Source organism: Nuphar pumila, chromosome 6 (genome assembly GCF_984573655.1).
Source record: "Nuphar pumila chromosome 6, dmNupPumi1.hap1.1, whole genome shotgun sequence".
NCBI classification, from domain to species: domain Eukaryota; kingdom Viridiplantae; phylum Streptophyta; class Magnoliopsida; order Nymphaeales; family Nymphaeaceae; genus Nuphar; species Nuphar pumila.
The window spans coordinates 116350130-116490842 of record NC_143254.1 but is presented as its reverse complement, the minus strand read 5'-3'; the positions used below and the strand labels follow the sequence as shown (position 1 = coordinate 116490842).

Here is a 140713-nt window from a genome sequence, read left to right as displayed (position 1 = left end):
ACTTACTTGATTGACGCTTGGCACATGTGACTTGTTGGTGTTGGAAAATATTTCAGCACCAACCATGGGTCATTCCATTCATCTAATAGTTTTTCAATGAAATCGTAGTCACAAATCTCTTTCTTGCAAAAACATAGGCGATGAAATTTTGTCATATTTTCAACTAATTTTTAAGAAAATATCAAAAAATAGTGTATATAAATATAAATAAATGTATATATGGGCATAGTATAGAAAGCTATGTAAAAATGTGTTATTGTGTTAATATTACCGTAATAATGTATTATTGTTAAAAGGCGATATTATGGAAATACATCATTTTCAGTACAATACCAACAATCTCAAGAAAATATTAGTATAAAATATGATATCGACAATATTTGTGATTAGCTAGTTTGAAGTTGTTCAGGCTGTAGAAATCTGGGGGTTGTTGTGGAACACACATCACACCTGACATGTCATGTGAGCGCCCTCTGTTTATGGGGAAAACTTCATCCTCACTTCTTGTGGCTCATAAAAGACGTGCTAATAATTAGAATTCATTTCCTTATACTTAAAGAGGCTGTAAACTCAAAGTCAAATCGTTGCACACTTATAGTTTGGTATTATTATTATTATTATCATCTTTACCTTTATTGGGATCCATTTCTGTTGAAGGTCCTTTATTGGGATCATCGATCATTATTCCTTGCTGAATAAGGCTTGTTCGATTTTCTGCAAAACTAGTTCTAGACTTGGAATAGAAAAGGCTCAAAGTTTTACTTTGTTAGGACAGTGATCGCGGCTAGTTTCTGTTTCTGATGGTTTTTTTGTGTGCATTTGTTGGTTTTACTTGATTTATGTACAATGGGTCATGGGATTGTTGTTCGGCCATGCTTAAGAAGACTCATATTTTGGTTTTGGCTTTTACAAACTGGTCCTGAACTTAATAAAAAGAACTGCACCTGAGAATAAGCACTCTTGAATGAGCCCGCGCCTCCCTGCAACATAAAACTTTGAGTTCAAGACACAGCCACTTAGCCTTTTGTGCCCCATCACTTAAGAAGAAACATTTGTTGCTTTCACTTTATCTGTAATCATTCATCCATGCTCAACAAGGCTCACATTTTTTTTTCTAAGATAAGATAAAACCCGAATCATGAACCTTCATAAGAACACCCGGTAAAGGCCCTCGAGGTCCTCCCTAACCCCCAGAAGTCAGCCTGTTGAGGGGAGGGAGGGTGGTTCCCACAACAGCATGTGCAAATCACTCAGCCTGCATGTGGGGAGGTCTGTTCTCAAGGAGGGTGGGGCAGCGCAATACGTGAGTGCGGAAGTTGGTGGGAAATTGTGGGGACGGTTTCAGCGCCAACCATACACCCTAACATGCGCGTGCTCTCGTGTGCACCATATTTGCCGTGCTTCCTTTGTTTCTCTTCTTTGCCCCCCCCCCCCCCCCCCCCCCCCCCCCCTCTTTATTTTTATCTAATTAGTATTATTTATTTATTTATTCTTCTTTCTTAAGAAAATTTTCAATTCATTTTTTTTAGACAGAGAAAGCTTGGGTTAGGAAGACCCCTACCAGTTATACAACTATATCATAAGGATTCAAATTTGCAAAGTCCCAACACAAGGTGACGTGCACTAGCTGCTCCTGTAATACAAGCGGAACGCCATTGATAAATTTTCTACTCATAATTACCGACTCTGTTTAAATCATGTCTTAATAACATTTGAAAACTAAAAAAAAGAAGAATGCGACTCCATTTTCTTCAGAAAAGTTTAGTACTTAAAAATTATATTTAACAAAAATGTTTCTAATGAAGGTAAGGAACTAATGAGTAGAAATCACTATTTTCTTCAAAATTTTCTAATTTTTTTGTAGATCGTGTTACATGGTTAGTTTAATAGGAAACTTACTTTAAATCATGTGATTATGACAAGTAAATAGGTTTTTAAAGGTGTCAAACAATCAGCGGCCCACAATATGTCAAAATTTTAGAACTCAAAAGATCATATTTTTACATCTAAAAAGTACGATCCAAGACTTGATCCTTAGCAAACAAACCATGTTGAACACATTTATGTGGTTAGATTGAGTTTATAGAACTTGTACCTATGATTTCAAGCTCATTAGTTTCTTGCCTTCATTAGTAGTAAATATTTTTCTTTGTCCCTCTCTCTTTCTCTCTCTCTCTCTATATATATATATACTCATCCTAAGTGTTTTGCTCATCTGGTAGTAGTAACTCATGAATATTACCAAGTTGACACGACATCATAAGTTTTAAACTCATGGGTGTGCCTCTTCCGTGAAGCTAAAGCTTGAGTGTACTCAGAGGGCAAAAGATATATAGGGTTTTATACTAATGAACTATAATGAAATGCTAGGCTCCACAAATGCACTTGAATCTACTCAAAAGGAAATATCTAAAAGATACTTTAGACAAGACCCATAAAAGGGTATAAATGGAAAAGCATAAAAATAAATATCACTTTATTTATGAGAGCAAAATGCTTAAAGGCATTTAGAGGAATAATTTACACAAGGGGATGCACCCCTATTTATACAAGAGTATTAAGGAGAGCTCATAAGGAGCTCTCCCTTTCTAGCCGTTGGAACTTCCAACAGCTAGAATTCTAGCCGTTGGACTAGTTCCAACAGCTAGAAAATTGGTCAAGTTCCAACCAAAATAGATATATTTAGTTCTAATAGAACTAGATACCAAAAAGAAAAAGAAAAATTACAAAAAAAATAAAAAGTATAAATACAAAAATATATAATAATATTATTATTATATATGTGCTTTTACATTTTAACACTCATCCTCAAACTTATAGTACAATGAGCGAAAGTTTGTCTAAGAGGAACTGAAATATGGGAGCCGCGAGAGGCTTGGTGAAGAAGTCTGTTAATTGGTATTATGACGTCACATATGGTAGATCAATGGTTCCATGCAAGTACTCCTCTCTGACATAGTGACAATCCATCTCAATGTGTTTGGTGTGCTCCTGGAAAGTTCAGTTGCGTGCGATGTAGATTGCACTCTTCTTGTCACAACACATTCATGAGGCCTGTGTTGCTTCAGCTCCCATATCAGCGAGTAGTCGCCTGAGCCAAACAATTTTCATTGTAATGGTTGCCATGGCTATATATTTAGCTTTAGTGGAGGAAAGAGAAACCTTATGTTGATTCTTGCACCTCCATGATATTAGAGTTCACCTAAAAATACACAGAAACTAGTGGTTGAGTGCATATTATTAAGATCACCTTCCCAATCAGCATCAGTATAAGCAATTAAATCTAATGATGACGATGCAGACAAGAAGAGTCCTAGTGAGAGAGAACTCTTTACATATCTAATAATACATAAAATCGCTCCCATGTGAACATAAGTGAGAGCATGTTGAAACAGGCTAGCTGTGTATACAACATGTGCTATGTCTAGCTGAGTGACAGAGAGATAGGAAAGTACTCCAACAAGTTGTCTGGCTCTCCATCATCAATTTTCATTTTAACATTGACCACTTTTGGAGTGCCCACCTTCTTATCATCTGTAATGTCAGACCTAGAAAAATTATCAAAAGCAAATTTAGATTGATATATTAAATACCCATGAAGGGAATAAGCAACTTCTATTCCTAAAAAGTATCTCAATAATCCTAAATCAGACATTTCAAAATGAGTTTTAAGAAGAGTTTTGATATTGATAACTCCATGTTTGTCGTCTCCAGTGATTATCATATCATCCACATAAAGAAGAAGGATGATGATATCTGCATCAGATTGCTTAATAAACAAGACAGTGTCAGTCAAACAAGAATGAAATCCAATATCAGTCATAACATGACTAAATTTGTCATACCAGGCTTTTGGTGCCTGTTTGAGGCCATAAAAAGCTTTCTTAAGACGAAGTATTTTACTTTTAGGAATACTAATGTCAGGCGGAGCTTCCATGTAGACTTTTTCAACAAGACTTCCATTTAAGAAAGTATTTTTGACATCCATTTGAAATATAGGTCATTTTTTGATAGAAGCCAAAGCAATTAAAGTTCTAACAGTGGTCATACGAGCCATAGGGGCAAAGGTTTTTTCGTAGTCAATGCCATACTCTTGAGCATAGCCTTTGGCTACGAGTCGTGCCTTATATTTTTCTAGGGTTCCATCACTTTTGGTTTTGACTTTATAGACCCATCTATAGCCTATAGGTTTCTTTTCGAGAGGAAGGTCTTGAATGAACCAAGTGTTGGCCTTCTCTAATGCATCCAATTTTGTTTTCATAGCTTCAACCCATTCTTCATGGTTTTTGGCTTCAGAATAGGAAGAAGGTTCAACATAGGATTGGATTAATGCAAGGGCTTCCCTATACGAGGGTGAAAAAGATTCGTAAGAGACAAATTTTTTGGGAGGTCGAGAAATTCTAGAAGTCCTACGAGGGAGAACTTCAAAAAACCTTTCTAATGTATATGGTGGGTGTTGCTCTCCAATTCATCGTCTTGAATATTGCATACCAACATCCCTACTGGTTTGGTCTTCGCTATCATTTTAAAAAATAATAGAACTTTGATCATTGTCAAAGTTATATTCAAAATCCTCTTCATTGAATTTTAAATTTAAATCGATTAAAAAGGAATATTCAGTAATATCTTTGGATTTTTCACTTTAAAAAAAACTTTCTTTTTCTAGAAAAGACACATTTCTTGATACATATAATTTGTCATTATGAAGATCATAGCACCTGTAGCCTTTTTTATTTTTAGCATATTCTAAAAAGGCACATGGGATTACACGAGGAAAGAATTTATCATTTTTGTTTGTAAATACAAAATATTTGCAACCAAACACTCTTAATCTAGAGTAGTTTGGAGCTAAATCATAAAGTTTTTCAATTAAAAATATATTTTTTAATGAATAAGATGGCCTTCTATTGATGAGATAGGTGGCAGTTAGAGCGGCTTCAGCCCAAAAACCTTTTGAAACTTGACTTGCAATTAGCAAAGTCCGAGTGGTTTTCATAATGTGGTGATGCTTGCGTTCTGCAAGACCATTTTGTTGAGGGGTGTGTGGGCATGATCGTTGATAAGTAATGCCATATAGATTAAGATAGTTTTTAAATTCTCCAGACATAAATTTTCTCCCTAAATTAGTGCAAAAAATAGAAATATTACTTTAAAATTTGTTTGTGACCATTTTATGAAATATTTGAAAGTGAGTAAAAACTTTAAATTTATGTTTAAGAAAATAAATCCAAGTGTGTCTAGAAAAGTCATCAACAAAGATGACATAATACACATAACCACCTAGTGCGGGTCCCCAAACATCCAAATGTATTAACTCAAGAGGTTTTATGGAGACAAAGGTTCTACTAGAAAAAGATAATCTTTTCATTTTACCAAGAATGCAGTCTTTACAAGCAAATTTTTCAGATTTACAAAATTTTCCCAAACTTAAGAAGTATTGGATTTTTGACATATGAGGATGGCCAAGTCTTTTGTGTCATAATTCTGTTTCTAATTTCTGAACATTTAAACAAAATACATTCTTTGGTAGTTCTACAAAGTTCATATAGTATAGTCTTCCTTTTCTATGGCATTCCCCAATCAGCTTCCCTGACTGGCGATCCTGTATCCAGCAACCATCAGAAGAGAAGGATATATTACATCCATAATCAGAAATTTGTGAAACAGATAAAAGGTTCAAATTTAATTTTGGGATATATCTAACTTCTAGAATACAAAAAGTTTTGGATTTTTGAAAACTTTCAAAACATCCTATTCCTTTTATTTCAAGAGATGTTCCATCTGCTGTAAAGACTTTTGATATACTTGAGTTATTTTTAAGACATTCGGATAAACATTTAGCATTTGGGGTCATATAAAATGAAGCACCAGAATCTAAGAGCCAAGAGAAGTTACCTGGACCGGATACAGATGCAACTGCCGCTCCAGTTGAGGCTCCAGTAGAAGAGGATACCCTTTTGAGAAGAGGTTGAAGAATCTTCATCAGTTGAGCCATGAAAACAGGTGCATCTTGATCTTTTGGCTCAGTTTCAACAGATGCAACTCTCTTTTCGTCCATCCTTTTTAGCTTTGAACATTAAGGCCTGTAGTGCCCCGGTTCATGACAGTGGTGACAAATGACTTTTTTTTTTGTCAAACTTACCACTCTGTCTCCCAAAATGAGGCAGTCTATAAGTGCGAGTATGATTCCATGTTCTAGACACAGCTAGAACTAAATCATCATCAACTTTTGGAGTATTCTTTCTAAGATGATTTTCCTCCATAGTTAGTTCTTCAATAGTATCCACAATAGGAGGGATTTTACCACGATGAAGTAGAGCCAATTTGGTGGATTCAAATTCTGGCCTTAATTCATTCACAAATTGGTAAAAGTGTTCCATATCGAGTTATTTTTGACGAAGCTCGATATCTTTGATGCAATGCCATTTTGGCTCTAGAATAGCCAACTCTTCCTAAAGTTCGGACAACTCATTATAATATTCACGAATAGTTTTATCATTTTGAGTTAATGTTCAAACTTTTTCTTGAAGATTGCACACATGGGCAATATCTTTAAGGGAATACATATTTTTGAGGTATTCCCATGCCTTATCAGCATGTTCAAATTTAGCGAGGCTAGAACATTTTTTAATGTCTATGCTATTAATAAGTCATGACATTATCTTTGCATGCCCTATCTTCCACTCTTTCCATTTCTTTTCATAAGAAGATAGAGCCTTAGTCTTCTCCTCTTCCGTTAGAGGGACTTCCTTGTCACCCACTTTTTTGGTGAGAGATAGTTTAGGTTTCGGATCGGAACCATCCACTATTCCTCATAAGCTTTTTCCCCATATGTGGTGCTTCATAATTGAAGCCCATATCACATAATTAATATAATTCAACTTCATGGGTATGATGGTGACCTTATCATGGTCATCCATCATTTACAAGGGTGTGAAGAAGATAGTAAGGAGAAAAAAAAAGGAAAATAGAGAAAAATGGAGAAAGGAATACAATACAATGTTGTTGCTCAAGTCCTTTTCTCCAAATGGATTCTCTTGTAGTCGATAGAAGAGTGATAAAATACTCTTTTAGCAAGTGATGAAATACTCCTTTGCAAGTGACGAAATACTTTTTGTAAGAACAAGGTAATAACACACCTTTACACAAGAGGCACAGAAATCGAGGAGGAAGTTTTTCAAGATCTAAGAGTTTCGTAGCTTTGATACCATGTAATGAAGTGGTAGGCTCCACGAATGCACTTGAATCTACTCAAAAGGAAATATCTAAAAGATACTTTAGACAAGACCCATAAAAGGGTATAAATGGAAAAGCATAAAAATAAATAACACTTTATTTAGGAGAGCAAAATGCTTAAAAACATTTAGAGGAATAATTTACACAAGGGGATGCACCCTTATTTATACAAGAGTATTAAGGAGAGCTCATAAGGAGCTCTCCCTTTCTAGTTGTTGGAACTTCCAACATCTAGAATTCTAGCCGTTGCACTAGTTCCAACAACTAGAAAGTTGGTCAAGTTTCAACTGAAACTTGACCAAACTAGATGTATCTAGTTCTAATATAACTAGATACCAAAAAAAAAGAAAAATTATAAAAATTTTAAAAAGTATAAATACAAAAATATATAATAATAGTATAATCATAATATTATTATTATATATGTGTTGTTACATTTTAACATGAACTCAATAATCTAGATGGTTTTTTCTTGATTCTTGATTACCCCAAAGAGCTATTTATTGTTGTAAACAGCCATTATTCAAACTCGATCTCTTTTGTGCTTGATAAATAAGTTGGGATAAACCCTAGCAGGTTCCAACCAATTTTAGAGCTAGGAAATGAGATGAGCCACTCGTGGCTTGGCTCATGTTCATCTCGTAAAGAGCTCGTTTGAACTCTTAAAATAGGCTCAACAAGCTCGAGCATGAACAATTAGTGTTGGTCTTGGCTTGGCTCGTATAGACTCGTTTATTAATAATAAATACATTTTACATATAGTTTATATTATGGAATGCAGATGGTTGGAGTGTTTAGCCTGCAAGCAATGAGTTTAGAGGTCAAATTCTATTGCGTATATGTTTAAAACAATTATTTATTTTATAAATGAGCTAGTTTGAGCTTGACTTAGCAGGCTTTTTGTCCAAATTCTTTCAAACTTTAAAAATAATTTTTTTGTAAATGAGTTGCTTGTGCTCAGCTCATTTAGCTCACGCTTTTCATGAGCTCAAACTCGGCTCCGCTTGACACAAGAAACTAGCCAGGCTTGAACACCCTCCATTTAGTTCGCTCAGCTCGTTTACCAGTCCTACCCAAGACCCTTGATCATGACAAGGCAACCTCTTAAATATTGCAATTTCTTTTTCTTTTTCTTTTCTTTTTTGTTTTTTTGCAAAAACTTGCCTGGTTATTAAAAAGATGAATTTGGATTTATGTATTAAAAAAATATTTTCAAAATATTTCAATTTGCCATGATAGACAATAATAGTACTCTGGCTTTAATGTATCATAAATCCAAGACATGAGCACTACAATGATTAAAGGGCTGTCGTCTCAAACCCCTTCAACCCTATCATCTCAACAAGCCCCAACTCGACAAATGAGCAGTAGTGTTTTGTAAAAACGAATCATTAATTGATCAATCATATAGTGGCTGTTATGAGAGTCCCAAACATATATGATAAATGATACCAATGTTATTTTCTAATGAACAAGAAAATGCATGAACAAACTAATGTTCTTAAAGATAAAATTAGGGCTGCCAAACCAGCCGAAAGAACCGAACGTCGCGTATTCAAGTTCAGTTTGTTTTTGTAAATTGAGCCAAGCTTGTGGTCATGATGAGCTCGAGCTTATTCATTTACAGAAAAAAGGCACTATTCCAAAGTAGTAGGGTTTGAACCATGGTTGGCATCCCGATGACTTAGGCAAAAATCGTCTGGGGGTCTAACTCGTGACTCGGTGAGTCAACTCAGATGACTCAGAATTTTTTTATTTTATATATTTCAAAAATAAAATTCATCAAAATTTAAATTTATAAAGAAATAAAAGAATACAAGAAAATGTAAAAGAATAATAAGACATGACACAAACAAATGAATCTCCACTGAAACATTAACAATCTCGGTTCATGCCATTGGAAGCCCAGGGCATGAATTCAAGAACAGTGTGCAGAAAGTTGCACCGTAATTCAATTTAGACGAGAGCATTTTGCTGGTATTTGACAAGAAGCTCTTTTCCTATGGAATGCAGGCACATGCAATGGATCAAAATAAAATTTGATCTCATTGGATGGCCTTTCTATTGATAGAACCAAAGCGAACTGATTAAAATAATTTATGCATCGTCCTTTGCTTAATTAAACCTGAATTCAAAAAGAGAGATGTCCACTGCTTCTATGTTTTCATTTTGACGCAGGAGCATAGCACAAGTCCATAAGGGTTCATTTGGATTCATTTATATTTTTTATCTTTATTTGTTACTTTGAATTCTTTTGTATTTGAATCTTATATCTAATCCAAAATTCTAAGATAAGTTTTATCTTTTAGGAAGTTACCCAGTAGTTTGCTTAATTTGGAATTAGAAAAGTTTCATCTATTTATAGAGGAGACATCTCTGTAATAGGAGAGTACATGATGATATTGAAATCAGTTAATTTCTAGTTTATTTTGTTTATTTATTGGTTTGCGTTATTTTTTTATAATTTTTTTATTATTGTTCAGCAATTTCCGTAAATTTTTTTATATTTTCAGATTTATTTATTGTTTTCCTAGATAAATCGTAGTTGAGTAGAATTTTCTCGTAAATTGGGCCTTTCAATTTACATCAATTTGGTATTAGAGACAAAATCATGATCATGTTTATGATGTTAGAAAGCACAAATCCATCCAAAAACATCGTTGAGGGCACTTGTTTTTTGATTGAGAAGGACGATGTTTTATTGATAGCTAAGACAATGAACGAGATGAAAGATGATCAAAGGAAAAAAATCAACGATTGAAGACGTTAGAACAACAGCTTGGTGCAACTTCTTGCAAGCATGAGTCTGCTACAAGCGCCAGTAGAACCCAATTCAGAAAATATCCAAGCCACATGAGAATGGTGATCTGACCCACTTGTGGTTGTTGTAGTTGGAAGAGAAATGAATCTTCAAGTAGGATAAAGGTCAAATTGGAAGGATTCATCTAAAGATAATTTTGAATCCAATCAAATTTAATTAGATCCAAGTGCTTCACAATTGGGCTTGGATTTAGACCTCAGCCAAATGAAAAGGAGTTGCCACATATGTAAGATGGTTTAGTATGATTTTGGGACAAATATGTATCAAAAAATTGGATTTTGAGTGTTTTGGGTTGGAAAATAGACTTTAAAGAGTTGGATTTGACTGATTTTTGGGGCTAAATTGGATCTAAGATGATGGAGTTGTGTTTTTGAATATCAGAACAACCTCAAAACTGGTTCCAGGCCCCTTGAATCGGACTCATAATACTCGAACTGAGCAGGTTTATGGGAAGAACTGGCCCCCTCCTCCTCACCCATTAAGACAGGTGGATGCCCACCAGTGTTAGGGATTGGAAGAGGAACCCCCAACCTCGACGGTGGGTGGGCAGGGCCAAAGCCCCACTGAGATCTGGGATCTGAAGGGGCAGGGCAGCTGATGGCCCAAGGTGCTATTTCTTATGGGTGGAGCCAAATTAGAAGAAGCATAAGTGGGGTTCAGACTTGAGGGCAAATGTTCTCCAACCCAATGAGAATGCTGCATGAGCGAAGCAGAAGACCCGAGTCCATAAGGGTTCATTTTGATCCATTTATATTTTGGATCTTTATTTGTTACTTTGAATTTTTTTTTTTTGGATCTTGTATCTGATCCAAAATTTTAAGATAATTAGAAAAGGTAGTTTGCTTAATTTAAAATTAAGAATGTTTTTATTTCTTGCTTTGCGTTAATTTTTTGTAATTTTTCATTATTTTTCAGTATTTTCTTGAATTTTCTGTTATTTTCAGATTTATTTTCTGTTTTTCTATATCTCATAGTTTGGTAGTATTTTCTTGTAAAAACTGGGCCTTTCGATTTACATCACTTTTCTATTTTTCTTCTTTCCAAAAGCTGCAAGTAGAGCAGAGAGAAGATGAGATTGGAGCACAAAAGGGAAGAGTTGGGCTTTTTTGGGAAACCAATGAACGGATAAGCTTATGAGAATGCAATCCCACCCACACACAAGGTTTCCTTCTGCAAAAAAAACAACTAAAAACCATTTTTTGAAACATTGGTTATGAACCGGGCAGAACCAGACGAGTTGACCCATTCCAACCGAGTGGTAGCAGGGTTCTGGCTCAAAAGGAGAAGAACCCAAATCGCTACTCGGTGGGGGTCCTGCTCGGTCCGAGTGGGGAAGTCGACCGGTTCAGACCGGAGAGCCTGCCAATCATGATTTGAACTCTAAACCTATTAAACTAAGCTCAAGTTGAGTCAATTGTAGAAAAAAAATACACTATTGTTTCAAAGCTGGAAGCGATAAAATTTGAACTCTAAACTTAACCTTTGTAAGTCAAACACTTCAATTATTTATTGTACACTAAAGAAGAAAAAAAACGTAAAATATATTTATTAGTACTTAACGAGTCTGGACGTGGTGATCTAATCCCAATTGAGTCCAACTTGTGCCGTTTATATTCAGCGTGCAAAGCCTATTTTACGAGACTGAATGAGCTGTTGACAGGAGGCCCAAACACAAGGCAAACGGCAAGCAGCTCATCTCATTTCTCAAAGTCGCAACCAAACAGAAAAGTCCAGATCCTACCGACGGCCAAAAGTACGTATAGCATAAAAACAGAAACGTCCAGATCTTACCGACGGCCAAACGTACGTATATCATTAAAAAACTATGCAGACATTTGCCTTATTCCCCTGTATCATGGCTCCATTGATGCTTTTCAATTCTATGAAATGCCAAGAAGATCCTTTTGATTTTAACCTCCATATCCCTGTTTTATGTCCTTCATTCCCAGTTCAAACAGGGTGGAGCCCCATTTCCCCTCGGTCCATTGCCATCCTTAAAGAATGATTGAGGACAGAGCGGAGCGGAGCGGGGCGGGGCGGGGCAGGGCTTTGTTTTCCTTCGGTCCACTGCCATCCCTACCAGACATACAACCCATACCATTTGGGGTTCGAAATTGCAACGTCCCAGCACAAGGTAACCTACACCAACTTGTCCTGCCAGACAAGCGGAGCCCCCCCTGTTGGTTATTATTTCATTAGTTTTAGTTACATCAACCTTAACCCATCGTTAATTATAGCAAGGCTGGGCAACGAGATGGCCTAGGATCGGTTTGAACAGGCCCTATGTTCATGGGCCAGCCTGTACAGCATGACCCCTAAGTTATACGGCACACACACATACATACATACACTCTGACACGTGTGTACACATATACACAGCCATGCACATAAAGCCAATTAAGCCTAACTCAAATTATGACATATATGATTTAGTTGACAACACTTCTTGGACCAAATTAGGTTTGAACATAATCCAAAGGGATAGTCCAAGTTGCTTTAAAGATTAGGTTCAAAGGGTTTTACATCAGTGTTTGGACAAATTTAACTTTAATGTGTTTTACGTTTTAGTTTAAACATGGTTTGGATGCACTATTTGTTGTTTACAATAAGATAAATAAAGTAATAAAAAATGCTCGTGATTTTAATAAAAGGAATCAATTTGTTAGGTGACATAATTGGCCCAAACAATTGTGAGATTCAACTGCAAACTACTATGATCCATACATTTGAACCAAAATCCAATTCATGGGTCCAATTTGGATAAGGTATAACTCCGGTTAGGCTTTTACACAATAATATGTTCAGTTCATTAATTTTAAATACAATCAATAAAGTTCCACACAGGTTTAAATTGAGCCAGTATGAACCCAACATGTGTCAATTTTGGAAGCAAATGGTATACATCCAACCACATTTAAGGCGTACCCTTTTTTGAAGAAAATGACCGTGTTGTACAGCCAAAAAGACACCCGTGCCCAAATTCATAATTTTTTAGCTATAAAAAAACCTTTTTACCCTCCACACAATCAAATTTCTTTCACACTTTCTTTCAAATATACAAATATATGAATTTCCTGCCGTATTTTTCACTACAAAATAGCTGTCTCTTTTAGCAAGGATGGTAGATAATGATCATCTAAGAGGGTCTTTCTGTGTTATAAGTACTTCACACCAAGGACGCACCTCCAAATAGGGTGTAGGCTCAAGTGTTTTGATGAACAAAGGTAGCCAACCCTCTTGGTCATTTCCTGCTAATACCAAAAGGAAAACATATTTCAACTATATGCTGGAATTTTGTACTTATTGTGATTTTCCATAACCTACATATTTGTATGCATGCTTTTTAACATAAATTGAATTTTATGATGTTTCAAAAATCAAAATCCTGCAATATGTGATGTTATTTTGGCTCATAAAATTATAGTTTTGCTGAAAATCATGATTCAACAGCTGGTCCTAACATTTAGATTATGCTGAACATCTCTCATCTCTCTCTCTATATATATATAGAGAGAGAGAGAGTGTGTGTGTGGGGGGGTGTAGCTGCACAATTCATAGTAGCGCAACCATGTTTTTCCTGCAAAAAACACTAAAAACAGCGTTAAAAATGCAAAAAAAAAAAATAGCGGTTCTTGACCGCCACTAAAGGTCTCAGCGAAAACTGGGGCCTTGTTCCAATTTCTGTTGGGCCTTTACCGGCAGTTTTAACCACTGCTAAAGGTCCCAATTTCCACTGACCGTCCATCAAGCCCTGTGATGGACAGTCAGCGCAATTGCGCAGGTAGCTGCATACTTACGGGTTGTGCAGCTATATATATATATATATATATATATATATATATATATATATATATATATATATATATATATATATATATATATATATATATATATATATCCAAAGGTTTAAAAAGTTCAATCATTGTAAAATAATTTAAATATGTTGGCTCTTTCTCTTTCTCTCCTTCCAAAAATAGACACAACACACCTATTTTTACACCATTCAAGACAATGTAAATAGTCTTTATTTTTAAGTTATAAAAAATGTTTTAATTATGATTTTTAAGTTATAAAAAAATGTGTTAATTATAATCTATTCATTGTAATATGTGTGTGTGCTGAGGGACAACTTCTTCCAAGATTCTCTGCCTGGATACATAGATCAGTAGAATCAATTCCTTTTTGAATAAAATCAAGAAAATGCGCTTTCAAGATAGGACAGTTCAAGACCTACAAAAATTGTGAAAAAACAAAGAAACAAATGTAGACTCTAATTTTAGAATAAAATATATACACATATATTTGAGTACTATTGTGATATCAAACCACCACATAATTAATGGTGGTACACACGTTATTTACATAAATCTAACTTCCAAAATCAATTAACCTTTAGATTGCAAGGGCCATAATAACTGCCTATTCTAGAATAAATGAGCAAAATAACTTCTTGTGAATCGTATATTAGACACAGGTCTCAACAATGGTTATGGGTCATTTGGTAGGGCATGGATAAGCTGGCTGGTTTCGATAAGTTTGAGTTTAGTTTAATTGGTAGTCGGCTTAAATCTATTTTTGGGTGTGGTTTAGATGTTGGTTGGAATGGGTTGGGTGAGTATTTTGGGTTTGATACAATCGAACGTTGATTGGATTTATGTTAGATGAGTGATACATGTGACCTAGATTGGGTTGGGTACTGGAATCAGGTTTAAGGATTAAAGGTCTCGTCAACCTAATCCTGATCTTAACCCAGTTCATACTGAAACTGAGGCTTTGTTTAGGTTCAATTAGGTTGACGGCTACATGCTTTGTTTAGACCATTTAACACGATTTATTTGATATGAACCATGCCTTGGATCATATCGTGTAAATGTAAAAAATGTGATTGTTCCCACTTTGGTACGTTATGGGTCGTTGATATTTGAAGATCATCTTAGGAATCCTAGATGTATGTAGATCTATTCTGTAGGATTTGATTGATAAAATAACTGAAAGATTATGAAAAGTAATGGTTTTTACTAGGTGAATATACTGATATATGTATGTTTGTGCGTGCGTGTGTGTTCAATTTAAGGGGATAGACTGTGACTTTTTTTTATTTTTATGGTCAATCTATGAGAAAAGCCCCTAGTGGGATTTGGACCCAAGTTTGAAAGGGAATGCTATGAGGTTCTAAAGCATAAATTCCATTAACATTTTTTTTATGTTGAGAAACCACTGCCATGCTTTAGACATTCCATAACGAGTCGAGAGGTGTCACGTTGACGCGGACTTGAGACATCTTTAATTTAAAACTCCATGAGTGTGCCACCCTGCCCATTCCATTTGGTTTTCTCGTGGCAAACACTACAATCCGTAATTAAAAGTAGCAGTGACGGCCCAGTGTCTGACACTATAAATTCTGTCAATAGTGACACTGTTAAACCGAAAACATCAAAACATCAAATATCTGACTAAGTTGGCTTATATAATACGAAATTCGTATAAAAATGTGTGAACCTTCTGTTAAACTGAACCTTATAACCTTACAAAATATCCTACTTAATCTGCATATACCTCATAAAGTTCTTATAAAAATATGTTTAAAGTTAAATTGAATCACACAACTTCACAAATATTGGACTAATGTCACATATATGCAGCGATCAACACATATACCTCATAAAGGTCGCACTCCTAAATGATTGAGTATAAAAATTGATTCTCCGCACCCAAGGCTATTTTTGCATAAACTAAGATACTTTGCGGTCCTCAACTAGTTGTTCCAAACCTACTTTTCACCGACGAATTTTTCTGATAACTATTTATGATAGCTATTTTTGACGATTCATCGGCGACACTTCATTAATTCTCAAGTATTCTAGAACCATCGACGGAAATTCTTTTCAGTAAGCACAACTTTAATCGCTAAACTTGTTATTCTTTTTTTAAACAACGACTTGAATTAGTTATTTTTTTGCACATTTGTCATGAATTAGTTATTTTGTGAAAGAATTGCATGGTTCTCAAGTTATTTTTGCATGTTCAATAGACTATTTTATTTGTTTCAATAATTTGTATGCCTTTATTCTCTAGTTTGGTTGTTTATCTATTGTGTATCTTATATGATAAACATGGTATGTTGGGAACATTGTTTGAATTTTTTATTTCTTTAACAATTCAGGTTTTTGCATTGTCAAATAGGCTATTATATTTGTTTTTTGCAATGCATTTTCAATAGCCTATGTCCTATGTATATGTTGCTCACTTATTTACCTATATTTTGTCTTGTTATTATAGAAAAATCTGAATTTGTTCAATATAATATGACCACTGAGAAGATTGTGATAGAGGGGTCCACACCTACATCATCTTCTGGTATTGAAGAACAATAAAAAAAGCTAAAGAAAAAAATATGAACCAAGTCAACCTATATACTATGAAGCATGGAGTAAGCTTGACACGTGGATAGAGAGGGAGACACATCTAATGCCAAGAATCTAGGTGTCTACCATTTTTTATAAAAAAATACACCTTCTATAAACCCAAAAATTTGTGTTCAAATAATCAGCAGCAAATACATTCAATGTTGGCCAAACAACAACTAAAAATTTCAAAGTGGCTTATATCTAAGGCAGAATATATAGAAAAGGTTGAAAAGATTGTGGCCACAATCTTTTTTTTTTTCATCCTGAAAGCATCTAAGGACTGGGAAGGTGACTCAGTGGTAAAGAAGAGTGACCCATTAGGTCACTTTGATGTTGTTGCTAATATTAATATCCAGATAGATGAAGCTAGAGATATGAGCACCTACAGTGGCAGTGGCGAGGTGAAAATGAAGAGTGTAGATAATAGAGGAAAAGGATCATGTACATGGGTGGATGAGGTACCTCACCAAGGGAATAATATGAACCCTAAAGCTGAGGTTAATATAAACCCTCTTCAGAAAGTGGATGTGAGTGAGACTTCTGCAGCTGGATCGAGTGCACAGGGCAATATTCAGACTGAGTTGAAGAGTGCACTAGAAGATTGTAAGGGGGATTATACTCATGAGTTCGAGCATAATGTGTCGAAGGAGAAAATGCAAGTTCCAAGGAAGAGGTTGCACTGGAGAACAAGGTCTGGTACTCGTAGATGAGACTTTTTTTCATTTGTTATTTTGTATATATACATGTTTTTAAGATGTTTGTAATCATTGTCAATTTTATATTCAATCACTGATCAAATTGTCATATATATATATATATATATATATATATATATATATATATGTGTGTGTGTGTGTGTGTGTGTGTGTGTGTGTGTGTGTGTGTAAAGCATGTTTTTAGGATAACTAATTTGTGTGTGTGAAGAATAAACTATTATTTTTTTGTTGAATCAATAATATGTCTATTAACTTTCCTTCACACTTAAAAAATGCATGAATAATTCGGTTTTGTTCATAAGTATTATGTAAAGTTTTAGAGAAATTGTCTCAAGTTATTTGGTAGTCTTAATTTTATATTAAACATTTTATGTTAATTGACTATTTAAATAATTTGAATGTTAAAAAGTAAAAGTGTCTAATATGATTAATTGGATTATTTAATCATTTCAATTAGTTGAATGTTGCTACAATTACTACTATCCATGGATGCAATTGACTAGTCAAATATTGCTCAGGTTACTGCTAATTATTTCAACTAGTTTGAATAGTATAATTGATTGATTAATTTAGCATATATGTGTAAAACATGTTTTTGGGATAACTAGATTGTTAAAATATTATATTTGTATGTGTGTAATTAAATGATTAATTTGATTGATTTCAACAAAATTAATTGTGATTGCAGGATCTACAGCTAAAAGATTTAGAAGATCAAATATCCTTCATGCACTCGTTGTAATAATTCCAAATACACCTATAATATCTAAGATTTTTTTATAAATTTTTTATTAAATAAATAAAAATAAAATTTAGTCTTAATGATGACTTGAAATTATATTAGTCTTTTAAATTTAATTTAGGTTTAAATACCCATTTAGAACTTAATTGGGTCTAATATGGAATTTGGACCCAACAGAGACCCAAGTGTAGGATGCCCCAAACAACGTCATTACCATTCTAGCAGAAATTTAGGCTAATTGGTAGCTCACTAATTAAATCAGTGTCAACCTTGACATTCCTTATTTTAAAAAAATCAAAATTGACTATCTACACGCCCAAATTGGTGTTGATTTGAGTATTTTATTGTCGGTCAAAGTTTGTCTAATTGTAAGCTAAAAAATAGCGTTTTTCAATGTCAATTATTTTTTTGGCTGATCCATGCATGTACGATTGAATCTAAGACCATCACGATGATCTACATTTTGAGACTATCAAATCCAATATGTAAACATCGAATTTGACTTAGTCTTCATGTTTGTATGCCTTCCAAAAGGTCACTCTTTCACCAAACCCCATATAGGACTTCATGTGTAGATAACAAGTTGTTCTCCCCTTTTATTTCATTAATTAAATACTTATTTATAAGAAGACCTATACATCTAATTAGAAAACCTGTGGGGCTAGAAGGATAGAGGTTGGGGTGAGAGAGGAGACCCATGTAAAAAGGGATTCTTTTAAAAATATTGTAAATAGAAAGTAGAAAACTCCTCCCATCACATGAATTTGACAATATCTCTATTCTCTCTTACTACCTCAAGTTCTCATAGGTCTAGACCTTCATTGAAGGATCTTGAAGGTATGTAACTGGTGTGGTTGTACCTCTATAGTGTACAACAAGGAGGAGGGATCATCAATGGTGTCAGAATCTCATTTTGGTGTTCGGTATCATATTTTTTGCCTTTTCAATGCAGAATCCTATTGACTTGTGTGTGTGCATAGCACCAAAGGTGCCTATGCAAGCTAGATTAAATTTTTAGACATGTATATTGGATGATAGTAGTCCTAAACAAGAGTTTGGACAGATATCTCATGATTTTGTAAGGCTACAGGCCTTCAGATGGATTTTTACCAAAAACATTTTTTAGGAAAAACCTTAAATCATGTTTGTTTTTCATAAAAATCATATTTGATATTTTAAAATCATGATGAATTTGTATTTGACATGATAACTTGTATAAACCATATTTAAATTAATATTCATGGTTTTAATTAAAAAAAAACTAAAAAAGAATGAAAGAACTCCAATAGTGATAAATCATTTTTGGGGATTTGGGGTTTTTTTAAGAAAAATGGGTTTTAATGGATTATTGTTGTTATGATTCATGTAATTTATGATCTAGACTACATTCATGTTAGATGCAGGATTTTATTTGTGGATGAATTTCTTTTCATAAATAAATTCATGCAAATCGTATTGATTGGGTCTATGAGAGCCTTTTCAGAAAAATATGAGTTTATTTGTAATTTATGTTTGATTAATTTATGATTAGCTTATGCTTTGTTCATTATGTTTGATCTGATATACATGTGTATGATTTTTATTCGATTCAAAATTTATTTTTATTTTTCTAATCCATATTTCAATATACACGTACTCTCACATGACTCGATGGGCAAGGGAATGAGCATGAATTGAATCAGGCATAGGTTTTTGTCTTAAAAGCAAATAGACAAACAGATTTGATAGTTTTACTTTTTTTATATAATACCCAATATTTTTTTATTAAATAAATTAAAAATAGTCTTAATAATGATTTAAAGTTATATTAGGCATTTGAATTGCTATTTAATTTTAATTTAGGTTTAAATACCCATTTGGATTTAATTAGGTCTAATATGGTATTTGGACCCAGTGGGGACCCAAGCATGGGATGTCCCAAACAACGTCATTATTGTTTTAGAAGAAATTTAGGTCGATCGGTAGCTTACATATTAAATCAGAATCAACATTGATGTTTCTCATTTTAAGGGCATCAAAATCAACTATCCACATGCCCAAATTGGTATTGATTTGAAAATTTTATTGTTGGATGAAGTTCATGCCTAATTATAGGCAAAAAATCAGCATTTTTTGTATTGACAATTTTTTCTGGTTGATTAGAGAATGTACGATTGAATCTAAGAACATCACGACGATCTACATTTTGAGGACTATCAAATTGACTATTTAAACATTGAATTTGATTGAGTCTTCATATTTGTATGCCTCTCAGAAGGTCACCCTGTCACCAAACCCTACGTAGGACTTCATGTAAGGATGCCAAGTGGCACTCCCTTTTATTTCATTAATTAAATACTTAATTATAAGAAGACCTACATATTTAATTAAAAAAACTATGGGGCTGAAATAATATATTTTGAGGTGAGGAAGGAGACCCATATGAAAAGGGATTCTTTTATAAATATTATAAATAAAAGAGAAAAGACACCTCCTCTCATATGAATTTGATAATCTCTCTCTTCCCAATTCCTACCTCATGTTCTCATAGCTCTAGACCGCTATTGAAGGAGCTTCAAGGTCTATAGCTAGTGTAGTTGTACCTCTATAGTGTACAACAAGAAGAAGAGATCCACTGCAGTGTCGAAGTCTCATTTTGATGTTCGGTATCATGTTTTTTGCCTTTTGAGATAAGATCTCATTGACTTGTGTATGTACATATCACCAAATGTGCATATCACCAAAGGAGCATATGCATGTCAGATAAAAATTTTAGACATGATATCAGTATTAAACATGTGTTTAGACTGATATCCCATGATTTTGGAAGGCTACGAACCTTCGAATGGAGTTTTGCTAAAAACATTTTTGAGAAAAACCTTAAATCATGTTCGTTTTTCATAAAAATTGTGTTCGATATTTTTTAAATCATGATGGATGTGTATTTGACATGATCACCACATATAAACCCTATTTAAATTGAATTTATAGTTTTAATTGAAAGAAAATCTGAAAAATAATGAAAGAACCTAAATAGTGATTATCATTTTTGAGGATTCACAGTTTCTATTTGGAAAAAATGGGTTTTAATAGTTTATTATGTAATGTTTTATTTTATGATTTATGTATTGTATGATCTAGATAATATTCATGTTAGATGCATGATTTTATGTATGGTTGAACTTATTTATGAGTCTAGAACGTTCTTTAAAAAATTATGTAGATCATACCGATTCGGGTTTATGAAAGCCTTTTTCAAAAAAATATGATTTATATGATTTTATTTATGATTTGTGTTTTATTAATTCATGTTTAACTTATGATTTATTCATTATTTTAGATATGATTTACATATGCATGATTCATATTCGATTTAGAATATTTTTTTTAATATGTATTTCAGTGTACAGGTGCTTGTTTTTAAAATAAATTGTTTATTATAAGTTTAATATTGGATTTCATGCATTGGATTATTTTGTATGTAGCATAAAATTATGTTGATGCATGTTTAAATAGATATTAATCGTATTATGATTAATCAAATCATAAAAAATTTGTTTATGTGGTTAATTTTGTAAAAATGTGAAATATACATCATTTTTTTTATAGCATGTTGTCCTATTTTTGCGAGCACAAACACTTTTCAAGAAATGTATCATATGCATCAATTGTTTGTCCAAATTTTTTAAAATTTTTAAGGAACATTCTAAACTTATAGAGGAAGTCTCAGAAGAAATTTTGGCTTCGTTTGGGTTTGGATGAAAAAGTACGGCCTTTGAACAAAATTTATGTATTCAATTGCTTTATATTATTGCTTTTATTTATTTAAATCTATACCATGGTTATTTTTGAAAATTTTATACATATTATATTATATATTGATGAACTTTTAATAAAAATTTGATACAAAGATTCATTACGGTCCGTAAGTTAAAAATCACGGAAGTTGACTCCAAAATCTTTTTTTTTAGCACAGTCTATCCAAGAACCTGAACAGGCTACAGTCCGTGAATTTTAGTTTACATCTTGAATGAAGTTTGGACCTGATCTCTGTTGGAGATTGTTTCAGACATGTCCATCTATCTAAAGTAATTTTTACAGAATTTTTTTCATTCTATAAAATAACTGAATTGATGATTCTTTAGAGGGACAATTTTTTTTTGGTCTACCAATGTGAACATGATCAAGGTATTAGATCGATCTGAGATTGTGCTCATTCCCAAGGTGGTTGACGCGATGGACATTTCATCTTTTAGACCTGTATCCATCCTTGCTAAGGTCCTTGCAAGTAGGGAGTTATTACTGATGTCATTGGTGTTTGGTAGAGAGCTTTCATCAAGAGCCGATTGATCCAGGACTATGTGGTGCTTGCCTCAGAGGCCATTCATAACATCTCCAAGTCGAGTAAGTCGTACTTCATGCTAAGGTTAAGGTTAGACATTTTCAAGTCTTTTGATTCAATCTTGTGAACTTTCCTTACGTAATCCCTGAGCAATATGGGTTTTGGTGATTAGTGGTGTAAGTGAGTTAAGAATCTCGTTGCATTGGCCTCGGTCTCTCTCAATGGGGGATAGGGCTAAGCCTTTCACTTGCATCAAGGCCTTCGGTAGGGCTACTCGTTATCCCCTTTATTTTTCAACATTGTTGTAGAAGAGTTGACGATCTTACTTCGACAAGCAGCAGGGACAGGGTTTGTCGACCCAATGTCCTTCGGTTTTGACTTCACCTTGCTTTAGTTCGCAGACGATTTCTTCCTTTTAGGTGAAGCCTTCATTGAGCAGATGATGTGGATCTTATGCATCCTAGGGTAATCCTTGTCACAGAACAACTTCGGTTGTTAGCTGCGCCTCTCGTGAACAAATGAAGGGTAAGATGCATTGTGTACACTTGTATAGCATATAGCCAAAGTCAAGGTAAGGGGACACAAATATATCACCATACATTATGAGGTCCTATGATTGTCCCAGTCCAGGACCGCATGTAAATATCATCTCCATCATCCATTCCATAGCTAACTGTGCCATCCCCAATTCCTTTTTCTCCTCGTTCAAGCTCTTCCAGCAATCTGAAGTTACGAGGGACTACACAAATATAGCCATGCAAACATGAAGCATGTTTTCTCACCATTAAGAATCATGGCCAACATACTCACCACTAAGAATCATGGCTAACATAAATGTTAGGAAATACTCAGTTACCAAGTAATATGAGCAAATAAAGGTTTCAAATAACATATCTACGAAGCAAAAGGAATATACTAAATCAACAAAATACCCATTACATTGATTGGAATCAAGGATCACCAGAATAGCATTCCCTTGCAAAGAGTCAACTTTCCAATGTTGACATTGCTGCCAACCATTTAGCCAACTTGGAAAATTTTGTAGCGCAACTATGACGTATCAATGCAAATAGGAATGGTGTTGTCACAGACTTACTTTTTTTGCTAAGCCAGTGCGGCGCGATGATCCTTCCTTACTGCCACAAGCCTTTCTATCGCTCTACGTTTGAGCCACCACCCAAAGACGCACTAACGCCAATATCGTTGGCTTGATCAATGACATGCGGTGACAGGTATCCTCATGTGAATAAATGAGGTTTGTTTTAGAAACAGGCAATTAGTAAAACCTATTGGCACAAACAGTTGGATCTCCACATCCGATCATTAGGTCAAATCTTCAATCAAATACAAACCAATACACACATGTTGAATTGGAAAAGGGTTGAGAGAACAAGTTGTTAAATTGTGTGTGTGTGTGTTAGCGTGCATGTAGTTAGATTTCCCTCTCATCTCACTTTGAAAACTTAGATTCTTTCCTTGGTTATTTTATTTCCTTTAGCCATAGATTAGAAGCCTTTGTTGAACCTCTCCTTTTCCTCTCATACATTTTAAACTTAACTAGCTATGGATTAAAAGTGTGAATTTTCAGCAACCAAAATCATTTAATTCCTTTCTTCTTTCTCTAATTTCCCCCTCTACATTGGTGAGTATTCAATGAGAGTGGAGAGAGAGAGAGTTAACCATTAAATGCTAGGGATGTACATCCAAATGACCTATAAGCACTCCTAAAACCAACAAAAAAATGTCATTAATAATCCAAGGAAAAGTCTAAGAGATGTGAAAGAAAAAGAACCAATTTATTTTGGTCTCATCGAACCATGATGAAAAGGAGACAAAGTGATTGCCTGTGTATATTGTAAAAAAAAAAGACTATGCATGCACCAAATTATTGTCTTGCATTTTAGCATATAGAGTTGGCTACATCCTCCCCTTCTATCTATAAACATACAACACGCGCATATACATGTATTTTAGCACATAGAGTTGGCAGCATCCTCTGCCTTCTATCTACACAAATACACACACAGGCGCACACACACATACACATGTGATCAGGCATATGTTTATGCATTTTATTCATACTATTTTATGCATGATCTATAGAAAAATCGCATTAAAAACCTATTTTTATTGTTAGTTTTGAGAAACCGCATTGAAATGAAAATTATTAGAAAATTGCCAATTTCAAAGTTTGCCTTGCATTTTTTAGTATTTTATTTAATTTAGAAGTTTTTAATTTGTAGTTTAATTAGATTAGGAGAGTAGTTACTAAATTTAATTAGTTTAGGAAAAAACCCTTTTGAAAAACATATTTTCTAGAAGAGACCTCTTTTAGAATTTTTGACAACTATATGGACTTCTATAAAAATCGTGTAAACCTATTTTTTTAATATAAAAAGTCCTTTTTCACCATGCATACACGTTTTCCAGCCCTTTAGCTTGTGCCCCCCTCTCTCTCTCTTCTCTGCCTCCCTTTCTTCCTCTTTTTCGATCTACCGATTGCCTACCTCGTTCTTCTTGCTTCTTATACTTTTCAATTCTTCTTCTAAGACCCGTCGTCGTCGGTTCTTCACATCCCCTCTATCGAATAGAGAGTGAAGTCCGTTTGATTGCAGTGAGAAAGACCATCTTTTTCTTCTCAACCCATCCGTCGAAAGCGGATTGTATGGTTTGCTTCTTCTTCGTTTCATTGTAGTTTTAGTTTTACATATCATAAATCATCTCATTGCATATTCATTTGATTTAATCTAGTTTAGTTTAGTTTTCTTGCATGTAAAAACTTAAAAACAAAAAAAATAGAAAATCATAAAATAAGTGTTTTCTCAATTTGTGTGCCAATAGATAATCATTTTTTTAGTTGTTAATCTTTTTTCACAATAGTTGTTGTTTTCTTAGATTTAGTTAGTTTAGTTTCAGAAATTAGTTTACTTAAATTCAGATTAGATTTAATAATATTAGCCAATTAAGGTTTTTATCTTTTTAGTTAATTTATAAATTGCAATAAGTAGATTTAATCATTTCTTGTGTGTTTTCTTTCATAAACTCGTTTATTTATGTCTTTCATTATTTTCAACATGTTAGATTAGTTAGTTTAGCCTTATTTAATTTTTAATTTGTTATTCCATTATATTAGAAATCGGTAGGTAGAGTAAATAGTTAATTTGTTTTTTTTTCAGCAAATTAGAGTAAAATTAATCTTTATTATCAAGAATTAGTTGAGTTTATTTACAATTCAAGAATTTATATTTTCCGAATTTGGATCATAATTTAGTTGTTAATTAATTATCATTTTTTTAGGTAGAAATCCTCTTAGCCGATTTAGGTAGTTTTAATTTTTTGTTAATTAGTTGATTTTTAATTCAATATTATATCTATTTTTTTGAATAATTAAATTTATTTAGGTTTAGTTTTATGTCATAAGAATAATTATATTTCAATTATTTGATTTAATTACATTGCCTGATTTTATTTTCTTGCAATTAAATTATCAATTTATGTTAGATAGATCAATTTGTTATTTGCTTTATTAATTAGTTAATTAAAATTATTTACTTTTAAATTCGGTTAGTATAGCTTTCACGTTGGATTAGTTATTTTATGCTAAATATTGTTCATATTTTATTGTTAGTTAATTAGTTTAGTTTATTTCTTGTTATTTGTTTTTAGTTTATTCAATAACTTGTTTCTTGTTAGCTAGTTAATTAGTTATGTCAATTTATCTTTTAGTTAATTAGTTTCATGTTAGTTATAGAATTAGTTATGTTGTTTTGTCTTGTAGTATAGTGTTATTTCATAGTTTGTTTAGTGTTTTTGTGATTTTTCTTAAAACTAACCTGTGATTTTCTCATAGTTTTCTTTCTTTGTTTTGTGTTTCATCTTTTTATTCTTGCAGGGAAACATTTAGACGTGTAGTGAACCCTCAAAAGTACCGCCGAAGAGCCCTCTGAGGACCCTCAAAAGGCCCTTCAGCCCCTCAGAGAGCCCTCAGAAATAAGAAATAATTCCAAAAAGACTAAAAGAAAACCAAATAAAAGGAATGGACTAAAGCTCAAGCACTGAAGACTTTTTTTCTTATTTTTAGATTAAGATTTTATTTATGTAATTCATTTGGGTATGTAATAAAATTATTTATTTATTTGTTTAAGCTCTCTGCAGGGGCAACAGTCTTAGTTAAATTAATTAGTTATTTTTATTTTTTCAAGGCAATAAAGAGTAGCTTAGTTGTTTGTGGAATACAAAGTATTTTTCCTGTTCCCTAAGTTCGACCCAGACTTCACCACTAGTGTGAACCAGTTTTTATTATTTGATGCACGGTTTGTACACATGTTTTTATTGAAAATATCTTTTTAAAATACTCCATTGAAAAAAGTTGCATTAAATTTTTTGCGCTATTGTCGGAGAACGGCGATTAAAATACGAGTATTCACTTTATTATCTCTTGTATGTTCTTGTTTTACTTAGGTTGCTAGTTTCCTTTCTATTCTTTGCTTAGGATTGCTAGTTTATTTTCTTGTTTACTTATTTAGGATTGCTAGTTTATTTCAGTACTTAGGAGTTAGAACCACGTTGCTTGCGAGCCCTAGAGACCAGCTTATTGTTCCTGCACAGCCCACCTATTAGGCTTCCCTTAGGAGGTGACTATGCACGATTGGTACAATGCTCATAGTTTATTTTTTGCAATATATCTGTTGGGTGCAAGTGTGTGGTACTGTATTTACTGCTTTCTAGTCTTACTTTTTCTTTACCCGCTTTGTAGTTTATTGTGGTTTGACCGCTTTATGTGTTAGGTAGGTAGAAAACCTATGTCTTAGGACGATTGTTGCACCGGTCTACCCTTAGGTGCATGCAAGGGCGACACTCGCTTGACTCTGAGCTTGCTGAGATAGTTGAGGACCCCAAATCCCTTATTAGAAGAGCCCATCGATCCGGTCCCATAGCTCAGAATCAACAGCTGACCCATCCACTGAAGGAGTATTTCATTCCTAATGAATATACTCTCGTCTTCTGCATCTATAGACCCATTATAGGAGCTCCATATTTTGAGATAAAGACAAGCATAATCCAAATGCTTCCATCTTTTTATGGCATGAGCAACGAAGACCCCTACCGTCATCTCGATGAGTTCCTTGAGATTTTCTCTACTATGCGAATCAATAATTTTGGGGACGACATATTGATGTTGATGTTGTTCTCGTTCTCCCTCAAGGACAAAGCCAAGCACTGGCTGAAAGCCTTAGATACGGTTCAAATTGCCACTTGGAAATACATGCAGCGTGAGTTTCTCAAAAAGTATTTTCCAATTGGTAAGACAAACCAGTATCGAAAAGCCATCACCAACTTTTCTTAGATTGAGGGAAAACAGTTTCACGAGACTTGGGAGAGGATGAAAGATCTTCTCTCCAAGTGCCCCCACCATCAGGTGTCTCGTTGGCAACTGGTGCAATATTTTTACGATGGCCTGAACAAGAAGGACAGATAAATGGTTGATTTTCGTGTGGGGCACATTCATCCTCAAGAGCGAGGATAAGGCATGAGCCCTATTCGATATATTGTGCGAAAATGCCATGCATCATGCCCTATCCTGGCTACTTGATAGGACCACACTTGTTCCTAGTGGTCCTAAGAAGGGAGAGATTTTCGAAATTGGGTCTGAACATGAGTTGCAAATCAAAGTGGACCAGTTGACCACGAAAGTTGATCAATTACTGGCCAACCCAGCTTTGCTAAATCCAATAGGAAAAGTGTGCGAGCTATGTGCTAGCCCTGCACACTTGGCTTTTAAGTGTTCGACAGCACCACTCTATCCTGAATTCGTTCAAGAGCAAGTGAATGTTGCTCAAGGTCTTGTCAGACCGATGTACGATCCTTATGCACCCACCTATAACCCAGAATGGTGAATTCATCTCAACTTTGCATGGAGAAATTCACAAGAGCTACCCCATTTGCCTCCCCAGACATAGCACAGACATGATAACCTCCCACAAGGTTACCCATGATCCACATTCCCTCAGCCTCTTCTCAGCTTAGCTTGCCTTATCTTCAAGAGCCCACATCAAGCCCATCTTTTCAAGAGAAGCTGCTTGAGGCCTTTTCTGACATTAAGGCCAACATCAGTTCTCATACACAGTCGATAGCGAAGCTAGAGACTCAGATAAGACAGTTGGCTAAGGCCTTGAGAAAGCGAAGCGAGATAAGCCTCCCTAGTCAGTCTGTTGTCAACCCGAGGGGTAAAGAACCCATGCACCATGGTATGCACCTCACAAAGTCTCTCTAATAGCAGGTCAACTCTGTTATCACCCTTCAGAGTGGGAAGGAAGTCCACCCTACTCAGGAGAAGACTGAAGAGCCCAATGACAGACCTAGTGACCAGTCGATCTCCCTTACCAGGCCAAGGAAAGTGGGCAGGGCCCATGGCCTATGCTTTCTCCTTCGTATATTTCTAGAACCCTATTTCCCCAGGCCTTAGCAAAACTGAATGATTTTAGCAAGCAGGAGGCACACATGCACGAGATGCTTGACATGTTCAAGCAGGTTCACATAAACACCCCTTGCTTGACGCCATCCAAGAAGTGTCTGCTTATGCAAAGTTTCTCAAAGAACTTTGCACGCAAAAGAGAAAATCAAGGTCATTGCCCAAGACAATCTTCTTGACTTAGCAGGTGAACTCTACGTTTCAGCACCAAGCCCCACCTAAGCTCAAGGATTCTGAGGCACCGATCATCTCGTGTGTCATAGCGAACATGACTATTGAGCATGCATTGCTCGATCTTCATGGAAGCGTGAACATATTGTCGGGTTTTCTTTATGACACCTTTAGAATTGGGGATTTAAAGCCCACGACTATTGTCTTGCAGTTGGCTAACAGGTCTACCAAGCATCCACGAGGAATCTTAAAAGACATGTTAGTCAAGGTCGAGGACTTCTATTTCCTTTTTGATTTCCTTGTTCTGAACATGGAGGGCACTGAGGTTGCTCTCCAGACTCCCATCATTCTGAGCAGGCCATTCTTGGTCACTGTTCATGCTCATGTTGATTGTCATACTGGGGAGATGGATGTTTTTTTTGGCAATAAGCGTTTGCGCTTACATATATTTGATCTTGTCAACAGAGCGACAGGACATGATGACTGCTTCTATGTGATATACGTCACAGGAAAGCATTCTGATCCACAGTTGGATGCATATAGATGCTCGATTTATGACTCTCCATCCTTTGAGAATAGCCTTCACGTGGAGACTAATCTCATTCTTCCTGCTAGTCTAGAGAGTCATCTTAGGGTACATAGAGGTAGAGTTAAAGGAAATATTGTAGGCAGGGTCCTAGATGACACCATTTTTCTTAGACCTCCCGATTGAGCATGACTTCACATCCATTGATCTCATGGACGATGAAAAGTTACCAGAGATCCGTTTGGCTGAAGACGTAAAATTTAGCGTTTTATGGGAGGTAACCCATAGTAGTATTGTAATATTAGTAGTTTTTCATTTTTTTTATTTTGAGTCATGAGCAGGAATGATAGATCATATATGAATTGCATTTTGTGTATTTTTATGAGTCATGTTCATTGAGACAGGTGAAATCTCTGCAAAGCGAGTACATGGCAACATCAGGTAAGATTCCATAGTGTGGATCAGGTGACTTCTACTATATTCCTCTCATTTATGTTGTTTCTCATATTCATTCACTCAGTTTCATGCAGGCATGGGGGAGTGCAAATGAGGACAATGTCATTCAAGCATGGGGGAGGGTGTAGTTTGTACACCCAAAAATGTTCTCTCTTTATACTTGTATATGGATAAAAACTCATAAAAACTGGGCTTTTAAGGAATGAGTTTGACCTTATATGAATGTTTTACATAATCTAATATTTTTAGAGAATTTTTAAGTCCCACAATTTTTTTTCTGACACTAATATAGAAAAACATGGTTATTCATGTGGATTTCAAAGAAGTGGTGATATATGCATGTTAGAGTTTATTTTGAATTATAAGTATGAATATCCACAGTTTTATTTTTGAAAAACTAAGCAAATGAACAACATTGCATTCATGAGCTCAAAAAGTGAAATGTGCATGTGTTTAGTTTTTTGGCATCTTTGTATTCCCTAGTTGCTGGGCTCAGACACAAGTTGAAGTGTTTGATTCTCATGTTGAAAAGGATAATGAAGAAAATCACTCATTTGTCTAAGTTAATATCTATGGCATATTTTGTTTGAGCAAGTAGAGCCTGAGAGGTGTTTACACCTGGTGCCCTAAATCCAGGAGCCACCAGCTCGAAAGCCCGTTACATGAACTTTATAGAGAGCCTAATAGATGTTGACATTGCACTTGACAAGAAGTAAGCTATACGTAAAACTATAAAAAAAATAAAGGTCTAGTGACTCGAGCAATTAAATCTGAAGGATACTTTGTATTTAGTGCCCTAAGGTCGTCTAGCCTGGGAGTCACTGACCCAAAGCTCGTTACACGGGTCATGAAAACTGAAAATTTGAAATAATGCTCAACAAAAAGAAAGAAAAAGTATTAAAAAATTGAAAATCAAAGAAAAAAAAGAGCGTAAAAGAAAAAAAACACTGCTTAGGAATAAGTATTGAGAAAACCTATGCAAAAAACATATGAGTGATGATAAGTAAATAATGACATGTGTGTATTTGATTTTCTGAAAAAAAAGCATAAATAACTATGATATTTAGAAAAGTAAAAGAAAAACTTGTATTCTGTGGTAGCAGGTAAAAGACTCTAATCATGTTTTGAAAGTGTAATGGCATGAAATATTTATGAAAAAAACTTCTTAACTCCCTGATGCTTTTTGAAGTTAAATTTTTATGTATACATGACAGAGATGTTTGTGGGTAGCATCACTGCAAACCCTCACAAGACTTTACTCGTCCACTGGGGTAACCTAGGGGTTCAAAGGGCTTGTTGCATATGCTAAATATAATCATGATTCCTATGAAAGTGAGTTCGGTTTTTGTTCTAATTAGTTTGTTATTTTTGCTTTTTACTTCAGTTTGCTCGAAGACTAGCAAACCATAAGCATGGGAGAATTTGATCATGCATATATTTATGCATTTTATACATACTATTTTATGCATGATCTATAGAAAATTTGTATTAAAAACCTATTTTTATCGTTAGTTTTGAGAAACTACATTGAAATGAAAATTATTAGAAAATTATCAATTTCAAAGCTTGCCTTGCATTTTTCAATGTTTTATTTAATTTAAAAGTTTTTAATTTGTAGTTTAATTAGATTAAGAGAGTAGTTACTAAGTTTAATTAGTTTAGGAAAAATCTTTTTTAAAAAACACATTTTCTAGAAGTGACCTCTTTTAAAATTTTTGAAAACTATCTAGACTTTCATAGAAACCGTGTAAACCTAATTTTTTTAATACAAATAGTTCTTTTTCAGCATGCAGGCGCGTTTTTCCAGACCTTTAGCCTGCGCCTCTCTCTCTCTCTTCCGTCTCTTTTTCTTTCCCTTTTTTGATCGACTGATTGCCTACCTCGTTCTTCTTGCTTCTTATGCTTTTCAATCCTTCTTCTAAACCCCATCGTTGCCCATTCCTTGCATACCCTCTGTCGAAGAGAGAGCAGAGTTCGTTTGATTGCAGTGGGAAAGACCATCTTCTTCTTCTCAACTCATCCGTCGGAAGCAGATCGTACGGGTTGCTTCTTCTTCTTCGTTTTATCGTAGTTTTAGTTTTGTATATCATAAATCATTTCATTGCATATTCATTTGATTTAATTTAATTTAGTTTAGTTTTCTTGCATCTAAAAACTTAAAAAAAAAATAGAAAATCATAAATTAAGCATTTTTCTCGATTTGCATGCCCATAGATAATCATTTTTTTAGTTGTTAATCTTGTTTCTGTTTTTTTAGATTTAGTTAGTTTAGTTTTAGAAATTAGTTTACTTAAATTTATATTAGATTTAATAATATTAGTCGATTAAGGTTTTTGTCTTTTTAGTTAATTTATGAATTGAAATAAGTAGATTTAATTGTTTCTTGCGTGTTTTCTTTCATAAACTCATTTATTTATATCTTTAATTATGTCTATCATTATTTTCAGCATGTTAGATTAGTTAGTTTAGCCTTAATTAATTTTTAGTTCGTTATTCCATTATATTAGAAATCAGTAAGTAGAGTAGATAGTTAATTTGTTTTTTTTTCTTCAGTAAATTAGAGTAGAATTAATCATTGTTATCAGCAATTAGTTGAGTTTATTTAGAATTCAAGAATTTATATTTTCTGTATTTAGATCATAATTTAGTTGTTAATTAATTATCATTTTTTTAGGTAGAAATCCTCTTAGCCGATTTAGGTAGTTTTAATTTTTTGTTAATTAGTTGATTTTTAATTCAATATTAAATCTATTTTTCTCAACAATTAAATTCATTTCGGTTTAGTTTTATATCATTAGAATAGTTAGATTTTAATTATTTAATTTAATTACATCACCTGATTTTATTTTCTTGCAATTAAATTTACAATTTTTGTTAGATATATCAATTTGTTATTTGCTTTATTAATTAGTTAATTAAAATTATTTTCTTTTAAATTCAGTTAGTATAGCTTTCACGTTGGATTAGTTATTTTATGCCAAATATTGTTCACATTGTATTGTTAGTTAATTAGTTTAGTTTATTTCTTGTTATTTGTTTTTAGTTTATTCAATAACTTGTTTCTTGTTAGCTAGTTAATTAGTTATGCTAATTTGTCTTTTAGTTAATTAGTTTCATAACTTAGTTTCATGTTAGTTATATAATTAGTTATGCTATTTTGTCTTATAGTGTAGTGTTATTTCAGAGTTTGTTTAGTGTTTTTGTGATTTTTCTCAAAACTAACCTGTGATTTTCTCATAGTTTTCTTTCTTTGTTTTGTGTTTCGTCTTTTTATTCTTGCAGAGAAGCGTTTAAATGTGCGATGAGCCCTCAAAATACACCTGAAAAGCCCTCTAAGGTCCCCTCAAAAGGCTCTTCAGACCCTCAAAGAGCCGCTCAGGGAGCCCTCAGAAATAAGAAACAATCCCAAAAAGACTAAAACAAAACCAAATGAAAGGAAGGGACTAAAGCTCAAGCACTGCAGATTTTTTATCTTATTTGTAGATTAGGATTTCACTTATTTAATTCATTTGGGTCTGTAATAAAATCATTTATTTATTTGTTTAGGCCCTCTATAGGAGCAACACTCTTAGTTAAATTAATTAATTATTTTTATTTTTTCAAGGCAATAAAGAGTATCTTTGTTGTTTGTGGAATATAAAATATTTTTCTCATTCGCTGAGTTTGACCCAGACTTCACCACTAGTGTGAACTGGTTTTTATTATTTGATGCACGGTTTGCACAAATATTTTTATTGAAAATATCTTTTAAAAATACTCTATTGAAAAAGTTACATCAACATGCACAACACACATGTACATATGTATATCCTATGCGCATACACATCCACATAAGAGGTACATTTTCCAATTTCCACCGTTGTCCAACACTAACTTTTATAGGATAAATTACATATTAGGTGCCAGATTTAGCCAACTGAATTTTTAAGGGCAACATCTCATAAAATGTGAAAAAAAATCATTTAGACCATAAAAGTTGGATGGAACAAATTATGAGTAGTTCACTCTACAAGGAAACTTGTGTGCATGCACAACACTTCTTTTAAGGATACTCACCAAGATCTTGTTCTTCTAGATCCACTACAAGGATCTGGATAACTGAAGATTTTACAGGTAAATGGGACTCCATAGTTTAAAGAAAACCACATTACAAATTTAGACAGATAGGTCATATGCCTAATGTTTCGGATTGGAACATTCACACCATTGTCAATTGGCCTAACTACTGACTAATTCTATTAAAGTTTATTTCCCATACAATCCATTGCAATTTTGTGAATTGCATATATTCATTAGGATGCTTTTCTAAATAGGTTGAAACATGATACATACCATAAAAGTGTTCTCCTGGAAGCAAAATCTATATCACTTACTTGAATGTTTCTTAGAGTTGAATCTATAGAGATTGAGTTTTATGTATTTTTCTCACGAGCAACACTGATTAAAAAATAATATTGAGTTTTATGTACTTTTTTGTGAGCAACACTCATTAGGAATATTATTTTTTTAATCTTCAAAAGTACAAATCTCAAGTTGATGTTTCTAAAATCGAGGTTTATATCTTTAATGAACACTCGTGATCACTACAACTACAACTCACATTTTTTGTCGTCACATCAAGAATCTTCTAGTTTCTTACCTCGGCCAGCTCCTAGATAGTCATTTGATTAGTGATCTGCATTTGTGCTACTCACAAATTTTGTGGGATTTTAAAATAAATAAAAAAGGATTTATTCTAGCATTTGTTGGATTAAACTACTATTTTTTGGATAATTAATTAGCCATTATTGTTTGATTAAATAGCAATTAACTATTGATAATATTTTGACATTTATTTAAATTATTTGATCATTAATTTTATGAAAAATAAAGACTTTATGAGGTTTGAATAAGGTATTTAGATTTGCACCTCAGTAGAGATCCAAGATGATCAACCCACACTAACACAAGTTCAATTGTCTGAATAAGCACATTAAATTCATTGGATCTTAAGTTATCCAGATTTGGATTTTTGAATGATTTAGGTCAACCCAAATGGGTTTGGATATGTTTTAGATCTGTATTAGGGTTTAAACCAGACTTAAAAAAAAATTGGATTCATGTGAGATCCAAATAGGTCTTGCTAAAGATTTGGATTTGTTGGAGACTCAAACAGATCTCTCGAAGATAAATAAGATTTTGGATTTATTTGAGACTCAAATGGATCTCACTAATACTAAATGATGATTTAGATCCATTTGAAACCCAAATGGATCTCATAAAAATTAAGTAGAAATTTGGATCCATTTGAGACCCAAATGAATCTTACTAAAGTAAAAATGATTTGGGTTCATTTGGAACCTAAAAGAATCATATTAAATATAATAAATATAATATATTATATATATATATATATAATGGGTTGGATTTTATAAGACCCAAATGGGTCTCACCAAATCCAAAACCAAAGCCCAAACCCCATGGTTTTCACCCTTTGTTTTACAACCCATGGTTTTTCTCCTATGATTTTTCACTCCTTGTTTTCTCCCTCTATCTTGCCTATAAAATGACTCTCACCCTCTCTTTTTTTCATATCTCACTCTCTCGCTCTCTCATAGTAGTTCACAGTGACCACTCTCACCTGGTTAACAGAAGTCACCTATCAACCAAACCCCCATGGGTTTCTTTCTCGTGTCCACCACCATGGCCACCCTCTCCTCTCTCTGTGAGGGGTTGACCCTTCCTGCTATGGAGTAGACTCCCCTGTTGCCGCCTCTTTATGCATGTTTGTTGCTTCACCGTCACTATCGTCGAATCCACTCAAGTTTTCATACTTGACATGGGACCCAAAGCACACAAGCTTGCTTTACCACATTCATATCATCGATGAACATACACTAGTCTTGCGTATTTTGAAGTAGGGTAAACGTACACTAACTCTAGTATTTGTGTAATTATAATGCATGATTTAAATGTCATAGATGTTCACATGCATGGTTTTATGAATAAAATATATATTTATGTTGAAATTGTGTATATCCTATTTGAAGTTCATATATTGTTGAATATGTGTATAGCATGCATAAAGTTGCTCATATGTATGATTTGAACTGTGTATGTATGACTTGAACTATGTAGGAAACATATATACTTAAGGTTTAGATATTCGTATTATGGTATGCATGCATGGAAGTTCATGTTTTACATATGTATACTTGGATTCACATATATATGATTTGGATTTACTTGTTTTGTATATGCATGCTTCAAGGTTCGGTTTATGAATACGAAATGTTATGTACATGTGGTTATGCTATGATATCCATGCATATGATGTTAAAATGTCATATGATGTGAAGTTATTAGTGCATGTGATATATGTGTAAGGTCAATGATGGAGCTATTGGGTCATAGAACCTTGTTGATATGCTAACATATGATTACATGTTGAATTGTCATATGACTTTAATTCATGATGTGATGCCTGTTGAATGTATATATGTTTGTACTTGAATTTGTGGCCATCGAACCTATGAGCAATCAAATGTGTTTATGCATGTATGACAATAGAGTCCACTTAATGAAATAACTTATTAAAGAACTGGTCCTAAGAGGACGATCGTGTGAGGTTTTACATATCCAAAACTGAATAGTTCGGTTAAAACAAGCATGTGAGGATGTATAGGTCTAATATCAATATCCTGGCTAGGACGATTCTGTGAGAGTGTACTGGTCCAATATCAGGTAGTCCAGCAATGACGATCCTGTGAGGAGGTACATTTTTAAGACTAAATAATTCGACGAAAAACTTGTTTCAATATACGATAAATATCAGTGAATGTGAATAGGTTAAATATATTGATTATGATGGATTATGATGATCAAATGAGCTGGTTAAGATAGCTAGTTATGAATCTATGAATTTAGTTGTACTCCAATTGTTGTAGCATGATTACATGTGAACTCGGATCGACTATATATCACTGTATAATTGGAATGAATATATTGATATATTAGGTTAATGATGCATCATGCCTACAAACGAATATGTTGACTTATTAGGTGAATGACACATGACACCTACTTAGTCATGTTACTAATAAATGCATTGTGTTTTCTTGATTGACATATATCACGTATGTGTACCATGATGAATGTATATTATAAATATATGATTAAATAGATTATGTTATCATTAATGTACTACATGTATTAGCTTTGTACACTCACCATGTGTTCTGGTGTAGACTTACTAGGCTTTCATGAGTCTGACACATTTTATGTGCATACAAATGATTACAAGTTTAACTGCGGATGCAGGATGCTGCGATGGCGTCGATGAGCCAATCATTTTTTTTTATTTCAGACCTGAATTCAGATATATGTTACAATTGTGTTAGTTTTGTAATACTATATTCTTTTGGAATTGAAGTATTTTAAATGATTCATGTTATTCACATTTAAATTCAGTATAATTATTTTTTTGTGGAATGTAACCTGTATGAGGTTTTGAATCAAAGTAAAAAATATTTTCGTTGATGATTATTCAATAAAAAAAGTTTTAATTTTTACATGTTTTAAGTGGTTAAAAATCTTAGAGCAACATTGGTCGTCAGTTTTGGATTTGGTGGAGGCCAAGTTTCAGTCATGGCATGGTAAGTATTTTTATCGAATTGGCAAGCTCACTTTGATTAAATTTGTTGTCTCTGCCATTCCTTCTCACTTTATATCAAGATGCATGCTAAAGTAGAAAAACACCTTGAGAAGCTTATGTGAAACTTTTTATAGGAGAGGGAAAAAGAGCAGTCCAAGGTCGCCTTGGTGGCTTGGTCTGTTGTTGCTAGGCCGACCGCATGAGGTGGCTTGAGAATTGCTACGCTTTCATTGAGAAATGAAACTCTATTGTGGAAATGGTGGTAGTCTATATGCAACAATGAGGGTGACCTTGCACCGTACTTTCACGCTAAATATGACCTGCAAGGTCCACTGTGTTACTGGATGTCTCGTAGGGGAAGGCGATCTTATTCCGAGGTGTGGATTCATTGGTGTCGTGCTTGGCCCAGGTTCTTTTCTAAACTGGGTCCGTCAGCCAATGGATGGGATGCTTGTATTTGGCATCACACCCGCTCGGGGGAATTCTCAATTGCCTCATTCTGCTATGCCTTTGAAGCAGTGGGAGTCGACCCATTACCAATTGAATGCATATGGGCTCATGGTCCATCATTGAGGGGGTTTTGATGCATGATAACCTGGCCAAACAGGGTTCTCACCTGGTCAACGTTTGCAGCCTTAAAAGATCCTTTCTTATACATGTTATGGGATGATCTAAGAGTCTGTTTCTATAAAACCAAACATCTAGATCGCATTCGTATACGATAATTTTTTTTTAAAAAAAATACCAATAAAAATTTCGAGTTTACATATTTTGCTGTTACCGTATATCAAAATATCTAAAAAATAGTTTTTCATTGATTAATGGGTTGTGTTGCATGGTGGTGGGGCGTGGGTCGACGCCTTTCTATTGAATACTGCCTCTGCCGAGGAAAATGCTTCCCAATAGGGAGAGGTGCGATGCCAATTTCATAAGAAAAAGAAGGTTTCATGTGAGACAGCATTGACCTTACCATACAAATCCCAAGCCTTTGTTTGTTTCGCCCACCTCGAGAAAGAGGGCTTCTTTCCCATGTTTTTGTATGAAACAAACGCCCTCCTGAAAGAGTTTGTTTCCCAAATGGCGGCGACGACAGGCAAAGACGGAACGGCGAAATCGGCCGCATCTGATCAGCTGCGGCAAGCCATCGAGTCCACCTCCAACCTTCTCCACCTCATGCAACAATCCTCCCCTTCACAGGTGGATTCTGCAAACCAATTCCTCTCTCTCTCTCTCTCTCTTGTAATCGTCTGTTGGGATTGGCGTGTCAGAAGCCGTGAAACCGAATACGAGAGATTTGAAGCAAGCCTAAAATGCTGGAGAAATTGAGTTCTTGATTCTTAAAACCTATCCGTGTCTATCGTGGTAATCCCAATATGTGGTGGTTTGTCTTTTCTCTTGTTTCCTTCTTTGAAAACTGAAAGCTAAGCTGAATCTATTCGTGAAATACGTTGCTTAGCTTACGTTTCACGTTGATGGGCCGTTCCTCTTTTCTCACTTTTTGGTTAGAAGAGTGACGGGATCAGAATTTTGAAGGGAATTCACAAAAAGTTCTAAAAAACTGTTTCGATTGAAACTATATGAGACTGAGATGTATCGAAGGTCACGTTCTCTGCCGTTTGTTTGTGCAAATGATGCAAAATTTTTGGACTGTGTCCCACTTGGCCACCCATGCTTCCTGTGTGAAATTCAGTCAAATGGTGGCACATTGGCAAATAATGGATTTGCTGGCATTGTTTGTTTTAATTCTTGAAGAATTTGGAAATGCTTGTGTTGGAGTCCTGGGAGTGCAATGTGGGCACAATATGATCACGAACTCGCCTCCGTTGTATGTTTAATTCATGACAAATTGGGAATTGCTTGTATTGGAATCTTGAGAGTGCAATGTGGGTACAATATAATCACAAATTTGCTTGCTGTTAAGTTCATGACAAATTGGAAATTGCTTGTGTAGGGATCTTGAGAGTGCTATATAGGTACAATATCTTCATGAATTTTTTGTTGGAAAGAGTCTTAAATGTCATACCCATCTCAATTTACCTATGGCATAGTTGCGTTCATCACAACGATTGTTTTAGTGGGTAATTGTTGATGTTAGCATGGAGTTAGATTTGCGGTACTTCACTAATTTTGAAGCAGTTTCAGCCGCCGGGTTGTTTTCTCTATCTAGGAGAAGGGATCAACATACTCAGGCTTTCTGAAGCTTATGCTAATTGAAGTTAGAAAAGAAGTTGAGGAAAATAAAGAAAGACAACGTTCTGTACATTTTTCTGTAAAAATGTTTTGAACTGATTGCATTTATTTGACAGAATCGATTGTTGAAGCTTCCGAAGAATCTTCTTGAAAAAATTACCACAATTAAGAACACAGGGCAGGTGCATTGTCGATTCAGCAATGTTTCTCGAGATTGCAATCAGTTTTTCTCCTTTGAAATCTCTTGTTATAAAAAGCCGCATGCACTTTAGTCTTTTTAATGGCTGTGTCAAGCAGGTTTTGCATCAGATGCCTAGCATAATTTCATCTGTAGATGCACATCTGGAGAATGGATTACACAGGTTAATACTTCTTCTTTCTTTGAATCTTGCAGATTTCCCATTTTCTTTTGTTCTAACAATCATAGTAGCTCTAAAAATACCATTTGTTTTGCAGCAAAAGATTGATCTCTACTTTTTCATTTATTCTTTACTTTTCATCTTCATTTCTTGAATGATTGTCAAGAATTGCTCATGTAGGTAATCAGAAAAGATCTTATCATTTTAGTTTTATGTTCATAGCTAAATTATGCATTGTGGTACACTTTTTCATGTTTACCTCTTTGAAAACTTGGAGGAATGCCAATTTTGAATCTTCTACATTACTTACAAAATGATGATCATTCACGTTCATATATCTAGTTGATATCTTTACAATCATGGCTGTAGTATGCAAAAGAATTGCAAACTTCCATTTTCCTATCATGCAACATGAAGAAATTTTTTTCCTTAAGAAGTGCTTTCGTAGTCCTACTGTTTTATTGAGGAGATAAGAATCCTTACTGTCCTTTTGGATCTTCTAATGCAATGACAGTGTTCCACATCTAAAAACTGTAATTCAACTGCTTGCAAACATGGAAGAAATATGCCATGCAAACACTGAATCACAAGCTCATGGATCTGAAGAGGTGATGAACTAACTTTGTTCCTTGACAGATTTGGGTTGTCATTCCAGACCAAATGTATCTTTGGATTTTCATATGTAGCATTCTATCTTATCCATAGTTTATTTATCATCCTGCAGTTGATGACACAAAGTTCTGACAGAACATGCTGAAGGAGAAAAGAAAAGATGGTGCTTCTGCTTTTGAAAGGTTAAATGTATAACAATGAATTAGCAGATGATAAACCAGTTGGAGCTCTACCCATCGTACTTAATTCGATACTGCCTGCTTAGAAAACCTAAAATGTTTATTAGTCGAAGCTGAGTAAAAATGCAGTTTGTTTTGATGTAATATGCCATGATTGTAATAAATGATAGCTTGCATTACTTTCATTTCAGTGATGATCATGATCTGCATATTTAGTGTTTATGTTAATATTTTCTGTAAGGAGAGAAGTAGATGAATTTCTTTCTCAATCTTTGATGACAAAATAGTTTCCATGAGTTGATCACACATGCTGTGTGTAGTTTCAAGATTGCCAAATAATAGTTTGTGTACCTGCAAACTGATACATCTGTAGATGCATACACCTTGATGCTATAGTACTGAAAGAGCTGTAATGATTGGTATGTGATTTGCAAGGAAGAAATGGCGTTTCACCATTTATTTCTGGATAAACCTGGCTGTGTCAGATGTTAGGCCTGTTGATTGTTCATTTCTTCCATAAATTAGTTTTCATGCTTTTGCCAAAGCGACATGTTGTGGTGTTGGGTTTGCCTTGTATAAACTTGGAGGATTTGCCACAGAACAAAATACATAAATTGAAAAAAATTCCAGGTAAGATGAACATCTTTTACATGAGTTCCAGACATTGTCAAGGCTCTGTTTGGGAGCTTTGCAGTGGGATGGAAACCATTCCCATGTGTTGCTAAAATGTGGTGTTGAGGATGGAGTTGCCAAAAAATCCTGTTATGAATGGTATTAAAATGTGGCGTTGGGGCTGTCAATTCCATTCACAATGTAAACGGACAAGCGAGCATGAGAGCACTAGGGAACCTGTAAGGCTCCTCCAATTCAAGACTCCCAAACAAAGCCCAAGTTACACACTATGCAACAATCAAGGGCATGAGCACCCATTCCTGGATAGAAGGTTCTCTAGACAATATACTCATAGCTGCTGCATACAGTTAAAGTTTGTATATTTTTCATTTGCCTTGTTTGCTGCTAAACTTGGCTTCTTAGATCATCCATGCCCATGTAGGCATGTCGTGGTACTTTGATGCCATCCAGTGTACTAAATGCTATGGGTGCTAACTTATAAGTTACAGAGTTATGTATTGCTAAGCTAATTATATCCTACTTCTCGTTATAAAAAAGAAAGAAAAAACTTGCATCGTGTTCTTATGATTGTTATGGCTTATAATACATGGCATGCTTCAAATCAAGTGGTCAGTGTGCATGCCACTATCTTGATTGTTTGCCACTAAACTTGGCTTTAGATCTCGTATGTGCTTTAAATACTACATGGGCGCCATCTTAAAAGGCTACATATTTATTTTTTGAGTAAATTGAACCCTATCGATGTGATTAATCCGTGGCATGCTTCCAATCAGGTGACCAGATGTGCATGATGGTGCAATCTCAGCTGTTTATTGTTGTCATTCCTGAACAACTATGTGAACATCAAAAGCTTGTGTCTTAATCGTATTAGCTGCCAATTAATGGTGGCATTTATTTTTTGAGTCTAAGCTATGGAACAATTATCAGATCGGTAGGATGCTTTGGTAGCAGGAACATCAGCAGTTAGTGTGTGTGTGTGTGTGTGCGTGCATCACTCAGGATCGGTGTCCTAAGAGAGAGAGAGAGAGAGAGAGCCATCAACATTGTGAAAAACAGGTTCAACCAACGTTGAACCTACCGGAAATACAAAAAAGGCCCAAGGCAAGCCTAGAAGCCCAGAAAAAAAAGCAAGATACAAATACAGATGATCGATGAGCGTCACCCTGGTTCAGGAGATGTCGATGGGTGCTGATTGCATTGAAGCTCAGGAAGGTTGATGCGCAGAATGGCGTACACGTCTACCAATATCAAGTTCACTAGTTTATTGAAAACCGTTGGAATATGCCAAAAAATGATGTTGTTGCAGGTCATCCAAACGGCCCACCAAGACAAGAGAAGCCAAGTTTGTCAAATAATCTGTCATTTGTTGCACTGACGTACTGGTTGAGGTCCTCACAATAAGTCATTGGCGAACGATTCTTGGCGTACGTCGACCACATGCTTATTTCAGGTGACCTTAAAGATGTTTTGGAATACGGTGCACTCCCAAAAAATGTGAAACACAGTTTCTTCGGCCGCCTCGCACAACACATATTTACTCGGAAGCTGGAATCCGATGGTTTGGAGGAAGCTATCAGTCTTCACCCGATCGAGAGAGAGAGAGAGAGAGAGAGAGAGAGAGAGAGAGAGAGAGAGATCTGACCTTGCAGGCTGCAGACATCCCATGCCCTCGGTTTATCTCCTAAAAACAAATTTAAACCACCATCAAAATCACTGAGGAATCTCGGTTTGTCTGCTTGACCACTGGCAAGACTTTTTTTTTTGAAAGGCAAGTTGGGGTTAGGCAGAACCCCACCAGTTACTATTCAACACTGCCGAGGAGACTTGTTCTCCGTTTCTCTTTTTGCTTCAAAGGAGAGACAATTCCGACAAAAAACAAATTTCATAAAATTTTGTAATGTGGACAGTCTTCAACACTTGTTTTTTTGTAGAATTCTGAATGTATTTGTTTGTTTTATAAAGATATTGCTTAGACCTTTGAAAGGTAGAGAACTGATGCAGAGCAGAACCGGGTTCAGTCTCTACAGAATGACTCAGGCCAACACCAATGGGACGGTAGAGACTCATCAGAATGAAGGTCTGAAGCATGCGCACGCACGTCAACAATATTCCAGCTCAACAGCGTTTCAGCACGTCAGCATCATCGGGTTTGTCTCAGGTCCAAGGATTGGACCCAAGATTCAGATCCGTTAACAACCTTTTAAATACTCTATTCTAGGGTTGCGTGAAGAGGGGAGAAAATATCAATATTGCAGGAGCCTTTTTCCTTTATGTTTTTTTCTGAGTTTCTTTCTTTAACGCACAGTCGGCAGCAACCTTTGTCTTCTTTTCTGTTTTCTTTATTACTTTCCTGTCAGGCCATTATTTCTTTTGTCATTACTTCCTTTCTTCCCTATTGTTTATTATTTCCACTGTTTCTTTTCAGTTTCACGTCAGTCTTTGCATCCTTTATTCACTTCGTTTATTTGGTATTCCAGCCGCAAGTTTCAATTTTACTTATTACTTGTCATATTCATTGTGCTCCCTTACCGATCTTATAAATAAGTATTGCTCGGATTGATTGATCCGATTATGTTTTTTTCTGGTTCACGTTTCCTGTGAATACTCGTGGCTGATCGACTGGTTGTGGGTTGGAAGACCAACATCACGTCAACCCCTCGCTGTGTTGGATCGTGCCCCTACTTGTTGCACCCAAGTGCATCCCAGAACCCGATCTTCCACTAGAGTCGTGATTCTCACCCTCTACTCCAGGGTGCCTCGCTGGAGTCCGATCTCCTCACTGCAGCACATCGGCACCCATTAAAGTGGGTTGTGTGCTAATCGAGTAGAATCAACGTCAGCCCCATTAGTGTATCAGTGTTGGCCCCTTTGTTGCACCGAAAGCGTGTCCGGTACCCATTACGTGAAGGTTGACCTCGGATTTTCCCCTCCGCTGCATCAAGAACCCTGTTCAAAAAGTGGTTAAGCAACCAAAAGGCACCCATCAAACTACTCATTAGCATCTTTCTTTCCAATTTTTCAAAAAAAAAAAACTCTATTCAAACTTTATTTGTGTAATAGATAAGCTTACTTTCTCTCACAATCGATAAGCTTCACCCTTGAATAGGCTATTTTTTAATAAATATAAAAAAATACTTAAATTTTTTTATTGTTTTTAATATTATTTTAATGGCTTTAACACGTGTCATGTTCTGATTGACATATAATATATTTTTTTATTATTTTTTGGCTGATTCAAAATGATTTACTTGAGTATGGGTATCGTCTGATTCACCTGAATTGTTGGCTAAATGTAGGGGTTGGTATCGGCTGATTCACCTCAATTGTTTTGCTAAATGTAGGGGTGGGCAAACTAGGCCGTTGACCATGTTGGCATGATCCATTGGCGGGCCAGGCCGACCTGATGCCCACCCCTAGCTAAATGATACAGGGCTGATACCCATTGTGACAACATTGCTCAAAAGGCATCTTGATGACCTGAGTCAAAGGTGATGGGCATGCATTTCTTCGGAGCCCAAAATGCCAAAACAAACATGGCATCACGGATTTGCATCGATGGGTGTGCCATTTTACACAATGGACCCTCCTTTTTTAGCTAAAACGGTTCCCATGATTGGGTGGGGGGGGGGGGGTGTTCCAATTTTGTTTCCACAGCAGTGAAATCCACCAAAGGGATGTCATGGCACCCCATTCTGTGACAAGCAAGCGCCCCCCTAAAAGGTGTTTGATTACCTCAAATCTCTGATAACCCAGGTTTCTTGAATCAATGCATGGGGCTCACACCTTAATCTAACCTCATTGCAAACATGGTTTTAGGCCAACTAAACCCCCTCCCTTACCTAACACATACAAGTTCTATGGAAAAAGGAGCGAGTGGTGTGTGTGTGTTTTAGGGTTTAGGGTTTCTTGAATCAAATACACTTGTTTAATGGCTCATCCAAGATTGGACAAAATGAACTAATATAACAAACAAAACTCATGTTTTTTAACAACTATAATAAGGCTAATGTTTGTTTTGATTGTACAAGAAACCGTGCTTCATATGTCCAACGTTTGTTTTATGTTTGTACAAACAACATAAACAATAACAAATAATGAGTTGGATAACTTCGTTTTGAATCGTACTGACTCGATCTGCCCAACCATACGAGTGTTTTAACAAATACATTATGAATTTTAGCCATAGATATGGATGTCGAATTTGATCTAAAATCTAAAAAAAATGTTTAAAATTTGAGTAATTTGAGAAAAAATAAGAATTGATATTTTATATATATATATATATAATTTAATCAGTGTTATATTACATCTAATTATGAAAGTTTACCATCAAAATATCAAACCCTATAATCAAATTATCAAACCTTATTAAATTATAAAGCCTTAAAATGCAAAAAAATAAACCATAAATAAACCAAAAAAACCCTAAACTATAATAAAAGTAAGCCATAAAATTAAATAAAAATGCCTTAATTCAAACCTTAATCAAAGAAAATTAAAAAAACCCACCCTTAATCAAATACAAGAAAATCCTAAACAAATTAACTATAAAAATATTTAATTAAAAAAAATGATTCAAAGAACTAATCATAAAAAAAATTAATCAAATTAACTATAAAAAGCCCAAATTTAAAAATTTGATTCAAAGCCCTAATAAAAGAAAATCAAATAAACAAACACTAATCAAAGCAACTACAAAAGCTCTAATTTAAGAATTTTGATTCAAATCCTTAATCAATGAAAATCAAAATAAAAATCATAATAAATGAAAATCCAAGAAAAAAACCTCTAATCAATAAAAAAAACCCTAATTAATGAAAAAATACCTAAAATGGCCAAGAAGAAGAAGAAGAAGAAAACTAAGAAAAAAAACGAAAAAGAATAAGAGAAACGAAGAAGGAAGAAGAAGAATGAAAAACTAAGAGCAAATAAGAAGGGAAAAGACAGAAAAAGAAGAACGAAGAAGAAAGAGGAGAGACAAAGGGAGAGAGAAATGAAGAACGAAGAAGAAGAGCCCCTCACCGATGGCCTCACTACCGGTGTCAGTGACCTCCAATGCTGCCTCACCTCTGCCGGCATACCCCTCGCCGCCTGACTGCAAGAGAGAGAAGTGAAACAAAAATAAGATAGTCGATGAACCTTCTCCCCTTGTTTTGAATAAAAAAAAGGTCCTCCGCATCCCCATTCTCACCGTAACAAAGTGGTGGTGGTGGTGGTGGGGGGTGGGGGGGTGGAGGGGGGGGGGGGGGGGCGGGGTGTGTGTGTGTGTGTGTCGGTCAAACGAAAATTATAGTGAAAAACTGATGCGGTGGACACTTTCCTGGTGTCTGCCGCGTCCATCGTTTGATGACAACGGCGTCCCGCGCGGCTCCATCAAACAAGAGGTACTAATATCCCTCCGCTCCTGCCAACGGAAGGTAGATCGATGGGATGGGGAGGGTCATGGGCATAACGCTCGATCGATGGGATGCGGGTTCCACTAGAAGAACTAAATCGGAGTTGATTAAGGTTAAGTGGTCATGTAATAAGCTCTCCAAGAAGGTTATTAAGCTTAAGCCTATTTAAGTCATCGGGGTGGCCCCATAAATTCTTATCATTTCCTCTACTTTCCACTTTTCAGAAAGAAAAGCCAAACAATTTCCCGAATTTGCCACCATTTCCTTCTTCCGTTTCTCCAGTGAAAGAACTCGATATCGCGATACTTTTCGTGATTTTGTCCGTTTGCGTTCTCTTATTAAGGACCGAGAAAGTATCGCCCCCTTCCTTCCCGCCGGTGCCTCTCTGAAGTCTGAACCAGTTGACCTCTCAGAGAGTTGCTTCATCTGCTCCCATCGCTTCTTCCTGAGTTAGGGTTTTTCCTGAACATGACCTCCCTCTCGCCGTCGAACTCCATCCTCGCCGCTCGTTCCCGCTCCTGTGACGCTTCGGCGGCCGGGGCTGCGTCCCGTCGGCTCCTCGATTCTAGAACCTCCGGCTTCGTCGCGGCATCCGATATCGAATTCGGAAAACCTGTGGTGCGTTCCGGCGGTCTTGCTTATGGGCCGGTGAGTTGTTTCTATCCAACTTGCTTCATTTTCTTTGATTAAATTTACTTATTTCTGAGTTTGGGAGAGTTGTTTGCGTTTGAACGTTGCTCTTTCGTTGCGCATGAGCTTTTTTCTGCGACAGATTCTTATGTTCTTTCGAGTTTCCGTCTTGCCGCAGCCATCGGTTTTATCTCTTTCTGTTTGGGAGTAGCGGTTTCAGTTGGAATGGAAAATCTGCTTCTTTTGTTATCTTTTTTGCTGTTTTCAGAACGAGGAGTTTCGATTCTGTTCAGAGTCGTCGTGTCTTGATTCTTAACTACTGAATTCGTGATATTTTGGAACTAACAAACGCTTGGAGTGATAACGGTTTCTGGTCTTACCATCAAGAGTCTTATGTCATTTTTCTTTTTGGAATGAGGTGTCGTCGATTCCATAGAAATAATAAATTGGGAATGTCGATGCATATTGGTGCTTAGTTATATGGTGTTTCTCAGTTTACATGTTGGCTTGTCGATCATTAATAATGTATGTTTTTGGTGTTGACAAGTCTTGGAGAGGGGAAAAGAGAAGAAATCAACCTGCATTTTGTGAGTTCAGCTCATATAGGTTTAATAGTTTTCAGTTTTCTGGTGCGGCTGTGCTATGCTGTCCGATGTCATTATTTGGCATTCAGAGCTTGATGTTGAATTCCGAGATTGCACAACTTAGATTGTAACTTCTCAGTTGCATGGTTATGTTTGATCGTGTTCTCAATGATTCCCTCTTACTTTCTTTCTGTTTTCATTTTGTTTTCTTAATGCAGAGGTGCAAACTAGTTGAATCTCTACAATTTAACAATGGTACACCAAGAGTCCCGGTTCTCAATGAACAAACAGTTCCTGGATTTTTGTTATCTAAAAATACGGAAGAACTGGTCCCTAAGAATGATACAAGGTTGCGTATCTTCTCTGGCACGGCGAATCCCTTACTTGCTCAGGTATATTGTGGATCTGTGGAATGATATCTTCATTTATTTTGATGACAGAAACTGAAATTAACCACTGAGAGTCATGTGATTATGTTATGTGACATCAGGTGTTGGTTATTGCAAATGGAATTGCATGAGACGTGCATAATTTTCTATTTCTTAGATGTTGCGACTGGGATTGGATGAGACATGCATAATTTTCTATTTTTTAAATGTTGCAAATGGGATTGGATGAGACTTGCATAATTTTATCCTTTTGAAATCTAAATTGGTTTACTTCTTATCCAGTTAGATGATGAAGCTATCATCTTCACTTGTGCTTCTCTTTTATGAGGTGCATGTTGCATATTGCTTTTGGTCAGAGTAGTCCGAGTGTATTATTAAACCAAAATAATTTTTTCCTAGATATTTTGACTATTTTCATTGTTATTTGCAATCCTGGACGTATCAAATGAACTATAAAATCCTAACCTCCTTGGCAAAGTAATCCTTCATTAGCAAAAGGAGATCTTATTGTTGATGTTGATCATTGAACAATGCAGAAATTTCATATTTGAAAGTTCCTTTTGCGATGTTCTGGTTTCCCTCTTGCAACTTTATGCTTTGGTCTGGAACCCACATTTACTATTGTCCTTGGTTCATGTGAAACAAATGATGCTTTATTCGTAAGGGTTATGGCATTTATACAAATTATAGACTCGATGATTTATGCATGCACTATAGGTGGGCATACTATATACAAGAAGTATTGTTGAAAAATAAAAGTGCTCCTAAAAGGTTATGTCATAGGAAAAAGAATGAAATTGTAGGCTTAGTTGTCAAAGGTGGCAGGTGGTGTGCCCCTAAAAAGACTAGTCAGGGATTAGGCGAGACTAGTCAGTACCCCAATTAATTTTTTTTTAAAAATACATAATATATGGAAACAAATTGCTAAAATTAATAACAAACATGTATACAACATAAAATCAATTAATACAATCAATAGACAACACACATGTTGTCGAACACTGTAAAACAATTATATTAAATAACCTACTAAAAAAATTAAGAATAAATGAACAATTGAATAAACAAACCATACAAACTATGTAACTAAACAATATACAAAAAAATAAAATCTTGTATACAAAAAAATATAACTCAGAAACAGTCAACCAGAAATATAACCCAGAAACCTAACTCAAATACACAATATATAATATATATAATATTACTAAAACACATAATATATAATATATATCTCAAAAACATAACTCAAATATAGAAAAAGACTCAGAAATAGAATGTATAATATATATATATATTATAATAATAAATGAAATAGAGAGATAAACTGAGAGAGAGAGAGCACATACCTCTTCTTCTTTTTGTCACTGCGAGAAACAGAGAGAGAGAGAGGGCGTAGCCCTTCCCCTTTTATACTTCACGGTTGACCATGTGGCCTACGAAATATAAAAGAGTAGGACAAAATTGTCCTATGCCTAGTTGTTTTAAACCTAGGCTGTAAAAAAGGGCCTCACCGCCCAAACCCAAAAGCCCAGGCGGTGGGACTGCACCTAGGTCACCTAGGTTGCGCCTTTGACAACTAAGATTCTAGCCATTAAAAGATCTAGAGAGTTCCGTCTTTCTTCTCCTTTTTAGAAATTCTCTGAAAAATTCCAATTCCTATCCATTTTGAAAGGTGATGGGATTTCAGAGATACGAGTCAGGGCCATTCATTCTCCATTTATAACAGTTATCTTCAATATTATTTGGGCTTCAATTCAATCCAGATCCTCATTACATGATTAGTACCTCAAACTTTTCACATGTAAGAGAGTAGCAGTGGTGTAAATGAAGGTTGTAAGTATCGTATCGTTACCCATACCTGTCGGGCTCAAAATAAAATATGTATCGTATTGTAAAAAATCATAATTTTTTAATATTTTCAAAAAATAATAATAAATTAACAAAAATTCTAAAAAATCATAACACATGAAACAATGATGAATTACACAAAATACAACCATAAAATCACGTATGAAACATTTATTTCTTATCTTCATCATATACATCCTCCTAGGGCTGCACATCTAACTCATACACGTCCTTCTAGGGTTGCACATACCCCATTTCTGCCTCACTCATCTCGTTTTCTTATATTTTTTCTCTCAAACTAGTGAGTAATTACTGACATTGCCATTTTAAGACATCTGACAAATACCTTGACATGCAGGCTACAACATTGAGATGTGTCCCATCTAAATGATGCTTCAACAGAGAGACACCATCCTAAAAAATATTGGCAATAGTTGTACTCAATTTTCAATCGGTTTCCACTCATTACTTGAGTGCTCTATTTCCATGATGGCTCATCTGATGTTATCTTTCTCCAAAAAAACTCAATAAGAATCAAAGATTAGGGATTTTGTTATCTTAACCCACTTCTTTACTTAAAAAAATGGTGAAAACACACTCTTACTTGAGCAAACTGCAAAATCCCTCTACCTTGCGCACAGATTTACTCCTACATTGCTCTCACGGCTCCTAGGTGTTGGACTGAGATCCACTATTAAGATTGAGATACACACACCTTATAAAAGATGGATTGCCCTCTTTAAATCTCAGTGCAGCCGCGGACGTAGGAAACTCTTGCCAAACCACATAAAATCCTTGTTCTTTGTGTGATTGATTTCTTTCTCTTCTTCCCATTTTTGTTTATTTGATCTATCGACAATGCAATCTACCGATAGTGTGTTGAGTCGTTCTCCAACACTAGGGTGTGTGAATACCCCTTTAATGGCCTCTACATAATTGAAGAAGTCAGCCTCCAAGAGGTCTTTAAAACCCAAAAAATAAAAAGCAAGTTTCAGACCTTTTTAAATTGCGATGAAGGTGTATTGTACGGTACACCCGATACAAATACAATACACATTCGTATCACGATATGAGTGTGTATTGTATCACTATTGCCCATAGTAACGATACATATCGTTCCACGATACTTACAACATTGGTGTAAATACACCACCGTCCCTCAAAAAAAGAGAAAACACAAATTAGTGCAATCAATTAGTTAACCGTGAGAGATAAGGTACAACTTGGGGAATCTTAACACAAAATGTGAAATTCTAAGGACTTGGAAAATGTAAGGTTGTAACTTCTTAAAGACATTGAGAAATCTAGCAAATTTTGAAACTAAAAAATAAAGCAAGCAATATGGGATATCTAGGAAAATCCAAAGCACTAAAAACCCAAAGTAAGAACTTAGAAAATGCAAGGGACTAAAGGTGAATTAGAGAAATTCTAGGCTTGGGAAATCTAAGTGAATTTTAGAAAGTTAAGAACCTAAAAAAAAATTAAAGAAAATACTAGAATCATATGAAACTAAATAAACTTAGAAAGAAAGAAGCAAAATAGTAAGAAGATACAAAATGCTAAGAATATACAACTATAGCTTCAAAAATCCAAAGCTAGGACCTAAAAAATTCAGAGAGATATCATGACCATGGAAATCTAGGAAGTTTTTTGAAAAAAAAAACTAAGAACTTAAGAAACCTAAAGCACTAAAATCATAGAAAAAATAAGAAAAAAATTTAGAGAACTAAAAGGAAAAATAGAAGCTTAGAAATGAAATTGCTAGCTAAAGAAGATGTATGAAGTATGAACTATGAAATAAAAGAAAGATAGGAAACTAGAGCAGGAGAAAGTGGCTTAGGTAGCCCTAAGCCCTAGGTTGATCTTGATTGACTGCGTCTTTTTTTTGAGTGGATGCATTAAACTGTTGAGATCTTGAGCCAAACAAGATCAGGATCTTCTAGGATTTTGAGTGAACTTAAGCAATAATTGGGATGTGCATGCACTTCAAGGCCACACAAGAACCAAGGAGACGCCCAAGGCTCAAATGGTTTTGAATTGAGGGAAATGGCCTATTTATAACTTTGCCACCTGGATATGACTGTAGATAGAGGGATGCAGCCATTTTTTATGAAGCTTTCAATATGACTAGTATATAAGGGGACAAGATACAGGGACCAAAATAGAGTATCCGTGTGACAACTTTTCTGGTGATACTGCACTACAGGGTATCATATCCATTGATGCTGCACCATGTGGCACAATCATTTGATATTGCGTCATGGCTTTAACATTTTTTCTCATATTTAATTTAATTTTATTCTTATTGTCGGGCTTGGATTTGGTGTTTTCTTGGATTATTTTCGTGAAAATTTTTGAGAACTTTTTGGGGTTTTCCAAGGGGTCTTATGCTTTTTGAGAATTTCATGGGGTCCATACAGTGAGGCTGCCAAGGCACCCCTAGAGAGGTTCGTGGTGAGCTCTAAGCTTGGGCATATTGGCCCAAGGCCTCAAGTCCTCCACTACCACCACAAACCTCCATGAAAGTTCCTCTTCATGATTTTCCGAAAATTGTTGGTTCAGGTCATGGAGCGAAGTGGGCCAAGAATCTAAGACAGTTTTTTTCTAGGGTTTTGACTCTTTTGAGCTAGTTCTGGTTTATCTTGAGGATGCAGAACTCTAGTTTTGGGCAAACTTTTTCCGGTCAAAATTGAGGTGTCTACACTAATGAGCATTCAAATTTGTCAAACCCTCCTTCAAGTTGATCATAATTGGGTTGTTTACACTAGTGAACACAATTGGGCTGTGTTGGCATTATTGCATACTTGTATCTGTATCCAACATAAATGCATATTTGCTGAAAGAAAATTCACAAGGGAGGAAAAGGTATCTTGCACAAACTGATTTTTTAGTGCCTGTACAGTCAGATTACTCTTTATCTTTTTTTTATCACTTGTAGTTTCTATTTCTGTACAAGACATGCAACTGAAAGCCTTTAATCGTGTAATTCTCTAGAGATTTATCAAGTGGAAATGTGCTTAGGCATTTTGTTAGCATTTTCTCGGATGGTGCAAGTCTGTAAATTTGCCGTGATATCTGTTATTGCTGTAGATGACTGAGACCGACTTTGGTGTGTCCAAAATGCGCACTACTTGTGCTATTCTCATATCAGGCCTTGAAAAAAGTTCTCACTTATTGTTAAACACTTTTTGCTAAAAGGATTGTTTGTGATATTAATGTCTTATTTTTTCTGTCATGTATATAGGAAATTGCCTGCTACATGGGCCTAGAACTTGGAAAAATAAAAATAAAGCGATTTGCTGATGGAGAGATTTATGTTCAATTGCAAGAGAGTGTAAGAGGGTGTGATGTGTTCCTTGTCCAACCAACTTGTCCTCCAGCAAATGAGAATCTTATGGAGCTTTTGATTATGATAGATGCATGTCGAAGGGCATCTGCTAAAAACATTACTGCTGTCATTCCATATTTTGGATATGCTAGAGCAGATAGGAAGGTAATGTCTTCTGGTGATGCAAATATCACGTAGTTTTTAAATACATCCTTAGAGAATCTTGAACAGTTTGATTTCAGAACCACATTTTATGCCAAATATTGAAGTTTGTAATGGAGAAATATGCTTCAATTTCTCTTGTGAAAATGTTTTGATTTTATCATTTGTTCTTTTGGGGAGAGGGGTGCTCATGTTGATTGTTCACAATATATGCTAATGCCAGGAGTGTGGCCTTACAGAAAAGTTCTCTAGTTTTTTAGAAGTAATAAATTTCATTTACATGTGAACCTTTTCAGAATATATCTTGAATTGTTACAACTGAATCCTGAAGTTACATGAGTCAATGGAGGTTTGTTCCAAAGTCAAATGTGTGTTTTCTGAGCCTCCAGTCAAATCCGGTCGAATTAGTAGAGCAAGTTGGCAACAGGTTCTTCCAATATTTATTCTGCTCTTGGCTTCAGCAGAAAGCTTTGTAGCTGTATTGTATACTGTTTTTATGTTATACATTAGGATGTTTTCATGATTTTGCACTCATATTGCCTTCAGTACACATGTTTATTGACATGTTCAAATAAATTCAATAGCTATATCAACAATTATATTAACAAATAATTTTTACTGCATCTGTGATCTACATGGACATTCACCATTAGTATGTTGTCATTCACAAAATTAATTTAAGCCTGTTTATAATATAACGGTATTTGTTTGTCATGATTGGATGGATACTGTAGCTTTTAACCCATGAAAAAACTGAATGTTGTATCATGTATGTTTGTTGGTATAATTTCATCATGATTCGAATATCACCTTTAATTTGTTTCTTCTTTCACATAGACAAAAATATGTATGCTGGTTAGACATACTTGCTGGAATTCTCATATAGATCGACTTTGAAATTTTGTTTGGGAAATTGTGTCATTATAATAAATGTGTCTGGCTCATTCCAGAAAAAAAAGTGTATTGCATAGATCTTGTCTGACAAGGCATTATAGCAGCTTCATTTCAAGCTGGTTTTCTTTTGCATTGCTGTCATCTTCCAATAAAAAGTGTTGAGATTTTCTATGGAACCAAATGCTTCATGTCAAGGTGCTGCTGCTTCTATCTTCCTATTGTAGAGAGTTGGTTCATTTTACAACAGCCATTCAGGCTCTGCAACTAATATTTTTGTACTTTCTGAGATTATGGAGCTTTAGCAAACTATATGAAATATTTTGTATCCTTCTGCAACATTCTGCCAATGGGAAAGGGTTAATGGCAACTATAGGAAATCAATTTTATCCTATGTCACATGGGTGCGGGTGCGGGGATTCGGCACTTCCAAAAAACCCGGGTGCGGGGGTGCGGCAGGGGCAAAAATGTAATATATATATATATATATATATATATATATATATATATATATATATATATATATATATATATATATATATATATATATATATATAAAGGGGGTCGGGGAATAGGGTTTTTTTTTTTTGCAGCTGTCAGCACAGCTGCTGACAGACAGCTGCTGTCAGCTGCTGACAGCTGCAAAATAGTATTAATGGACCTTAATGATCCTGTCAGCTGCATAATTTTTTTTTTAAAAAATTTCGAAGCCCATTTGGGCAATTTTTTTTTTTTTAAAATGGACCTTAATGATCCTGGGTGCGGTCAACGCACCCAGGATCGGGTTGACCGCACCCGGTGCCGCACCCGCACCCGCGTCGAGTCGCGTCGATGCGGGTGCGGCACCCTCCTAGCCGAATCCCTGTGACATAGATTTTATCCTGTCTGCAACATTCTGCCTATGAGAAAGGGCTGATAGAAACTTTAGGACGTTTATATTCTAGCTACCCTTTTTCCTTTGGGATGTGTATGTATGTATATGTCTGTGGGTTGCATTAAGTAAATGACTTGTTAAAAAAATGTCTATCCATGTGTGCTGTTGACACACCATATGTATTGCCAATATATATATATACATATGAACCAATACATTTCAACAATTCAGGCAAGGTACAATAGCTAGGGGTGTCAACAGGTCGGGTTTATCCGGACCCGACCCGAACCAAACCCTATAGGGTCCGGGTATGGTGACAAATAAGAAGACCCGATTAAGACCCTGGTCCGATTAATACATGGACCCCGGTATAGTCTGTGAAATTTTATACCAGACCCGGGCCCGACCTGAGTTCCGATTAAGACCCACAAATTTTCAATGTAAAAATAATAAAAAATATTATTTTACCGGGTATAGTCAAAGTCTGGTTCATGTAGTTTTTATTGGGTCCGGGTATGGTTTCTCTTATATCAGTCCCAATTAGACCTGAGTCCGGACACGGTACCATACTCAAAAATCTGGTCCAAGTCTGGTTCCGCTTGGGTCCGAACCAAACCCAACCCGTTGACACCCCTAACAATAGCCATTAAGATAGACACAAGGAATATACTTCAAAACCAATTTTTAAGAATTTCTTGTTTAGACAATCATAACCATAAAAACATTATATTTTCAAGAAAACATAAATTTTGAACATATTAGAAAATTGATCCCTAAAGTTCAAAAGACAAGCACATATTAGACATAAAATATCAATAAGATATAAACAATTTTGCAATAATGTCCCAAAGGCTTAGGTAAACATTTCAAATAAAGATACAACTCATTAATTATATTGAACAAAACACGACTTGTATATTAAATGTAAGAGCTCAAAGGAACTCACAACAAAAGAAGAATTAATTAAATTCATACAAAAATGCAAGATAACCAACATGGAACAAATCTAAATATCTTAAACACATATATCCACCATGCAATTAAAGCATATTTAATGCATATAATAATGCATAATAACCCAATAGGGTTCATGCACAAGAGGCAAAAGAGACTCACACAACCCAAATATGGGTTCAAGCACACAATCCGCTAAGGACCAAGAGGACACATAAAAATAATAATTTTACTAAGGAGAGAATGCCCACAAAATGCATGAATTTTTTTTGATGGATAACCTTTTTCCATACAAGGGAAAACGAGCAGTAGAAAATATTAGAAAATATATGGAGAGATTTTAGAAATCCCATATACAACAAATCATAACAAAAGAAATAATATTTGCAAATCTCAACACTAGTTTGCTCACCAAAAAACAATTACCTCTTTGATCTCCAACTCAACATCTTCAAAATTCAAGTATATCTGTGCATGAGACAAGAGATCAAACACAAATGTCAACAATAAACAAACCAGTGACATGCACCAACAAATATCGACTATCTAAACTGACAATAAATACCAGCTACAACCACAAGAGGTGCACATGACTCACCTCACAAATGATTGAAAAACTGTAAACAACATCATCATCAACGGGTGCACATAACTCACCATACTTATAAAACAAAATCTCTTATCCAAAGAAAAAATTACTCAAATAGGAGGAGAAAGTTGAGAAAACAAGAGGTAAAAATCAGAGTTACCGGAAGCTTCTTAGATAGGTGGGAAGCTCGCTTCCTGGAAACTCGCTTCGGAAGCGCGATACTCCTCGCTTTCGAAACTTTATGAGAACCTCGATTCCCCCACGCTTCTCCTATGCTTTCCACACACTTCATTTATTCATCTTATATGTTCTCTTACTCAACTTTTCATGTTTTTTATGTGTTTTCTCTCACTCTTCTCACTCACTTTCATGTGCTTTCCGTAAATTGGTAATCATCATTTTTAGATTTTGTTAAAAATTTACTTACACTAAAAAATTATGAGATTTAATTTTAGTCAGTTTTATTTGTGTTTCATTATGATTCACATTCAATTATTATATTTATTTTTTTTATTCCTCACTTCCTGCTTCCTATACATTTTAAAATGCATCACTTCTCGCTTCCGCTTCCCGTGTCGTTTCTCGCTTCTGCTTCCTAGTCTAGCAACCTTGGTAAAAATATTATAATGAAAACAAAGTTAACAAATTGATGTCAATAAACAAGAAGATTTGGAATCAATATTCAAATCAAGGTAAAAGCAATAAATTTTGCAATATTATGAAATTTAATTCATAAGGACCAATATAGTCACAAGCAAATTACACTTGAGCCATCACTAATAAAGATCAAAGTGAACATCCAATAAACAACAAAGGCCATATAAACAACTAATTGATGTAACTCACTCATAGAACTTGAGATTAAACAACCGTTAGTTAGAGCTAGTGTTGTGAAAAGCGTTGAGGCGTAGCGAGGCGCTCCATCAAAATCTGAGGTGAGGCGTAAGCCTCAAGGCGCAAAGCGTAAGCCTCAAATTTTTTTTAAACTTTAAAAAACTATAAAAATTATCTAAAATTATAAATAAATAAATGTTCAGCAATCCACAGGAATGTATTACAATCCTAATCGATTCAAACATTTGCATGAATTTTTTCACAGAACAAAGCACAACGTAAAGTAGAGAAAGATATTACATACGAAAAGGATAAAAAGGGAGAAACAGAATTAATGAGCACCATAATCAAGTAAACTACAAAAATCGTCAACACACAAAGCACAATCAAAAGAATGAAAGCATAACCAGATAATGAAAGATATATGAAGTGACAAATCCAAACTAATGATGTTAGCATAAGCATGTATATATGATCTAGAAGGTTTTAAACCAAATTAAGGCATAAGGATCAAAGGAACAAATAGAATTAGAAACATCACTCTGTTTACAAAATGACAAAACAACTAAATAAAACGTAAATGAGGCAACCATCATCAACAATTTGATTAAATACTGGAACACATCATCAAACATAATAAACTAAGTCGTTTTGCAATACATAATATTCCACTAGCATGAAAATCAACACATGAAAAAACAGGAAATAAGAAAATCTATAAAGAATCGTATCAATGAAATAACACTTAACATAAGGAGGACAGGGGGGAGCATAGCCCCCCTGTCGACAAGGCAAACAGCAGGGGGTTGGAGCTCCCTGCCGGCAAAGCAAGAAGGACAGGGGGTGCAGAGCCCCCTGCCTGACGACAAGGTGAGCGACAGGGGCCGGAGCCCCCTACTGAAAAAGAAAGAGACAGGGGGCTTCGACCCCCTGTCGGTCGACCAAGAGAAAAAATCAGAGGGGGGGGGGACCCCTGCCCACGAGAGGCAACGTCAGGGGGCACCGCCCCCCTGTCGGTCGACCCCAAAAGAAAGGCACGGGGTAATCCCTTGCAGACGAGAGGCGACGACAAGGGGCTCTGCTCCCCTGTCGGTCGACCCCTCACGGAGAAGAAGTAAAGAAGAGGGTTTAACTGCCGGCGGTGACTCCGACGTCACCAAAAAACGCAGAGGAAAGGCGGCGTCGGGGATGTCGGCCGAGGTCGCCTGAACGGACGACGGTGGCGGTGAGTTGTTGGCGCCCTTGCAACAGAGAAAAAAAGACGGAGGTGGCCGGCGGGTAGCCGACGCCTTCTCAGTAGAGGAAAGAAGAAGGTGGAAGAGGCGATGACCGGCGGCGGGTGGTGGCCGGCGACAGCAGTCGCGGGGGACGAGAGGGGACGAAGTGGAGAGAGAAGGGACGAGGGCTTTTGCCCCTCGCCCGAGGTGACTGTCTTTTTTAAAGACAAAAAGATATAGGTTTTCGAACCTTCGAGAATATACGGGTCTGGGTCCGGGCCCATCCGATTTTTTAATGCGCTCCTCACGGTGAGGCGCGCCTCGCCTCAAGGCGCATGAGGCGTACGCTTTTATGGTTTTACGCCTTTTAAGTGCGCCTCAAGGCGATGCACGCTTTTTGTGCCTTGAGGCGCGTTTTTAACAACACTGGTTAGAGCCAAAACAAGCGCTAATAATGCACTCATAAACCGACAATCTAAACAGACAAAAGAAACGAGGGGCACATAACTCTCCCCAACAAACATCTTTGGCTCAACACCGAGGTGAACACAACTCACCTCGAAAAGGCCAAACAAAATAATGGATGCATCCGAAAAGGATGGACTAAGCCAAAACAAAGAGGCAAATAGGAAAAACCTTGAAAAACACATTTCAAGAATAAAGGTAACAAGAACTGATTTGACAAAAATTTCAAATCAAGTGAAACAACAAGAGTTTGAATCCTCAAATAAGTTTAGTAAAAAACATGCAATAAATGCAATCATATGACGAGATAAAATGTCCACCAATGAAAGTCTTCAACTACGAAGAAGAATGTCCACCAATAAATACAAAATCAATCACAAAAGTGAACCACAAAGGGCACACACAAAGAAAGCTCTCATAATTAACAAATTAATGTTTTATTAATACAAAGTATGCAAAAAGCATAATACTTAAATCCCATGTGAAGCAACAGAGTGTAAAACATATAAGATAATGTTTACTAAAGATCCATGAGACCAAAAAATAACACAATCACAAGGCACAAATGCCACTAAGGTCTCCAAATAGAGCCCTCACAAAAACCTTTTCAATAAATATTTTTATTAACGATTATGACGCACTAAGCATGTAAGGCAAAAATCATTCAAGTGGAATGAGTGCGCTCGTAATAAACATCTATCAAGAGGCAAGAACACAAGCCACAAATGGGCACTATCACAAGGGCCAACAAGAGAGCACACAATAAGATAAATATTTTTAATAATTTTTAAAATGCACATTTAAAAGGCATTCATATTCATCATAAATTCCTCAAGGATGAACACATAATTCCCATAAAAGAACAAGTTATGCATGAAGAAATCATGCTCAAAACCTTATGCACGAATAAACAAACTCATTCATCAATGTGTATGAAAGACAATCATAAGTGCACAAAGATCATATATCAATAGGGAAAAAATTATGTATTCAAATTTCCAAAGAATAACAAGATATCCATGATCACTAAGACCCAACCACATACAATCTTAATATTTTTCAAATACATAAAGTATTCTAGGTTTCACATAAGAGTACATCAAAGAAAAATCAAACACAAGTTAAGCAAAATCTCATAAGATCATATGCGTGCATGTGAATAACATACCAAACCATTATACAAAATTAAAATAAATATTTTAAAATATAAAATATTTAACAAGATTGAAAAAGACAACACCGATATGAATTCTACTAAGTCCAAGATAAGGATAAAAAACAGAATAACCTTTGAAAAACAAGAAAACATATATAAAGAAATTGCAAAGAACTTAATCATGTGCTTATAATCAAGCAAAGAATATTTCAAAAAGGTTTTAAAGGAACAAACAGAAATATATTTTTAATCAATTTCCTTTTAAAAACCAATTTTGGGAAGATTTAGATGGAGTAGTACAAGAGACATCTTATGGAGAAAAGCTTTTCATCGGCGGTGACCTTAATGGACATGTAGGCATTAGTAGGGACGGATTTGAGAATATCCATGGAGGATATGGTATAGGAGAAAGAAATGAAAGTGGAGAAAGGATTTTAGATTTTTGTTTGTCCTATGATATGATCTTAGCAAACACTTGGTTTAGGAAGAGGGAGTCTCACCTAGTAACATTTAAAAGTGGGGTTAATACGAGTCAGATAGATTTTTTCCTACTTAGAAAGAGAGATAGGGGTTGTTGCATCGATTGTAAGGTTATACCAGGAGAAAGTGTAGCTACACAACATAGAGTCTTAATTTTAGATCTTAGAATTAGACAATGCCGCAAAAGGGATAGACATAGGATAGATCCTAGAATTAAGTGGTGGGCACTGAAAGGAGCTAAACAAGGAATGTTTGTAGAGCAGGTAGTTAAGGAAGTTGATTGGTGTCTCGAGGAGGATTCAGAATCAATGTGGAATAAGATAGCGGGTGGTATGAGAAAAGTAGCTAAGGAGGTATTGGGTGAGTCTAAAGGCGGTGCACCACTAGGTAAGGATACATCATGGTGGAACGAGGATGTCAAATTAGCTATTAAGGTTAAAAGAGAGTGTTATAGAAATCTAAGTAAGAGTCGTGATAATGAGAATTTGGAGAAGTATATGATAGCAAAGAAGGAAGCTAAAAAAGTTGTTCGAAATGCGAGGGCTAAGGTATATAAGGAGGTTTATGACAAGTTGGATACCAAAGAAGGCGAGAAGGATATTTATAGGCTTGCAAAGATGAGAGATAGGAAATCGAAGGATTTGGGTATGGTTAGATGTATCAAAGATGAAACGCAAAGGGTTTTAGTCAAAGATGAGGAGATTAAGGAGAGATGGAAAGATTATTTTGATAAGCTATTTAATGATAGTCATGCTCAAGATCTTGGAGACTTCTCCATTCCTTTTCATGAGATAAATCGTGACTTCATGCGCAAGATTCAAAAGAAAGAAATTGCAGAGGCTTTGAAGAAAATGAAATCAAGAAGGGCAGTTGGCCCAGATGGTATACCTATCGAGGCTTGGAAATGCTTGGGAGAGAAAGGTTTAGAATGGTTGACAAATCTTTTTAACTTGATTTGGCGAACAAATAAGATGCCTAATGAGTGGAGGAAGAGTACTTTGGTGCCTTTATATAAGAATAAGGGTGATATACAAGATTGCACAAACTATCGTGGTATAAAACTCATGAGTCATACTATGAAACTTTGGGAGAGGGTGATTGAGTCTAGGTTGAGGAAGGTTGTCATGATATCGGAGAATCAATTTGGTTTTATGCCTGGAAGATCAACTATGGAAGCTATACATCTTCTTAGACAACTTATTGAAAGATATAGAGAGAGGAACAAAGATTTGCATATGGTTTTTATTGATTTAGAGAAGGCATACGATAGAGTACCTAGGGACGTTCTCTGGTGGACAATGATGAAGAAAGGTGTTTCTCTCAAGTACATTAGTATAATTAAAGATATGTATGAAGGAGTAGTAACCAATGTCCGCACTTGTGGAGGGGTGACAACCAATTTTCCGATAACGGTTGGGTTACATCAAGGATCTGCTTTAAGCCCTTTCCTATTTGCGATAGTGATGGATGAGCTTACGAGATCAATTCAAGAAAATGTACCGTGGTGTATGTTGTTTGCTGATGATATTGTTTTGATTGATGAGTCTAGAGCTGGGGTTAATGCTAAGTTAGAATTATGGAGACAGACATTGGAAGCTAGAGGTTTTAAGTTGAGTAAGAGTAAGACTGAATATATGGAATGTCGGTTTAGTAAGCAACGGAGTAGTGATGGGAGTGTAGTGAAGCTTGGTGAGCAAGATATACCGGTGAATGATTATTTCAAATATTTGGGATCCATCATTCAAAAGTATGGAGAAATTGATGGAGATGTAAATCATAGGATAAAGGTTGGGTGGATGAAATGGAAAAGTGCTACTGGAGTGCTGTGCGATCGTAGAATGCCATTGCGGTTGAAGGGAAAGTTTTATCGGACGACTATTAGACCCGCTTTACTATATGGTACAGAATGTTGGGCTGCCAAGAGACATCATATTCAAAAAATGAGTGTAGCTGAGATGCGGATGCTTAGATGGATGTGTGGAAACACAATAAAAGATAAGATTCTGAACGAAGAGATACGTAAGAAGGTAGGTGTTGCACCCATTGAAAATAAGATGCGAGAGAATCGTTTACGGTGGTTTGGACATATTCGGCGAAGGCCTAATGATGCTCCAGTTAGAAGGTTGGAGAAATGGGAAAATATATTAGTTAAAAGAGGTCGGGGTAGGCCTAGGAAGACTTGGATGGAGATGATAGGAAATGATATGAATGCTTTGAACCTCACCGAGGACATGGCGTTGGATAGAAATGATTGGAGGAAAATGATTCATGTGGAAGACCCAAAATGAATTTCTTTTTTGGTTCATATCGCTGACCCCAATTGTTTTGGGATGAAGGCGTAGTTGTTGTTGTTGTTGTTGTTGTTCCTTTTAAAAACCATAACCAAATGCTTCCTCATACAAAATGCAGGAGATAGGCAACAAAAGTAAGAATAAACAAAATTTTTAAAATACTTACCGTATTAAGATTCCCTTATTCAATGAATATCAAATTCATCACAAGAAGCCAAATACCAAGATGAATATCTTGGCTCTGATACCATGTAATGAAAACAAGAGGAATATGAAAAAAGCCAGCAAGGGCATACAATAGTCAACAAGCGAGAGCTTAAACACAAGTCCACAAAGGGATAATATACAAGCCAAACAATGGCTAATACAAAAGATTACAATAGCCACTAATGGGCATACAAAAGAACACAAAACGCTTAAAAAATATGATCTTTATTATGAGAGAATGCTTAAAAACGCATTAAAGAAAATAGGGACAAAAGGTCCCTTTTTATATACATTTCAAAAGGGGCCAAGGGAGCCCCATATAGCCGTTGAGAGCTCCCAACAGGTATAAATATAGCCATTGGGATGCTCCGAACAACTATAAGGGTTTTGACTAAAAACCCATCAATCCTATTTCAATTGACAAAAATATGAATAAAATGAAAAAGGCAAATCTGCCCTTAATGGGCAGTACCTATTACATATTTACAGAATTAAAAAAATGCCCCTAGAGAGTATTACCTATTACAAAGAGGAGAAAAACAGTTTAGAATTATAATATATATATATATATGTATATATATATGTATATATATATATATGTATATATATATATATATAACATGAACTAGGTATTTCTGGCAATTTTTTTGCAAATCTAACCCTGCAGATGTATTTGGCGTGGTCCATTTGCTAAGAAACGGCTGTTGGATCATGTATTTTCGATGGAAAAATATGATTTTTTAGATGCTTGAATATTTACGAACATTTTGAGCTGTTGATATTATGATCCAAGAGTCTGTCTCTATAAAACTAAGCATTTAGATCACATCCGTGTAGTGAAATTTAAGAAAAAGAACCATGAAAATCTCGTTTCATACTCCAATTCACATATTTTCAGTTAATATATTCTAGTGGCCACACATATATATCTATATCTATATCTATCTATCTATCTATCTATATATATATTGATGATGCAAGACCCCCCCTCTCTCTCTCTCTCTTCCCTCTCCCCACCCTTCTCCAAACCCTCTCCCTCCGCCACTCCTCTGAAGCTGCCATCGAGCGGCAGAGTGCCACTCCCTAGGAATCGCCAATGGGTGGCTGCCACAGTCAGTTGCCTGTTAGCAGCTTCCCTCCGGTGGTTGTTGTTAAAATGTACCTCTTATATATATATATATTATATCAATACCCGATAGGGGTATTTTTGTAATTTCACATAGTTGTTTTAGAAAACAACTATTTTCAAGTTTTGATAAAATGTAATTTTCTTTTTTCTTTTTTATATTTATTTTTTGTATTTTTTGAGGACCAAAAGGGGCTCCAACCATAGAGTCGTTGGAGCCCCCAACGGTCACAAATGTGACCATTGGGGGCTCCCAACGACTCTGTGGGAACCCCCTTTTGGGCTCTCCTTTTGAGGCCCTTGGCCTTCTTTTCTCTCCTCTCCCTCTTGTATAAATAGGGGTGAACCCCTTGTATATTTTTCATTCTTGAGAGATCTCTCTCTTCTCAATAAGAGGTTTTTTATATTGTTGCCTTCTTAAAGACTTGTGCTTGTATTGTCCCTTAGTGGACTTGTGATATTGTCTCTTTTATTCATTGTTGTAAGTGCTTATAAGCACTCTTTATATTTCCGCAATATCTCATTACATGGTATGAGACCCACTCGATTCTTGAAGGAAAGGTGTGGTTCATGTATTTCATATTTGGTGGATCTCTTCTCACTTCTTGGCAACATCATGGAGGCAAAGATTGACTTATCCTTCAAGCTCAATGAAAAGAATTATATGATGTGGGCATCGGCAATAGAAAATAATCTCAAAGGAAAGAAACTTTGGGGTTTGTCATGGGTACCGTTCCGGAACCTAAGCTTATGCTCACAAAGGACGAAGAAGGTCAAGAAAAGGCTCTTGAAGGAGATGCTCGCCTCAAGGCCATTGAAAATCATAAAAAAGAAGTGGAAGATTGGGAAAGCAATCACATAAAAATCCTTGCGTGGTTTATGAACAATGTTGAGCTTAAGGTATGTGCTAACATAGCTAAATTTTGTAGAGCCAATGAGGCTTGTCCTTTATGAAGGGTATGTATACCCAAAAGGATCTTGCAAGAGCATATTTCTTGCAAGAAGAGATTAGAACCACCAAACAAGGTGATTCTAGCATTCAAGACTATTATAGTGCCCTAAACCCACTATGGGATGAATTGGTTCTTTTGGATCCAAAATGAGTTTCTATGGAAGATATTGATTTAAGACAAAAACAAATGGAACAAGAACGATTGTTTCAATTCCTTTTTGGGCTACGTCCCGAATTTGAGCAAGTGAGATCCTCACTTCTCCGTAGATCTATTTTTCCTCCTATTGAGGATGCTATTGCCGAAATCACTCAAGAGGAGACAAGGCTTGGCACGAGTAAACATGGTGATGAAGTACTTGCCGTATCAAAACCGGGTAACAATGTTAGAACCTATAAACCTCCTCATTTTGGGAAACAAGGAAACTACAATGGAGGAAGAAAAATGATTGTTTGTCATCATTGCTATGAGCCGGGTCACATTAAACCCGCTTGCCCAAAGCTTAATGAAACTTTCAAGCCTAAGGTGACCTCTCTTGAAGAAACTACCACCAAAGAAGATGAAGGCAAGAACAATTATCTCAAAGAAACTCTTGGACAAATATCTATGGCTCTCCAACAAATTCTAAAAGTTTCTTCCTCCACATCGGGTGCGGCTATTGCTTCGACTTCATCACCCGGTACGTATTCTTGGATCCTTGACTCCAGAGCCTCTTTTCATATGACCCCCCATGAAAATGCACTTATTGATGTTTGCACCAATTCAAAGGACTCTTGTGTCTCTACGACCGATGGAACCTTTTTAAAAATTTCAAGTATTGGCTCTTTTAAAGATTCCCAAAATTTTTGTGTTCCAAAAGTAAGAGTTGTTCTCAAACTAAATTTAAACCTTTTTTTCGGTCTCTCAAATTGCCGACCATGGATGTGAAATATCTTTCTCATCTAATGGTTGCTTTGTGCAGGATCTCCGGTCCGGGAAGCGGATTGGGCAAGGCCATAGAAAGGGAGACCTCTATTATATGGATCATCTCGATCTCCCTACAAATCATTTTTGTTCTTATGTCCAAGAAAAAAACATGGAAACTTGGCATAAAAGACTTGGTCATCTAAGTTATTCCAAAATGTATCTCTTTCCTTTTGGAAACAAATTTTGTAAGGAAAAAGAAATTAATTGCAAAGATTGCATTTTTGGGAAAATGAAGTCTATTCCATTTCCAACTAGAACTTTTCTTTCATCAAGACCTTTTGAATTGGTGCATATTCGTATTATGTTACTTTTATTGATGACTTTACTCGGTATGTTTGGATTTACTTTCTTAGTCATAAATCAGAAGTATTTACTTTCTTTAAAGATTTTCATAAAAAGATTCAAAATCAATTCCAAAATGATATATCTATTTTAAGATCTGATTCCGGTGGTGAATACTTATCTCATGAATTTCAAAACTATCTAACCCAAAATGGAATTTGCCATCAAATGTCATGTCCTAGGACTCCTCAACAAAATGGCCTAGGGGAAAGAAAACATAGGCACATTATAGAAACCGCTAGAACATTATTTGTTTCTAGGAATATTCCAAAGAAGTTTTGGGCCGAAGCCGTTCTAACTTCCACTTATCTAATCAATAGAATGCCTTCTTCTAAATTAAAAAATGCTTCTCCCTATGAAAAACTCTTTAAAATTTCACCCGATTTCAATCGTCTTCGTATTTTTTGTTGCAAATGTTTTGTCCTATTACATAAAATGGATAAGTTGTCTCCAAAAGCAATTGAATATGTTTTTTTAGGATATGGTGAAAATCAAAAAGGGTATAGATGTTATGATTTTAAGAATGATAAACTATATGTTTCAAAAGATGTAACATTTCTAGAAGAAGAGAACGGTTTTGATAAAATAGAAGAAACAAATGAAATTGATTACATATTCTTACATGATCTTATCGATGACACACAAGAAGATTTTCTTGAAAACATAGAAGATACACGTGAGGTGTCCCATCTTGATATAACACCCTCAAATGATAGTGATACAAATATAAATGTTTACTCAAGAAGAAATCAAGAAAATCCTATTAGTGCCCTCGAAAAATACTCTCAAATTTCTGAATCTTTTGAGGAACCACAAGTTAGACATTCTTCTAGAATATCAATACCCCCAAATAGGTTTGTATCCTATGATTCCTTAACCCCCAACTATCGGGCGTGTTTAATAACCCTACATTCTTATTTTGAACCCGCTCACTATAATCAAGCTAAATCTATACCACATTGGGTTGAAGCAATGCAAGTTGAACTAAATGCATTAAAAAAGGCTAATACTTGGGAAATAGTTAATCTACCCTCACACAAAAAACCTATTGGGTGTCGATGGGTCTTCAAAGTTAAAACTAAAAGCGATGGCTCTTTGGAATGATATAAAGCTAGATTAGTCGCTAAGGGATACTCCCAAGAATATGACATTGATTATGAAGAAACATTCGCTCCCGTAGCTCGAATGACCAGTGTCAGGACCCTAATAGCTGTCACATCAACCAAAAAATGGCCCATTTATCAACTTGACGTAAAAAATGCTTTTTTAAATGGAAGTTTAAGTGAAGAAGTTTACATGGATCCGCCACCCGGAATTAATATTAAGCAAGGTCAAACACTTCGGCTTTTGAAGGCATTGCATGGCCTTAAACAAACTCCTAAGGCTTGGTATGATCATTTCAGTGATATCATGATAAAGTTAGGATTTCACTCTTGTTATACTGACACTGTTCTTTTTGTCAAAAATGCAGGTACTAGTATCGTAATATTGTTGCTTTATGTTGATGATATGATTATCACTGGGAATGATCAAAATAATATTATTGATGTTAAAAATATGTTAAAAAATAATTTTGATATGTCTGATTTAGGTTTTCTTAGATATTTTCTTGGAATTGAAGTTGCATATTCTTCTCGATGATATATTTTGTCACAGATGAAGCTTGCTGCAGATATCTGCTCTAAGTCTGGGATTTCTGATGACAAGAAAGTAGAGACTCCCGAGGTTATTAGTGCCAAATTACGGTTGGAGGATGGGGTTCTTCTGGAAGACCCCACACCCTACAGACAACTCATTGGGTCTCTTACCTATTTAACCATCACCAGACCAGATATCGCCCATGCGGTTCATTCAGTTAGTCAATTTCAGCATGCTCCTACCACTGTGCATATGAGTGCTGTTCTCCGAATCATCCGCTACATTCGGAATACCATCAATAAAGAGCTATTTCTATCCTCCTCTTCTTCCTTGAATCTTCTTGCTTATACTGATGCAGATTGGGGAGGTAATCCCAATGATCGAGTCTCAACTACTGGTTTTTGTGTCTTTTTAGGGGACTCTTTGATTGACTGGCGATGCAAGAAGCAGCAAAAAGTTTCACTATCATCCACTGAAGCTGAGTATCGGGCTATGGCAACCACGACAATGGAACTTGTATGGCTTCACAGTCTGCTTAAAGACATGTGGGTTGATATTACCGAAGCCTCAAAATTATGTTGCGACAACAAGAGTGCCATCTATATTGCGAGCAATCATACCTTCCATGAGCGTACAAAACATATCGAAATGGATTGCCACTATGTTCGTGACGAATTCTTACGAGGAACCATTGCTCTACCATATGTCACTTCAGAATATCAGTTGATTGACTTCTTCACTAAAGCTCTTCCGGCTCCTCGCTTCATGTTTCTTCTTGGCAAACTTTCCGTCATTTCCCCGTAAAGTTTGAAGGGGGTGTTAAAATGTACCTTATATATATATATTCCATCGATACCCGATAGGGGTATTTTTGTAATTTCACATAGTTGTTTTAGAAAACAACTATTTTCAAGTTTTGATAAAATGTAATTTTCTTTTTTCTTTTTTATATTTATTTTTTGTATTTTTTGAGGACCAAAAGGGGCTCCAACCATAGAGTCGTTGGAGCCCCCAACGGTCACAAATGTGACCGTTGGGGGCTCCCAACGACTCTGTGGGAGCCCCCTTTTGGGCTCTCCTTTTGAGGCCCTTGGCCTTCTTTTCTCTCCTCTCCCTCTTGTATAAATAGGGGTGAACCCCTTGTATATTTTTCATTCTTGAGAGATCTCTCTCTTCTCAATAAGAGGCTTTTTATATTGTTGCCTTCTTAAAGGCTTGTGCTTGTATTGTCCCTTAGTGGACTTGTGATATTGTTTCTTTTATTCATTGTTGTAAGTGCTTATAAGCACTCTTTATATTTCCGCAATATCTCATTACAGTTGTTTTCTTGCTGTTTTTGTTTTTGTTTTTGGTTTGAGGGGTGGCCACAGTCCACCTAAATGTTTCATGCCACCTGTGGGTGGCTGGTGGTTGGCCGCTTGGTGGCAGACTGCTGGTGGGCATCCATGGCCACTCACTGGTGAGAGAGAGAGAGAGAGAGAGAGAGAGAGAGAGAGAGAGAGAGAGAGAGAGAGAGAGAGAGAGAGAGAGATGTGGCTGTTCGGCAGTCAGCCGATGACTGTCTGGCGGTGGCTGGCCGGATTCACAATAGCAGGGGTAGGGGATGCACCGGATATGAGGGGAAGGGTATTGGGTGGAAGGTTTGACGGGGAGAGGGTGAGGTGCATCGGGGTGGAGGGTGAGCAGAGAGTGGGAAAGACGTTGACTTGTGGTCCAGCATCATCTGCACCATCCAATCCAGTGATCCGATGGTCCAGATGATGCTGGACCTTGTTGGTCCATCCTATTTCTGAACCGTCCCCCCTTCCCTATATATATATATGTATATATATACATACGAGTTCTCAGTTTTGCACAATTATCTAATTGATATTGCATTGTACAGCAATGGTGACCTATTTATTAGGGCTTTCTTCTTTTATTTTTCTTTCCTTTTTCTAAAACAAAACATTAAATCATTCAAGTTGCTTTTGTTTCTTGATGGTTTTTATACTTTAGTGATCGCTTTGTCAGACCCAAGGGCGTGAATCAATTGCAGCCAAGCTTGTCGCAAACTTGATCACAGAGGCTGGTGCAAATCGTGTTCTTGCTTGTGATCTTCATTCTGGTCAATCAATGGGGTACTTTGATATTCCAGTGGATCATGTGTATGGGCAGGTAAATGGTGGATCTTCTATAAACACGCCAAGTTCTTTGAATGCATTATAACTTTAGTTGTATATTAAATGTCTCATGAACGATGTATGTGTAATGCCTTCTTCTATAAAAGAGAGAGTTGGTCTTGATTGATTGATGCCTTTCTGTAGCCCGTGATTCTTGATTACTTGGCTAGTAAGACTATCTCTTCAAATGATTTGGTTGTTGTCTCACCTGATGTTGGAGGTGTTGCTCGGGCTCGGGCTTTTGCTAAAAAACTATCTGATGCACCTTTAGCGATTGTCGATAAAAGGCGTCATGGGCACAATGTTGCTGAGGTAAGATGTCTCTTTCAGTTGTGATCATGGTTGCACATTCCACCTCTTAGATTTATCCGTGTTGCTTGCAGTTTTCCATTCTAGAATAATTTTGGAATTGGCAAACACGATCTGTTTGTTGTGGAACATGGAATGTGATGGGAGTCATGGTTTTTGACAGTTTTCATCTCATAACAGAGTATAATTTCTGGTGATATAGTTGAAGTCTGCAAGTTCTATTTCACATTCTTTGGATAGTTTTTATGTCATAATCCTGTTTGATAGAGCTTAAGTGTGTTGTGCAAATCATCCTTTTCCTCAGTGACTCACGTACTTGTTTGCTGACAAAACTCTCTCCCACGTCTTCAAGCATAGTGGGAGTATTTAATGTTATTCAAGGGAACATTGGACTTGTTCTGGATGTGTTGTGGGTTTTATGTAGCTCATAGATATTAAAATTTAGTTTCTATTATTGTTTAAAAATAGTGGTTACGTCTTCTGGAGTTTACAAACAGAATCCTGTATTGCATACCAATAACAAACAGATGAATTCAGTTTTAGGTGGGCCTTGTTTGAATATAGGCCAGACCCTGTAATGAAATAACAAGTGCACAAACACAGTGCCACAAAGGGGCTACAAATGTGCACACTCACAAATACAAAAGCCACTTATGGGCCAATTACAAAAGTGCCTCGAAGGGCTAACACATAACCTCTCCAAAGAGAGTAAGAACACAAGTAAAAAATAAAGAAATTATATTCAATATGCTTAGAACAAGCATAAATATTTAAGGAGCCAAATAGCCCCTTTTATATATAATGGATAGCATTGGGGAGCTCCCAATATAGACATTGGGAGTTCCCCAATGATCATATTTATGATCGTTGGAGAGCTCCAACAGCTCTATGGTCCTATTGACCATAGATCCCCTAAACAAATAAATAAATTCCAAAAAGAAAAATAAAAGGTAAAAACCCAAAATTGTCCCTAATAGACAACATCTATTACATGTACAAAATGACCAAAATCCCCTTATTAAATACCCAAATTACATAACCCAATATATATATATATATATATATATTAACACTCCCCTCAAACTTAACAGTGTGATCACCGAAAGTTTGTCAAGGAGAAAATGAAATTGAGGTGACGAAAGCGCCTTGGTGAAGAAGTCCACTAGTTGATACTTAAAGTAACATATGGTAAGATGATGGTCTTCAGGAATTCTTCACGGACATAGTGACAATCTATTTCTATATGCTTGATCCTCTCATAAAATGTATTGTTGTCAGCTGTGCATATTGCACTCTTGTTGTCACAATACAGTCTGAAAGGTGTTTGTAGATGACACTCATATCTTCAAGTAATCTTCGCAATCAAACAATTTCTAATGTTGTAGCCATCGCACGATACTCAACTTCAATGGATGATAAAAATACTTTCTATTGCTTTTTGTACTTTCAGGACACCAGATAATCACCTAAAAAATACAATATCGAGTAGTTGGGCCCCGATCATTTGGATCTCCTCCCCAATATGAGGAATAAACAATCAATTCAAGGAAAAATGATGATGATAACAAAAGATCTCTAGAGGTAGAGGTTTGTAAATATCTAACAATTCTCGTCACAATACTCATATGAATTGTGGTAGGAGAATGTTGGAATTGGCTAGTAGTATGAACCACATACACAATATCAGGCTTAGTAGTAGTTAAATAAGTTAAGGCGCCAATCATTTGGTGATGCAAAGTAGGATAATCTAAAGGTGTCCCATCATCAATCTTCATTTTGGCATTAATAATTTCAAGAGTATCCACCATTTTTCATTTATAATTCTTGACATGTCAATAATATCATTAGTACACTTGGTTACTCTCTGTTTGTTTGCATCTGGGATGATCATGTTGTTAAATTGTAATTCATAAGACAATGTATTAGCTGTAGGGGTATTTTAGTCATTTCCACATTTTACGCATATTCATGTTTTTGAATATAATTGCAGTTCCTTCTTTTTATTTTTTCTTATTTTTGTTTTTTATGTAATATTTTTGTACATAGTCAGTGGCTGACTGTGTACAATGTACAACAGTCAACCCCAGTGACTCTTGTACACAGTTTAAAAAAGATAGACGTTGGGCTGATTCCCAACATCTCTAATAAGAGCCGTTGGGAATAGCCCAACGACTCTTTAAGTGTGCTTATAAATAAGTGCTATGTGAGCCCATTGAATGTATGTATTTCGGTAAGGAGTTGTCTCCTTAAGCTTATAAACATTGTGCATTTATTGCACTTCTTTTGTGGTGTAAAGCTTATAAACACTCTGCATTTATTTTGTGTCTTGAGTATTTGAAGTATCAAGTCATTTGAAAACTTGATTTTTTGCAATGATTCTTCACATGCTATCAGAGCAAGGTTGGAGAAAGAAAGATCATGTGGATTCTCAGTTTTGGGGGTCCCTCGAAAAGCGTGCCTTTGATTTTTTGGTGATTGGAGTGAATCCTCTTGTTCATACAATATTTTAGAAGAGTCTTCTATCAAGAAAGGTCTAAAAATCCTTTGTGGTACGTATTCTTTTTCATCATCTCTCCTCTGTAATGGGTGAAAAAGACATTTTTTTTCTCGGCTTCAAACTCAATGGGTCCAAGTGTCACGTTTGGGTCGGAAACATGGAGGCTCATATTAAAGGAAAAGGGCTTTGGGGCTATGTCTAAGGCTCGATTCTCGAACTGGAGCCAAAGATAACCTTGATGGAGAAAAGAGAAATAAAAATCCCTGAAGGCGAAGAAAGAGCCAAGGCTCTTGAAGACTACACCAAAAAGCATGAAAAATGAGAGATGATGAATTTTAAAATCCTCTCATGGATTTTCCCATCCGTAGAAACACGAATTAACGTCAATATTATCAAGTTTAAGAAGACTTCTCAAGCGTGGGAGTACCTTGAGAAGATGTACACCTCTAGGGACTTGTCCTACAAATATACATCCAAAAGAGGGCGCTAACTCTTCATCAAGGAGAGATGACTATAAGAGAGTATTTTGCCGAACTCTCTTCTATTTGGGATGAGCTTGCTATGCTCGAACCCAAGTGGAGTGGAGAAGCCATAGTGCTTCGTCATAAACAATTGGAAGAAGATAGATTTTTTAATTTTTTGAATGAGCTTAGGCCTGAATTCGGACAAATCCGGTCTTCTCTTTTATCCGCCTTCACTTCCCTCTCTCTTGAAGATGTAATTACTAAACTAAGTGGGGAAGAGACTCGTATGAGTATAAGTAAGAACAACCCAAGTGTTCTAGCTATACCTTCCAATAATGAAGAAAATAAAAGAGTTAATGTCGTCTCAAGATCGGGGAGCAACTTGAGGATCTACAAGCCTCCTCACTTCAAGAATCAAAACTCTAAGTGGTCAAGGAGGGAAGAAGGATTATAACAAGCTTTTATGCCATTTTTGTAAGGAACCAGGGCATATCAAGCCTATGCTTAAAGTGGAAAAAGTTACTTGCCATGGCTATTACATCCCAACCTCAAAAGGAAGAGTGTTCGTCATCATCAAATGGAGCTCTCTCATTGCAACAAATCGTGGATGCACTTCAACCTCTTCTAAAAGGGGCTATTTTCGGAGCCGCCATGGCGTCAACCTCTTCTCCTCCCGGTAAGACCTCTTGGATTTTAGATTCGGGTGCTTCTTTTTGCGTGACCTTAAGTTTTAGTTCTTTTTCCGAATACTCAAAAAATCCCTCTTTATCTTTTGTTTCAACCACGAATGAAAGATCTCTTAAAGTAAAATGAATAGAAAATTTTGAAAAACAAGGGTTCTTTATTCCAAAAATTAGATTTATACCCAAATTAAACTTAAATTTGCTTTCCGTTTCTCAACTCTCGGATCATGGGTTTGATATAAAGTTTCCATCTAACAAATGTTGGATACAGGATCGCTGGTCCGGGAGATTGATTGGGGAAGGCTCTAGGAAGGACTATACTATGTCGATTCTCTTCAAATTCCAAAGAACCTGTTTTGTAATGTTGTCCAACAAAAGGATATTAATGTGTGGCACAAAAGACTTGGACATCCAAATATTGCAAAAATTTCTCATTTACCTTTTGTTAAAAGTCTATATAAAAGTGATTTCACTTGTAACGACTGTATTCTTGGGAAAATGAAAAAATTGCCTTTTTGTCAAAGATTTATGTTTACAAAAAGACCTTTTGAAATTATCCATTCGGATGTATGGGGATCGGCACCCATCCTATCAAAAGGAGGCTTTGCATATTATGTCATTTTTGGTGACTACTACACGAGATATTGTTGGATTTATTTTCTTAAACACAAATATGAAGTTTTCTCAATTTTTAAAACCTATCATATGATGATTAAAAATCAATTTAATGAGAATCTAAAAATTTTTAGAACTGACTCTGGTGGAGAATACCTTTCAAGTGAATAAAAAAATTATCTTGAAAGTCATGGTATTCTTCACCAAAGATCTTGTCCGAAACCCCTCAACAAAATGGATTAGCTGAAAGAAAGCATAAACATATAATAGAGACAACTCGAACATTACTTGTTTCTCAAAATATCCCAAAAGGTTTTTGGGCTGAAGCGGCTTTAGCATCTGTCTATCTGATAAATCGGCTACCTTCTAAAAAATTGAACAATATCTCGCCTTTTGAAAAATTGTATACCAAAGAACCCGACTATAGTCGATTGAGAATTTTTGGTTGTAAATGCTTTGTTCTTACTGACAAGAACGACAAGCTTTCACCAAAAGTCATTGCCTGCTCTTTTCTTGGATATTCTAAAACCCAAAAAGGGTTTCGTTGTTATGATATTAAGAATGACAAGCTATATATTTCCAAAAATGTGAGTTTTCTGAAAAATGTTAATGGTTTTGAAAGGAGTGAACCCTTTGAAGAAAACATGGATTACTCTTTTTTTATTTGAAATGTTAGCACATGATAATGATAGTGATGACGATTTCATTCATAATGACGTCAATGATAAAGAAGATGACTCTTCCTATCCACCTATCTCCCAACGTAGAAATGAAGGATCATTGAGAGATCCTATAACATATACCCATAGAGATAGAAACAGTTTTAGGAGTGCACTTAAAAAATTCGGTGAACCTAGTGGGTCCAATTCAACAAATGATGAAAACCTACGAAGAACTGAGAGAAGTAGAAAGATGCCTTTTAGGCTTATTTCATATGATTCATTTACTTCTAAACATAGAGCTTGCCTTAGCGCCATTCATTCCTATATATAACTCAGAAACTTCGAAGAAGCCAAAAAGAATGATGAATGGCTGAAAGTAATGGAATGTGAGCTTTCAGCTCTCAACAGGGCAAAGACTTGGGAGTTCCAAGATCTTTCTAAGGGTAAGAAAGCAATAGGGTGTAGATGAATATTTAAGGTAAAAACTAAGAGCGATGGATCTCTTGAGAGATATAAGGCTCGATTAGTTGCAAAGGGATATAGTCAAGAATACGAGATTGACTATGAAGAAACTTTTGCCCCTGTGGCCCGAATGGTCACTGTATGATGTCTCATTATCGTTGTCTCAATCAACAAATGAAACATCTATCAAATGGATGTTAAAAACAACGTTCTTAATGCTGATCTGAATAAAGAGGTATATATGGATGCTCCACCAAGAATGAAGACTCCCAAAGGGAAAGTGCTTCGCCTTCGAAAAACACTTTATGGTTTAAAACAAACCCCCAAGGCTTGGTATGATAGATTTAACTCCGTAATGTTAGAAAATGATTTTTCTTCCTGTTTCACTGACACTGTCTTATTTGTTAGAAAAACCAATGTAGGGATTGTCATTCTACTCTTATATGTGGATGATATGCTTATAATCGGAAGTGATTATAAAGGGATTAAAATCATAAAATCAATTTTGAAGAATAGGTTTGAAATGTCTGATTTGGGATTTCTAAGTTATTTTTTGGGTATTGAAGTAGCATACTCTCATAGAGGGTATTTTTTTTTCTCAAACTAAGCTTGCCTCTGAGATTATTAACAGGTCAGGTATTACAGATGATAAGGTTTGTGAACCTCCTGCCATAGTAGGAGCCAAAATGAAGATTGATTATGGTATTTCTCTCTTTGATCCCACCCCCTACAAACAACTTGTGGGATCTTTGATGTATCTAAGTATTACTAGACTAGATATCTCTCATGCAGTTCATACTGCAAGTCAATTCCAACATGCACCAACATCAGTTCACATGAGTGCCATCTTGCGGATTGTGAGATACATAAATGACACACTAAACAAGAGAGTATTCTTATCATCTTATTCTAAATTAAAATTAATTGTTTATACTGACTCTGACTGTGGAGGTGACCCAAATAACCGTCACTCCACCACTGGGTTTTGTGTGTTTTTAGGAGACTCGCACATTTCATGGAGATGTAAGAAGCAACAAAAAGTGTCTCTATCCTCAACAGAAGCTGAATATCGTGTCATAACGACTACTACCATGGAAATTGTATGGATTCATCAGCTATTAGAAGACATGGAGATCTCAATAGAAGGGCCCACCAAACTATGCTGTGATAACAAGAGTGCAATATGCATTGCCAAAAATCATACTTTTCATGAGCAGACTAAACACATTGAGATGGGCTGTCACTATGTTCGGGAAGCGTATCCGAAAGGAGTTATAGATCTTCCATATGTAACTTCAGAATATCAGGTGCCAGATTTCTTCACCAAAGTCTTGTGTGCTCCGCGGTTCAATTTCCTCCTTGGCAAACTTTCGATCATCTTGCCCTAAGTTTGAAGGGGGGTGTTAAATTATAATTCATAAGACAATGTATTAGCTGTAGGGGTATTTTAGTCATTTTTACATTTTACGCATATTCATGTTTTTTAATATGATTGTAATTCCTCCTTTTTATTTTTTTCTTATTTTTGTTTTTTATGTAATATTTTTGTACACAGTCGGTGGCTGACTGTGTACAGTCTACGACAGTCAGCTAGTGACTGTTGTACACAGTTTAAAAAAGATAGACGTTGGGCTGATTCCCACCGTCTCTAATAAGAGCCGTGGGAAGAGCCCATTGACTCTTTAAGTGTGCTTATAAATAAGTGCTATGTGAGCCCATTGAATGTATGCATTTCGGTAAGGAGTTGTCTCCTTAAGCTTATAAACACTGTGCATTTATTGCACTTCTTTTGTGGTGTAAAGCTTATAAATACTGTGCATTTATTTTGTGTCTTGAGTATTTGAAGTATCAAGTTATTTGAAAACTTGATTTTTTGCAAGGATTCTTCACACATGTTATCAACATAATGGAGAAGAATTAAAATTCCTGCATCAGATTTCTTAGTAAATATGGCAGTATCATTATAACACGGTTTAAAACCAAGTTTGAGCATAACAAAGCTAAACTGTTCATACCAAGTTTTGGGTGCCTGTTTTAAACCATAAAGAGCCTTTCTCAATCGAGGCACCTTATTAGGAGAAGCTTTATATCCAGGAGGTATATCCATATAAACTTCTTCTTTTAAGTCCTCATCTATGTCACATAGATGCGGGTGCGACGATGCAGACACTTTAAAAAAACTTGGGTGTGGGAGGGTATATATATAAATTTTTTAATATTTTAATATATATATATATATATATATATATATATATATATATATATATATATATATATATATATATATATATATAACTTGGGGGCTCGAGGTACCTCTACCCCCTATTTTTTCTAAAGGGGGGGGGCTCGAGATACCTCCCCTATTTTTTTTAATGGGAGGGGGGGGGGCTCGAGGTACCCCCTTTCATGGTTTTTTTTTTTGTGCAAAATGGACTCGGTGAGAGTTAATTGAGTCCATTTTCAATAGATATGACCTTGGGTGCAGTTGACCGCACTCGTATCATGTCGCGTCGATGCGGGTGCCTCACCAGGGTCGCATCATGTCAACACGGGTAAGACACCCTATTGGGTGAATCCTTGTGACATAGGTCCTTAAAAAAGCATTTTTTACATCCATTTGGTAGATAGCCAATCTTTTACGGTAACAACAATTATGAGAGTCCTAACGGACATCATTTTAGCTACATGAGCAAATGTTTTATTATAGTCTATCTTGTATTCTTGTGCATAACTCTTGGCAACTAACCTGGCGTATGCACGTGCACTTGAAACAAACTTTGAAATAACATATTGCTAAATCATGTCATATCAAGTCAAAGCATGTGAAAAATTCCATTCTTAGCATGTATTAGAATCAAAATACATACACTTAACACAATCTGAAAGTTTACATGCATATTAAATTTAGAATTCCAGATTCAAGCAAACACAAAGTGTTAAAATTAATTTTGAAGTAGGCCGATCGAGCCTAGCCGACCCCATCGGCTGGGGTTCAGCCCCGACCCAGCTGAACCCAAAAAGCAGTGCCGCAGGCCTACGCCTGTCACAAAAGAAAGCCTCTTTTTTTTTTTTCTGAAATCCCTTTTTTTTTATAAAATAGTCCAGCACCCAGCTGACCCAGTCGGTTGGGGTTCGGTTCATGCCCAGCCGAGCTCAGTCAGCTGGGTCTGACTTGGGCAGATCTTGCAAGGCCTGACAGGAGGCTACGAATCTTACAAGGCCCAGCATGCCCTCGGCTGCACTGCAAGTTGCCCAGCCAGCACCAGGCTGGGTCTGGTCCGGCCCGACCAGACCCCAGCCAAGTCTGGCCGGGCGTGGCATGTCAGGCCAGGTTGCTGGCCTGACAGCCAGCCCACCAGAAAGCCAAAATACCTATATAACTCTTTTTTTTTTCTGCGTAAACTTAACATACAAATTTTGATAAGGTATACATTCATGTTCATGGGAATTTTTTTTATTTTAGCATGCATGTACAGGCTAGTTTATGAGCATATATACTTAAGTATATAGTGTGAGAAATCAGATGTGGGAGTCACCTTACTATCGTAGCAAGAGATAGAGAGAGAGGTAAGAGGGAAGAGAGAAAAAAAATGTTGGGCGGCAATGATGTCTTCTCCCCTTTCCATTGATATTTATATGTTGTACGAGTGGTACAATACAGTACAATACAGTACAGTATGTTGTACAATACAGTACAATACAGTACAATAGTACAATACAGTACAGTATGCTGTACAATACAGTACAATACAGTACAATACAGTACAGTATGTTGTACAAGTGGTACAATACAGTACAGAAATATATTCATTTACATATACATATTTAACAGCCTCCCTCAAGTTGAGGATGATCTTCAATCATGCTCAACTTGCCCTTAAGTAACCAAAATTGATGAGTAACCAATCCTTTGGTGAAGATGTCTGCTACTTGGTCTTCTGATCTGACATACGAAGCCTCAATTTCTTCTGTTTCAATCTTTTGTCTAACAAAATGCTGATCAATCTCAATGTGCTTCGTGCGACAATGATGAATAGGGTTAAAAGAAATATTAATGGCACTTTGATTATCACATAAAAGCAGAGAGGAAGAGATAGGTTCATTCAACTCTTGAAGAAGATGTCGTACCCAAGTGACATCAGCTGTCCCTGCTGCCATTGCCCTGTACTCTGCCTCAGTGCTGGATTTAGCAATGGCCTTTTGTTTCTTACTACTCCAAGTGACAATATTTGGGCCAATAAAAACACAATATCCTGAAACCGACCTACGCTCATCAGGGTCCCCACCCCAATCTGCATCACAATATGTAAGTAAACGGTGTCCTGTAGTGAAGCTTTCATCTTTGTGATAGAGCAATCCATCTCCAATAGTCCCTTTCAGATATCTGAGAATACGCTTAATACATTCCATATGACAATCAGTGGGAGCATGCATAAACTGAGATGCTTGATTTACAGCATAAGCAATGTCAGGTCTTGTAAATGTAAGATATTGCAACATACCAACAATGCGGCGATATAAAGTGGAATCATGATATAATTGGCCTTCTTTTGCACTAAACTTATGATTTAAGACAGATGGGGTGCTGAGAGGTTTACAATTAATCATACCAGTGGTGTGAAGAATGTCAAGAGTATACTTGTGTTGACTTAGAGTGAGTCGATCATCTTGTCTATCGACTTCAACTCCCAAGAAGTATCGCAATGGGCCTAAGTCCTTCATCTTGAATTTGGCCATGAGTAAAGACTTGACCAAGGCAATATGTGCATCATCACTCCCAATGATAATGATGTCATCAACATATATAAGAACCCAAGTAGTAACATGATCATTCTTATACATAAATAAAGAATGATCAAGTATACTCTTAGAAAAGCCATGCTGCTGAATTTCCATGGAGAAACTCTCAAACCAAGACCGAGATGCCTGTTTTAAACCATAAAGAGACCTTCTCAATTTACAAACCCATGTAGCCGCATCATGTTCACTATATCCAGGAGGTTGCTCCATATACACCTCTTCCTTCAAGTCCCCATGTAGGAACGCATTCTTGACATCCAACTGGCTAAGAGACCAACCATGCTGAAGTGCCAAAGTGAGGATCACACGAATGGTGCCAATTTTGACAACAGGGCTAAAAGTTTTCTCATAATCTTGCCCATATTGTTGTGTGAATCCGCGTGCAACAAGGCGAGCTTTATATCTTTCAATGCTGCCATTTGGTTTACGCTTGATCTTGTAAACCCATTTGGAACCAACAACATTTCTATCAACAGGTCGAGGAACAATATCCCATGTATGACATTCATGAAGTGCTGCCATTTCTTCGTTCATAGCTTCAACCCAAGCTCGAGAATGGGCTGCCTGATGGAAAGTAGACGGCTCTTTCTCTTTGGCCACATTGGTTAGAAACAACTGAAAGTCAAGAGAAAAATTGTTGTAACTAACCCAACGATGGATAGGATGCCTTTCACGTGTGGATCGTCGAAGAGGGGGAGCCTCGTGAGATGGAGTTGAAGGGGCTCCTCGACGGGCATAAACCAAACCTGAAAACCGTGAAGGTGCATCCTGGATGATGGAGTTGTCTGCTTCAAACTGAATTGGTTCATCAACAACAGGATCTCTGATAGAGTCATATAGCAAAGTATCACAAAGCCATGGATCATAAGTAGTTTTCTCATATACCTGAGAAGTATCACAAGTGCTGAAATGGTCATCATCAAAAACAACATTTCTAGACACCTTAATCTTACCCAAAATAGGATCATAACATCTATATCCTTTATACCCATCGGCATATCCCAGAAATCTGCACTGAACTGCTCTGTCCTGAAACTTGTTACGTAAAGAATGATCCACATGGACATAACAAATGCATCCGAAAGCATGCAAATCATCATAAGAAGGGTGAGAACCGTGAAGCAAATAATAAGGAGACTGATCTCCTAATAATTCCATAGGCAACCTGTTAATGATATGCACTGCAGTGTGAAAGGCCTCAGTCCAAAGAGAGAAAGAAATATCAATATTGTGCATCATACTTAACGCGGTTTCAACAATATGCCGATGCTTACGTTCTGCTACTCCATTCTGTTGTGGAGTGTAAGGACAAGAGGAGTTACGTGTGATGCCATGGTCCTTTAAATATTCACTAAAATCATGAGATATGTATTCTCCACCACCATCACACTGGAAATAAGTGATATTTGAATTGAAAAGGTTCTGAACAAGAGCATGGAATTGTTTGAAAAGTTTGAACACTTCAGATTTAGATTTCATAAAGTAAATCCAAGTGTAACGAGTGAAAGAGTCAAGAAATAACACATAATAACGAGAGCCAGATAGAGATGAAACAGGAGCTGGGCCCCAAACATCAGAGTGAATAATTTCAAATGGCTTGGAAGCTCTTTTATTGATACTTTGAAAGGGAAGTACATGACTCTTGCAGACATTACAACTAGGACACTTATGATCTAATTTGACTTTGGGAATAAAACCCTGAGAAGACAATTTGTCAAGGAACCCTTGACTACAATGACCTAACCGACGATGCCAAGAAACTGGCTTATTACATTGCATAACAAAAGAAGACTGGCTCAAATAAGCAGGAAAAGATGGAGACACGGTAGATGACGTCTTCAAAGTCCCGGGGGCTGCTTCGAAGACGTACATGTTTCCGCGTCGTTCACCCTTAGCGAGCATCTTCTTGGTTCGAAGGTCCTTAAGACAAACAGAAGACAGAGTAAATTCCATGGATGAATTTGTTTCATTAACCAATTTAGAAACAGATAAAATGTTTTTCTCAATGGCAGGAGTGAGTAAGACATTTTTCAATGGTAGTGTAGATTGTGACAAAGAGAGAGATGCATTTCCAGTATGAGAAATAGGGTGGTGGGAACCATCTCCCGTGACAATAGTGCCAGTGCCAATATAAGGAACCATGTTGGAAAGTTTACCTGCATCAGAAGTAACATGTGCGGCTGCTCCAGAATCAATATACCAAACTCCATCATCATTCTGACGCAAATTCATGTTGTTAAATGCAGTCATCAGAATTTGTTGCACATCATGTGGCAACCCTGCACTCTGTCCCTGATCAGTACCCTGATGTGCTCGAAAATTTCCCTGCGGCTGCCCCTGAAACTGTCTAACATTCATCTGTCCAGCTCTTGGTCCTGGCCTCCCTGCCTTGTTGCGATTCTGTGGGTTGTGCCAACAATCTGCTTTCACATGGCCACGCTTGTTGCAATGGAAGCAAGTAGGGACACGGGTACCTCTAGTGGCAGGTGGAGCAGTAGGAGTAGGAAGGAGTCCTCCACGGCCCATATGAGCAGCAGGTGGACGAAATGAGGTAGACCCAGATGTAAACATGACAGGATGAGGATCATCAATAAGATGATCTTGAGTCAAACTAACTTCATACTGTAGGAGTTTGGCCTGTAAATCCTCAAAGCATGGAAGTGTAGAGGCAACCTGTAATGCAGTGCAAAACATACGATATTGGGGCCCAAGGCTTCCCAATACCTGCTGAACAACATCTCTGTCAGAAACATGATATCCAATACCGGCCAACTGATCAATGATAATTTTGATATCCCCTAGAAATTCAGTAATGGTCTTAGTTCCCTTTCGCATAGATTGGAACTGCCATTTCAGTTGAAGTGCACGTGATTCAGAAACCTGTGAATAAGAGTGAGCAAGATGTCTCCATAGTTCTGCAGCAGTAAAATGGTCAGAGATAGTTTGTAATATACGATCAGATAACGTGGCAGTCAAATAGGCAACCACAGATTGGTCCTTCTGAAACCAAACATCATACGCAGGATTTGGAATAGCAATGCAACTCACCTTCCCATCATTACCAGTTACCTCTTGCGTAATAGTCATAGGTGGGGCGGGTGATCCCCCATCCAGATGCCCGGAAAGACCATGACTTCGGATAAACGGCAGAATTTGGCGTTTCCAAAGTAAGTAGTTATCATGAGTTAATTTGTGAGAAACAAGTTGAGAAAGAAATCCGGGGCTGATTTTAGAATCCATAAGGAAGAAGATCAAAGATGAATCAAACAGCACGACAGAAATTCGTAGGTTGTACGGACAGAACCGTACGGACAGAAATTTTTGAGTTTTGGAAATCACGATTTTTTAGTTAATCGTGCAGAATGTACGATTTATCAACTATATTGCAAGAAATAGATAAGAAATCACAAGAAGTTTGAGAAAAGAGGCACTTTTGAGAAATGAGGGTTCCCAAATTTGGGGAAAACAGAAATTAGGGTTGATAAAATTGGGGATAACAGAATATGTAAGAAGGAAAAGATGCACGATATGAGGAAATGAAGAAACGACGTCGAAATATAGTGATTCAACGGAGAAACAACAGAGAAAAGATGAAAAAAAAAACACTTTCCTTGAGAACGCCCAAAAACGCACGTCAAGGTCCTTAGGGGCCTTCCAGATGATCGTGATTACCACGCCCTTGGCCCTGATACCATGTGAGAAATCAGATGTGGGAGTCACCTTACTATCGTAGCAAGAGATAGAGAGAGAGGTAAGAGGGAAGAGAGAAAAAAAATGTTGGGCGGCAATGATGTCTTCTCCCCTTTCCATTGATATTTATATGTTGTACGAGTGGTACAATACAGTACAATAGTACAATACAGTACAGCATGTTGTACAATACAGTACAATACAGTACAATAGTACAATACAATACAGTATGCTGTACAATACAGTACAATACAGTACAGTAGTACAATACAGTACAGTATGTTGTACAAGTGGTACAATACAGTACAGAAATATATTCATTTACATATACATATTTAACATATAGGCTCGGAAATCAAACATACACGTATGTGCCTTTCCACATTCTGAAACATGAGCATGTTCAGAGTTACATAAATTTATCAACAAATGACCAGTGTTATGCAGATCTTCAGTTAGGCATGCATGTACAAACACGTTCATTCATGGTAATACATGCATATGCTTGTTTTGAGAACCCGTTTTCAAGATTTTTCATGCACTAAATCTGAGCCAGATTTGCGCATGTTACATACATGGCAAATTTGTCCCGGTTTAAGGATTCTCAACACATAACGAAGAACATATACAAAGACAAACATTAATATATATATTTGCTCCAAAACAAACCCGAAAAGAGAAGCACAACACCCATATTAGAGTAAATATTCAGATTTATTCTTTTCCCATGGATTTTCTCAAAAACATTGCATGGATCTTTTTCTCATTCGGAACAAGAAAAAGACCCGTACCTTAACCCTGAATCGAAAAGAGAACTAGAACAATGGTGGAAAAACACCGGATGATCGGAGAAGAAGACTCCTTCCTCTTCTCTTTTCTTCTCTCTCTCTCTTTTTCCCTTTTCTCTTTTTTTCCTTCTCTTTCTCTCTCTCTTTTTTTTAAGGTTTATATAGACAAGGAGAGGGTGATGCCCCCCCCTTCTGCAGCCCCTTCTATATGAGCTGGAGAAGAGAGAACTCTCCCCCGTACGGACTCTCTTCTCTCTTGAGAGTTTTGAAAATTTTGACATTCTAAAGTTGACTTTTCAAAGTTTTATTTTAATAGACTTTCTAAAACCTTCTTAGATTCTTCTAGGTGTGTTTAAGGACTCTATCAAGAGTCCTAAACCAAAGCCAACTTAAAATTTTGGAATTCAATACAATTAATTAATTAATTATTAAATGTTAAATATTAATTAATTAATAAATACTTAGAAGCTTCCAAAAGCTATCTTATTAAACTAGGATACTTCTTAAGTGATTCTATATGGGTTGAAGAACTCTACTTAGAGTCCTAAACCAATACTTAAATCAAATTTCAAAATTGGAATTAATTAATTACTTATTTATTGTTAATTAATTAATAAGTATCTAAAAATTTCCAAAGGTTATTTTAATAACATAGAGGACTTCTTAACACTAAATAACTCTAATTTAAAGCTATCTAATGAATTTAAAGGTGGAAATTCGTTGGGCATGGATTTGGATCTGGATCCGGATCCAAAGATCCAAATCCATCTCCAAAAATCCAAATGAGTTTTTATTCTGGATCAAATCTAGATTAATATGGGTCTTGGATTTGGATGAAATCTATTGGATCAAGTCCGATACAAATCCAGATCCAAACCAATAAAGTGCTCATTTTTTTCGAAAAAACGTGATTTTCGGGTCAACCATAATCCGAATCAAGAAAAATAAATATCATTACATTCAAAATTTTGAGACCATCCAACAATATATAACTCGAATTTTGACTCTGAAATTCGTCCGAAAATAACCCGAATTTCGCTTAAATTTATAGGTAAAAAATAAAACTCTTTCTCACATTTTAAGTGGCTTGTTTAGGCCTTAACAATGAGACCTCGGCCAAGCCCAGACTCAAAGGCATCGACCTAAATTCGAGAATCTACCGATTTTTCTTCTATACTTAGCCAAATTTTCGAAAATCTCAAATTTAACTAAGTATGAAAATACACGATATTACATAATATGCTTCTGATTTTGATGCATGTATTGATCTATTACCGCATGAGACAAATTACTCTTGAAAAACATTCTACGAGTATCCTCGGTCTATCACTACTTCATTAATGGACATGCTTCGGATTGGCAAACTGATTTTGATACTTCTTTTAGAAGCAACACACAAAAAATAAGAAAACACTAGGATTATTTACTTTCTTTGGGCATTAGTCAAAGTCTATGACATGCAACCAGACAATCCATTCTCTTTTTTGAGCTGTCACTGGGACACGGCAAAACAGGCCACATACCTATGTCGACATGGCCCGACACACGTATGGGTACCAGGTGTGGCACGGGTACGTGGGCCTGTGGGTTGGGTTGGGTCAGGTCCAACTAAGACCCAACCCTAAACCCAGACACTTTTTTTTCTTTTTTTTCCTTGTCAAACCTCCCTCTTCCCACCCTCGGCAGCAGGAGAGAGAGAGAGAGAGAGAGAGAGAGAGAGAGAGAGAGAGAGAGAGAGAGAGAGAAATCATATATATTTATTTTTTAAAATTTCAGGACATCCCCCTTTATTCATTTTGTACCTACACCCCCTCCTTTATTCAAAATGTCATTCTACAATTCCCTCTTTTACTAAAATCTGTCCCTCTTTTACTAAAAACTGCATTGGACCTACAAACCATTATATGGATCTTGCATTGGACCTACACTATATATATATAGCCGTGTCCCCGTACCCTCATTTTTTGAAATTTTCATGCCGTACCCGTACCCAGACCCGTACCCAGACCCGTATCCAGACCCGTATCCGTACCCATACCCAGGTGACATAGCTTACCAGACACTTATTGTGTCAGAAATGGCAGGGCAGAATGCGAGGCACCTGGTAGGCATTTGTTGAATAGATTTTCTCATAGCTTTTGTGCCTGGATACACAGAGAACCATATTGCCTCCCATGTTGACATGGGTACAGATCTGGGTGGTACCATGGAGAATTTTTTAAAGACAGCAACCAAATGGAGACATGCACATAGGGTGCAAAGTGCAAATCAACTACTTTTGTTATATTAATATCATAAGATTGTCAATCACTAGTTCATACTTTTCAGGTGGCAATACAGGATTGTATGTATGAGCTTTGAGATATGAACTTTATTCATAAATATTTCTTTACACTGCTCTTTTACATGTACACGTTCAGTTATGTCAACATGCTCTAGTTGAACAAAGTTTCCATGCATAATTCATACTGGTGTGTATCTCCATGTCCACGTGCTAGATATTTTCTTCAATAACATGAAATTTTGGGTTGCTGACCAACTTTTAGACAAGATCTGTGGAGATTGTTTTCCAAGTGTGCTTCATGAGTTGTGTCTGCAAAGATGCCCCACTTGCATTTACTGTCTATGTCATTTATTTAACGGATTTCTTGGATGTCATGAACTACTGATGGTATCTTTTACAAGAAAAAAAGGATATAATTGCTTATGTGATGACACTCTGCAGGTCATGAATTTGATAGGAGATGTTAGGGGAAAGGTAGCTGTTATGGTGGATGACATGATTGATACTGCAGGTGAGAGAGGCTAAGGGTCAACACTTGTTCACTCCAGTGTCTGTAATCATGTTTAGATGAATAACATTGACAACTTAATTTGTTTTTTTGCTTACTCTTGCTTCATTCTTGCCCATTGATTGTAAGAGTTAGGCTTATATTTTCTCAGCAGAGGGACTCTTTCCAAAAAACACTAGGCTACTGGTCTATATGGAAACTAGCTTTTGTTGTTGACCTGTTTGTTTCATGGCTGGAAATCCAGCATTCAGCATTCCTTGTGTCTGCTTTGTTATGTATATGTTTTAGGTCTACTTCAATATGACTTGGTATACTATCCCATTCTTCTAGACTTACTTTTGGCTTATCATGTTCTGGGTTCAGGGACTATAGCAAAAGGTGCAGCACTTCTTCATCAAGAGGGTGCAAGGGAAGTCTATGCATGTAGCACTCATGCTGTTTTTAGGTAGCTATCTCTTCATCTGCGATTGCTTCTTTTGGTTAGCCTTATACAGTTAAAAATATTGTTTGCTCAAAATATAGCTATTCTACTTATTGTGAAGTTACTCAAGGTTTTCCAAAATTGTCATGCACATTCCCATTCTTAGATGGTAAGAGAACATTTTTATTATCATAAAGCTCTATGGGCAGCAGGCATGCAAGGAAATAGTGGGACTATGGTTCCGGTTGTTAAGATGAATGTATTCTTTTGTACATATATACATATGTATACATATATATATATGATTAGTCAACATATGTTGACTAAAGTCAACATTGGTTGACTTCTAGCCATTGGAGAGGGTGTCCAACGGCTAGAAGGGGCTTTCTCTTCTCCCTTTACTCTATTCTCCCCTTTATAAATAAGTGGGTGTGTGCATAAGTGAGGTTTGAGATAGTGTATGGGTAGTTTTTAGTGTAATGAGTGTTTTGAGTGATTGTAGTGAGGCTCTTTGTAATTTTGCATTTCTTTTGTATTATTTGAATTTCATTCTTAATGAAATTGTTTATTTTTAAGTCGTGTGTTTCGTTGTTGTTTCTATGATGATTATGTATTCAAATACGTTGGATTTGTTGGTTCTTATTTCATTCTAGAGTGCATCGGGATTCATGTCATTCTTATGGCGTGGTATCAGCGCTTGGCATCTTGGTCTGGGTATCTTGTTTGTGTTTGTTCTTCTAAAGAAAACTCTTAATTGATGAATGGATTGGACTCGATTATCTCACATTCCGGTATGTGTTTTATATTTGTTTAAGTGTCTGTTGAAATTTCAAAAAATTGTTTTTGGTATGTTATGTTGAAAAATTGGACATGTTTTTCAAATTAATTGAAATTAAAGTTTTTTTAAAATCTATTTTAAATATATTATTGTTTTGTTGGCTCTTGTGTGAGCATGTTGATTCGGAGTATATTTTGAGTATGCTAGTACTTTTGTTTTAACAAAACATGTTAAAATTTATGTACCAAGTAAATATGTGATTTTTTAAGTATTTTAAAATTATGATTATGTGTTCTTGATGTTTCTAGATGCTTGTTGTGTATGTCCGTTTAGAGCTTTGGTGGATACTTTTGTTCTATCCTATGATCAATAAAATATTATTTTGTTGTGTTAACCACCTTGGGTGGATTTAGTGTGAGCCCATCTTGTGGCTTGTGCATGTTCTTTTGATGCTTTGGTGAAATTTTTTGAGTATCCACTTTGTTGATTTGGTGAACATTTTCGAGAAACCTTGTTTCCTTTCATGTTAAAACTTATTTTTAAATTTTTTTTTTGTTGAGCCTTAAGTGACTTTGTGTTTTGCCCATTGATGATTTATTGACTTGGGTACTTGTGCTCTTTTACAACTCATAGTGTTTTCTTTCTTTGATATTTTATATAATGATTCATAGAGATTTTATACTTGCAAAATTTCTTGTATGACATATGTGAGTTCGTGATTAGAGAAAATTATGTATTAAATATCTATATGAAAGATCTTCATAAATCTCTATATATGTGCCTTCATTGTCTCATAGTAGACTTATGATTTAGATTAAGCTTCTTAAAACTATTATTCTTGTCTCCTTTTATTGGATCCTTGTGTTAACAAATGTAATATTTATATGTAATATATTTGTAGTTTAGTTATCCTTTTTTAGTTTAGTTAGAAACTAGTTAGAATTAAGTTTATGATTTTAGTTTGGACATTTTTAGACTTTTGGACATGTTACTTTTTGACCATAGTCAAAAAGCATGTACTTTTAGAGTTGTTGGGCTTCCAACAACTCTAATTGGAGCTGTTGGGAGCCCAACAACTCCCTCCAGCTCTATGTTTTATGCTCTATAAATATGGGGCTATTCCCCCTTGTAACATATACTCTTGAGTGTGGGTTTTCCCACTTCAATGATATATAATTTTTCCTCTCTTCTTGTGTACTCTTTTTATTTATTTCGGTTATTGTGTATGTTGAATGAACCATTGTGTTCATTGAGAGAGATCTTTTGTGATCTTCATTTGAAGCTTTAGTTGTGGGTTTCATCTTCTTACATGGTAGCAGAGCGAGGTTGTGATCAAGCTATTTATCTCGGTGCATTAGGAAGTGTGTCACTCTTGTTTTGGAGAAGAAGAGACGTTCTTCCTCAAGTATATATAAAAGTGTGTTCAAGCAAAGCTTGGAGGTGTGCTTGCATCTACCATTCGTGTTAGAGTATATCCTCTTCTCTACTCTTGGTATTTTCTTCTTTTTTCTCCTTATTAAGCCTTGTAAAATGGATGACAATGATAACGTCATCATTAAACCCATCAAGCTTAATGATTCAAACTACGTCACATGGGCTTCAATTATGAAGCACCTAATATGGGGAAAGGGGTTGTGGGGATTAGTAGATGGAACTGACTTGGAACCTAAACTAATCCTCACAAAGATCGAAGGTGAGAAAGAAATACCTCTCACGGATGTAGAAAAGACTAAAGTTATTACCACTTATGAGAAAAAGTGAAAATAATGGAGGATGAGACACACCAAGATTATGTTTTGGCTCATAAGTAGCATGTACATAAAAAAATGTTCAAGTATTGCAAAATTTGAATATGCAAATGATGCGTGGGACTATCTTAAGAGAATGTACTCTCTTAAAGACATTGCACATGTGTGCAATTTGCAACATCAAGTTCGAAATATGGTTCAAGGGGACAAAAGCATTAGAGAATACTATAATAGTTTGTTCGAATTGTGGGAAGAGTTGGCTCTTCTCGAACCAAAGTGACATTGCCCACAAAACATTGAACTCCGCCAAAATCAGATGAATGCGGAACACTTCTTTCAATTTGTCAATGGTTTAAGATCGGATTTTGAAGCTACTAAATCCATTCTTCTTTATCGGGGAAAGGTTCCCTCAATAGAGGATACTATAGAAGAATTGAGTATGAAGGAAAATCAACTCAAAAGTAGAGTTGCCAAAAATGATGATGACTCAGTTCTAGCCATATCTAGACCAGTGAATCATGTCTGCACCTACGGACCTTTAAACTATGAAAGAACGAATGACAGAAATGATTTTGAGAAGAGAAGAGTGATTTGTTACTACTGTCGTGAGCGAGGACATGTAAAAACTTACTGTCCAAAACTAAAGAAACCATATGAAAAGAAAGTTGCCTCTGTCGGGCCTCCGCAAGAATCCAATGAATCTTCCATTGGAAGCATGTCTCTAGCACAACTAGTGGAAGCACTTCAGCCACTACTCAAGGGAGCGTCCTCCTCGATTGGAGCCGCAGTCTCTTCCATTAGCACCTCAGATCTAGGTAAATCTCTTTGGCTTCTTGACTCAGGTGCTTCTTTTCATATGACCTCAAACATTAATATCTTATCTAAATGTCATAACTCAAATGGGTCAAATGTGTTTACTGTTGATGGGACATCTCTTGAAATTAAAGGAATTGGGAATTTTGAAAACTCAAAAAGGTTTTGTATTCCACAAGTTAGATATATTCCTAAACTAAATTTAAATCTTTTATCTGTTTCACAATTAAGTGACCATCGATGTAATGTTTCTTTCTCCTCTCGTGAATGTCGAGTGCAGGATCACCAGTCAGGGAAGCTGATTGGGGAAGGCCATAGAGAAAGAGTCTTATACTACATGGATTTTTTGGATATACCTAAGAATACATTGTGTTGTAATGTTTAAAAGATTGACTTAGACTTATGGCACAAGAGACTTTGACATCCTAGTGTATCCAAGCTCCAGTTATTTCCAAAGATGGAAAATTTTTGTAACTTTGAAACTTTTAAATGTGAAAAATGTATTCTAGGAAAAATGAAAAGATTACTGTTTCAAGAAAGAACTTTTGTCTCTTCTCGACCACTAGAATTAATACACTCAGATGTATGGGGCCCCACACCTATTAACTTCGAAGGTGACTTTATTTATTATGTAATCTTTGTAGATGATTTCACGAGACACACTTGGATCTATTTTCTTAAATACAAATATGTAGTCTTTTCACACTTTTAAATATTTCATCAGTTAGTCAAAAATCAATTCAAAGATGACATTTCAATTTTTCGCACTAATTCAGGGGGAGAATTTTTATCTAAAGAATTTAAGGATTACTTAAACTTGCATGGCATTATATATAAAAAATCATGCCCTTATACCCCTCAACAAAACAGGTTAGCAGAAGGTTAGCAGAAAGAAAGCATAGGTACATCATAGAAACAACAAGAACCTTACTTATTACATATCAAGTACCAAAGGGTTTTTGGGCCAAAGCCACATTAACAACAATTTATCTTATCAATAGAATGCCATCATCTTCCTTAAACCACATATCTTCTATTGAAAAACTTTTTAAACAAATCTCAGGTTACTTCAGGCTAAGAGTTTTTGGGTGCAAATGCTTTGTGTTTTCAAACAAAAATAATAAATTCTTTCCTCGTGTTATTTCATGTGCCTTTTTAGGGTATGCAAGTCATAAAAAAGGCTATAGATGCTTCAATCTCAAAACAAGAAAATTATACGTTTCAAGGAATGTGTCCTTCCTGAAAAAAGAAAGTTTTTTTGAAAATATAAATTCTAAGGAAATAGATGAATATTATTTTCTATTAGATTTACTTCCAAAAATTATTGAAGATGTAAAAAAAAATCCTGAAGAACCACTTGATATGACAAATTCAGAAATTTTTAGTGACCCTTCTGATTGCATTCTGTACTTTAGGCGAGGTAATTTAGAAAAACCTTGTGCTCTCAAAAAATACACTAAAGAACAAAAACAAGTATCCACTAGGAAGTCATCGAGAGTCTCTAAAGCTCCCCAAAAATGTGTGTCATACGAGTCTTTTTCACCAAAGCATCAAGCCTATATTGCTTTAATACACTCCTATGTAGAACCCTCTAACTATGATACAACAAAAGAACAATCTGAATGGGTCAAAGCAATGACAGTAGAATTAAAAGCTTTAGAAAAATCAAGTACTTGGACTATCCAGGATCTTCCATCAGGAAAAAAGCCTATCGAATGTAGATGGGTGTTCAAAGTGAAAATCAAGAGTGATGGCACTCTTGAAAGGTTTAAGGTTCGTTTAGATGCCAAAGGCTATTCCCAAGAATATGAAATAGACTATGAAGAAACATTTGCTCCGGTTGCTAGAATAACCACAATTAGGATCTTGATAGCTCTAGCATCTTCAAAGAAATGACATATATACCGAATGGATGTTAAAAATGCATTTCTCAATGAAAATCTAGTAGAAGAAGTATATATGGAACCACCACCTGGTATTAACATTCCTAAAGGAAAGACTCTTCGATTAAATAAAGCTTTATATGGGCTTAAGCACGACCCAAAAGCTTGGTACGATAGATTTAGCCAAGTTATGATTGATTTTGGTTTTCAATTTTGTCTTATTGACACAACGTTGTTTGTTAAGAATTCTAATGCAAGTATCATCATTCTTCTTCTCTACGCAGACGACATGATCATCACTAGAAGTGACAAACAGAGAGTTGATAACATTAAAAAATTTCTCAAAACACATTTCGAAATGAGTGATTTGGGTTTTCTAAAAAAATTTCTTGGTATAGAAGTTGCTTATTCTTCTAGAGGCTATTTGCTAACTCAATTTAAATTTGCCTTGAAAATTGTTGACAGGTCTGGTATCACAGACAAAAAGCAGATTGACACTCCTGAAGTTGTAAACATCAAAATGAAGATTGATGATGGAGAATTGCTTGAAAATCCAACACCATACAAACAACTTGTTGGAGCATTGTCTTACCTCTCTATTACCAGACCCGATATTGCACATGTCGTCCTCACAGCCAGTCAATTTCAGCATGCTCCTACCACTGTTCATATAGGAGTCATTTTGCGCATTATTCGATATATCAAAACTTTAATTTTTTGAGGACTTTTTTTGTCTGCTTCTTTATCTTTCAATTTAACTGCTTATACTGATGCAGATTGGGGAGGTGATCCCAATGATCGACACTCAACTACTGGGTTTTGTGTATTTTTAGGTGAATCATTGATTTCGTGGAGGTGTAAGAAGTAATAAAAAATCTCTCTCTCGTCAATTGAAGTCGAATATAGGGCAATAGCTGCAACTACTATGGAAGTAGTTTGGCTAAGGCGTTTGCTTCATGACATGGGTGTTGAAAGTAGAGGAGCTTCAAGACTATGCTGCGACAACAAAAGTTCTATTTATATTGCCAGCAACTGGACATTTCATGAACGCACCAAGCATATTGAAATGGATTGTCACTACGTGCGAGAGGAGTGCGCCATTGACTTACCATATGTTTCATCAGAATATCAATTGACAGATTTCTTCACCAACCTCTCGCTGCTCCTAGATTTCACTTTCTCTTAGACAAACTTTCGGTTATCCAACCGTAAGTTTGAGGGGGAGTGTTAACAAATGTAATATTTATATGTAATATATTTGTAGTTTAGTTATTCTTTTTTAGTTTAGTTAGAAACTAGTTAGAATTAGGTTTAATATTTTAGTTTGGACATTTTTAGACTTTTGGACATATTACTTTTTTATCAGTCAAAAAACAACATGTACTTTTAGAGCTCTTGGGCTTCCAACAGCTCTAATTAGAGCTGTCGGGAGCCCAACAACTCCCTCCAGCTCTATGCTTTATGCTCTATAAATATGGGGCTATTCCCCCTTGTAACATATACTCTTGAGTATGGGTTTTCCCACTTGAATGATATATAATTTTTCCTCTCTTCTTGTGTACACTCTTTTTATTTATTTCGGTTATTGTGTATGTTGAATGAACCATTGTGTTCATTGAGAGAGATCTTTTGTGATCTTCATTTGAAGCTTTAGTTGTGGGCTTCGTCTTCTTACACCTTGTGCCTTATTGCACATGTCCCTTGATTGGCGAATTTATGAAAGGTAATATAAATTTTTTATCTTCTCAGTGTTGATTGCTTAAATTGAGCATGATCCTTGTTTATTGCTTGCTTGTTCAAATTTGTGAAAAATAGTCATCATGTATTGCATATAATTGCATTAATTGACATATTGTTGTGCATATGATTGCACTATATTCATGCTAAGGTTTTCATGTACCTTTATTGAATTTGATTTGAAACTTGTTTTTTTCAAATTGGTTATTTGATATGAACTCATCTATTTGGAAATTGATTTTCGTAAGTATTTATTGCCTTCTTATGGCATTGATTTTTGTCCATCACAGAATTTTATATGATGTATCATCTCTCTTGGCCTTGTTGTTGGGTCAGGGTTAGCCGTTGAGGTGAGTTATGTGTGCACCTCATGTCATCTTATCAATCTAGATTTTCAAGGGTTATGAGTGATGTGTTGTCACTTGTCTTGGGTCTGATTGATGGTTGATTGGCCTCTAAACTCATTATTGTTGGTATTCTGAGTTAGCAGTTGAGGCGAGTTATGTGCGCATCTTAAATCATCTTATTAATCTGCAATTATCAAAGTTTATGAGTGTCGTGTTAACACCAGTCTTAGATCAGATTGATAGTTGATTGGCCTCTGAATCCATATATCCTTTTGTTGATTCAGAGATGTTTATTGGAGTGAGTTGTGTGCACATCGTTTTATGTTAGTTTAGATTGTCAACTTATTGTTTGGCTCTAACTTTGATATTTAGATCTAAGCATGTTATATCACTCATTTGTTGTATAACCATTGTTATTATAGATGCTTATAAGTCTATTTATCTGTGATGACTATCTATTTTTGAAACCATAGTGTTTTGAAAGATGGTTAAAATTGATATTCTTATTGATAACATTAGTGTGTTTCCATTACAAGCTTTCTTACTTCGAGTATCTTCTCTTTTTTATACCTCGTATCTAAGTGTCATTATATGTAAACAAAAGCTATTTATTCATTCTTTTGTTGTGTTTATTTAGCCCATAAGTGACATTGTGATTATACTCTTGTTTTAGTAGTTGATATACTCATGTTGAGTGTCATTATATGTAGACGAGATGATTATTCACACTTTTGTATGATTGTTTAACCCATAAGTGATATTGTGATTATACTCGTCCTAGTAGTTGATACACTCATGTTGAGTGTCATTATATGTAGACAAGAGATGTTTATTCGCACTTTTGTGTGTTTATTTAACTCATAAGTGACATTGAAATAATACTCTTGTTCTAGTAGCTGATACACTCATTTTGAGTGTCACTATATGTAGACAAGAAATATTTATTCACACTTTTTTTGTGTTTTTAGCCTATAAGTGGCATTGAGATTATGCTCTTGTTCTAATCACTAATACACTTGATTTTTTAGGATTGGAGGTCTAGTGAGGCGATTGCTTGTGGTGATCAAACTAGTGTTTTAATTTACGAAATTCTTTTGTTATGATGTATGAGATTTTTTAATCTCTTCGTATTTTTTCCTAAACTCATTTGCTCTTTTATGAGAAATGGTTGAAATATTTTCAAGCATTTTACATTATGCTTTAGTTGCATGAGTTGTTCCGTGATTGATTATCTTGCATAATTTGCATAAGTTTATGCTTTTTAAAGCGTATATTCAATAAAGAATATATTTTTTACTTGTTTGTGTTGCCCTTCGTTGGCTCTTTGTAGTGCTTATATTATGTCTTCGTGCCTTTGTATTAGTCACTCTTGGACTTGTATGTGCTTTTGCATTTTGTTTTTATAACTCCACATAGTCCATTACATGCTTTTTTAAGCATTTCATTAGTATGCCCATAGTGGCTATTGTATGCATTTGATTGCTCTTGAGATTGATTTCACTTTGTATTACTTTTCGGTGAAACATGTTCTTGTACACTCCTATTGTATTTGTGTGGATCCTCATTGGGATCATTTTTGTTCGCTTGTTTTCTAAGCATGTGTTATCTCTTAAAATTGGTCCATAAGTGACTTTTAGTTGTATTACTAATATTGCTTCTAAAATGAAATTGATCTGTGTATTTGATTTTTCTTAAATTTTTTATTGAGTAATTTCTTTTTGGTTCATATCGCTGACCCCAATTGTTTTGGGATGAAGGCGTAGTTGTTGTTGTTGTTGTTTATTGAGTAATTGAAATCATTTCTTATCTTCCGTTGTGTAAAAATGATTTGTTATTTATATATTTGTGTGTTACTTTTTCATAATATTGATAATGTCGAAAATTCATGCATGTTATGCATTAATATGCCTTTTGTGAGAGATATATGTGTGCATGATTTTCATGAATGGTTAAAGTGATAAATGACTATTGTGTTTGAAATTAATGATTTTTTAAAATTAATTCTCTCTAAATGATTTTGAAAATTTGTTAAATTGACTTATTTTCTATATATTATATCTTTGTGTCTTTGGCTATCCTCTGTTCATAATATATATATATATATTATATATATATATCTTGTTAGATTGCTCTTGTTTTGTTTTCTTTATAGGTTCTTCAAATGTTGGCGGTACTAATGATTTTAAAGACATTTCGAGCATATCAAGAATTGAGGATATTAAAGATCCTCCGTATAATGGAGCATATGATTGAGCACCCTCTAAAAAAGTACCAAATAGAAGAAATTGCTGAAGTCTACGAGGACATTTTGTGTAATGGGTTTCTCATTTTGTAATTTCAAACTTATAGTGAGACACTATAAGTAGGGGTGGCAATCGGGTCGGGTCAGCGGGTTGGTGGGTCGGGTTAATGGGTTGGCGGGTCAGAATACCTCAACACGAACACGACCCGTTTATTAAACGGGTCGGATGTGGCAAATACGGGTCGGGTCGACACGACACGATTACATGACACGGTGACCCGTTTATTAAATGGGTCGACCCGATAACATAGACACGATAACCGACCCGCGTAACCCGAATAACCTGTCTAACCCGAATAACACAATTAGAAACACAAAAAAAAAATACATATTATACTTTTTTTCTGCAAATCTCAATATGGAATCGTACTACCAACATTAACATAAAACATCAACATAAAGTCATAAACATAAAGACAACATCAACATAATTGTCTTACAAGTTACAACCATACTACAAACATATCCACCAAGTTGTCTTACAATCATCAAGATAAACATAAATAATTAAACGGGTTGACCCGCCCGCCTAACCTGTTTATTAAACGGGTTGGTGGGTTGGCATACCCCTAACACGAACATGACCCGTTTAATAAACAGGTTAGACGGGTCGACCTGTTTACGACACGAACCCGTTTAAGCCAAACCCTAACCCGGCTAAGAAGCAGGTTGGCGGGTCGGGTCAAATTTTGCCACCCAGAACTATAAGTTTGAAGGGAGGATGTTAAGATGGATGTATTTTTTTTTAAATATATACATATGTATACATATATATATATATATAAATATATAATATATAATATATATTATATAATATATATTTATATATATATTATATGTATATATATAAATATATATGGTTAGTCAACATATGTTGACTAAAGTCAACATTGGTTGACTTCTAGTCGTTGGAGGGTGTTAAGATGGATGCATTCTTTTGTACATATATACGGATGTATACATATATATTATATATATGATTAGTCAACATATGTTGACTAAAGTCAACATTGGTTGACATCTAGCCGTTGGAGAGGGTGTTGGATCCTCTCCATGTAACGACCCCAACTTATCCTCGTGAAAAGTAAAAAATTTTAAACAATTGTGGAAATCAAACGCAAGAATCTGGGGCCTTACAGACTTGACAACTACCAAGCCACAAGTGATCTTACATTGAATCAACCAAACAATAACGAACTTTATTAATCAATAAATGAATGTCATAGAACAAGAATAAAACAATGAATGTAATCCGGAGTCACACTATTAAAAATTATCATAAACAAGTTACGCGATCTCGCAGTCTCCATGTGGCAGTCACTCCCATCATTGAGCTCCTGGCCTTGAGAAAAATATTTTGAAACATCGGGTAAGAACCAGAGATTCTTTGTACGAATTTCTCTAATAATCTAAGCTGAAAAGAAAGAGTATAAGCCAAATTTATTCAAATATTTAGAGGAACGTAACAACAACAATAATTTCATAATCCATTTGTCATTCAAGCATTTATAAGCAAGTGTTATGCATTGACAATTTTTCACATGAGACTGAATAAGTAAAAGTGCATGAACTAATGCAGAACAGTAAATATGCATGAATAAATTATTAAGTTATTATCAGAGTTCTCTTTTGCATTCTTGTCCTTAATAAATGCACACAAGTTTAATTTCACTTTTTATTTAACCCACGGATACTCAAAACGGGCACAACAGTTCCCGAAGTTTAAGATAAGTTCCTAGTTGTAGCTTAACACATAATTTTTATTTTATTACTGAGTTTCACACTTGTTCCTCGATCGATATCAAAAATCAATACCATCCATCAGAACATTAAAAATCATCTAATGTCGGGATATTAAGGAAATCAGCATCCACTAATGTCATTTTTTTGGTATACCAATAACAATAATTGTGTCTACAACACTACTCTCAGGCAAAGTGACTGAAAACTCTCTAAAACCATGGCTAGGAGGTGAACCACCACATCGGGTTTAGGGGCATAAACACACACGGGGTTTTAGTATACTCACGGTTTCTCTAAAACCGCCATCTAGGATTCTCACAATGTGGAAGGGACATGCAAAATGAAAATTAATTACGCTATTTATCTCTTTTATTTTTTTAACAAAAAGTCAAGTTCTTTACACAATAACCGTTTTGCAAATCAACATGCAAAATCGAACATAGGACCTGCCTCGCTACAATTTAACAGTGCAATTAGAAAGCCAATAATTTCAAAATGAATTTTGCAACGCATGAAACAAATCTTGGAGCAACACATGCTTCTAGCCCACATAACCTATAATGGTTCACATCTAACCACCAATGCATTTTAAGTAAAATCCTTAGTGAACATGCACACACATACAGTTGTTCAAAACATGTCCACAATGCACATAATCATAATCATGCATGCAATAATTTCATAGCTTTCCATGCGTATGATATAAGCATTTGGAACATGATGATTCAATGCATAGCATATTCAATAAGTATTTTGCAATACATGCGAATCAGATCTGAACATACTATATAGTTCAGGAATCATAACATAACAACCTGGTCATACCTATGCCGCAACCCGTGCACAAGACAAAATGCTGTCCCTAGGCATTGATATGTTGTTGGCAGCATATTTCTCATGCAGAGCCACACATGTTGTGGACAACGGACAGGATTGCACAAAAATGTGCAGCACTATCCTGCCCTAGAGCAGCTCACAAAACTCAAGCGTATAAGTAGTAATCAGTATTTATGACAGATATATGACAGCATTGAAAACAAATTTAGAATTCAGCCAATCATGATAGCATGGAAGAAATAGTTTAACAGAGTGCTAACATAGATCGATTGTCATGATTTCAAGGCTGGTTCGATGCTAACTCATGTGGTAGCATCCAACCAACATAATGACATCGCTGAAAGCAAACATAAACAACCTAATCAAATCTACACATGGATCAGTTTATGTAACATAGGAAATAAACAGCAAATCAGTGGAGATCAACACTATCGGGTTTAATTATATTTCATTTTCTGCATAACAGCCAACCGATAGCTAGATTAAATTTCCGGACAGGCCTTACACAGGTCAGCATATTGGCCAAGTCAAAATCATGGTTTGCGAACTCGGTTTTGGAGAACCAACACACTGAGACAGTCGGCCAGCACATGAAGAACATCCTAGACAGATCTGGATCAGATCTGTCCAAGCGAAATAAAGTGATAGATCTGATCCAAATCTCTCCACTAGCGAAGACCTGCAAGTCTGTCTAGATTTGCCTATGTAAACACATTAAATCTGGATCAGATTTTCCATATGCAGTTAACAAATTTCTAGAATAAAACAAAAAATGCACTACAGTAGATTTTAAACCAAAATGAAAACCAGTTTTGATTCTTAACTGCATCCAAATATAGTTTTAAATATAAAACAACTGCGGCAGCTTGCAAATATCTTTAATATAAAACAAACATTGATGATGCCGGAAAATAATTCTGTTATCCATCTAACAGAAAATCACCAAATTAGTTAATAGAAAAAAATAAAATAAGTGATAATAAGAGAATAAATAGGATTTGTTAGAACTATAGGACTCTAGAGGGGATGTCACCCTCTCTCTAGAAGACCAAATATATATAAGGGTCTAACTCGTCTCTCTCTAGATTTTGTTTTCTAGAGAGAGAGAAGGAAGAAGGGATAAGAAAGAAAGAGAAAAAAAGAGAAGAGAGAGAGAGAGAGAGAAAGAGAAGAAGAAAAAGGAGAGGATGATCATCTTTCGTTCCGATTGTCCGACAAATACTTTTTCGGTCTTTTTCCGTTTCTGATCCAAGGTACGGGTTCCTCTCTTGGTTCGAACAGGAAGAAATAGGCTAAATCGGATTTATTGTGAGATTTTATTTGGAAAATAAGAAAATCTGATTTTTAAAGCTTGTACAAACACATGCCTCGATGCACGTTTGTATGTAACTGGATTTTTTTGATGAAAGCATGTTTTGTTTCTTGTTTATTTATGTATAAATCCTTGTCTAAATTATATATATAAACCATCAAAGGTGCTGGTTTGGGATCATATCTGACCCCAAACCAGGCCTGCGGCAGGGACCTATATGTGTGTGTGGGGTGGGGTGGGGGGGGGGGGGGTTGATCGTGCGTTGGGCTGACCTATTGTGGTCTAGTTTGGATCAGACAGTCATGCTGTCATTATTAATGTGTTTTTAAAACTGCCATTAAGGCATACGTACGTGGACAAAAATCTATTGGCTGTTAAAAATAATAGAAGAACCGAATTTCTATTATGACTGTGCAACAAATTTATTTTTCCAGCATGCTGCTTTTCTTTCATTTGATTGTTGATATGATTGTGTTTGATCGACTGTCAAACATATCTGCTTATGCTGAAATTATGTTGGCTGTACAAAAATATTGAATTCAATTAATTATTTAATATTCAATTAATTAATACTTTTATTAATTATTAATATTCAATTATTAAATAATTAATTTTTTTGAATATTCCAGATGGTGTCTTCCCTCTTTGGGAGTCCTCTCAACATGGAATTCTTACTCAATTTAGCCTTTAGATTGAATTTAAAATTTTAAATTGGTTGAATTTGGATTTCGGATCTGGATCCAAGTCTATATCCAAAATCCATATGGATACCAACCTAGACCAGATGCTAGTTAATATGAGTCTTAAGCTGGGTCTAGATCCATATCAACTCAAATCAAATGAATCGAATTCGATCCAATCCAGAAAATGGTAAAATAGAGGCGGGTCATTTTTGAAAAATGCAATTTTTGGGCCAACCGTAACCCGATTTCAGAAAAATGAAATATTAATGTTCTCAGAATTTTGAGACGCATCTAATAATATATTACCTGAATTTCACTCGATTTTCGCTTGATTTTAAAGGTTAAAACCAAAAAGTTTTACAAATATTATTTGTCTTGTTTTGGTCTTGTCAGTGGGTCCTGGGCCATGCCCCGACCCAGCTGACGTCACCTAAAATCGAAGATATTTTCCATGATTTCTATCAACTTCATAAAACACTTAACTAAATTTTCAGAATTTCAGAATTTAAAGTTACAGAAAAACGCACAATATTACACTCCAACAGCTATATGGGGCTTTCTCTTCTCCCTTTACTCTCATCTCCCCTTTATACATAAGTGGGTTTGTGCATAAGTGAGGTTTAAAAGAGTGTATGGGTAGTTTTTACTGTAATGAGTGTTTTGAGTGATTGTAGTGAGGCTAATTTTACATTTCTTTTGTATTATTTGAATTTCATTCTTAATAAAATTGCTTATTTTTAAGTCTTTTGTTCCATTGTTGTTTCTATGATGAATATGTATTCAAATACATTGTATTTGTTGGTTCTTATTCCATTCTAGAGTGCATTGGGATTTGTGTCATTCTCATGATACTGGTTTCACTTATAAATGCAAAGTACAGTTTATGGATTCATTTGCTGCCTTGCTGGGTGGTTGCTTCCAAAATTATTTCCTTCAGGTATCTGAATGAATTTGAATCGTTCAGTGGACTCTGTTTATCTTGAAGGCACTTAAAAATTAGGTCAATCTACTAATTTAGTGATTCCTTCTGTAGTTTATTTTCTAGTGACCGATGTATCAGTTCTGTTTGGGTTCTATTTTTGTTTGATTGGTATTAATATTAGCTTTTCATCTATTGAGTTTAATGAATAAATTTTTCTGTGTTGCTTCTACTCAATATCATTTTATATTTAAAATGGTTCTAATGATCTTTTGTGCATTTGACATGGCAATGACAGTCCTCCTGCAATTGAGAGATTATCGAGTGGCTTATTTCAAGAAGTTATCATTACAAACACTATCCCAGTGATGGAGAAAAATTATTTCCCCCAGCTGACTGTTCTTTCAGTTGCAAATCTACTTGGAGAGACCATTTGGCGTGTTCATGATGACTGCTCTGTGAGTAGCATTTTCCAGTGATAGGATTGAATCATCAGTCAATTAGATAACTCCAGTGGGGTGTAAGCTTTCCTGGTACCATTTTGATTCTTGTCAGCATCATCTCTGCTCTTCTTTCTTGTAGTTTCTTTCTGCCAAAATCTCTGGCTTCAATAATGCCCTTTTGTAACCACCATTCATAAATTACATCTTCAGCTTGTTTTTGTCACCTAGGACAAAATTCATACATCATGGAGTTGTCCCTTTGAATTCATTGAAATAGTGGTGTTGGGTATGGGAAGTTATACATTAATTATATAAAAAAATTTGTTATTCAGTTGGACTGAGTAAGCTTCTTGTTGGATTTCATTGATTGCCAGGGTGGCTTTGAACCCTTTTCCAGCCTGGGAATTGATTGAATCTCTTCGAAGATGGGAAACTGTATGTAGATGTTTGGGTTTATCCTGACGATTTGTCCATGATTTACTTTCTGTTTTCCATTTTTTGGTGAGCAAAGAATTGTCATGACCTGCTCCCAGATTGAGTTTGTGATGCTCAATTGGTATTATAAGCATTAGTTGGAAACTTAGTAATGTAATCCAAGACCAACTGGATCTCAAAATATGTAGCTGTGGGTCATGTTTCCATATGCCTTAATATTCTGTACAAAAGAGGAAAGCAGCACTATTGCAATTCCAAACTGAATTATAAATGTCGAAAAATATGATGATTGATGTACCATTGACTGTATCCTAATCTGCTGGTACTCTGGGTGTGTGTGTGTGTGCTTTGCTTATCCTTTGTAAGTGCATCTGGTTATTGAAAATTCTTTCATTTGCTTGTGCTCCCCCTGAACTTGGTGGTCAGTTCAGGTTCCTTTTTTATTTCCTTTGCATGATCTATGGAATTCAACCCCTTTGCTTTGTGGATTAATATGACCTGCCCAGTCAGGGGGTGTTACTTTAATAAATTGATGAGATTGGGTGTCATCATACCTAGACATTTTTCTTTCTTAAACATGGAGAAATAAAGAAGTCATTGCAATTGCTGAAAAGAATAGGCCTACTAAAGGCACAAAAATAAATGGTAGTTGGCGAGTTGATGTATCAATTGGTATTTCTTGTTGTTATAGTTACGAACTTATCTAGATGTCTACTAGAATCTTGTGCCAAAAAAATTGAAGTGCCTATTGCACGGTTGTAAATGCTCAATTCTTTGAGCATCAGATTTCTCCTCTTTTAAGAAATTTTAGTGAGATATGGATTTTATGAATTCGTGATAAATAAAAAAATTATGATTTTTCAGAGTTCATTGATATTTTTTGGCTTTTGCTCTACTTGGATTGATAGAATCATGACTTGTGTTTCCACGATGACTTGTGCGGTGGTTGTGAATGGGGAACCATTGGTGATGTGTTTTGCTCAAGGGGAATTTGCCAAGGGAACCCCCTTTCTCCATATCTTTTCTTGATCATAATGGGAAGACTTTCCAGGAGTTTTTTTGCTCAAAAATAAAAAGTGATCCCGGCTGCTATCAAGAGGTTTAGATGGAATTATAGTTTTTATGTAGACTATGTGCTGTTCGTGAAGGATTCCAAATACTCAGTATACAATTTTAAAAACATTCTCAGCCATTTTGAATGTCATGTTTGTTGATTAGCAAGGAGAAATCTGTTTTTATTTCTTTTAACTTGCCTCCAAGTAGAGTGATTTATGTCAAGATATTTTTTATGGAAGATTGATCTATTACCATTTAAGTATTTTGGGGTTCCTATATTTATCGATAGACTCACATCGGATCTTTGTGGTCCTTTGATGTCGAAAGGAATGAAAAGTTTACGATCTTGGAATCGAAAGTTACTTTCTATGGCTGGTCAGTTGGTGCTCACTAAATCAGTATTAAAGTCGCATCCCATTTACTGGATGAATTTTAGACTACCAGACCAAATTACGAGGTGCTTCTTATGGCATGGTTCTGACACATGTCATAGGCTTCATTTGCCAGCTTGGGAGGATGTGTAAACCTCTCCAAGGTGGGTTGTGTTTGAGGAGGATCCAGGATTCTAATCTTTGTTTGTCGGCCAGGCTAGCATGGATGGTGGCATCGAAGCAAAAGAGTCCTTGGACTCGGTTGGTAGAGATCAAATATGCAAATCATGTAGCTTTATGGTGGTGCTGGTCTGATGTGGGTTACTTTTGGGGTGTAAAAGTGTTATTTAAACTGAAAATTATTGAAGCAGATGCTAGGTGGAAGGTTGGCAATGGGAGGGACGTTTTTTGGTTTGACCCGTGGACATATCAATCTCCTCTGGTTAAGATGATTTATAGACATTTGTCTAGAGTGGAACTGAGGTGCCTTCAAGGAGTGACTGTTGTGGATATGATCGAGATCTCTAATGCCAATTTGGTTTCTTTGGCTGCTGATGCCTTGCATGTTAAATGTGTAGACGGTGGGTTCTGTTAGAAAAGATGCGAGTTAGTTTTGATGATGTGCTTTGTTGTTGAACGATGAAGAATTCTCTTCAAGATCAGCATAGCCGTTATCATGTTCTAGAGCGCCACTTTTTCTTTACATAAGTAATTTGTGTCATGGGCATAGAAAATTTTGCAAAGTTGCGATGCGTCAGTCTGCTCAGCCTAACGGTTAAAGGCCGCACACCAACACTTTTCTATGTACCGAATCCTTTCATTGGACTTGCACACCACCCGTGCTGTAACGCCCCAAAATCTTGAACTTGTAAACTTTTTAGAAAAAATTTAAAACTTTGCAATCAATTCTTTTTCAGAGTTTAAAATTGTAGTTTAGCGGAAAATAGTGTTTGAAAGAACAACGGACCTTAGATGCATTCAAGGCAAACTTTTCTTTACACAATGAATTTGTATCACCAATCATTGAAACCATATAGATTCAAAATAAGGTTTTTGATAATTAAAGTTTAAATAAAAAAATTCAAAATAAACCCTTATACAAAATTACAAAATATGATCACGAGCGAAACAACAAAGAAAAAGTGAGATCTTGATATCATTACATCATCACTTGCCGCATCAACCTAATCATCACATATATTTCATAAAATGAGTCAGACTTATGAAAGCCTGGTAGGTGCATAGTCGAAACAAAGAACGTACCCCAAAATTCTTTAATACCCTCAAAGAAAGCGAGCACCCCAAAAACAAAACCATTTTTTGCTCATCAACTGCAAATGATCTCCCTAGAGACCGACATCGGCACCGCCGACCCACCGTTGGTTCGGCCGTGGGTCCACTGGTGGGGGAGCGAGAACGAACCTAGCCGAGAAATCGTGGAGACGAGACTCCTCGTCGGGTGGCATCTCATCCTCAAAGTTGAGGGCGTAGCTGAGTGGGTCATACCTAAAGTCGTTGGCGTGACTCATCCGGTAGGCGCCCTCCCTCCCTGCCTTGGAAAAGAGGCTCCAACACTTGTCCTTCAGCTTGACAGTTCAACGAGACGGGAGAGAGAAAGGGAAGCTCATAGAGACGGGAAAGATAAGAGAGAGAAGCTCAGAAAGATGGGAGAGAGTGAAGGGGCTCGAGAGTCGAGGCAGGGCATTGGGTTCGAAGCGTGGTGGGGAGCTCAGGCAGGGCGGGGAGGCGGGGCTGGCGGTTCGAGGTAGGAGTGATATGGTTTTTTATTTAATATATATATATATTATTTTATATTATATAAAGTATAATACAAGCTGAGCCTTATCGAGGTCGATAGGCCGATCAAGCTTGGCGCGTTTGCTCGCCTAGAGCTCAGTTCAACCTTGGCTCATTTATGAGATGAGATGAGCACTAGCCGGCTCGGATAGTTGTGCATCTTTGTGAGGATGCAGGTTGACAATTCCAATTCTATCACCCACCTCATCTCGACTCCAACACTGGCTCCCAAAAAAAATTTATTTTTTTTAAAAAATTTTAATTTTCAATTTTTAATTACCTAAAAAAACTACCTCATACATAAGTTCGTTTGTGTAAAACCCAAGTCCCCGTTACCACAGAGCAGGATGGGTTTCAAACTTGTGAGATCCCCATCAACTTGGCAATGTTAACAAGTTGCCCCTATGAGATTAGCAGAGCTCTCGTGGGATAGCGCTTAATTGGAAGCATTTTTAGTCTTGCTTTTTTTCTGCTTGACATGTTATTCAAGCGTAGGTATTTGTATCAAATTGCAAAGGCCATTTAGTACCGGACGGGCTACAAAGGTCTATTTAAATGAAAATGATCATTAGTTTTGTTCAAAGTTTATAAAGTTCAAGTGTATTTTTTAGGCTTGATTTATAATCATTTAGCATGAGGTCGAGGTGACATGCCAAGATACAAATTATTTTACTAGAGAATGATTGTACGATAGAGATAATTTGACTCATTTCCATAAAACCCTATAATTTTTTATATTCTTCGGATGTCCAAAATCGCAAATATCGAACATTATTAGGACCTTTTTACCTTTTGCAACTGCGAATTGAGGTTTTATTGTGATAAAATTGTACTGCCCGTCGAGTAGGTCCAATTCTCACTTAAATCTAGAATCACAAGTTTTTTTATGCGGAACTCACAAACTTGCATAAATTTATTTGTGAATTTTCGATGAAACTAAAACCACAAAAATCACAAATATCCTATGCTTTTTCTTATCTTTCACGAAATCACATAAATTTATGTGAAAAACTTCACTTACTATTAATTTTGTAAATATCTTACTTTTTCGCATATACTTTCAGAAATTACATAAATTTATCTATAAAACTTACTACTAAATTCGTAAATATCTTACTTTTCGCATATACTTTTAGAAACCGCATAAATTTTTCTGTGAAACTCCACTTACCACTTATCACTAAATTTATAAATATCTTACTTATTCGCATATAGGCCTGTGACAAACTCCGCCTGTGTAGTTATACACTGCCGGTCCCAAGCCCGGATAAATGAGGAGGGTTGCGGTAGGCCTGTGACAGCCAGCATAAAAACTTTGTCATATCCTATGAAAATGAACCAATATGAGAATTTCGTTGGGGCGTTCCCTACTGAGCGACGCGCTGTACTCTCTAGGCCCGGAGGCAGTGATAAATGTGCAAGGGTTGCTAGGTCGTCGCCCAGAAGCGACGCGTCACACCGGCGCCCGGGTGTGGTGTCAAATAGGCAAGGGTTCCCTCACTTTGTTGGACAGGTGGGGGTAAAGAAGTTAGTCCAAGACCATAAAATTAGGTTAGCCACTTGGAACATAGGGTCTTTAACTGGTAAGTTGGTAGAGTTAGTAGATGTTATGTGTACGAGAAAGATTGATATTTTATGTCTTCAAGAGACCAAATGGGTAGGTGAGAAAGCTAAAGTGATAGAACCTTGGGGATATAAGATTTGGTATACAGGAATAAATAGGAATAGGAATGGAGTAGGGATTGTTATGAGTCATCAGTTTATAGATAATGTAGTTGAGGTCCGTAGGAAGGGTGATAGAATTTTACTTATTAAATTAGTATTAGGTACGGATATTATTAATATTATTAGTGTTTATGCACCTCAAGTAGGTTTAGATGATTCCATTAAGCATCAATTTTGGGAAGATTTAGATGGAGTAGTACAAGAGACATCTTATGGAGAAAAGCTTTTCATCGGCGGTGACCTTAATGGACATGTAGGCATTAGTAGGGATGGATTTGAGAATATCCATGGAGGCTATGGTATAGGAGAAAGAAATGAAAGTGGAGAAAGGATTTTAGATTTTTGTTTGTCCTATGATATGATCTTAGCAAACACTTGGTTTAGGAAGAGGGAGTCTCACCTAGTAACATTTAAAAGTGGGGTTAATACGAGTCAGATAGATTTTTTCCTACTTAGAAAGAGAGATAGGGGTTGTTGCATCGATTGTAAGGTTATACCAGGAGAAAGTGTAGCTACACAACATAGAGTCTTAATTTTAGATCTTAGAATTAGACAATGCCGCAAAAGGGATAGACATAGGATAGATCCTAGAATTAAGTGGTGGGCACTGAAAGGAGCTAAACAAGGAATGTTTGTAGAGCAGGTAGTTAAGGAAGTTGATTGGTGTCTCGAGGAGGATTCAGAATCAATGTGGAATAAGATAGCGGGTGGCATGAGAAAAGTAGCTAAGGAGGTATTGGGTGAGTCTAAAGGCGGTGCACCACTAGGTAAGGATACATTATGGTGGAACGAGGATGTCAAATTAGCTATTAAGGTTAAAAGAGAGTGTTATAGAAATCTAAGTAAGAGTCGTGATAATGAGAATTTGGAGAAGTATATGATAGCAAAGAAGGAAGCTAAAAAAGTTGTTCGAAACGCGAGGGCTAAGGTATATAAGGAGGTTTATGACAAGTTGGATACCAAAGAAGGCGAGAAGGATATTTATAGGCTTGCAAAGATGAGAGATAGGAAATCGAAGGATTTGGGTATGGTTAGATGTATCAAAGATGAAACGCAAAGGGTTTTAGTCAAAGATGAGGAGATTAAGGAGAGATGGAAAGATTATTTTGATAAGCTATTTAATGATAGTCATGCTCAAGATCTTGGAGACTTCTCCATTCCTTTTCATGAGATAAATCGTGACTTCATGCGCAAGATTCAAAAGAAAGAAATTGCAGAGGCTTTGAAGAAAATGAAATCAAGAAGGGCAGTTGGCCCAGATGGTATACCTATCGAGACTTGGAAATGCTTGGGAGAGAAAGGTTTAGAATGGTTGACAAATCTTTTTAACTTGATTTGGCGAACAAATAAGATGCCTAATGAGTGGAGGAAGAGTACTTTGGTGCCTTTATATAAGAATAAGGGTGATATACAAGATTGCACAAACTATTGTGGTATAAAACTCATGAGTCATACTATGAAACTTTGGGAGAGGGTGATTGAGTCTAGGTTGAGGAAGGTTGTCATGATATCGGAGAATCAATTTGGTTTTATGCCTGGAAGATCAACTATGGAAGCTATACATCTTCTTAGACAACTTATTGAAAGATATAGAGAGATGAACAAAGATTTGCATATGGTTTTTATTGATTTAGAGAAGGCATACGATAGAGTACCTAGGGACGTTCTCTGGTGGACAATGATGAAGAAAGGTGTTTCTCTCAAGTACATTAGTATAATTAAAGATATGTATGAAGGAGTAGTAACCAATGTCCGCACTTGTGGAGGGGTGACAACCAATTTTCCGATAACGGTTGGGTTACATCAAGGATCTGCTTTAAGCCCTTTCCTATTTGCGATAGTGATGGATGAACTTACGAGATCAATTCAAGAAAATGTACCGTGGTGTATGTTGTTTGCTGATGATATTGTTTTGATTGATGAGTCTAGAGCTGGGGTTAATGCTAAGTTAGAATTATGGAGACAGACATTGGAAGCTAGAGGTTTTAAGTTGAGTAAGAGTAAGACTGAATATATGGAATGTCGGTTTAGTAAGCAACGAAGTAGTGATGGGAGTGTAGTGAAGCTTGGTGAGCAAGATATACCGGTGAATGATTATTTCAAATATTTGGGATCCATCATTCAAAAGTATGGAGAAATTGATGGAGATGTAAATCATAGGATAAAGGTTGGGTGGATGAAATGGAAAAGTGCTACTGGAGTGCTGTGCGATCGTAGAATGCCATTGCGGTTGAAGGGAAAGTTTTATAGGACGACTATTAGACCCGCTTTACTATATGGTACGGAATGTTGGGCTGCCAAGAGACATCATATTCAAAAAATGAGTGTAGCTGAGATGCGGATGCTTAGATGGATGTGTGAAAATACAATAAAAGATAAGATTCGGAACGAAGAGATACGTAAGAAGGTAGGTGTTGCACCCATTGAAAATAAGATGCGAGAGAATCGTTTACGGTGGTTTGGACATATTCGGCGAAGGCCTAATGATGCTCCAGTTAGAAGGTTGGAGAAATGGGAAAATATATTAGTTAAAAGAGGTCGGGGTAGGCCTAGGAAGACTTGGATGGAGATGATAGGAAAGGATATGAATGCTTTGAACCTCTCCGAGGACATGGCGTTGGATAGAAATGATTGGAGGAAAAGGATTCATGTGGAAGACCCAAAATGAATTTCTTTTTGGTTCATATCGCTGACCCCAATTGTTTTGGGATGAAGGCGTAGTTGTTGTTGTTGTTGTTGTTGTATTCGCATATACTGCATGTCTAACATAAAGTAGCTTGTGAATCACCTTATATCACAAATATCATACTTAAATATTTACATAATTATAATAAATAAGTAATATTTTTTATTTTTTACAAAATATTTTCTCGAAACATATATAAACCCATTGCGGTCCCCAACCTGATTATTTTTTGCATAATTTAAGATTTTTTTGTCTTTTGTTCTCAATCAGTGGTTCCTAACTTGTTTTTCTTTCGATAACTATTTTCGTCAACTATTTTTGGCAACTACTTTATAAATTTGCTTAAACATATGTCCACTTAAACTGAAATCACTTAAATTGCATATATCATACTTTTCTCATATAATTCATACATTCTAATAAATATATTAACAAAAATCTTACTAATTCCCCAAAATCTGATTGTTTCACATATAATCACTAAAACAACTAAAATCGCAAATACTCAATTCATTTGCAAAACAGAAGGATTTTCGCAAATCATTTGGATTTTCGCAAATATATTTTTGTCAATTCATAAATTATATGAGAAAATACAATTTTAGTGGTTCTAGTTTTAGTGGAGTTTCATAAGTATATTTATGCAAAATATTGATGCATATGTGAAAGCATAGGATATTTGTGATTTTGATAGTTTCAATTTCACTGAAAATTCATAAATAAATTTATGTGAGTTCATGAGTTCTGCATAAAAATACCTATGAATCAAGATTTAAGTAGGACCTAACTCACGGGTAATACAATTTTATCGCAATAAGGCCTCAATTCACAATTACGAAGGATAAAAGAGTCTTAAGATATTTATGATTTTAAACATAAAGAGAACATCAAAAATTGTAAAGTTTTTAAGGAATGAGGTTAAATTAGCCATTTAGGATCATTTTTTGTTATTTTATTTTATTTTTTGTTTGTTTTGAAATCACCACTGTCCATGGTCTTCATGGCCGCTTTTATTTGTGTAATGATACCACAAGTGCTTTTGGTAGGCTCACTGTTTGCACAATGGATGGTCGTGATGAAGGGCATGGATGGTGGTGATTTTAAAACACAAAATTGTGTTTCAACATCTCTCTCTCTCGTATCCTTTCTCTTTGGTGTCGTAAAGTTAGTCGTGACAGTCGAGAATTTCTGTTGGCTAGTGCAAACTGTGGTCTCCAACTTGCTTGATAGGGGAATATATCCCAAGAGTCAAGTTGTAATTAAACCCACGTTTGGAAGTGAAACAAAATGATCATCACCAACAAGATGCTGATAACATTAATTAAGTGGCAAGAGGCACATGGCATTGTGATGGCAACCAATTTCGTACCAATTACTTAACTGAAAAAACTTCTGATTCCTTAGCAAACCTATAGTATCACTCTGAGACTAAACTTGGTCGAGTCTTTAACTTATGCATTATCGTTATAAATAATAAGATGAACACTTATCTTATTTTTTTTAAAAAATTGCATTAAAAATTATATGTTTATTTTCAATAAATTAAATGAAAACTGTGACTCGTCCGAGTCACATCTGGCCGATTAGATACCAAGTTTCGGTACACTAAGTCACATCTGGCCGATCAGATATACCTAGTTTTGGAGAATATCAACTAGGGATGTCAACAGGTCAGATGAAATCCAACATATGGCCCAAATCTGGATCTGATTTGTCGGATTCCGTAGCCAAATTCAGATCCGATTAATAATCGGATTCAGGTTGGTATTGAGTTTTTCATTCAAACCCAAACCCGAATCTGACTAAAACCCAAACCCAATGAAGTGTAAATATCGGGTTTTAAGCTAGTCATATCCAGATTCAGTTTTTTCTGATTCCATCCAACTTCAAATCCGAATCCGAACAGGATTAAGTCAAAACCGATTAGGTTAGGCTTGGTAACGTCTAGATCGGATCCGAGCCCAGACCTTTTACATCCTTAGTGCCAACTGCCAACCGTGCCCAAAACCAAAGTTCGATGTCTTATTCCATGATGAAAACGATAAACTATTCAAGTTCTAAGTTGAAAAGCTCAACAACTTTTGTCATTTTAACAAAGATTGCCCAGTGAAATATGCATGATAATATCGTGTTTGTTTTCTTATGAAATTGTAATTGACATGCAACCGGTCATGATAGTGGAAAAGCATGGGAGGCCTGCTGACACATTTCTCCAACACAATAGCATGAATGGGAAAACACGATCTTCCTCATCCTTTTTTTTTTTTTAATTTATAACCCGAAGAAACCACCCGGCACGAATACCTGGTCATGCTGGCTCAGCCTGCTATACCTATGATCGTAGTGCCAGCAGCGTAAAACTCTGAGGTTAGGACCCCTGCCCACATGGCCTATGCTACACATTGGCTTGCACAAAGGGGTGATGCCCATGAGCATCGAATCTTGACTGCCCGTCTAGCAGCCAAGGCCCCACCCCACTACGCCAACCCCCCTTGGGGCTTAGGGATGGCAGTGGAGTTGGGCGGGGGAGGGAGACAAAGTCTCCACTCCTGCCCCGTCTCAAAATTCTGCCCTCCATCCCTGCCTCCATCCCCGCACAGGTTTTGATTTTAACCTGTATCCCCTGCCTCCATCCCCGTTTCATGTCCTCCATCTTCGGTCCAAACGGGGCGAGGCGTGCGGGGCTCCGTTTCCTCTTGGTCCAGTGTCATCCCTAAAGAACGAGAGAAAGGTTTACTAACGGGGATCAAGGATTGGGGACAAGGCGGGGAAAATCATAAGTCCATATCTGCCTTCATCCCGCACGGGTTTTGATTTTAACCTCCATCCCCACCTCTAACCCTGTTTCATGTCCTCCATCCCTGATCCAAACAGGGACCCGTTTCCCTCCAGTCCACTGCCATCCCTACTGGGACTATCTCCCCCATTCTTGAAAGCAGATTTTTCTTGTTATTCATACTAACTGAATAGGTTCACGTTTAGATTTTCTTGACAAGCAAAACATCTAGGAAACCAAGTTTCCGTTCCTTTGCAGATAAGAAAAGAACAATCTACTTCCCCTATTTTCTGGTCCCCAGCTAAATAAAATAGTGATATTCGGCTTCTCAAGATTCCTGAATGCAGTATGGTAGGATATGATTCTCTTCAGAAAAAATGGCAGAGTAGGGGTCATGAGGCTGATGTGACCCTTTGTTTGTTTTTTTTCTCTCAACTGCTTTGTGTAGAGGAATATGATTTAGATGCAGATTACTAATCTATATATAGGCAGTTAACGTATGGTAAATTCATGTTTGACTGCCTTAGATTTCAACTATCTGATTAACGATCTAAGAAATTGCACACATGACTGCCAGTCACTTCTTATTCACCCAAGGCATTTGGTTGTAGACGAGATAACCATATTGCACTACCCATCACTCGCGCGCGCGTGCGCGCACACACACACACACACATATCTATCTATCTATCTATCTATATATATATATATATATATATATATATAGAGAGAGAGAGAGAGAGAGAGTATGCCATGAAGTAATTTCTGAGGTAAAAATAACTTAGGCAGCCAACTGAGCAATTCTTGAAAAAGTGAGGCATTTTCTTTAAATATTTGAAACTGAGGCGGCTAAATGTAAATTCACCATCCATTAGGTGCCTATATGTAAACTACCCTATTAACTCATTCCGTTCAATTTATCTGGTACAAAGTTTCCAGTCAAAAAGCATGATCAATACTTTATATTGTTTATGATCGTGGTTTACTTTCAATGGAGTAGCACAAAACTACTGTAAAGCACCATTTAGTCAAAGTAAAACAGGCCTACATTTTTTGTCATCACCCTGTTTTTGGTAGGTTCCATGTTTTCCTTTCAAAAAATTTTGTCCTCCTTATCGCCAACGAATTCTAACGTTCCATTTTTCGCTTGTGCATGATGACCAGATGAAAAGCTATTGCAAAAAGTCAAATCTATACATCTGGAGTTACCATCAGAGAAAAAAGGGGCAAAAAAGCCCATCATCATATTTTTCCTGCTTGATCATTTACCAAATACTTTATGATAATTAAAAACATCCATTTGCCAGCATATTCTAGAGAGAAGATACATTAATCTTTATCTTCGAATGTTGCGGGAAAGTTCCTTTCTGTTATCATGTATTCCTTTTCTGGATTCTCCTACATCTTAGACTACTATTATGGCTGTCTTTGTCCATTGAATTGCAGAATTTGTGCTTAGTATGATGTGAGTTAATGGACTTTTACAAGATTAAACTACGTGTGCCATGTCTGTGGAGCATGTCGCTAGATTCTTGGTGCTGACCAGCTGCAAAACTATGCAAAACAAGACATCTTATATCACAAATGATTATAAACAGAGAAAATCTTATAACACAACTAATAAGGATTACTATGACTTAAGGATTCTTGCTTTGTCACAATTATGAGAAGTACCATAACATTAATCTATAAGAATGCTATACTGCAGCAGGAATAGGAAATTTCAACCAAATGATGGACTTACCAGAATTTAACTATGGACATATAGATGAAGAGAAATACCTTCTTGTATTTCTTCTTATTTTCTATATCTGAGTATAGTTGGAAGCACTTGGATATTTGTACTACAACCAATATATAGAAATGTGCACATGCTTGGATTCCTACCTGATAAATGACGGGCAGTACAGACTACAGACAAAATTCAGCAGGAAGTAATATTTAAAAGCCAACAGACTGACAGTACTGAGCTTACTTTTTCTGTGCTGGAGTTTCCCTTTGAAGCCTATTGGCATTAGAGACCTGAAAATTTGGGTAATACAGAAGAGTGCTTCCAAGAGTTGGGTCTTGAAGGGAATGAACACTCAGAAGATAGACACTGCAATATGCAAGAATGGTAACATTGAAAGCGTTAGTCCTCTGCCTTTGGATTCTTTCTTCAACACTTGTACAGTTAGCAGTTCACAGGAGCCCCACAGTACAAATAACACACATCAGAGTGCATCAACTGGTAACCTTCCAATAGAGGATTCTTTGGAACATGATAATTCACTCTCCACCAACCCATTTGCATTCCCAGGTTTGGGATCATGGCAACCACAAATCACACCTTCAACTGCATTATGCTTGAAATCGTATAGAGCTTCACCATCCTATGGTTCTCACATAAACATTGATCACCCACAGTTGATGAATCCACAGGGGTTTTGGCAAATTGATCAACCACATTCAGTTGCTAGTTCATGCAAAAGATCTGATACGGTTTCCCAATTAGTGTTTCCTCTTGATCGCTATCCTTGTGATCCAAGCAACATAGACAACCTCAACTTGGTATCACTTGATAAGACTCAAGAAGGAGCAAAACATTGCCCATTTGGTAATTATTGGTTCCCAGGTGTTGTTAATGAAGGAAATGGAGGACAGTCACATGCAAAACATAGTGACATAAAATCACTACAGGGGAAGACTACTGCAGGAAAAAAAATAGACAAGATTTGGAAGCAAACAATTGAAGATAAAAACATCGAATTTATGGTTGGTCTTTGAAATTAGAGCTTAGCATTTTACTTAAAGTTCATTTTTTAAGAACATTTCTTTTTTTTTTCTTCTTAAGGATGTTCATCACTCTTCTGAGCCACAACCAAAAGAACTGGCTAATCAACTCTGGTATGAGCAGTCAAATGAACCTACAGGAGATGTATCAGCATCTCAATCTGCCTCTGTACCATCTGGCACTGGATTGACAAACAAACTACGCATCCGATGGACCCAAGAACTGCATGAGGAATTTGTCAAAGCAATCAACTATCTTGGTGGTGCAGAGAGTGAGTAATACCACCCAATGTCACCATATCTAATCTTACAAGGGTTCATCTATATTAGTCTGCTGCATGTAACTCATAAACCATTTAGTGCAGAAGCAACTCCAAAAGAGATATTAAAACTGATGAATTTAGAAGGATTGACAATATACCACATCAAAAGTCATTTGCAGGTTCATTTGTTTTCACTGATTTACTTTCCTCTTTCACTCTTGCTATCTTGTTATCTTTTGCGAATGAACTAACTCATCATTCACTTTGAAGAAGTACCGGATAGCAAAGCATGCACCAAGCTTCATTCAAGGTAACAACTAGTGCCTTAATCATCGTACTTATATGCCTCCCATTGCAACTTCATAACTTCTGCTTCTTTTTCTTCTGCTTGTGTCACTGTTAAACTTTTGCTTTCTATTTTTCCATTTTGGTTGATGAAAATGAGGTTTTACAGTACCAGCGTTATGTTTGATGGCACAATCAACTAAGAATGAACATGGTGACAAAAATGACTAAACACTGAATCGGACAATAACAGTAAAATTTGAATGGCAATGGAAAAGATCAAAAGTTGTACAACTGAACAATTTCATCTGCCTCATTATCAATGGTTAAAATGGCCTAAAGCTTCGAGTGTTTTAACCCTTGGCATTGACAAAATTGGTTATTTTGTGTATTGAGGCAAAAAGCTGAAAATAAAGAAGACAACTAATTGATGTGACCTGTCAAATTAGGCTTGGTTCATCTTCTCTAAGCATCATAATAGGGATGCAGCTAGTTTAAATAATAAACTTATTGACATACCTAAAAAAGTGAGGAATCATGCATTTGTCTCATAAGTTGAGCCTCAGATAGCATTCAAGTGGAGATGAGTCAAAGGATCTTTCAAATGATCCAACACCATTGATGGGAGGAAAAACATAAGGCTTAATGGGAGTGTCCACAAGAAAATAAAGGTCAAGTTAGATATAGATTGTGTTGAGATCTTTACTGGTGGCAGCTGACATGATCTGTGATAAATAGCAGATATGATATAATAGCTGGATACAATATGATGTTAAACTCAATATGATAGTGTGGGGATAACTGTAAATGGAAAAGGCCCAGAGCCAAGACATTTCAGAGTGAGTTTTGTTCTTCTATAAAAAGAAGAGAAGGGGTATACATGTTGTCAATGGTCCTGCTTCTTATAGTAATGATTCCATTAGATTCTTGACTCCATAAGCAGGTTAGGCTTCCAGTGAGTAAATGTGTGGCTTGTACATCATTGGTCGAGACTGGCAAACAAGATATTAGTTCAGACGATTTGGATTCAGAGTGCTTATTGTTAAAATATATGTATGTATATATATATATATATATGGTTATTAATCTTGTAAGAGTTAAATGCCATTTAGGGGCATTTTAGTCATTTCTCTCTTTACTTTGTAATAAAACTGTTTATTAAAAATAGTTTTTCTTTTTATTTATTTTTATTTTTCTGTTTTTGTAAATTAGAGGAGCCATTAGGGGCTCTATGGTCTTTTTGACCATAGAGTCGTTGGGGCTCCCAACAGTCAAAAATATGACCCTTGGGAGCCCCCAATGGTCTCTCTCTTCTCCCCTTTTTCTCTTGTATAAATAGGGGTGTGATCCCCCCTATTCTTTCAATGCTTTTACTCAAGCACTTACTCAATAAGATCCTATATTTTTTACTCTTGTGTTTGCCCTTTGTTGGATATTTGTGTTGCCCACCCTTAGTGGACTAGTGCGTGTGCACATTGTGAGTGTGATCTTATTTAAAGCCCTTAGTGGCATTGGCTTGTGCTTGTGCACTTTTTGTGATTGTCATATTGTAAGCCCTTAGTGACATTGTTTTTATCACTTCCGCTATTTCATTACATGGTATCAAAGCCATCAAATTATTGAGGAAGTGTATCTTCAAAGTAATCGTGTGTTCGTGGTGATTCAAAGTGAGGAAAAACTTCTTCAAACATGCTTTTGCACATTATTTTCTCTTCATCTTTCTCCTAATATCCCTCTTTTCAAGAATGGAGTATGAACAAAAAATTGATCTCCCCTTCAAGCTAAATGGCACAAATTACATGATGCGGGCATTTGCTATAGAGAACAATCTCAAAGGAAATAAACTTTAAGGGTATGTCATGAGCATTATCTCGAAACCACAACTCAAGCTCACAAAAAAGGAAGGAGATCAAGAGAAAGCCTTAGAAGGTGATGCATGTATGAAAGTCATTCAAGACCATCAAACTAAGGTAGATGATTGAGAAAGTAATCATGCCAAGATTCTTGCATGGTTTATGAACAATGTTGAACTCAAAATATATGTCAACATTGCCGAATTCTGTAAAGCCAATGAGGCTTGGTTTTTTTTAAAGGTATGTATATCCAAAAAGATCTTGCAAGACAATTTTCTTTACAAGACAAGATACAAGTGTTTGTGATTATTTTAGTTCTCTTAGCCCACTTTAGGACAAATTATCTCTTCTTGAACCCAAGTGTATTGCTAGTGAAGGTGTGGAGTTAAGAAGTTAAACCGGGGCATATAAGGCCAAATTGTCCCAAACTTAATGATACCTCTAAAAATAAAGCAGCTTCTATTGATGAAACTACACCAAAGAAAGAAGAATCCATTAGAAGAGGAGGAGACACTTTTTTACTTACCAACTATCTAAAAAGCGTCAAATACTACTCAAATCTCCATCAACTTCGGAGGCCGCGATAGCATCTTCCTCTTCTCCAGGTATGTGTTCTTGGATCCTTGACTCAGAAGCTTCTTTTCATATTACTCTACATGAAAAAGGTCTATCTAATGTTTGCACTAATTCAAAAAGCTCTGATGTTTGCACCGTCGATGGAACATCCTTGTAAATTAAAAGTATTGGAACCTTAGAATCTTGTCAAAACTTTTGTCCTAAAAATTAAAGTTGTTCCAAAATTAAATTTAAATCTTTTTTTGGTTTTTCAAATATCTGATCATGAATGTGAAATCTCCTTCTCATCTAAGGTTTGCTTCGTGGAGGATCTTCGGTCCGGAAAGTGGATTGGGCAAGGCTATAGGAGAGATCTTTACTACATGGAATATTTAAATCTCCCTTCAAAATCATTTTGTAACTATGTTCAAGATAAAGACATTGAAACTTGGCATAAGAGACTTGGACATCCAAGTTATTCAAAGATGTATCCTTTCCCTTTTGGAATTTTTTTTTGTAATGAGAAAGAATTAATTTGCAAGGATTGTATTTTTGGAAAAATGAAAGTTATTCCATTTTCAAATAGAACATTTGTCTTTAAAAGACCTTTTGAATTAGTGCATTCCGATGTTTTGCGGACCCTTCCGGGTCATATCAAAAGGAGGTTATTCATATTATGTTACATTTATTGATGATTTCACTATATATGTGTGGATTTACTTAATCTCAAATCCGATGTTTTTCTTGTTATAAAGAATTCCATATGATTATTAAAATTCAATTTCAAAGCAATATTTTCATCCTTAGATTCGACTCGGGTGGAGAATACCTATCCAATGAATTTCAAAATTATTTAAAACAAAATGGGATTTGTCATAAAAAATCTAGTCCAAAAACTCCTCAACAAAAGGGACTAACCGAAAAAAAACATAAACATATTATGGAAACTGCTAGGACCTTACTTATCTCTAAAAATGTTCCAAAGAGTTTTTGGGCCGAGGTCATTCTAACATCAACTTGATAAATAGAATTCCCTCATCATCCCTTCAAAATATTTCTCCATATGTAAAACTTTTTGAAATAACTCCCGATTATAAACATTTAAAAATTTTTGGTTGCAAATGTTTTGTCTTTTTGCACAAGAGATAAATTATCCTCAAAAGTCATTCAATATGTCTTCATGGGTTATGGAGAAAATAAAAAAGGTCTTAGATGCTTTGACTTCAAGAATAACAAACTTTATGTTTTCAAGGATGTAACGTTTTTAGAAAATGAAAATGGATTTGAGATAACCAAGGAAAAAAAGGAAGTAGATTATAACTTTTTATTTGATTTCTTGCTACAAGAAGAATTAACCTCTTGTGATGTTTCTTCAAATGATAATTTCTTGAGTAATAATAGTGATAATGATGGACATTCTAATGTTGAAAATGCCGAATCAAGTAATGATAATATTATTGATAAACCAATACAAGTGTATACCAGGAGTGAGCAAAAGAACCCTCCAAGTGCCTTAGAAAAATATACACATGATTCCCCACTTAGAAGATCCAATCATGTCGCTATTCCACCTAGTAGGTTTGTATCATATGATACTTTGACACCAAATTATAGAGCATGCTTAATAGCCTTACATTCCTACTATGAACCATCGCACTATAATGATGCTAAAAATATTCCACATTGGGTTAAAACAATGAATGTAGAATTGGATGCTCTTAGAAGGGCAAATACTTGGGAAGTATCTTCATTACCCTTAGAGAAGAAAGCTATAGGATGTAGATGGGTTTTTAAAGTTAAAGCCAAGAGTGATGGGACCCTAGAAAGATATAAAGTCAGGTTAGTTGACAAAGGATATTATCAAGAATATGAAATTGACTATGAGGAAACCTTTGTCCCAGTAGCTAGAATGACAAGTATTAGAACCCTCATAGCAGTTGCTTCAGTCAAAAAATGGGTCATATATCAACTTGATGTTAAAAATGATTTTCTTAACGGGGAATTAAGTGAGGAGGTTTATATGAACCCTCCACCAGGAGTTGGTATTGAAAATGGTAAAATTCTTAAACTAAAAAAGGCCTCGTATGGCCTTAAACAGACCCCAAATGTCTGGTATGATAGATTCAGTAGTGTCATGTCCTCTTTAGGTTTTCATTCCTATTATACTGACATTACTCTTTTGATTAAAAATATAGGTACAAAAGTAGTCATACTTCTACTTTACGTAGATAATATGATAATCATTGGGAGTGACTAACAAGGAGTTAGTGTAATACCAGAAAAATTTTCAGAGATTTTGTTCAGATATAAATATCTATGGTAATGAGTATTTTTGACAACTTATTCTATGATTTTCGAATACACAGTTGCGACCGCATCAAAATTTTGAGAATAATGAAAGTGATTTCGTAAAAAATGGAGCTCGTACGCTCGCAAAACATGCCTGACAACTTCAAGGGCAAAATCATAATTTTTAAGATCTATTTTATAAGTTTCAAATACATTATTGCATTCGTATCAAAATTCTAAGAAAGACAATCTTGATTTTATCGAAAATGGAGCTAGTATACTCTAGAAACTTGTCTAATAAATTCAAGGGTAAAATGGTCATTTCATAATTATCGCAGGGATAGTTATGGTAAGAGGGTCATACCCATCCAGCCACCTGTTGGCTGAGTCCAGTCAACCCTGATTTAATGTGTAGACAAGAAAAAAACCAAATACATACACATACATACATATATATATATATATATGTATATATATAATATAATTAGGCCTAGTTACATTAATTAAGTAGACTTAGTTAATGTAACTAAGAGGCAACCATACTAGTTCAATCAACTGAACTGGCTGGGCCTTGGGCTTTGGGATTGGATCACAATTGATCCAACCTAAGGCCCATTTAAACAAGAGCATGGGGCGCCACCGTTTTTGGTCCCATGGTACTGGGAGGGTGTTGTGTGTTCTCCCCCGAAGACAAATTTGCGTGTTCCAGTGTGTACGGAGGAATATCTTGGGACCCGCGATAATTCATATGCCAATGTTACCCACAATGACTTTATAATAAAATAACATATAAAAAAGGTAGATATAAGTTTGACGAAAATGTCCTCCCGTAGCTATTTACGAAAATACATATTCAGACTCAGCGAAATGAACCTGAAGCGCTCTCTCTTTCTTTTCCGTTTGAACTTTCCGTCGTCATCTTCTTCTTCTTCCTTCTCCATGAAACACTGTAAAACCCTCTCTCTCTCTCTCTCTAGAGAAGAAATTAAGGGAGACAAAGAGCCCGCGATCCGATGGTGATCGTCGTCCTCTTCCTGCTAGCAGTGGCCGGAATGCTGCCCTCGTCCAATGGGGATCCGACTGCGGCGGCCCCTCCGTTGCCTTCGAGGGACACCTACAACGGAATCTTCCTCTAGTATGGCTTCCAGGTGAGCGAACTGGCGCGTCTACCCCTGCGTCGGCAATACTTCCGATCAGGGCTATGCCTTCCTGGCCACCCTGACGCTGCTCAACACGGGCGTTCGCACCCTCAAGTCCTGGCGGGCATTCGTTGGATTTTGGCACCGCGAGGTCCTCATCTTGACCTCTGACGTCATGCTCTTCGACAGGACCCACCTCCCCGCCAACGTCAAGAATGGCACGTTCCTCTCCAGCTTCCCCGTCACGGACCTCAAGACTACCATCGGGATGGTTGGCGACTACAACCTGATCACGGCGAAGATCGTGCTCAAGGAGGCAGAGTTTGACATCCCGATTTACGATTTACACACAGTAGCGAATTACAAAAATCGCGTAGCGAAAAAAAATGGCAAATCGCTAAATCGGGTAACGATTTACGAAAATCGCGTAGCGAAAAAAAAAATACAAATCGTTGTGCGATGTTCGAAAATTGCTAAATCGCGTTGCGAAAAAAAGGCAAATCACAACGCGGTTTTCGTAAATCGCATAGCAAAAAAAAAATATTTGTTCTTTTGTAGAATTGTCGTTTCATGACACCATGGTAGAAAAGGGTGTTACGAAAACCGCGTGCAAGAAACAACCGAAGGAAACAATAAACAAGAACGATCAAACAAAACACAATGACACACGGATTTACGTGGAAAAACCTCCCCTCAAATCCGAGAGGGAGTAAAAAACCATGGCCGCCCAGAGGAAAAACTTTATTGCTCTTTTTCGACAGTTACAAGAGGGAAAGAAAAAAAAGAATTTATACAAGGCCCAAGAAAAAATTTCTTCTTGGGGGCGCTGCCCCCCAGAGAACCCCCGCCAGGGGCGCCCCCCCCCCCCCTCCCCCCGCCCGCTGAACGCGCAACGAGACCCACGTCGGGGGGAGCCCCCAAACCCCCCCTCTTGTAAGGGCAAAAACTCTGAATCCGGCTCCACAACTCATGAAGTTGAACCATGCTACAGTCAGTGTGCAGGTCAGTCGGTGCTTGATGGAGCAGTGTAGGATCGTCTGCTGGATGTGCACAGAGGCAGAAAGAGAAGAGAGAGAGAGAGGGTTGATGTTCATGTCCTTCTTCAGGGGGGATTCCTTTTTCGGATAATCCTGCAGTGCAGAGACTGGGTCTTAAATAACCATCTCCGGGGTACTTAAGTCTTTGCAACCACTCCTTTTCTAGAATCGTCATTTTATGACACCAATGGCAGAAAGGGTACTTAAGTCTTTGTAATCGCACCGGACTCCGACGCTAACTGATGCTGACAAACATGGGGATACAAGCCGCATGTGCTTATATACGTGGCGCTCATTTGGACCCGCAAACATGCACCTGCCTGTTCGGGGGTGCACATATAACCTGCTTTGCATGGTACTGCAAAAATATACAAGTGTTGCCATTTGGCAACACCAAGGCTCACTTTTGTCCTATAAATAGGACCAATTTCCCCCCCTTTCAACCCACTTACACTCTTCTCCCTACCTCACTCCCTCTCCTCCACACCATCTTCTCCTTTCTCTTATCGTTGTTGTGTGTGTGGTTGTACCATCAGCAACCACCACAACTGGTGGTTGCCCTTATTCCAGCCATCAGCCACACATTACCACCATCTTTGGTGGCTGCACCTAGCTGGCCATCCTCCTCACCCAATCTGCACCATTCGGACCCACTTGCCCAGCCTAACCGAGCTACCACTACACCTAACACCACCACTAGCCCAGGTTTGCTGGTTTGCCCCTGACTGCACCCACACCTATTCCCCTCACTAAGATCGACCTCTCTGAACCCATCTCAGTTTGGCTCCCTCTCGACCACTCAGTTGTGTCCAAACCTAGCCGAGCCTAGCTAGGTCTTGTCCTCGCCTGAGCCCAGTCCACGCTCCAACCACTCACCTCATTGTTTTGAGACCTCCGAGCCTGCATACCGAACTCACCTCCATTTTATAGCCAGTCCCCTCTCGTGATTGACCTCTCCCATTTTGGCGACTTGATTCGGATTGCCACCATCGCCACCTCAACTCGGTTCAATTTCACCAACACGGTCCGCTTCACCTTCGCACATCAAAGATTATCTTGGAGGAAAATTCTCTCGGGATTTTTATGAATTTTTGTTTCTTATCGTCAACATGCTTCTAAAGTAAGTTCTATCGCCAAATGCGTGTAAATTCTGAATAGTTAAATATATCCTCAACATGTACATGCTAGCTTATGATTGAATCATCTCTCTCTCTCTCTCTCTCTCTCTCTCTCTCTCTCTCTCTCTCTCTATATATATATATATATATATATATATATATATATATATATATATATATATATATATATATATATATATATATATATATCCATGCTATCCAAATAAAATAATAGTTGTTGCTTACACCTTTCTGAATAAAACAATAGTTTTGCATACACCTTGTTGAATAATAGTTTTTACTTACACCTTTCCTAATAAAATAATATATGTATCAAACCTCAATAAAAGAATAGTTTCGATACAAATAATTCTCTGAATAAAATAAGCATATGCATTATGTTTCGAATAAAATAGTATTTTTGGTACGCATCATACTCTGAATAAAATATTATAAAGATGCATGCATTATATTTTGAATAAAATAATACTTTCCGCTTATATTCTACATACTCCCATTTCGAAGATAAAATATTTGAAGCATGCATAGAACAATGTGCATCTCTGCTTAGCTCAAGAATATACTAACAAATATTTATCCTATACGTGTATCCTTTTCATTTTTGCAAAAAAGCCACTAAAACCTATCCTTTATATATATATATATATATATATATATATATATATATAAAATTGGGAAAATTACAATATCTATGGCTAGGGTTAAAATTTGCTACAGTCTTTTGTATGTGCAAATGACCTAGCAAATGGGGCAGAACCCCCTTGTTTGGTTTTTATTCCTCACATCTAACACCATAGATGTGATCTACATGTTTTTTTAGTGGGAACCGGATTTTGGATCGCCGGAATCCAACATGTATACAGATTTTTCTGGCAATCCAAAAATCAACAGCTATGAAGGCATCATTTTTTTCCAACTCATAAAAACATATTTTTTCGTCAAAAAGCATGATCTAAGAGTTGATTCCTACTAAATCGAGCATGCTGAACACATCTATGAGCTTAGATTGTGTCAAAACAACTCGCATCATGAGAATCAAACTAGATTGTAGGTACAATCAATTGTACCAAATATAAACCCCTATGGATATGTGTGCATGTGCATGTGTGTGTGACTTATCGCACATAATTCTTTAGGAAAATACATATACCACTGCTTGATCACTTGCACAGTGTTCTTCCCTGAACAAAGTCTACCACAATGCTAGATGTAGTTCCTTCTAAGACAGAGCTTTATGGCGAGAATATTATTATAGGCTGCTGGCCAGACATATCTTTTTGGCAACAGCATGTTTAGGTGCCCACAGTATTCCCCATTTGACTAGGTATGAATGTTGCGCAGACCATGGTAATCTCATGATATTGAGTCATGCATTCTAAAAGAAATCATTAGTTAAATAAATGTAGTAATCAAGCTTTAATTGTGCATGTTTTCCATTGATTAAAATCATGCATGTATTTCCTTGATAGAAAGATTAAGGGTAATCCATTTCTATGATGAACAGATGGCAGTCCCAACTGCCTGCCTCTGCAAAATTTTTCCAGCTCAGTGATACCTGCAATACATTGTTTATAAACCATCAAGGGATAAAAATAACAGGAACACAGCATCTGTATTAAACCATGGAGAACATTTAAAAAAACAGTTTATTGTATAGCGTGCATTAAAAAAATGACTAGTTTATTGTATAGCCTGCATTGAAAAAACTGACTAATCTCAACGAGAATTTGAATTTTTAGTACTTTGCAAAATGCTGCATACAACATAAACCTGCATAAGCTTCATCTTGGGAGACCAAGCTCCTTCTGCAGGAAAGCAGTCAAACAAATATAAAGAATTTATTAAGATATTTTCTTGCTGTATTAAAAAATAATTTCAATGAAAAGTTACTGAAATGGCAGGGAAGAATCAGAAAAATAGAGCAGAAGAAATCCCATCAGTTGACTTTACAAAGTAAGTTTATTGCATTTATATATGTTCCCAGCTTTCTTATCTGGATGTTCTTTGTAGTGAATAATAGTATCAAATTTATATTGCCATTATATACTAATCATTCATTTTATCGTTGAGCAACAGTGGGATGCATATTAGTGAAGCCTTACTCTTGCAAATGGATGTTCAAAGGAGTTTACATGAGCAGTTAGAGGTATGCTTGGTTTTGGCTGTTCCATTGCTGTTTCATCCTATAAAGAAGAAAATAAAAAATGACCATTGCTAATTTCTTTTTATAAACCTGATTGAGTCTTCATGTTTTAATAGAGATTTCTTTCAAAAAAATAAGATTTTCTATCATTGTCCAAATTCCCGAACCATATTCCAGAAATTCGGAAACAGAGTAATTTATTGAAAGTCCAAAATCAGAATCAAATTGGGGTTTCTCTCTTAAAAGACTTCCACAAAAGGTGATCTTAAGAAAACATTATCGTACATTTTATATAAAAAGTAGCCAGATTGCAGTAATTTTTCTCCTGCAGCTACATGCTTAAAATAAAAAATGAAACTACTATTTTTTTTGAAGAGTTTGAGAATAAAATTCTCATGTTACTCGCAAACAATAAGTATTAAGCATGTTAAGTATTTTATGATGCAGATTCAGAGAAACCTGCAGATTAGAATTGAAGAGCACGCCAAATATCTTGAGAAGATATTTGATCAACAGAATAGTAAGAATCAATTTCCCCAAGAACCAGAATCGGAATAAGTTTACATGTTCTGATAATCTAGAAGAACACCACAAGCTTTCCGGTACATAGAAGGCACTCAGGAACAAGGATTGTGGTTGATTTAGGCAATAGAAAATTGTAGGTTCCAGGAATCATGTTTTAGAAGAAGAAAATAGAAAACAGAAGTTTTATAGAGATCGCTAGCAAATAATAAGTGTTATCTGACTGAATCGATTGTAAATAGGAATTTAAAATAACAGATGAACACTATGAAAGGTGTAGCAAATGTACTCAAAAGATATGATGCTTCATGTACTTCATGAAATTAGTTCTCTACAGTTCCCATCATCTGGTTTTAATGTTCAGCCACCCATGTCGACCAACAAACAATTCTGCAAACAAGCATGTTCTAAAAAGCAACAGAATTGTGATGTGCAATACCCAAATTACTGTGGCATCGATATACCACAAGAAGAGTGGATCTTGGAAAGCATAATGACATTAATAAGCTGTTATGTTTAAATGATATGTTTATTGACCTGAACTTGCTGGGATGTAATGCTAGCCGCTTGGTTCTGCACACATATAAGCAAGTGTAGATCTTAATGCCAAGGCTTTCCTACAATGAAAAGTTAAATCATTGTGACAAAAAGAAAATTCATACAAAAACTGTACCTTTTATCATGCCGCCTCTAATACAGATCATATTTTAGCAGATATTAGGGCTGGTAAATCAGCAAAACGAACCGAACATAAGGTGGTCAAGCTCGGTTGTTTATTGTGGTGAGTCCAGCTGAGCTAGAGCTCATGACAAGTTCCAGATAAATGAGCCGAGCTCGAACTAGCTCGTTTACAAAAAGTACATTGTTTTAAAGCTGGAAGTAATAGAACTTCAACTCTAGACCTATTGAGCCAAGCTCAAGCTGACTCGTTTACTAAAAATAGTGTTTCAACATTGGGAGCATTAAGATTGAACTCCAAAAGATTTGCTTGGAAGGCTAACACTTCGATTATTTATTTTACACTACATTATGTGATATAAAATATATCTAGAATATGTTTACTACTACTTAATGAGCTAGTATGAGCTGAACACCTCTTGTTCATGTTCAGCTAGCCGAGCTTATTTCACGAATTTGAAAGAGCTCACTACGAGTCGAGCACGAGCCTAAACCACAAGCAGCACGTCTCATTTCCCATCCCTATTGGCCACCGAAGAGAGATCGTACTATGTAAAGGAATGCTAAAGGTATGTCCCTGTATTCACCTGTTGCAAGTCAGCGAGAACACTAACCCAGACCGCTTCCTCTACAGGCATTGCACCTGGCTATAGTCAGCCAATTCTTTGAGCAGCTCAGCATTAGAAAACAGACTACAATAAGAATACAAATGGGAAAAACATGGAAATCTGACACCACACCAATTGAGCCACTCTCCTTTAGGAATCATGGTAAGATGCACCATGTTTGTCCTCCCTGCCAATTAGCAAGAAATTCCCCATGAAATTTTTTCTGTTTGTTTAAAATGCATCTAATGTGGATTATGCATCTTTGTCCGAATAGGAGGTTGCAAAATAATCGATCTTAAGGAACTACGAGGTCACAGGATATTATCACAACAGTAAATGTATTGTTAAATAAAATAACTTTCCAAAATCCTTCCGTGCGGTCACATAAATTTCGAAGATCTTGAGAGCGTCTCATCTTGTCTTCCTTTTCCAGTTTGCGCCAAGATCATTACCATCATTATCGTCACCATCATCATCACCGTCTTATTCTTCTTCTACCACCATCACCATCACCACCACCACCACCATGGCACTACCAACACCAAATCACCGTCATCATCATCACCACCACCACCATCTTCGTTTTCTTCTTATTTCAACATGGTACCACAGAATAATCATCTATCCACGAACTCCATTACCCCCATTAGTGGGACAACTCTATAAATGAGAGCAGAAAGCTCGGCTTCCGTCACCCCCCATTGGTGCCAGTGAAGAGGCAGGCTCAACGCTAGCGGCGGTTCCCATCATCTGACATAAAGATTGGGACTCATTCTATGATGCAAACGGATCGGATCAGGATAAGCTAAATACGTAAGAAGGTCGGATCCAGATCGAGACAGAACAGCCAAAGATCATAAAATGCCCATACTGGATCTGGTCCGTTTGCGCTTGCATCATCCGTAATCCTACATTCCCAGCCACCCAACCAACGACTAGGATTAGTTGACATTCTCACCTAGATGTAGACTAATCTTACCTGTCTACAGTTGGACGGCTAAGATCAATATAGAGCCACAAGGGATCCCATCAATTGGTCTAGGAGGGGATTAATCTTACATTTAATCTTAGATCGGCCAATCACCTAGATGTGAGTTAATCTTTGCCATCCAGCTGAAGGCTAGGATCAATTAGATCCTGTTCATAGAAGATATGATATTTTTAGAATTGGGAGTGAACTCTCTTTCTTTCCCCAGTCTCCTTGTCCTTTGGAGGAACATTGCATTTCCGTGCGGATCAAGGGTGTGGGATAGGTGGGTGGAAGGGTGTCAAGTATTGTTGCAAATCGGCTTGAATCTACCAATTCTTATTGTATTGGCCCAAAATCAATACAAACTGTGCCCAAAATTGATACAAAACAAGCTGATTCGGCTTAATTTTTTACTTATTTTAAAAGAGAGTTTAAAATAGTTTTTAATATTATCTTAATATTTTCCCGACACATGTCATCTGCTGGTTAAAAATTGGTTGACTCAGCTCGATTTGGTTCAAAATCGGAATCTGTCGATTCCCTAAATCGGTTTAGGGTGCCATAGGATTCTGACAATATTGGTGGAAGGGCTTCTTAGAGTTATTTGGGTGAGCATCAGGTCTGGAAACTGATCGAATGCAGTCAAATTTCAGATCTGAATCAGACACCTTACTTCTAGTTTTGGATCCCTACAATAAGATTAGAATGTAGTTCCAGATCGGATTCAAATTTGCTAAATCAAGTTTCTTTAGGATTCGGATCAGGTTTGGGTCAACATTTTAATTTGCATTTGATTAAGATTCAAATCAAAATCTGATCCAGTTTCATTTTTCACATTGTTGATAAAAAAATTTGTAGGGAAAAGATTTGACTTACCCGGATTTCATAGAATCTTTTTCTAAGCATTCGTTTCAAGCTGTGGTCGTTATTTTTCCAAGAAAAAAGCAATGTAAAGGCAGTTTTTACGATCTTTGCAATTTAGAAGCTCACCACGATGGATTCAGATATGTGATAAAGATGATACTTATATAAATATTTGATGAAACAAAATCAAAAGAAATAAACAGATGAATCTAATTTTTTTTTCAGACTCTTAGGGTTCCTTTGGTTCTCCGAGGGCTTCTCTTCAATTGGGCAACACCTCTACATAAGTTTTATAGTTCTTTGAGTAGCTTTGGGTATGGTACTTTAGGGCTAAGGCCGAGAGATGGTCAGAGTGTAAGCAAGACTTGAGTATGCCCATCACTCAGGTATATGATTTCTAAATCCCGCTTGCCCTTAACTCTAGGTGTCAACTCTTATTATAAAAGTCCTGAATGAAATAAAGATCGAAGGTTTTCTAAATAAAAAATTCAAAGCAATTCTATGCTTATCCTTAACTGGGATAAAACTCATCCAAGGAGAGTCCCACACCAAATACACAAGGAGAAGTTGAATCCAAGTGGGTTAGGTCTCTTTAGAGGCTTATCCGCACATTTGACGCGACTAGACTTCTAGTAATGAGACCGCAGAATGGACAATCGTCCGGTAGATGGGACCACATACTAGACTGTTGTTCGGTAATGAGACCACAGACTGTCGTCTGGTAATGGGGCCACAAACTTAACTATTGTTTGGTAGATGGGACTGCAGACTTGCATATATACCAAAACTGGGTTTTTTGGGGTCTCTTTTTTGGCAAGATTATTTCTTAGATCCCTAGGTTTGTCATTTATAGGGATTTATAAATAAAATTAAGGTGTCTACATATGCTCCTTTTTGTCATTGATGGAATGTGGTTTGATTTATGATAAAGAAGTAGACACCCTTAGATGGGACCAACCAATTTTGGCACCACAAGGTTGTCAAGACCTTTAATTCTAGACCTCGTCGAATGAAGTTGGATCAATGTTGGCACAATTGGGTTGTCAAAATCGTTTGTAGTCTTGCCAAGTGAAGTCAGGCCAGTGCTAAGACAATTGGGTTGTAAAGACCATTTGTGGTCTCGTCGAGCTTAGTCTGGCCAGTTTAGGGAGGTGAAATTGGGTTGTCGAGACTGTTTGTAGTCTCGCTGAATGAGGTCAGGTCAGTATCAGAAGGTGAACTGGATTGTCGAGATCGTGCTTGGTCTCAACAAACAAGGTAAAGTTAATTTTTTTGGTAAAATTATGAATGATAATGAAAATAGCAAGTAGCCAGGATTTTGGATCGATAGTAAAACAAAGTTTTTCAAGTCCAAAGAGGGTGGCCATGTTGGCCCAATGAATGGTAAAACATTTTGTTGTTTGGAGAAGATTAGACAATAGCCTATGCCATTCAGGACACATTAAACGATAGTCATTGCCATTCGAGATGCATTGAATGGTAATCATTGTCGTTCAAAACATATAAGACAACATTCTCTGTCATACGAAATATATATTTAACTACATTCTTTGCCATTCAAGACAAGTTGGACAATATTCTTCGTCATCCGAGAGAAATTAGAAGTTGGAGAGCGTTTGTTCTTGTTTGGGACACTCAGGATGACATTCTTTGCCATTTAATTTTGAAGGATTACATGGAACCATGGGATGATGACCCATGCAGGATGTCTCTTTTCCTTCATACTGACGTGGTTCTGCTTGGGCTTGTCGTTGCCTCGCTTTGAGTGTGCTGATCTTCTTTAGAATGAGAGATTAATGAGTTTAAATTGCTGCCCAGTTTTTAAGGTTGAAGGCTTAGCCTATGCAAAGAAAGTTTTCATCCATTGTCATTTGATTTGACCGGATCTCCTATTGAGCTAATGATGGCGGTGCTCCTTTTGAAGTGATTATTGAGGACCAATGTGAGCTATTTCTTTTTTCCTTTCATTCTCTTAGGCACTTATTAGCTAAGTCCTTGAGTTCTCATTTTGGGCACTGTTGTTATCCTGATACTTTGTTGGTTCTTTTTTAGTCTCTTAAAAGGCTGGTACTGCATATAGAAGGAAATTCTCTACCCCTTAATGTACTTAAAAACTTGTTGATACTAAGGGTAACGTTTGAAGTGATAGTCATCTATCCTTCGTTTAAACCTAAAGACCTTGGGCCTTTTGAAGAAGTCAATAACTGTCACTAAGACCAAACTAAATGATAACACTCATGATTGCACTGGATAATGAGATCGTCTATTCTTTCATCCACACAGTCGCCAAGTTAGTCTGGCCAAGATAGGTTGTATAAAAAGAGTCTTTTTTCCTAACGACATCTTTGTGATAGGACATTGGGGAAGAAACCTTAGTGTAATTATTGTTGTCTGGTAGATCCAAATAAATCACACTTATCTAAGGGGTTTCTTGGGAGGTTGTTTGGTTCTCCCATGAAATATGTCTTTCTTGCACCCTTTTCCCTCCTTGGTAATAGATTTGAAGAACCATAGGTAGTGGACATAAATATGTATTACAAATGAATGCTTGGGGAATGCAGACCATTATGTTGGCAGATGATCCTTTTCCTATAGCCTTTTTTGGGAATTAGTTTTCCTTCGGTTTGCATGCTTAGACATCAGCTTATGTGTTATGGTCCAAGAAAGACTCCTTAAAGATGCCCGTCTTTGTTGCCCTACTTTGGTTGTTCTTCGTCGATAAATAATTTTTTACTGTCGATGTTGTCCTGAATGATATGCTTAAGGACAAAGAACTCCTCAGTGTCACAACTCATAACTCTATGATCTCTGTAATATTTGGATAGGTCTTCCCCTTCATCTATGGTGGGTTTAACATCTCAAGCAACTTGACTAGGTTATCTTGTAACAAAAGATCCAAAACATGTGACTAAGGTTGTTTGAACTTTGTAAATATCCAGTCTCTAGTCCGTTTAGGGTTGTCACCATGCTTATTCTCATTTGGAGTTCATCTTCCTTGGGGTTATCTTCTGGTTTCTTGTCTTCTAGTCTCAATTGCCATCTTTTTGGGCAGTTTGTCTTGAGGTTCGAAGAATGTTGACCTGACCTTTAGACGAGTCTGACTTAATGCCTAAATCAAAGGCAACAACTTTTTTTATGAGTTTGATAGAGGTTTCAACCTCAGTCATGTTGATTAGGCTCTTTAGAAGTTGAGAGAAGTTGTCCATGACTATCATCAGAGCATGAGAGTTCAAGATTAATTTCTTCATTCGATTGACCATGGATCACCATTTATTTATGAACTCGTGAGCATTGTCATCTCTCTTCTGCTTTAGCTCATACAACTGACATTGTTGGGAGAGCTTTAAAATTGAAGCAAAAATGATCCATAAAAAGGTTTATGATTTATTTAATGTGTGGCTTCTGTGTATTGGTAGACACACTATAACCATCTAAAATGAAAGTGTGTGTTATGGTTTCTGAAAAGTCAATTAGGATTTTCAATGCAAAGCTAATGCTATTGGGATCCTAGATTGTTTAAGACTAAGTAATATTAATGTAGAGATTCAAACTCAAAAGGTACCTTCATTTATGCACTAGATCTTCGTGAATAACCTCTTGAGTTTTTTCTATAGTTTTGACCTTAAACTTTGGATTTTGATTTGAATTTGGATTTTGGTTCGGCTCGACCTGATTTGGTTTGGTTTGATCTTTGACCATCCTTTTTAGAACTTGAGATGAATTTAATCCTTAAGTCTAAAATTGACCTTAACTAAGTACTTATGGACCTTTGACACAATCTTAACTCTCATAGGATCTGTTTGCACCTTGACTCAATATCTTTGCATGAGGCAATTAATGGTCAAATGGTCCATAACTGCCCCTTCCTTTAACCATTGTCTTTTGACTCATGCTTGGATGGCCTTGACCTTAAGAGGGTCATTTTGAACCATGAGTTTACCCTTTTGGTCCTGTTTCGGTGCCTCCCCTTGGCTAGCCGCTTGGGCCTTTATGGCTAACCTTTTGGCCAACCCAACTCCATTATGACAATCTATTTGAATCAATTGAAGGCCCTTTATGATCTTTATTGCTAGCTGCTAGATTGAGGCCTATATAAACCCCAACCTTTTCTCATTCTCACCATCACTCAACAAAGGTCTCATCTTCTCTTCATGAGCTACTCTATGTCTTTCTCTCGCATGAGCTCTCTTGAGTTTCCTAGCTTGTTTAAGCTCTCTCTCTCTTTCTCTCTATCTCCCTAGTGCTTTGACCTTGACTTAGTCATGATTTTTCCTAAGCTTAGGGTCTCAGCATAAGCTCAATCTAGGGTCATTACCCAAGTCGAGACCAGGGTCTAGCCTAGGTTAACCTATACCTAGTCAAGAGGCTATTTAAGGTGGCATGTATCGAGATACTAGGTCTCACTCAGTGTAGACTGTAGTTTGATCTTCGCAAGAAGGTGAAAACTCGATTGTATACTGTGAACAAAGTTACACAAACACCCATTGCACCAAGAATGTGATCCTAAGTGAGACAACTATAGCTTGAAAGATAAAACGTATAACGCGTGCCTCCTCCGAGCACCCCTGGTTCAAGCTCAATTGCTTTACCTACTCATATAAGTATTTTTCAACCGTCTATAATACAAAACCATATTGAATTCATCTATGGATTTAAATAAAGTGAGCGAGAGATCTTGTTGACCGAAATGCTGGCAAGTCATACGTTACCCAAGGCACTCGTAAGGGTCATGCTTTAACTTTACCCTGGGCACACCTACCAATTAGGGGGTCAACAGGTCTAGTCTTCACTGTAGCTGGGTGGATCTTGATCCAAATTCGAATCCAATTAGACTTACATAAATTCGAACAGTTTCATACCTGAAAAAATGATATTTCTAATTATTTTATTATATTGAAAATTTGTGGATCTTAATCGACCTCTTTCTTTATTACCTTGCCTAGATCTCATGTCATACCTTCCATTCACAGTTCACAAGCATGACATTCTCAAGGCTATCACCACACAAATTTCTGGATGCTATTGCTTTGAGACGTAGCAATTAATGCTTCAGCCAGGAATTTCTCAAAAGCAGCTTCTACGCTTTTCTTTTAATTTTTCTTTTTCCCTCATTAGGTTTAGGTAGAGGTGGCAAAACCTGACACGACCCGCCAACCCGCCTCTTAGGGGGTTCGGGTTGGGCTTAAGCCAACCCGTTTAATAAGCGGGTCCACCCGCCTAACCCGTTTATTAAACGGGTCGGTTCGGGTTGGGGTATGCCAACCCGGCTGACCCGTTTAATAAACGGGTTAGGCGGGCGGGTCAACCCACCAACCCGCTAACCTGACCCGCCAACCCGTCCGCCAACCTGCCAACCCGACCCACCAACCCGCCAACCCGTCCACCAACCCAACCCGCCAAACTGGGGACCATCCTTGCTACGGCCTTGTCGGTTGGATTTCACTTTTACACATAAAATGCAACTAAAATATTTAATAACTAAACTGTTCGTCGAAGTATCAAGCTACCATCCTAGTTTGATCCTTGGGAGTGAAATTAATTATGGTGAGTCGGTTATTTTATTTTTGCTATTAATGCATGTGAGGTTAGAAAGTCAATCATCAAGGCCAACTTGTATTTTTTTTATAGCAGGTCATATCAGATATCAAAACAATCATGGATTCCTTCATTGGCTAGATGAAGTTTTATATGTAGATTTGTGGGACAATGGGAACAAAATTTACGTTTATAAGTACTGGATTGTACCTACAAGATGCCTAGAGAAGGCAATATTCATTGGATCTTCTACTTTTGAAACATGTAAATTACCTCGTCTACGCCTCTATGGTATGAAAAGTCATAGTGCTAACTACACATAACTACGTATTTCAATATTTGGACCTTGGGTTCGTATCTGACCAAATCCAAATTCAGTTAATCGGATTTGGTAAAGCAAAATGAATCCCATTCATGATCAGTTTTGGAACTGTTATGCAGATTTTCATCCAAATCCAATGGAAATCTGACCTGAAAACTTATAAGATATATCCTATAGCTAATCGGGTTAGTTTGCATCCCTCCATGCAAGAAACCAATGTTCAATTCTCACGGTATGACATTTATAAACATTTCCGAATTCACCACGACAATTTAACAGCCGAGTGCATTTTGCTCGATCTATAAGATGAGAAGGTCCATAATTTGATGAGAGAGAGAGCACATTGTAAGTTAGCGTGTACATCAAGGACATGGTAGTTTAGTGCATTTCCTTAACTGCATACACTAGCAGAATCTTTAACTATGATTGCTGGTGCACTTTGCGATGCTAGCTGGAGTAGATATGTTTGTATGAAAGTTGGCGTGTATGAATATGAAGTCTGACGGTTGAACAAACTATATTAGAAAAGGTCAAATTTTGTTGGTAAGCCTTTACAAACCGATTGCTTGTGCGGTCCTCATAGCGATGGGAAGTTAAAACTGTAAACGACGAATATCTTAACGTAGGAGGTTATAAATTTTTTTTTCTTTGGTTTTATCATACAAAACATTAACAAAAAGTTTTGTGTGGAAATCTTTCTAAAAATACTAAACATGGTTTCTTTTTTGTCTAGATGCCATATCCTACGAATACCCCGATAAGGTTGGTAAGCAAAAATAAACAAAGACCTTATACTTGAATATATTTATTTTGTGTTAAACAAGTATTGAAAATTATCTTAATAATGCAAAACACTAAATCATGGATATTTTCATGTTTGAAAGGTGCTGAATAAAAATATGATATTGCTTATGGATTGACTTTGGTTAAAAATGGTCACCGTATGCATTGATATTAAACTTATGTGTTGAAAGCATGCAACTGATGATTTGTATGCTTAATCATAATTATGTTTTTATCATACATTCAATAAATAAATAAATGTAAACTTTTAAAATCTAAATCATATATAAAAAATATATATTTAACATGCATTCAATAAATAAATCATAAAATAGATATTTAAAATGTAAAACCCTTAAAATCAAAATCATATATGAGAAAAAACACAACATGCATTCAATAAATAAATCATAAAATAGGTGATCAAAATGTAAAACCCCTAAAATCTAAATCATATATAAAAAATTTATTTAGTATGCATTCAATAAATAAATCATAAATAGGCAATTAAAATGTAAAACCCCTAAAATCTAAATCATATGTAAAAAATATATTTATCATGCATTAAATAAATAAATTATAAAATAGGCAATCAAAATGTAAAACCCCTAAAATCTAAATCATATATGAAAAAAACTATATTTAACATGCATTCAATAAATAAATCACAAAATAGACAAGTTTGCATACATTACTGATGAACGCAACGTAAGAGAGATAGAGGGCAGTGGTGAGAGCAAGAGAGATAGGGCATGAACAACAAAGAGGGAGAGGAAAAGGGGTGATAGAGAGGGGGTGGGGGTGACAGAAAGGGAGAGGGTTGGGGGGGGGGGGGGGGGGGACAAAGAGAGGGTGGGTGAGGGAGAGGGGGTGATAGAGAGGGAGAATAGGTGGGGGCGCTCTGGCAAGAAAGAGAGAGATATGGAGGGTTTTTGTTTTTAACTTGGGCTTGTATTGGCACATTTTTTTTTTGCACCAGTAAGGCCTTCTTTATTGGCGCAAACTGTGGCCACGCCAATATAACTTAGATCTTTACTGTCGTGATCATATTTTATGTCAGTAAAGATCTTTACTTTGTTGGTGTGAAATAAAATTATGCCAGTAAATATGTTAGACTGACACAATGTATGTTACACCAGTATAACACACTTCTTTACATACTGGTGTGAGAATATTTCACGCCAGTAAAGATGCTTCATTACTAGTGTGCATAAGAGACGTGCCAGTAAAAAGGTAATTTCTTGTAGTGCCATCTGACTGTCGGTTATCTCTCCCTCTCTCTCTCTCTCTCTAACCACGTCTGATCGCCTGCCCCCACCACACTAAAATTTTTAACATCCTTCGCTCCCAATAACATCCTCTCCGGCATCTACTCCTAATGACATCCTTGTTCAAGGTATACTAAATTTGATTTTCTTATGTGTGC

At 36.3% G+C, this 140713-nt stretch overlaps 2 protein-coding genes across 2 annotated transcripts; both read left to right on the top strand.

Moving 5' to 3' along the window:
- Positions 1-38510: 38510 nt before the first annotated feature.
- On the top strand, positions 38511-41026 carry TOM2B (tobamovirus multiplication 2B). The gene is made up of 5 exons (XM_090010691.1): positions 38511-38698; positions 39808-39873; positions 39989-40053; positions 40565-40658; positions 40775-41026. The coding sequence occupies exons 1-5, from the start codon at positions 38531-38533 to the stop codon at positions 40805-40807; spliced, it is 426 nt and encodes a 141-aa protein (XP_089866817.1). The 5' UTR covers positions 38511-38530; the 3' UTR covers positions 40808-41026.
- Positions 41027-47087: 6061 nt separating this feature from the next.
- Positions 47088-105419, top strand: LOC149835838 (ribose-phosphate pyrophosphokinase 1-like). The gene is made up of 9 exons (XM_090008782.1): positions 47088-47518; positions 48303-48476; positions 53569-53817; positions 70808-70951; positions 71101-71268; positions 88652-88721; positions 89082-89163; positions 104540-104699; positions 105059-105419. The coding sequence occupies exons 1-9, from the start codon at positions 47339-47341 to the stop codon at positions 105095-105097; spliced, it is 1266 nt and encodes a 421-aa protein (XP_089864908.1). The 5' UTR covers positions 47088-47338; the 3' UTR covers positions 105098-105419.
- The last annotated feature ends 35294 nt before the right edge of the window (positions 105420-140713 follow it).

What these genes read in the sequence shown, in the direction of transcription:
- TOM2B (XM_090010691.1), top strand. Translation starts at nt 38,531, where the DNA reads ATGTTTTTGTATGAAACAAACGCCCTCCTGAAAGAGTTTGTTTCCCAA. An exon ending in AACAATCCTCCCCTTCACAG is followed by an intron (nt 38,699 to 39,807) that starts GTGGATTCTGCA and finishes TTTATTTGACAG; the next exon opens with AATCGATTGTTGAAGCTTCC. An exon ending in CAATTAAGAACACAGGGCAG is followed by an intron (nt 39,874 to 39,988) that starts GTGCATTGTCGA and finishes TGTGTCAAGCAG; the next exon opens with GTTTTGCATCAGATGCCTAG.
- LOC149835838 (XM_090008782.1), top strand. Translation starts at nt 47,339, where the DNA reads ATGACCTCCCTCTCGCCGTCGAACTCCATCCTCGCCGCTCGTTCCCGC. An exon ending in TGACATGATTGATACTGCAG is followed by an intron (nt 88,722 to 89,081) that starts GTGAGAGAGGCT and finishes TTCTGGGTTCAG; the next exon opens with GGACTATAGCAAAAGGTGCA. An exon ending in AGCACTCATGCTGTTTTTAG is followed by an intron (nt 89,164 to 104,539) that starts GTAGCTATCTCT and finishes TGGCAATGACAG; the next exon opens with TCCTCCTGCAATTGAGAGAT.